We start from the raw sequence: 144,179 nt of genomic DNA, 5'->3' as shown, positions 1-144,179 counted from the left end.
CATTTCGGCAAAGATATAAACAATAGGATCATAATTTTCGAACCATCACCCTTTTATTTTTATCATCTTTCGCTACACCAATTTTAATATCTTTAAAGTACTCATAACATATATTATTATAATAAAAACTATCGATATTACGAGTGAAAATTGACAAAAATAGTAAAATTCCAATCAAAAATTAGGTTGAAGAAAATGTAATCTCAAAGTTCAAAATCGGCATACGTTAAAAAAAATACATTTTCTCGGCTTCCCATGGAGCAATTTTCATTCTTTTTTTTTTCTCAAGTAACTCGAATAGAGCCATCTAACTAACGTATTATTAAATGTCAAACTTGCTTTTGTTTTGTTATAATAGATTAATTTATTTATAAGAAAAGAAAACTACATATTTTCCAGTTGTAGACTTTTTTTAGATAAACTTACTACAAGTGTGCCTTTTAACGTTAAAAACACAAATATTCTCATTTGAAAGCTGTATAAATTATTTAAACAATATTTATTTAAACAAATTAAAAATTTTTGTTAGAAAAAATAAAATAATTTATGATAACAAAACAAAAGCAAATTTGAAATTTAATAATCAGTTAGTTAGATGGCTCTACTCGAGTTACTTGGGAACAAAAAAGAATGAAGAAAATTGCTTCATGGGAAGCCGAGAAAATGCTTCCAATGCTGCCAATTTTCACTCGTAATGTCGATAGTTTTTATTATAATAATATATGTTATGAGTACTTTAAAGATATGAAAATTGGTGTGAAGAAAGAGGACAAAAATAAAAGGGTGATGGTTCGAAAATGATGATCCTATTGTTTATATCTTTGCCGTAAATTCCGGTCAACTTTGACCGGTTGTATCTCAGGAACCACTCATTACAATTCAACGTGTTTTCTTTTCAAGGAAGCGTCCTGCCGCTTTTTTTCCAATACCGTTTTTATGATTTAACTTTATTTAATATTTCTCGAGATATTCTATTTGTTATAAGCCAAAAAATTGATTATAACACTAGTTTACAACCAATTTGCGACTGGAATGCAAAATGCTGTTTTCTGTTCATTTCTGCTCTCTGAATATGAATATGATGATAAAAAGTTCCTAACACGTAAGATTTTTGAGTTATGATTTTTCAAAAAAAATGAGTTACGATTTTTGAGTTATCAGTATTTTAATAAATTTTTTTTTAAACAGTCATTTGTAATATATCAGTGAGTGATGTTATCAAATTAACGTTCTTCCTAAAAATTGTGCAGAATTTGACAACACTGGGATATCTAATGTCTACGAATAACACATTGACATTTAAATAAAGAATAAACCAAAGGTAATCCTTAATCAGTAAACCTACCCATTTAAACCTACTAGTTCTAAACCGTTTTAACGACTGTTACTTCTGCATGACAAAAGTGTCTGGGTTTCCAAGGAAAGGCAAGAAAGGCAATGGATATCCAGATATTATCTCAGCAATAAAACCGGTTTTCCATGGAGAAGATTTACCAGTTCCAGGACCCCCGGCAAATTTGGAAGAAGATTTGGAAATGTATATGGCGATAAAAGTAATCCCGATGATATATAAGACAATAATGATTTTTACCCGAAAGCGACGAAAAAGCACCTTATTGCATCCAACAAGCCGAATTACATGATTTAGTTCGAGACCTTCACTTGCCCAAAGGACATGCTTATCTCTAGGTTCTACATTACAATAATGAATTTTTTATAAATGGAATTTACTAGCGAGTAAAACTTACAATATTTAGGAACCGTAACCAGGAGCTATCCAAGTTTTTTACTATGCAGGATAAAATGTGTGTTTGTATTAATCCACATAGTGTTATGGGAAAATTGGGATAGGCAGAAAATTGTGTACAAAAGACTTAATATGGTTTTTGTTTCTAGTTCTGAACTTATGTGTATATAGTATAAAAGATTTTTTATAATAAACAGCAATATTTGATGCATTCTATAACTCAACATCTAACATTTCACCTTACAAGAAAATGTATGCATGGACCCCTAGGCAGAAATCTACGGTACCTGAAGAAGAAGATAATTCAAAATCCATACGTGGTGGAAAATTTTAGTATTTGAATTCGCATTCAGGACGCTTTAAACTCCCCGGTACAGCCATTTTAACATCAGTCGCAATTTTTTTTTTGTTTTTTTGTTGACTAGTGTAATTTTTATACAAAAATCATAATTATTCTTATGTATCATGATTATTGTGGTTATTATAGGGACAAGATACAAGAACGTAAACAAATTAAAGTCAAGTTACTTGGAATGAAAGACGACGATGAGAAGCAACGATTAGAACAGAAATACTGGGAAAAAAATAAAGAAGTCAAAAGAAGCGCAAGAAATGACAAAAGATCATACCACAACGGACTCATTAATGAAGCTGAAAATGCGGCAAGAGAAAACGACCTAAAAAAATTGTATGACATCACAAGAACCTTGACAAGAACAAGCTGAAATGGTACCACTAAAATAAAAGATAAAGATGGTGTCGTACTGAAAACAGAACATCAAATTCTTACTAGATGGATGGAATATTTCAAAGAAATATATGAAGAACAGAATATAATAAACGAAATAGAAGAGGAACCTAACAGACAACCAATGAACATGAACACTTTTAATCAACTAAAAAGAGGAAAAGCTGCCGGAATAGACAATATCCCTGCTGAGTTAATCAAAGCTGACATCGAAACGTTCACCTCTATACTGTACACACTTTTAAATAAAATTTGGAGAACCGAAGAGCTACCCAGAGAATGGACGCAAGGCTTAATTGTAAAAATTCCTAAGAAGGGCGACACATCCAAACGTGAAAATTGGAGGGCGATCACCCTGCTATGCACAACAAGCAAAATAATGACCAGAATCATGCTTGAAAGAATGAAGAAGGAATTTGCTAAAGTTATAAGAGAAAACCAAGCTGGATTCCGGGCACGAAGATCCTGCATTGACCACATTTGTACGATGAGAACGATTATAGAGCAATCATTAGAGTGGCAGAATAAGCTATATGTGAACTTTATAGACTTCGAGAAAGCGTTTGATCGTGTAGATCGCAAAGCCTTATGGAAATTGCTAGAGAAATACGGAATGCCCTCAAGTATATCAGAATTATAAAACTGTTCTACGAAGGGTCCACAGCACGCATAGTCCACGAAGGCAAGTTAACAAAACAAATAGATATTGGTACAGGAATAAGGCAAGGTTGTGTGCTCTCTCCAATCTTATTCCTGATAGTAATCGACTGGATCATGTCTAAGGCTACTAGTAATAAGACTGGAATGAGATGTAATGTTTTTAACCAACTTGAGGACTTGGAATTTGCAGATGACATATGCATTTTAACAGAAAAAAGACAACACATGCAACGCAAAACTGAAAAAGTAGCAGAGGCAGGGAAGAAGGTCGGACTTAACATAAACGTCAGAAAAACTAAGATAATGAAAATAAATACACCAAGAGAAATGGGAATATCACTGGGAGGCACGGAATTAGAAACGGTAGAGAAATTTAACTACTTGGGCAGTATTTTGGACAACAAAGGAGGGACGGAGGAAGACGTAAAACGGAGAATAGGAATAGCTCAAAACACATTCAATATGCTAAGGAAAATGTGGTCTTCACGTCAGATGACAAGTAAAACCAAGATAAGATTATTCAACAGCAACGTGAAGACTGTGTTGTTGTACGGAGCAGAAACTTGGAAAGTGTCAAGAAAATGTATCTGACAGATGCAAGTGTTTATAAATAAATGCCTAAGGAAGATTCTTAACATTTACTGGCCAAACCGCATATCAAACCAAGAATTATGGACAAGAACTAACCAGCTACCTATATCTAAGACAATATGCAAAAGGAAATGGAGTTGGATGGGGCACACACTAAGAAGACCTGACACAGACATAGCGAGGCAAGCCCTAGAATACACACCACATGGCAAGAGAAGACCAGGTAGACCCGTAGAAAAGTGGAAAAGAAGTGTGGACAAAGAAATTAATGCTATTGGGAAAACCTGGTCAGAAATAAAGATTAGTGCAAAGGATAGGACAGAATGGAGGCAGAGAGTTGACGCCCTATGCTCCGCATGGAGTGAAGAGGAATAAGTAAGTAAGTAATTATAGCGACCGTAAATTTTTAATCAACAATTCAATTGTTGCTAAACTGTCCATTCAATTTCCATGGGCTTCTGGAATTATAATCTATACGAACAGAGCTTTTATATTACCAAGTTATTTAATATTGATAGACAATTATTTATCTAAAATTTTAGTTGAATATTAAAGATTTTGTTGGAAAAACCCGCATTTTCCGGGGAAATTTCTCGTCGAAGTAAATCATGAAAAACACGTCTTCATGCAGAATTTAATTGCGGTGAATTTTTATTTGGGTGTTTTTGGTGTAAAGTTAAAATCTTTGGAGTTATAGAGCAAAATTGAAAAAAAAACACGATATCCGGGCGCCATTTTGTTTATAAAGTAGCACACTATCTGCGGACTTTGCATACTTATATTATTAATATATACAATCATAAGATTCGATTCCAGCAATAAAATTGCTAGTAAATAACTTTTCCCTAAAATGGGCTATCCACCGATAATCTGCCCAGACTATTAATTTTATGTTTAATATTAGATGTTCAGTTCTTCGACTTCTCCTTCTTACGTGCCATCTCCGCGACGAAGGTTGGCAATCATCACTGCTATTCTAACTTTTGACACTACAGCCCGAAAGAGTTCAGTTGAGCTGCATCCACATCAGTCTCTGTGATTTCTCAGCCAGGACATTTTTCTCCTACCTATGCTGCGCCTTCCTTGAATCTTTCCCTGCATAATTTATTTTATTATTTCATATATGTCACCACGTGTTATATGACCCAAGTATTGAAGTTTTCTTATTTTGATGGAATCCAGTATCTCCCTGCTTTTCTGTATTTTTCTTAGTACTCCCTCATTGGTTATTCTGTCTGTCCAGGAGATTCTCAGCATTCTTCGATACGTCCACATTTCAAATGTTCCAATCTATTGAGACATTGTTTATTAAGAGTCAATCTCGCCACACCATACAAAAGAACAGAAAACACATACCTAACAATAAAAATGGTATACATTTTTATTTTATAGTCGTATTACTCCGTAGAGTAACTAGGTGCATTTTCCGTTGGAACTTTACCAAGCTGCAGACGGGGGTTGTGAATTGCATAGTGTAGAATTCCTTCCCTTTGTCTTCACTGCAGCATCCATTTGGCTTGCAAATTGTAGAAGCATTAGAGGTGTCACCAGGAAAGTGTACCAATCAGTTTTTCAATTTAAAAATCTTTTAGTAATATTTTTAATATTTTCAATATTATTAATGTTGCTACTTGGATTGAAAAACTTCATCTTACATACCTAAAATTATAGTACTAGCTTTCTAAGATTTAGGTTGAGGTCCCTACTACAAAATATTTGTTTCATATTCGTAAATGCACTTCTAGCCTTTTCTGTTATAATTCTGATTTCTTTGGTAAGTATAATCGTTTGTTTCACTAATGTTTGTCCCTAAATAGTTATAATTCTGAACTCGTTCTATCGTCTTATTATTTACGTGTACATTGATGTTTCTAATATTTTCTTTGATATATCGAGTTCTACTGTGGTGAATACACTCATTAAGTAGTTTAATTTATTGTTACTTACCAGTTCATATAAGTCATACATAATTAATACTCCTATCTGGAAGGAGGTTTGAAAGAAATCCATCAGCACCAAGGTTCTCATACACGAATTGAAGTCATTGATAAAACTACAATAGAAAAATATATTATAATGTCTGTAGATATACACTTGTTTGGCAAAATCTCTATTATATCCAGAGCCGTACGGTACATATTTTCAATATGATGCAAGTCTTCGAAATGCCGCCCCTTAAATATTATTGAAACTTGACTTTTATTTTTATTAAATGCAACTGCACAAAACGAACTAAAACTTATTTTAAAAACAACACATAATTTAAATTAAATGAAATATGTATTAACATTAAATAAATATTTACAAAAATTTCAATTTTATCCTTCTGACTATAATTTTGGTAAATTCGTCAGATTATTGTAGTCTAAAGTAGGAGCTAGTGAGGACTCTTGAAATGAGTGCTCAATTTTTTAGTTTTGTTTGTCTTATGGAGCTTCGTAAATAATTTTTAATTTTGAAAGACTTCTTTCACCACTAGCTATCGAGACAGGGAGTGTTAATAAAATTCTTAGTGATACAACTTATTAGTTCTTATGTTTGTATTTTATTATGTTGTATGTTTAATTTGCAATTTATATTAATTTTGTAATACATATATTGGTTTTGTTTTTATTTTAATTTTGCTTTAATTTATTAACTTGTTTTTTAATATTGCCGATTTATCTAATTTCAGAAAATTGTATGTGTTATTGTTATTTTTTTTTGACTCTATGTAAGCTTTGTCTATAAAATTGTAAAATAGTTTGTAACTTATGGAAGACTATGTACTGAGCCTGATGATGAGGCAACGAAAATGAAAGCCTCGAAAGCGGTTGCTCCACATTTTTTAACATCAATTAAATACAAACTAAAAGATTGCGAGTATTGACTTAATTTATATCCAATAGTATAATGGACTCACATTGGCGACCCTTTCATGATTTATCTTCCTCTGTTAAGAGCTCATCCACAGATTTTTCGTAATCAAATTGACGCTTTTTTCTCCTGGTTCAAATTTTATTTTCAGCTGAAAATTCTAATTTATATCAAGATTTTCTTCAATTTCATTAGCAATAATGTTCTTTAAGTCATAGCCAGATTGTCTGCGACTTTTCATTTTTTTTTCTATATAGTTTCTATAATAGTTTCGGACAACATGTTTACACAACCTGACAAATTTAGAGTTACTTGTTGACATACATATTCGAGACTGAATTTATATGAAATAAAATATCATGCCAAAGAACTACACCGCATATAAATTTATAATTTTTAATATTTTTTGCTAATCCTAGTGCTTTAACTTTAGTTTCTGATTTCTGAATCTTTGTTGACTTCTTCTATTATTTCGAATGAGGTATCATATTTTTCACAAACTTGAAATCTTAAAGCCGTTTCAATGCATCTATTTGACTTGACCATCTAGTATCACTCAAAGGTTTTACAGTTGTGAAACATGTTTTTCGGAACTTTGCAACGCTTTGTATAATTAGAAAAAAAGTGTACAGCTCTTGTGTAATACAAAAAGGGTTGTTGTTTCTGTAGAAGAATACGCTTTCTTCACTTTTAAAACTATGATATTTTTCAAGTGTTCTATTTTGTTCACTCTATCTTATTCCTATGATTATGTTTATGTATTTTGATTTTACTGATTATGCCGCCCCACTTATGATGCCGCCTGATGCGACTGCCTCACCGCATCATAGCACCGCACGGTCCTGTCTATATCCACTTATGTTAAATGTATGTAAAGTTGTATGTAAAATTAGAAGTTAAATAATGTGAAAAGTTATAAAGTTAGTAACTAAAGAACATAACAAAGATGAATCAAAGTCATTATGCAATGAATATAAAAGTAAGTTAACATAAAAAATCAAAATTATTACTGAGTATTTATTTCCTCCTCTGCGTTGTATTATACTTTTTTAATGCCATCTCTTAAGGACCTTATTAAATTTCTTACTGATTCCTGGGGAATTGCTTACTTTTCATTTAATACAGTTTTGAGCTCCGTCAGTGTCGATGGTGCTGGATTACGGACCCAAACCCTGCGTTTGAGCTGATCCCATAGGTGTTCGATTCATATCTGAACTCACTGGAGGCCAGTCCATTGTTGTATTGGTGTTGGCGAGGTAATCTTTTGTAATCCGCGCTGTGTGACATCGAGCTTTATCATGCATTAACATGAAGTCATATCCTATATTATAGTGCAGTTACTGAAGGTGGATATGAGCTATTACCTCCGATTTTTTGAACCTCCATCGATTTGCATGAAAATTGGTGAGTGGTTAGAGGATTCCTCAAAGAACAAAGGTGACATGGCGCCAACTGGCGCTTTTATCCTGGGGGTGGACGCCACCTCTTCTCGGGTTTTTTTTATTAAATTTTGCAAATTTACAATCTGCTATTAAAAGCTATTAGTAAATGTGAGTATTGCAAATACATGAGAGGAGAAGTTATCCACTGATAACACTCCCAATACTAACACTAACAAGTTTGATTATAATTTGAAAGTAAAATTGAAATGAAAATTAAAGAATAAAATCTGTTGGCCAATGTCTTTTCAATCTTCGTCTGACTTCTGGTTGGAGATGTAGTTGTCTTGCTTCCTCGTTGGGGTGGGCTGGCAGATGTTTTAAATAATTTCTTGTTAGTCTGCTGATTTCGTCTTCAACGAACGGTATACCAGAGTCGTCACACAATGTTTTGTTACTAACGTCACGGGGCGTTGAAAATCATTCTGAGTATTTTGGATTGGATTCTCTGAATGATTTTGGTATTAGAAGGCTTGGCACAGTCCCATAATTGCACTCCATATGTCCATATAGGTTTTATTATGCACTTATACAAGAGAAGTTTATTATCTGTAGATAACTGCTATTTTTGGTCTATTAGCCAATTCATTTGACGTATTTTCATGTTGATTTGGATTTTTTTTACCAAGATGTGTGCTTTCCAAGTGAGCTTTTGGTCAAGTGTCATTCCCAGGTATTTGACTTCTGTTTTTACTGGTAGTAATGTGTTGTTCAGTGTGACTCTCGGACATACGATGTTCCTGTTGGTGAACGTAATTTGATTAGACTTAGTATGGTTAACTTTGATTTCCCATCTACTCATCCAGTCTTGTAGTAGATTCAGGTGTATTTGAAGGTTTCCTGATGCTACTTGGGGGTCATCATCGATGGATATTATGGCGGTGTCATCTGCGTACATGGCTACTGTGGTCGTATTTGTTGTTGGAATATCAGCAGTGCATATGAGGTACAGGAGGGGACCCAGGATACTTCCTTGAGGGACACCGGATTTTATGGGATAGTAATGAGAGGTTTCTGTAAGGAATTTGACTTAAGAGTGACGTTTTGTGAGGTATGATTTTAAGAGTAGATAGTGAAGAGTGGGAAAGGATGACTTAAGTTTATACAGGAGGCCGTCATGCCAAAACACCGTCGAAGCCTTTTTCTATATCCAGGAAGGCAGCAGTGCAATTTTTTTTTCTTCTAGGCATACATTAAGGTTTTTAACAATTCTATGACATTGTTGTAGAGTTGAATGGGCTTCGCGGAAACCAAACTGGTGTGTTGGGATCACTGAATCAATTTCGATGGCTTCTGAGATTCTTTGGAGAATCTTTCCTGAGAAACTGAGAAGTCTTTCTAAAATTTTTGACATTATTGGAAGTAAGCTGATTGGTCTATATGAGGTCTTCTCGGGGGTGAAAATTATTTTATTAAGAATAACGCCATAATTCAATAGACGGTCAAATTCTAAGCAAAATTTGTTATATAAAGTTATTAAAATAAATCAAAACTTTTTGAGTTATTAAAGATCAAAGATTTTAATTTTTCGTTAGAAAAATGCATGTTTTAACTGATTTTTTACTCTGGGCTAATTAGCAAAATTCATGGAAAAGTTATTTACCAGCAATTTTATTGCTGGAATCGAATTATAAGATCCTATATATTAATAATATAGGTATGCAAAGTCCGCAGATGGTGTGCTACTTTTTTTATAAACAAAATGGCGCCGACAAATCGTATTTTTTTCAATTATTGCTCTATAACTCCGAAGATTTTAACTTTACAACAAAACACTCAAATAAAAATTCACCGCAATTAAATTCTGCATAGAGATAAGTTTCTCCCGGTATGCTCCGACGAAAATTTTCCTCGGAAAATGCGGGTTTTCCCAACAAAATCTTTAATTTTCAAATAAAATTTTAGGTAAGTAATTACTAATCATTAATTAAATAACTTGGTGACATCAAAGCTTTCTTAGTATAGATTGTAATTCCAGAAGCCGGTGAAAATTAAACGAATATTTTAACAACAGTTCAATTGTTAATTAACAACTTACGATCGCAATAATAACCAAAATAATCATGATACGTTGATCAAACTTATAAATATTATAAAGATGAGATGCTTATTTAATAATTTATCGACAAAATATAAACTTCTCGTTTTTTTGCATAATCTTTAAATTTTGAAAAAAAAATAGTTATAATACGCTGGTCTAATTAGTAAATTACAAAGAAAGGTTATTTACCAGCAATTTTATTGCTGGAATCGAATATTATGATCCTATATATTAATAACATAGGTATGCAAAGTCCGCAGATAGTGTGCTACTTTTTTTATTAACAAAATGGCGCCCTCAAATCGTGTTTTTTTCAATTATTGGTCTATAACTCCAAAGATTTTAACTTTACACCAAAAACACTCAATTAAAAATTCGCCCCAATTTAATTCTACATAGAGGCATGTCTTTCCCGATTTGCTCCGACGAAAATTTTCCTCGGAAAATGCGGGTTTTACCAACAAAATCTCTAATTTTCAAATAATTTTTTTGGGCAAGTAATTATTCATCAATGATTAAATAACTTCGTGAAATAAAAGCTTTCTTAGTATAGATTATAACTGCAGAAGTCGGTGAAAATTAAACCAATATTTTAGCAATAATTCAATTGTTAATTAACAATTTACAGTCGCAATAACAACCAAAATAATCATGAGACATTGATCAAACTTAGAAACGGTATAAAGATGTGATGCCTATTTAATATTTTGTCGACCAAATATAAATTTTTCATTTTTTTGCATAATCTTTAAAAAAATAGTTATAAACAAATTAATGTTTCTCAGAAATTGTTTATTATATTATAATTTAAAAAAATACGTAAAATGCGTATTGCAAAGGTCTTGAAAATGAATGTTTTAAAAAAAATTTCCAACCATTTGAAAAAAAGTTATGAAACAGCAAAGTAAACATACGATTATTCCGTTGTTTATAATTTGTTTTAATTGTTTCAAAGCTTAAAAGTGAGTTTATGGTACAACCTACTTACTCTCAAAAAATATCAAATATTGGTTCAATGGTTATAATATATTCAAAGATTAAAAATGTTTTTTTTTTGTAATTTTTAGCGCGAAAGTAGGCTTGATACAGAGCCGGAGATAAAATGTTCACTCGAAGCGACTGACACGATTTAAACTCGCGCGAGTTGTGTATGTGGACGGGTAGCTACGGTACTGTATTATTCTACTTTCGCGCGTGTAAATTACAAAAAAAAATATATTTATAATCTTTAATTAAAATATACCCAATAAACTAATAATCAATATTTTTTGTAAGTAATTAGCTTGTACTTTAAACTCACTTTTACGCTTTGAAAGAATTTAAAAAAAATTATAAAGAACGCAGTAATCGTATGTTTATTTTGCTGTTTCATAACTTTTTTGCAAATGGCTGCAAAAAAGTTCTAAAGCATTCATTTTAAATATCTTTGAAATACGCATTTTACCTATTTTTTAAAATTAGAATATAATAAAAAATCTGAGAAATGTTAATTTGTTTATAACTATTTTTTTAAACATTTAGAGATTATTCAAAAAAATTAAAAATTTATATTTTGTCGACAAAATACTAAATAGGCATCTCATCTTTATAAGATTTCAAAGTTTGATCAGTGTATCATAATTATTTTGGTTATTATTGCGACCGTAAATTATTAATTTACAATTGAATTGCTGCTAAAATATTCGTTTAATTTTCACCGGCTTCTGAAACTATAATCTAAGAAAGCTTTTATGTCACCGAGTTATTTAATTATTGGTAGATAATTACTTATCTAAAACTTTATTTGAAATTTAATGATTTTGTTGGGAAAACCCGCATTTTCCGAGGAAAGTTTTCGTCGGAGTAGATCGGGAAAAACATGTCTTTATGCAGAATTTAATTTCGGTGAATTTTTATTTGGGTGTTTTTGGTGTAAATTTAAAATCTTTGGAGTTATAGAGCAAAAATTAAAAAAAAAACACGATTTTCGGGCGCCATTTTGTTTATAAAAAAAGTAGCACACTATCTGCGGACTTTGCATACCTATATTATTAATATATAGGATCTTATAATTCGATTCCAGCAATAAAATTGCTGGTAAATAACTTTTCCCAAAAATGGCCTATGCTCCGATAATCAGCCCAGACTATTTGACAAATGACTCAAAAACTATAATTTTTTAGAAAAAAGTTATACTTACCAAAATTGAAGCTAATAAAAAACGAAATAAACTCCTTTCTAGAGAAACCTTTAAATGTTAACCAAAAGTGGGTTATAGGTAATTGAATGTATATTTTTTCGGCGAATACCCAAGTCTAAATATTCAAGATTAAATAACGGGAAAATGATGCATTTTATGACATAAACTTATTAAATACATTTGTCAAAGTCTATCTATCTGCCATTTGTCAAATATCTATCAAATGAGCTGCCGAACGAGTCAATAGCATTAAAATTTATGCTCCAAGGGTTCTTCAAAATTTATCTTTTAAAAATTTTTCCAAAAATGTTATTGTGCTTTTTAAATAACTCCGTTAATTTTTAAGATATTAGATTCACCTAAACACCATTTGAAAGCTAATTCGAAGGGCTATTAAACTGCTAGTCCTGTCGCCAGGGGGGTACAACGGCCTCCTTTATTCAGATGAACTTACCCAAGTTTTTTTCATGTATTTTGACCCGTAGAATACGAATTTTTTGGGTAACAGTTGATCCGGATGTCGGTAAGATTGTTATTGACCAAGAACTTGAGGAATTACATAACAGAGGTTTCTCACAAAACAAAACATTTTTTTGTATTTTTTGGGTCATTCTTAGTAAAAAATGTTCTAACAAGTTTTCCCGTAGGATGCTCAGTTTTCGAGATAAACGCGGTTGAACTTTCAAAAAATCGAAAAACTGCAATTTTTAAACCCAAATAACTTTTGATTAAAAAATAAAATAGCAATTCTGCTTAGCGCCTTTGAAAGTTCAAGTCAAATTATATCGGTTTTGATTATTTGCATTGCTAAAAATTTATTGTGTTATTGTTAAACAAAGCTACAAACACCTAGTGCGTGAGTGATGTTTTCTATGATTTCTCATTTAAAATCTAACGAGTAGGTAGAATAGGTACTAGTACAATCGAGGCTATTTCTACGTAGCATGCGTTAAAATGCATGTAAAGGCACGGGAAACACTATGTGTTTATAGCTTTGTTAAACAGTAAAAAAATATAGTTTTTGCAATGCAAATAATTAAAACCGATATAATTTGACTTAAACTTTCAAATCCGGTAAGCAGACTGGCTATTTTATTTTTTAATCAAAAGTTATTCGGGTTCAAAAATTGCAATTTTCGATTTTTTGAAAGTTCAACCGCGGTTATCTCGAAAACTAGCCATCCTACGAAAAAAATTGTAGAAACATGTTTTGCTTAGAATGACCCAAAAAATACCGAAAAATGTTTTGTTTTGCGAGAGATCGCGGTTATGTAATTCCTCAAGTTCTTGGTCAATAACAATCTTATCGACATCCGGATCAACTGTTACCCAAAAAATTCGTATTCTACGGGTCAAAATACATGAAAAAAACTTGGGTAAGTCCATCTGAATAAAGGAGGCCGTTGTACCCCCCCTGGCGACAGGACTATGCGTTGAATATAATATTTTAAACCACTTACTTTTTTAAAAATAAAAGGTAAAATGGACCCGGTTACAAGGTTCTCGCAGCAAAATTTGAGTTTTAAACGTTTCTATCTCAGTTAATTCTTACCGTACAGAAATAGTAAAGGCGGTAAAATATTTGATACAGAAAAAACTAAAATTTTGTTATACACCATTTTTTACGTATATTGAGTATTTTTAGAGTTATTATCAAAAGAAAATGAAAATTACAATAATTTTAAAAATTCTGATTTTTTTAAGTTATATCTTTTTTTCAAAAATATGCATTCTAAACCGGTCAAAATTGTTGAAATGATTACTTATGCTAATATGAAGAAATTTTTGTAAGAATTACAATAAATTATAATTTTTGTGGAAATGGCATGTTTTATTTTTCACTTTTTCCAAAAAAATTCGAAAGGGTTTTCTTATTTTCATCATAACTTGCTTAATTTTGAAGCTATTAACTTCTTCTGCTCATTTGATAGGTATTCTGTAGTGCTTTGACAAGTGTTTAGCAGGTATATTTTATAAAATGCATCGTTTTCCCGTTATTTAAGCTTGAATACTTAGATTTGAGTACTCGTCGAAAAAACTATACATTCAATTACCCATAACTCACTTTGAATTAACATTAGTTTAGATCTTTTAGTGAGTAGTGTATTCAATTTTTTATTACCGCCAATTTTGGTAATAATAACTTTTTTCAAAATCTTATAGTTATTGAGTGATACGTGAAATAGCTTTAAAACATGCATTTTTTTGCGAAAAAATAAAAATTTTAATATTTAATAACTCAAAAAGTATTGACTTATGTTAATAACTTTATATAAAAAATTTTGCTTAGAATGTGTCCTTCTATCGACTTTTGGGTGGTATTATTTTTAATAAAATAATTTTCACACCGAGATGGGGTGGCTTCCACCTACAGGGTAAAATCGCAAGATAGCACCTTTGTTCCTTGAGGTATCATCTAACTACTCACCAATTTTCATGAAAATTAATGAAGGTTCAACGAAAGCGGAGGTGAAAACATTCAGTGACTGCACTAATATAGCCGGTATGAGTAACAACATGGTATTTGGGAGTATTTGGGAAAGTTGCACTTTCCCGCACCGCGAACGTGAAAGTAAATTTTCCCGCACGGCGTGCGGGAAAGTAAAATACCTTGTAATTTGGCATTATAATATAATACATGCAATAAACTAATATTTAGATATTATTTACTAATTTATTTCAAATTTATCTTATTGTGCGTATGTTTTAATGAAATTAGCGCGATAATTCGATGAAGTAAAATTATTTTGACATAATATTTAAAAGTCAGATCAGTAGACAATTACAATGGTTTTGAATCGTCGTCATGGAAACCAATATCGTCGTCGTGGTAACCCATTACATTGAAAGTTTGGTTTTGACAACTTTGTCAAAGAACTAATTTGTGTATTTTCACTTCTAAATAAAAATTGATATAACTCTATTTTTTATGGCTTTTTCCAAACGTACGGCCCTAGAAAAAATATTGTTCCCAACTAATGCGGAAAGTGTCTTTCCCGCACTCGACTGCTTGCCCGAACTCCGCTATTGCGTCGTTCGGGACAACGGCAGTCTCGTGCGTGAAAGTATCACTTTCCGTACTAGTTAGGAAAATAACTATTTTTCTACGGACAATATTTTTAAAGTTATTCTAAATGTTTATAAACTACAAAATTTCACAAATTTGGCATTAGGGTTTTTGACTATATTAGATAATTTTTTATCTTTTTTTAGTACATTTTGATAGCATCAGTTTTCTACTTTCATTTGGCATACGCAGAATTGCCCTATCTTCTTTATGTTCTGTCTTATGTTATTGCAAAATAAAGGTCTCTGGGATAAACAATTAGAATAACTCTTAAATTAATTAATGGATCGGTCTCAAATTTTGAACATTTCTTAAGTACCCCGATACCCAACTTTTGGTGAAACACTAAAGTTCTAAAGTAGTTTTAGTAAAAGTTATTAACAAATAACCATTTTCACTTATTTTGCAGTTTGCGTAGCAACAAATTAACTTTTTAACTTTCAAAAATCGACATTTTGAAGGGTTTTCAATGTTCTATAAAATTAAATTTTGCAGTTTTATGTCAACTGTTTAGCTTTTGAATGGGGTGCAAGAAATCGAAAAAATCGAGATTTTTGCACTAGTTGTTAATAATTAAAAAACGGACGCGAACTACAGGCAGAAAACAGGTAGGTTTTCTTCCTATAGGTCTAAAATAACTAAAAAAGTAGTCAGCTACCTGGATCTTTGAGTGTCCCGAAAATGGCCTCTTTCTAGCTTATTATCCTGGACTATAAAGATATACCACCCCAAAACATAAACGACCACCTCCATAGTGCGAACCAAGTACAACTGGAAACGTCTGGAGAAGAGGTCGACCCAGAACAAGGTGGAAAATTGATGTAGTACAACCAGAGGGATTCTTCTTTTAATGTTAATTTTGATTTTGTGATTTATACTAAAAAGTATCTACTGGTGTGCATAAACCTTACCGCAAGAGTCGTTGGTGTTCACAAATAAAAAGCTTCAATGTAATAACATCTGCAGTGCTACGTGTACACTTTGCCTGGGCCTCGGCCTTTGCTCTGTATTTCTCAAAATTGTCAAGCATAAATCTCAGAATTTTTACTTGTCCCAGAATAAAAGCCAGAGAACTGAAAAAGAAAAGGTCCAATGCGGAAGACGTTTGCCCAGCTAACATAAGACTAAATATCTCCCATCCGAATGCTATGTTGAAGTGATTTTCTTCATCAAAAGGAAACCAATAGTTTACTGGTAAGGACCTCTGGTTAACAGTTGTGTTTGTGTCTTGCAGAATTACATTCTCTGTTGGAAAAAGATACGGAGCTAGGGTCATGTAGAAGAATACAACTGTAACAATAAAGAAAATTTGTTATTGAAGATATACTTCTTCAGGCGCGATTAACAGGCTGCGAAAATAAAGAGTGTGAGTAAATAAAAACATATACTTGGTTCTCTTCTTCTTCTTTCCTTCTTCTTCTTCTTTTCGTATACAATGACTCTGATTTTCAATTGGCCTCCAGTAAATTGTCGTTCCATCCTTTTTCCCAGATAGCACAAGTACGTTTTATGGACATCAAATGGACGTACATCTGTGTACATTGGAACGTCCAATGGACGTCCCGCTAAGGTACAATGGACATCCGATGGACGTCCAACGAACGTCCAGAGTTCACAAAATTGGACGTCCATAGAACGTCCGCTACAAACGTACAGTGTACGTTGTTGAAGCTTTCAGTGTACATCTTATGTACATTCAATGTACATCTGATGTACATTCAATGTACGCCTTATAGTCATTTTTGTAGGGCACTTTTCAGAAAGCAATCTAGTGTCCATAATTTTTTGAATACATACATAGCAAAAAGCCTTTAGGTATAGGAAATAGTTCCTATAATACTAAACTTAGGTATACTTTAAAATATTACACAAAATAGCTTTTTACAAAAAATACCTACGATAAACAGCAAACACAAAGATATCACAGGATTATTATATTGTAAGTAATAACTTAATAAAGACAAAATTCAGATAATGGCACTCCATCAAGCATGCACATTCAAGAGGTTTATTTCTGTTCTGTTCTTTCCAAATTCCAAACATTATTATTTCTTAGAACTTAGGAGTCAGTCAGTACGGTTGTATATTGCAAGCGAGTTTGCCATACTGTGAATTATCATAATAAATCCTCCTTCAGTATTCCACAATTCCACAACAGCGATAATCCCCTAAAAGCACCTGCCTAATACACCTTTTACGACCGATAGCCTGAAGAGCGACAAGCACATTTAAGATTTAAATTGGTAGTGTCTAATTATTGTAAGTTCTATAATTACCGATGCGCGATGTAGCTCCGTTATTCTGAAAAAGTTTACCATCGTTTTATCATCATGTAATATTATATAGGTTTAATTAAAATAATTTTAGTGGTTCGTGTTTTAATTCGATGATGAAAAAATATGTGACTACATTTATTAGAAGCTTCTTGTATTCTACTAATAATATTGCTTTGATTAAAACAAGAAGCTATATATAATTACTCATAATAATAGTCGCGTTTTGTGTAAAATCTCCATGGACCACAAGTGGATGTCCAATGTACGTTGAAATCAAACGTCCAATGGACGTCGCGTAATGGACGTACATAGTACGTCCAGTTTTGGTCCATGGACGTTTGGACATTAAATCTACGTTATATGGACGTCCATCGGACGTTGTGTGCTATATGGGTTCTTGGCCTTCCCACTCAACGTTCTCCATATTGGGGAACCCTCTCTCACCGTCCTTACTACTATATTGGTTGTCATTGGGTATATGTGGTCATTCCATTCTACTCCTCTGTTTCGTATCCAGATATTAATGTTATCCACCTTGCACCTCCGTCATATATCTGTACTTAGCTCTGTCTCATAGTGTCTTACCATTGATTTTTCGAAGGGCTTCCATCTCCGCTGTTTCGAGCATTTTCTTCTAATTTGTAGGTATGTCTGTACGGTTTGTGTTTCTGCCACGTATGTCATTATTGGTCTGATGACTGTATAGCATTACGCTATAATTACTGTTTCTGCTAATTTTATTTTTTCTTAATTTTTAATTATTTTTTCTCAAAATCGAAACGACGTTAGTCATTCAAAATTCACATGTAAATAAAAACGGAATGTATCCTTCACCATCTGTTTTTCGTTTGTGTGGTGTAACAAACTGCACCCCCATATATTAAGTACTAGAGCAGACAATTGTGTCAACAACTCACTAATGCATTCAAGGGCGTTTGCTTAAAACTGCAAAAGTATACGCCAGACCTAATTGATTTATTGTCATCTGGTCAGAGGGAAGAAACATAAACAGATTATCGTTGTGGTTTTCTTTTTAGTCACGACACAGCTGGTGAACGATTCACACACCAATCGTTTGGCCCTTTTCCGAAACCAAGCGCAATACCTTTTGTTACCAAAATAAATAAAATATTTACCGTTCGTTTTGTTACATTAATTTCAATCAATTCCGTCAACATCACCCACCGGAATAACTGTTTTCTAAATTCTGCCGTGCATTTCTTTTCCGATAATTTGATTTCTACATGTTGTATCATTCAGGTAACCTTCCGCTCTGTTTGCTCTATTCACTTAATTTTTCACTTCTGTTTTGAGCTCTCCGGAGCTAGATAGTGTGATGTCTAAATATTTAAACTCCATCACTTGTTCTGTTATGTGACACTCCAGCTCCAATTTACATCGTATTCAGTTTGCAGTTATAACCATGCAAATATATCTTTAACCACATCTTAAAGCTTGCTTTACCTCTCACTCCTCGATGTTTATTTCTTCAATTGTCGTAATTAAATTTCAAGAGTTGGTGGTTCATTATCGTCGCCTTTAGCAAATAAAGATCGAAAGTTGGTAGTCTGCCTAGGTTTCCTTCTGAATGTGTTTCGTTTTTATTAATTCATTCATTTCTGTTTTCTTTCTCCTCTGATCATTGTCCATACTTCTTTTGGGACGGGTTGAGTTCACTCCCAAAATATGAATATTACCTGACTACGTAAAAGGTAATGTTTGAATTCACTCCCAGGCGATTTTAAGCCGTCATTAATATAAGTAATTATTATACCTTAAAATCTGGACACTGTTGACAAATCATTCGTTTAAAAGTATAAATATTTCTTATTAGACGTTCTTGCACATCTACATCTAATTGGGATGATTTTTAAAAATGCAACTTGGTAATAATTCAAGACAACAAAGTTTCATTCTTATGTTCTTGTTAAATTTGGTCACTAAGTTTCATTGAATACATACATTAGAGTAAATATGAAATTGCTATAACTGCCCCGCTTACTTTTTTTTACAACATATTTGATATATTTTTTATAAATTCAAAATTGGTAAGGCCTTTATTTTTTAGTTATTTCAAATTATCTTTAAGTTTTTTCTCAATATCACTTTTCTATCGTACACTTTCACAACGGTATCTATACATTGAAGTTTGATATAAGTATCTAATTGAAAATCTCGAAGAACATAAATAAACTGGTTAAAATTTGGATGTGTTGTATAATGAAGCATTATAGCGAGAGTGAAAAGACTCACATGCATTTGTTGTCCTTTGTAAAGACGAAGAATTTTCAGCACATAGGTGAGGAGGAAATGTTGATGTTTCTTCAATATAGGTTTCAACGAAATAGTCACTAAACTTAACCACTCTTTCATCTTCTGGTTGAATTGCAATAAGATCTGTGGCAAAGCAATCCCCAACGGACACGCGCCAACTCGTAACTTTTAATGACAACAATTTTCACATCAAAATGTACACCGGCCAATTCGTAACTTTTTTTTACCTGGCCTGCCAACCCGAAACTTTCTTCAAGTGAATTCGAAACCATTGATTAAATCTAATACCTTAAATCTAAACCGAATGTTTCTTGGTTTGCTTAAAAACATAATATTTGTACTATATGTACCTATAAAAAATAGCAAAAATTGAAATATCTTAATAAAATAATTGAAACAATATTATAGTGTTTCATTAACACGTGTTAAAATATTATTTCCATCAAGTATAGCTCTACACCAGCTTGGTTTTTATCAAGTAATTGTAAATTTAATATATTTTAGATGTTTAGCAATGATAAATTATTTAAATCCATCTGATAATTTAAAAGCAAAGAGATTTTCCATATGTTTATTTCAAGTATAAAAGATTATACCTTTATTTAGTTACGAATTCACCGGTAGTTGATCGGTTACCGAAAAATTACCTGAGAGGGTCAGAGTTACCAATTGGCCTGTAATTAGGATGGGGGATTAAAATAGTTACGAATTCACCGGGACCCTCCCCAACGTCCTCTGCTTTTAGAAATGGTAAACCAAATATATACATAAGTTATATATTTAGTTAGTCTGCAGTGGCGGCTCGTGATTTTTACAATAGGGGAGGCTATACCTAACTGTAAAATATCTAGACAAATTTGCACTAGCAAAAAATGCGCCAAAAAATGTAATTTAAGGCCCCATCTTTTGACCATTTTTTATTTACATTTCATAATATCATCCTAATTCATAATTTCATGATATCATCATTTTAAAAATAGTTAGTCTAATAGTAAAAGTTTAATACCAAAGTTTGTGTCGTTTATTTGTTAACAATTCGATCTATTTGTAAATAGATACCTATGCATATCAAAATAAATACAGATTTGAAGTTTTGCAGTCCATACATAATGAAGCTTCAAATTTTTTAAGATACTCAACTGAATTTTTTTAATTCTAAACGCGGCCTACTGCGAATTCAAAAACACGATAAATTACCAATATTTTGCTTTGAGTTAGAGATATCGGAAAAAGTTATTTGAGCAAGTTGTTCCAAATATTATTATAACCCCAAATAACAAATTTCATAACAAAATTCGCACTTTTAGATTTTTCATTATTTTTAGTCAGGACCCTAAAATTCGTTGTCCCGAGACGCACCCAACCACCCAACGGAGCTGAGAAGCTACACTGCCTCCCTTGGTATATATCCGGGCAGCGTGTGATGGCGCCGTAGATGCCACTGTTAGGAGACCGGGTCTCCTTAAACGCCTGCTGCGCTGCACGGAGCATTAGCAACGGAGAAAGCAGGGCTTCTCGGCTCCGTTCGTGCATCTCGGGATAACCCAGGGTCCTGCCTACAATAATATGTAATAAAACTGAGACGCGATCATGCGTTCTAATGCTAATGCTCCGTACGTATGGATAATTAGTGATAATATGGAATTTACACGTTGTATAATAGTGAGAGTAATTGTTGTTTTCGCGATTCATGATAAACAAAACAGTATAGAGTGTGTAAAAAATTTATGGGGAGGCTGAGCCTCCCTTGCCTCCTCTGACGAACCGCCACTGATATTCGTGGGAGAGTTTCTGCTCTGATATTCGTGGGAGAGTTCCAACTGTTGAATTTTTCTATACCAATTTTGACTCAAGTGAAACAGGCATCCCTTAAGTTTAGTGTCTGGAAAAACTTCTCGAATTGCTTTACGATAAAAGTGCTATTTGGCAACAATGTTTAAATTTGAGAAAAATAAATTCCTTAAATCATACTTTATTGTAAAATTGCTCGGGAGGGAATTCGAATAGTGTCGGGAGTGAACTCGACTAATAAAATAACTACCTGCTCAAGACGGGAGTGAACTCAATGGTGCCCACTTCTTTTTGTGTTCTGTAATATTATTTGGAAGTCGTGTTTCTTGTGTTTTGAGAAACTTTGCCAGTGTTCCCTTCTTATTTATCTGACTAAAGTGTAAAGTACGAAACAAAATCACTCAAATTTTTCTACAGAATTTTTTAAAGTTAGGAGAAAATACAACGCTTCCATTCACCATCGTATAATGCAATCCAAGCAAAAATTTTTTGTTACTGGAATAATAACAAACGACATCAATATATGTACCTACAAACTGATCCAAGAATCTTGAACCTCGGAGTACAAATAATAACGTTATAAATTGTTAAACTAAATCAAAAATTTTGAGTGGCGGAATTTTGTGCATGTGAGTGTATTTAGCCGCAAACTCGAAAAGTATTGGCTTCGTGAAAAAATCATATAGAACAAAAGTTGCTTATAACTAGTCATTTTATCCAATTCCGGATTTATTTTGAACCTATATTTTTTCACTTCTTTACGTTGACATGTTACCTATGTGCATGTCAAATTCCATGTCAATCCAAGAGGTTATTTAAAATTTACAGCAAATCCGTGAGTAAATTGTCTATACCTACTGATTATTGCAAAAAGTAATCACTTACCTCCCATTTGAAAAAGTATGTAACACCAATCCAACTTACGATTGTTTTTGATATTTGTATTCATTAGATCTATTATCTCTTTATCTTGAGAATCGTATATCTGTTCTTCCCTTTTCTTTATTTCACGTAGAAGATTAATAGTATCTTCTTTCCACAAATAAAAGATTCTTGCCATAGAAACAGTTTGACGACAACAACTCATGATTGACTGGCTGCAAATTTGCACATCAAAATCATGCACAATATTGTCGTAGATACCTCTATAAGCGGATAGTAAATAAAAAAAACATATGGCGCATGATATCCATGACCACATGTAATACCATATGTTCACCGTACGTTTGTCATTGCCATTATAAACCATTGGCCATACTCCACAAAATACAGAACATTGGATAACCACTTTCAAGTGAGCTATTTCAGGAACCTAAAACAGATCATAATACTTGGTATAAAATTAAGAAAACAATAATATTATCAATAGAAAATACTTGGAGAGAAGTATGGAGTGGCGGTTTATGTTAGTAATAACTCTGCTAGACATAATAAAACATAAAGATATCAGGAGAAAAACCAAGGTGACTGACGGCATCGAAAGGATAATCAGCCTAAAATCGAGATTGGCAGGACACATAGTCAGAATGACAGATGGACGATAAACAAAGAGGTTATTGGGAACAACATCCAAACTATATCCAAAAAACAAAGCCAAAAATGCGAAGAATACTGTACGATACGCCTGACGAGTTCAATTATCATTAGAAACAGCTAAAATGTTTCCTAAAGATAATCCATAAGAGAATTTACAAGCCAAGTGAATGTCAAACTTCCGGCAACCAGTTCTGGTTCATAAATGCTGTTGGTACGGGAGTGGCTTTGTTCTCAATATAAGTCTTAATCCAGAGATGCATAGACATCCATTGCGATGTATGGACATGTCTGGTTGATTACGAGAAGGCATTTGATCGAGTACAGCAGGCCAAGATAAAGCCAATACTAAAAGAAGCAGGAATTAATAATCACGATCTGAAAATAAATCGAAATCTTTACTTGACAAATATTACAAACTTCAGAATTTAAGGCGAAGACAACGAATACGTGAAAATCATGTATGTAGTGAGGCAAAGCTGTAATTTGTGGCCACTAATCACAGTCTCTAATATGAAAGAATATTTATCGAAGCTTTGCACCGAACTAAAAAAGTTATTCTACTAAACGGGTACCAGCTCAATAACAAATCATATGCAGATGACACCATTTGCGGATAGTATTTGTGGACAACCTAGAAGACCTATAAGTCCTTATAAAAGAAACCACGTATTACAGTCAAGAATGTGAACTCAACATAAACGTAAGGAAGACAAAGCATATAATGATGAAAAGAAAACAAAAACAAAAGGTCAATTCTACATAAAGCAAATACCAGTGATGCACTACGACTATCTCGGCACCATATAAGTGAAGAATGGACCAACAACCAAGAAATAAGAGCGCGAATTGGAAAAGCTAGATCCACGTTTGACCACATGGGGCCCTCTAAAGAGTCAAGATTTTCTCTCTTGACATACAAGTAAGAATGCCCCGATGCTACGTTTCCTCTCTTTTTTTATGGTGTTGAATCGTGGCCCATGAACGAAAATATGTTGAAGAAAATTGGAAAAGTTTGACGCATGTCAAAATTTTCAAAGTGTTTTAATGAATTACTTTTTTCGAATCCTGAGAAAACTAATAAGTATTTTTGAAAAATTTAATCTCAGAATGAAAGACTACTTTATTACCGAGGGCCGGAAGTCCCTTAGAATAAATGAAAAGTTTCTTTTGAGTGAACTATCGGCAATTAAAAATCGCACTAAATGTTCCCTTTTATTTTAACCCCTGTAACTTATTGAAAGAGGGTGAAACATTATAGAGGGGGTAACATTATAGAAATTTTCAGGAACTTTCGGCCCTCGGTAATAATTAATCTTTCTTTCGGCGTTTAATTTTTCAAAAATATTTATTAGTTTCCTCAGAATTCGAAAAAAATTAATACATTTAAAACACATTGAAAATTTTGACGTGCGTCAGAATTTTGCATTTTGCTCCGTTCCCCTTAACTACAACACAAAAAGATAACAGATGGAACAAAATACCCATATATTAGGCACAGTAACATTACAAATGGCAAAAAAGAAGATATAAAAGCAGATATAAAAAGCACCATAATGAAAAGTGAACCAGAACAAAGAAGCAAACTATTAACCATAGGGTTCTTGAAGAAAATTACATGTATTAGAAACCACCCTCTAACCAAATTAATCTCAAGTACCAGAAGCATATTAATAAATAGACCAGCCTTTTGGAGAGATGACAATACACCCTAGTTGATAGCTGGTTTAGCCGAATTCATGCCATATCTCAAGGACATTTACAATCAAACAACTTTCCATGCTATGAAGTTCCTTATAATACACTGTGTAGTATAGTGAAGACAGTCCCATTGAATCTAAAAAAATGATCCCATGATCAAAGAACAATTTTTTATAAACACAGAAAAATATAATGCAACTCATACCTTTCTTTATATTAACTGATGCATCGAAGAAAGACCTTACAACAGGGTTTGGAATCAGTATACCAGATATCATCATAAAATACAGCTCAAAGTTACCAAATCACCTCTCCATATCTAAAGCGGACGTCATAGGAATCTATGAGGCAATTAAATTAGCACTTAGGAAAACTTATTCAGAATAAATATTTTTTCTGGTTCGAGAAGTGCAATTGAAAAAATCAGCCGTTGTGCAGTCAAAAATGTATCAGATTTTTGGCCTGTTGAAACAAAACGACTTATATTTCATGCAACTGGAAATGGCTTTGACATCAGATTAGCATGGATACCAGGACATTCAAATATCCCGGGTAACGAAGAAACTGACAGCCTAGCTAATATAGGAAGAAATTTGAACATACCAATGGCCATGCCACTCGATGTCCAAGACATATATATGTACTGATATTAAGTCTAAAGTGCATGATGAATTCAGAACTAAGTGGAACAACCTAATCAGAATCAAAGACTATCAAAAGTACCGAAGGGTACAACCTACTTTTCCTAAAAATAAATGGTTTGCCATTCTTCCTTTCATAGATCGAAGACACATCATTACAATTATTAGGATACGTACATGGCACTGTCTCACAAAAAAAAACTTGCATAGAATGAACCTGACATGCAATCCCTATTGCGAATGTGGGTCCATAGAAAATCTTAATCACATATTTTTTTGAATGTCCTATTAACTCCATTCCAAACTGGGATATCTATTTTTTTTTTCACCAATAATGGACTTCCAACCCCGATAAGAATATATTCAATTTTACATAACGTAGATGAAGAATCAATCAAAGCAATTATGAAGTTGCTTAGCATAAACAGAATAAAACTGTATAATGCTCAACTACCTACACCTTATACCTAATTCATGCTTATTACTAATAGGTTGTGTTTGTTATTGCATAACACCCATATGTTCGCTTACTAACCTTGTACAAAAAGTAAATACCTAATTAATCAAAGTTATCACCATAGCCAATTTACTTCAAAAAATCAAGAAGTAGACATATTCGGCGGCCCGACATGGTCATGAGCCAGTTAACGCCGTGACCGTCAAACTGATCGAGCTGGCCAAATTGCATAAAGCAAGGCCAGTAACCAAGCAAGCAAGCAAAGTGACAAGAGGTTTAAAAATTTATATACATATGTTACGTTTTAGTGTGTGTGTGTTCAAAAAGAGGGGATGGCATTAGATAAACTTTTTGCCACAGATATTTGAAAGTTGAAGATTGAAGATGTCATATTAAATTTTTATTTTAGAATCTTTAAGAAATTGTATGATAATATCATTAATAGTTTTGGTATTGAAGCTTATTAGATGTGAAATATTCAGCGGTAAACTTACATTCCGCTCCTGAAGTCTAGCAATTAGTGCTTTCGTATGGTTTTTATTAAGTTCACAATTAAAGGTTATATGATTTAAATCTGCAGTAGAGTAGTTATCACATGAACAGAGAGAGTTGATACGCATTCCTATTTTAGCTAAATGTGCAGGAAAATTGCCATGGTTTAATCTTAAGCGACTTAGGGATGTGGAATAAAATCTAGTAACGTGATAATCAAATATATGTGGGATATTTTGCGGAAGTTGTGGGTGTATGTAAGTGTATGGATTCCTCGAAGTTTGTACAAACTTAAGCCAAATATTACGTTTTAGTAATATTTTAAATAAATGTGATATTTTTTACCAAAAGTACCTATTAATTTTTTACTATTTTTGTAATGTTAGATAAATTGGAAAATAGTTTAATCATGGTTTATAGTTTGCAATATAAATTTAAGTTCTATCAATTATTACTTCTTATAAATTTTGTATCTAAAATACTTTGTGACATTTTAGAATATCATCTTTTTCAGAATATCTTCTGTTGGGCCTTTTGTGATTCACTATCATCTAGATTACCAATGTTACTACTTACTTCCATCTTTCAATGCACATGAACACACTTTAATGCGTTAAGCTTTAATGATAGAGATACAGGTTTTTCTAGGACGCTAGTAACTATTCATATTAATAAATAAGTACAATTTTAAACTAACTTTTCCATATAAATGTTATAATAATTTTAAAAGTATAGATTTCTAATTTAAAAAATTTTCTTTTTGCCTTGAGAGTTTTTAAAAGAAGAGGTAAAAATTAAATACTGACTATCTACTAACGATACCGATAAAAATGTAATTATTTTACTAGAGTTTCATGTACTCATTACAGTAAAATAATAGGTGTTCCAAAATTGACGAAAGATTTAAATTTGCTGCCATTTTTGCAAAGTGTTTACGACAACTAATCAAAAACATTTTTACCATTTTTACATTTTAGGGTTAGTAGTCCTTCTGCATGTTAAATCCGCAACATATTTCCCCAAGTTCCGTAAGCTGACACAAGCCTCACTATCTGAAAAACCATATTACGTTTATAAAATACAAAATCATGCCATTATATAGTCTGTACATTTACCACACTCGACTGTTTGTCAAAGAAAATTTCAATCGTATATAATCACATAATGCTCATCGACATGATTACCATACAAGAAATTCTAATAAGCTCCGAATACCCCAGTATAAAACATCACGATAAGAGAATAGTTTTAAATTAATTGGAATGAAATTGTACCAGGTGTCCCAATAAGAATGGCTCTCGGCCATATCTATTCTCAGGAACCATTTATAGTACAGCTTTGTGAAAAAAATATTTATAACAAAAGTTGCCTCGGGAAAAGCCTGGAAATTATTTTCATAATTGTAGGTCCAGCGCTAGAGGGCGTAATTGAATATCAAAAATTAAAAAATCAAAATTTTACGAAATTTACCTAATGAAAGGGCACTGGAAATCCAATCATCATATTCTTCATAAAATTCTGCGCATATTTGATTTCACAAGTTTAAGTCTAACTTTGCAAATAAGAGGTGGTGGTGAGTGGGAACCTTCTTATGAAAAAATGGCTGTAAGTCCGGTTCTGCTAAATCGAATTTTGCATACTTGGTCTTGTTGAAAACAGCTCTTTTTCATAAATGTAAGAGTCTTATTTTCGAAACAGCCTAATAAGTAATATGCCAGCTAGTAAACGTTATTTTATTATTTTCGGAAATCTAGTTTTCTTTGGAGAACATTAAATACAAGCATGCACTTTTAATCCTGTATTACAAAATTAGACCAAATTAGCAACATAATACCGAAAACCGCATGTCGATACCTTTTTTCTATCTCGAGATATCTTAAGAAACGTGTTAATTTTAAACAACTGTTAATCTCACCGGTAAACGAAGTTAAGGAAAAGTAGTGTACTATGGAAAAAAAAGGAACATTTTCCAGTTGTAAACGTGTATAATTAATTAAAACAACAATAAGACAAACAACACTGTAAAATATAACAAAGAAATAAAAGCTACTACTTACTTAGTGACGACCTAAATGTTCAAATTGTTGCCCATCATTTTCGATGCAAGCATTTACTCTTTAAGAGTAGATTGAACAGCAGTCTCAATTTCTGCTTTCGCAATGGTTTGAATGGCGTTTCGTATTCTCTAGATTCTAGATCATGTTTTCTCGAGTAGTGGGTCTAGCGGAAAAAACAAGGTCTTTAATCCGTCCCATAAATAAAAGTCTAAAACAGTTAAATCTGTTGTTATTCAATCTACTCTTGAAAAAGTAAATCATCGTCTTAGTACTCATCGAAAATGGTGGGCAACAATTTGAACATTTAGGCAGTTAGTCGCTAAGAATAAGTAAGTATGTAGTTGCTTTATTTCTTTGTTATATTTTATAGTGTTGTTTGTCTTATTTTTGTTTTAATTAATTATACGTTTACATCTGGAAAATGTTTATTTGTTTTTCCATAGCACACTACTTTTCCTTAACCTCGTTTACCGGTGACAGTAACAGTTATGTTTAAAATTTACACATTTCTTAAGATATCTCAAGATAGAAAAAAGGTATCGACATGCGGTTTTCGGTATTATGTTGCTAATTTGGTCTAATTTTGTAATACAGGATTAAAAATGCATACTTGTATTTAATATTTTCCAAAGAAAACTAAATTTCTGAAAATAATTAAATAACGCCTCCTAGCTTGCATATTACTTATTAGGCTATTTCGAAAATAAGATACTTACATTCACGAAAAAAGGTGTTTTTAACAAGGTTAAGTATGCAAAATTCAATTTAGCAGAACCGGACTTACAGCCATTTTTTCATAAGAATGTTCCCACTCACCCCCACCTTTACTTGCAAAGGCAGACTTTAACTTGTTAAATCAAATATGCGCAGAATTTTATGAAGAATACGATGATTGGATTTCCAGTGTCCTTTCATTTGGTAAATTTTGTCAAATTTAGATTTTTTAATTTTTGATATTCAATTACGTCCTCTAGCGGTGGCCCTACAATTATGAAAATAATTTCCAGGATTTTCCCAAGGCAACTTTTGTTATAAATATTTTTTTCGGTACAGTCAAAGCTGTACTATAAACGGTTCCTAAGATATGACCGAGAGCCCTTCTTATTGGGACACCCAGTACAATAAACTTCCCTATGAAGTGCAGGAGGTTGCTTGTTTTAACAGTTACAAAATTAAAATCATAAATTTATTATTAGCCAAATGCTACTACTCAGTCAAAGAATTCCTTGAAGATACTATCCTCCTCCTCAGTCGTTTCCTCATTGCTGAGTGTCGTGATTCCCTATAATACGAGCAACTATCTCTTTCCACCGGCTTCTGCCCTGAGCTTCCCTCATGGATTCAGTGAATGTTTTTCCACTGGCTTTCTGTACTTGATCCATCCATCGAGTAGTAGGTGAGCGACCTCTACTTCTGCGCCCTTCAACGTTTCCCGAAATTATGTCTCTCAAGATTATCGTCACTTCTTCTTGCAATATGGCCGCAAAATTTTAAGACGGTGGAGAGGCAAATAGACGATATGAAGATAGATTTTTTATGTATAAATTGTTTTGTATAATATGTCTAAATTTGTTATCACGTGTTAGGTGTTAGGTGCCTACCTATATAAAATTTGTAACTGAACAATGTTAGCCTGTAACTATTCTACAATGTAGAATCATCTCTGTGACCTGTCCTATACATTTGTAATAATGTTTTTAAAGGATTAATAAATATTTCTATTTCTATTTCTATTTCTATTATTCAGTATAAGAGTTTAATAATTAATAACAACTAAGAAACTACAGCGTCTTTATGTACAAGTAGCTAAAGTATCGAGGAAAGAATAGACAACTTTAGATTAAATTCGATTCGAGGCCTCCACCATCGGCTGACCAAGGTTTCTGAGTTTTAGTGTCTTCTGAGCCATCTGTGGTGTATCCCGAAGCGAACCGAATCCAGCTGTCGAACTATGCATATTAATAAAATATTAAATGCGTAAGGATGCTCTAGCGACATCTATCTGGACACAGAGAAAATTCTCTTTAAGTCGGAGTGCAAAATCCTTGGTAACTATCTGTTGACTGAGGTTTTTACAAATTTGTAAAAACACCGATCGATAAACAACTTGAATATAGTAATGGTTACTCCCCTACTTTGGTTGATAACATACTCAACAAATTAAGGAATAAAATTCCTAAAATTTTTAAACCTTTATTAACCACTTTGTTGAAGTTTCAAGTTTACTCAAACTTTTACGCATAAACTATATATCTTGAACTTCAAAATGGCGCTAGTTAGGTTGCTTAATTGTTATAAACAAAGTACCTGTGAATTAAATAAAAAAAAGTGGCTAACTTTGACCATAATTAACGTAGATGAAAAGATTTTTTTTAAATTCGTCTAAAAATACAAGCATTTTAAATCCCAAAGTAGTTTTAGTCTAGAGTCAATGTTAACAAAGTTATTCAAATTCTTTATAAGCCAAAAATGACACTACTTTAGTAAAATATTTTCGGAATGATAAAAATGACTTTTTAATAAATTTTTTAAATACGTTGAAAATATAACTATTCTTATTTCACGTGGTTTCCACAGAATTGCTATATCATTATTATTTTCTGAACAATAACATTGCAAAAAAAAAAGAATGTGTGTACTTTGGACGCACGTAAGAAGTTATACTTCTATTTTATATGATTTCAACGAAATCAATATACTTTAAACAGTTTCTCTACTACTTTCCAAAAATTTTTGTTAAAACAATACCAAAAATTAAAAAAATAAAAGAATAAAACACACACAAACACATTTAAAAATGCCACAAATGATTTCTGAACAATAATTGTTGCCAAAAATTTTAATTAAATACGTATTTTCTGAAAAAAATTATATAGTAATATACTTACAATCATAAAATCTATAAAAAAATAAAAAAATGATATAACTTGCGTTGGGCTTGAACCTACTTCCCGTGTATCCCGCCGTACGAGAGTCGAAGCGATTTCAAACTGAACCACCTTTGCGTATACGTCATGTGGGAATATACACAAACTGAACAACTGTTTGACATTTTGATTTTATGAATTTTTATTAGTTTGATTTTTGTCGAATTAAAATACAATATATAGAGTAAGAAAACGATACATTAGATGAAAATTTGTAGAAAGTTTGTTCGTAATCAGATTATGTAAATTAAAGCATTGCCTACTAGGGGTGCAGCATAGCAAGTACTAGGTAAGTACATTATTTTTTTTACATTTTCCAAATAGGTATGAAGATAATTTTTTATTGGAATACAACTGAAACATTTAGAATTACGTACCTGTGGCTTTTCAAAACTCTTTAAAAAGTCACTATAATTATAAATTTGATTTTATTTCTGTCCTCACAACAATAAAAACTAATATACAACATTTTTGTTTACCGATAACCTCCATATTGAACAATTATTGACAGATCATTTCAACACCCAATCAGAGCCCGTATAAAGACTAATACCAAACTGTCGGTGTGCGCATGCGCGCAGATCAATATAAATTCACCCTCAATCTCAATCGCGCCTAAAGAAGTATAACTTTTTGCAATGTTATTGTTCAGAAAATAATAATGATATAACAATTCTGTGGAAACCACGTGAAAGAAGAATAGTTATATCGCTGTTGGGCGTGAAAAAGGGGACAATTCAATTTTTGATGAAAACGGGATTAACTCAAATATAGGTTGAAAAAAGTATGTTTTAATTGTGTGTAAAAGGGGACTAGTCAATGTAGCTGAATTTGTATGTAAAGTTGATTGTTCCAAAAGAGGCACTTACAAAATAGTACATAAAGTTTAGTGTAAAAAGGGATATGTTAACATATTCCTTTTGGCACTGCCCATATCAGTATTTCTCTTAGTGAATAATGAGACAACTTGACTTGCCCCCTTATTCACGGTTAGCTTTTAATGTAGCGAGCAACCAACTTAACACACATAACCTATAAATTAGTATGCAAAACGAGTCATAGTTGTGATTATTATTGCAAAATAAAAATATTTGTTTAAATTTAGTAATACCAATATAATAAGTGAAAATTAAAAAATGTCTAGAGGAAAACAAATTCTAAATATGCTAAATGCCGATGGTAAGTAAAATCATAATTTATTTTCCACTGGTAGTGGTAGAATATTTTTACTGTAATCTAAAATTATCCAGTTGTTTCTGTATGTATAATGTGTACACAGAATAAATAAAATAAATGGGATATTGTTTTACAGATGAACAAGAGAATGTTCGTATATATTGTTCAGATAAGGAAACTGTATTAGAAAATTGCAATAAAAGATGAACAAATGCTGACAATTACTTGGAAGGGATTATACCAATGCAGAAAACCTTTCCTTCTGGTAAGTAATAAATAATTTTATTAAAAGTGGGTACACGTAATACAAACTATGGAAGAAATTATATGAACAAAAACAAAATGCGCATTTAGTGTCGTTCTTTTGTTGTTTGCTAATAAAAATTTTATTAGCTAATTTTATTTTTGTTGCATTTTAGAGCAACATGCCCGAGATGAGTCTGAGATGTCCTACGCCAGTAGCGTTGCTGCATCACTTCCAGATGAAATTCAGGATCTATTAGATTTTTCATCAGATGATAGTATTGCAGATCCAAATTTTGTCCCTGCGCAGGATGAAAAATATGATAGCTTTGCCGCGGACAGCGATACAGTAGAAAGAAAAAAAAGAAGAGCCAATTCAGAAGAAGATATAAATAATACTGCAGTAGACAAATATAACTTAGACGGGCAAGTCCACGAGAAAGTTAAAAAACGCACGAACAAAGAAACGAGAAAAATGAGACAAGAGAGACGAGAAAAACGAAATTTTGGTAAGGCGTATGTTACAAGAACTGGAAAAGAGATTAAAGAAAAAACTATGCAAGAACTGAAATTATGTAGAAATAAGTGCAAGGAAAAAATAAAGGACGAAGTTCGCTTGCAACTTTTTAAAGAATTCTGGGAAATGGGAAGCTACAATCGTAGGTTAGAATATATAGCTGCTCTCATGGATGTTAAAGAGAAGAGTTCTATGCGAATTAGGTGTTCTGACCCAAGCAAACAACGGTACCGACAGCATACCATAATTTATCATTTCCCTCTTCATGGCGTTCGTTCTGTTGCTTGCAAGGACTGTTTTATGAAAACTTATAATATTAGTAAGAAATTCATAGAAGTTATAGTAGCGAAAAAATGTTCTCAAATATCAGGCGTAATGACATTAGACCAACGAGGATATCATGAAAATCGGAAGAAGGTATCAGATGATGAAAAAATAAGGGCAAGGGATCACATTTTATCTATCCCCTTATATGAAAGTCACTATACAAGAAGGCAGTCATCGAGGAAATATTTACCTTCAAACTACACACTCACTGCTATTTATGAAGCTTACAAGAAGATTTACCCAGATAATTTTATTAATCGTAAAATGTACGAAAACATATTTCACAGCCTTAACATCACTATAAAGAAACCTAAGAAAGACACATGCGGTAAATGTGACAAATTAAAAATGAAAATTACTATGTGCAAGAATGAGGATGAAATAAAACTACTAAAAGAAGAGTTAAACGATCACCATTTACAAGCTGATCAAGGATATAAAAACAAAGAAGACAATAAATTTCTGACTAAGGATAATGCTAAAATGAAAACTATTACTTTTGATCTCCAGCAGTGCCTGCCAACACCAGACCTCCACAGTGGTGAGTCGTTTTACAAGAGGCAATTGTGGACATTTAATCTTACAGTTCACGACTGTGATAACTCACAAGCCCACTGCTATTTATGGCATGAATCTTTAGCAAAACGGGGCGGAAATGAAATTAGTTCCTGCCTATATCAATACCTAACAAAAGATTTAGATCCTAAAGTTGAACACGTAATAATGTATTCAGACTGCTGTCCTGGCCAGAATAAGAACAGGTTCATAACAGCAGCTTGTTTAACTGCTTTACAATGCTCTGCAAATTTAAAAATTATTGAACACAAGTTTTTAATACCAGGCCATACACATATGGAGTGCGATACGGATCATAGTTTAATAGAAAAAAAGAAGAAAAAATTTAGTAGTCAAATAGAACATCCACATGATTGGGCTCAACTAATTCGGCAAGTAGGGAGGAAACGTCAATTTTTAGTTACAGAAATGCAGCGCTCTGCGTTTCTTAATTTTGGTGGCTTATTTAATTCTGTATTAGTTAACCGCAAAACTGATCCTCAAAATAACAAGATAAACTGGAGACAATTTCGTTGGTTACGGTATGAAAAATCTAACCAGTTTCAATACAAGTTGTCCTTTGACAAAGAAGAACCTTTTAAGACCGTAGATTTAGAAAAGAGGGGAAAAGCGGCTATAAATTTATTACCCAAGGAGGCATATAACAAGCCTGTGCCGATAACGATAGAAAAGAAAAAGCACCTGATGGACTTACTGCCGTATATATCAGAATCACTGTGGGACTTTTACAAAAATCTACCCACAGATAAAGACTTAGCTGATGTGCTCCCGGATTCATCAACTTCTGACGACGATTAAAAGTTTGAAGTATCTTGTAGCTAGATTTGTATGCATAAGTAATTTATGTTTAATGTTTTTAGTACATAAATATAATGTAGCACTTAAGTAAGCTTGTACTAACGTAATAAAATTTTCCATTATCCTGTGTTATCGTTATTATGTTCAACTACAAAGGGGGTAAGTCATATTTAAACATATTTTTTTCCCAAATACTCAGCAAAAAATCTTAATCCATGTAGGAAAAGTACATGTAAAAACAAATTTCAAGTAGATTATCATTCAAAACATCTGTAAAAAAACATCATTTTTTTTGTAAAATTTTAAATAGTGTTTTTCTCGTTTTCACATTTTATGGCTTGTCCCCCTTTTCACGCGCAACAGCGATATATTCAACGTATTTAAAAAATTCATTAAGAAGTCATTTTTATCATTCCGAAAATATTTTACTAAAGTAGAGTCATTTTTGGCTTATAAAGAATTTGAATAACTTTGTTAACATTGACTCTAGACTAAAACTACTTTGGGATTTAAAATGCTTGTATTTTTAGACGAATTAAAAAAAAAATCTTTTCATCTACGTTAATTATGGTCAAAGTTAGCCACTTTTTTTATTTAATTCACAGGTACTTTGTTTTTAACAATTAAGCAACCTAACTAGCGCCATTTTGAAGTTCAAGATATATAGTTTATGCTTAAAAGTTTGAGTAAACTTGAAACTTCAACAAAGTGGTTAATAAAGGTTTAAAAATTCCGTCCTAATGAAATCGATTCGTGGTCGGTGGAGGATAATTATTAAAATCCGTGCACTCAAAAATTGATTCTTCAAACAAATGCTGCATTTTTTTAATTTGTATGTACTCGTAGTCTTGTAGAGTACGTTGTGTACACATATCCCCACCTAACATTACACAATGTTAGGGGGAACCCCCTTACCACTCAGGGAGATGAAAAATAGATTACGACCGATTCTAAGACCTACCGAATATACATATTATATAATTTCATAAAAATCGGTCAAGCGGGCTCGGAGGAGTATGGCAACTAACACTGTCACAGGATAATTTTATAGATGTAAATATACAGGGTGAGGCAGATAACTGGCCTATTAGAAATATCTCGAGAACTAAAGGCAACAGAATCATAAAAATTGCTATAAAGGGGTTTTGAAGTATGATCTATTAAATGAAAATATTTTCATCTCTTTTCAACTTCCGGTTATACCGGAAGTTGCTTATAACTTCGTTTTTTTAAATGGTACACCCTGTATATTTTTACATTTTTGGATTATCTTCGATGTCTTCTTTCTAAAAATATGAGGTTTTGTAATGTTATACAGGGTATTTTGAAAGATAATTACGTTTTTTATTAATTTCATAGCAACATTCATACCATGTAGAATTGTAGTAGTTTGACATCTAAAACTCTACTTAGGTTCAAATGATTTTTTAATATAGTCTACTACTGTTAAGAATTATTAGTGTAGCTAAATTTTTAATTTTAGTATACAGGGTTGGTCGAAACTGGGAATGAGTATTTTCTGAGTTTTCTTAAATGGAACACCCTCTATTTTAGTATTGTAATAAAATGATATTTTATGGTACTTTTTTATTTCTTAAGCATTCCCTATACCTAACTGTTTTAATTTGTGCTTAATTGTTAATCGCACCAATAATCTTAAGTACGTAGGTATTTTGATAGCTAAACCATTATTGGTAATTTTAAGGATCAGTCTGGATTAATATGTATTTATTTCTCAAAAATTATTTGTGATTGAATATTTTCACGGCCAACCTAATAAAATTTTACGTATTTTTTGTTGAAATTAATGTTTAGCTTGAATCACCAATAACTCACAAATTAAAGCAGTTAGGTATAGGGAATACTTATAAAATAAAAAAGTACCATGAAATATCATTTCATTACAATACTAAAATGCAGGGTGTTCCATTTAAGAAAACTCAGAAAATATTCATTCCGAGTTTCGACCAACCCTGTATACTGAAATTTCAAAATTATCTATACTAATGATTCTTAACAACAGTAGACTATATTAAAAATCACTTGAATGTAAGCAGAGTTTTTAATGTCAAACTATTACAATTCTACATCTACAGGATGTGAATATTGCTACGAAATTAATAAACAAACGTAATTATCTTTTAAAATACCCTGTATAATATTACAAAACCTCATATTTTAATAAAGAAAATATTGAGAAGAATCCAAAAATGTAAAAATATACAGGGTGTCCCGTTTAGAAAAACGAAGTTATAAGCAATTCCGGTATAACCGGAAGTTGCAAAGAGATGAAAATATTTTCATTTAATAGATCATCCTTCAAAACCCCTTCATTCCAATTTTCATGATTCTGTTGCCTTTAGTTCTCGAGATCTTTCTAATAGGCCAGTTATCTGCCTCACCCTATATAGATGGCTATTAAAAAGTAGGGGTTGGTGATAGAAGAGTGAAAATTAAGGGTTGTATGTATTGTTTAATTCTACACCATTATAAAATTAAGGTAGATAATTTTGTCCAAAAAAAATAGAAAAAAATGTGCCCCATTGATAATCACCTTATAAATTATCGGTATGAAAAATAGGTTAAAACTTATTCTCAGTCCTACAGGATATAAGTGTAAAATTTTATAAAAATCGGTCAAGCCGTTTCGGAGGAGTATGTTAACTAACACTGTTACAGGAGAAATTTATGTATATATTATGGTGAGGCAGATAACTGGCCTATTAGAAATATCTCGAGAACTAAAAGCAACAGAATCATCAAAATTGGAGTGAAGGGGTTTTGAAGGATGATCTATTAAATGAAAATATTTTGATCTCTTTGCAACTTCCGTTTATACCGAAAGTTGCTTATAACTTCGTTTTTTAAATGGGACACCCTGTATATTTTTACATTTTTAGATTCTCTTCGATGTCTTCTTTCTTAAAATATGAGGTTTTGTAATATTATACAGGGTATTTTAAAAGATAATTACGTTTTTTTTTATTAATTTCGTAGCAATATTCACACCCTGTAGAATTGTAGTAGTTTGACATCTAAAACTCTACTTACGTTAAAATGATTTTTAATATACTCTACTGTTGTTAAGAATCATTAGTATAGCTAAATTTTTAATTTTAGTATACAGGGTTGGTCGAAACTCGGAATGAGTATTTTCTGAGTTTTCTTAAATGGAACACCCTGTATTTTTGTATTGTAATGAATTTATATTTTATGGTACTTTTTATTTTTTAAGCATTCCCTATACCCAACTGCTTTAATTTGTGAGTTATTGGTGATTCAAGCTAAACATTAATTGCAACAAATAATACGTAAAATTTTATTAGGTTGGCCGTGAAAATACTCAATCCCAAATAATTTTTCAGAAATAAATACATATTAATCCAGACTGGTCCTTAAAATTACCAATAATGGTTTAGCTATCAAAATACCTACGTAGTTAAGATTGTTGGTGCGATTAACAATTAAGCACAAATTAAAGCAGTTAGGTATAGGGAATGCTTAAGAAATAAAAAAGTACCGTAAAATATCATTTCATTACAATACTAAAATACAGGGTGTTCCATTTAAGAAAACTCACAAAATACTCATTCCGAGTTTCGACCAACCCTGTATACTAAAATTAAAAATTTAGCTATACTAATGATTCTTAACAATAGTAGAGTATATTAGAAATTATTTGAACGTAAGTAGAGTTTTAGATGTCAAACTACTACAATTCTACAGGGTGTTAATTTTGCTACGAAATTAATAAAAAAACATAATTATCTTTTAAAATACCCTGTATAATATTACAAAATCTCATATTTTAAGAAAGAAGACATCGAAGAGAATCCAAAAATGTGAAAACATACAGGGTGTCCTATTTAAAAAAACGAAGTTATAAGCAACTTCCGGTATAACCGGAAGTTGTAAAGAGATGAAAATATTTTCATTTAATAGATCATCCTTCAAAACCCCTTTATTCCAATTTTCGTGATTCTGTTGCCTTTAGTTCTCGAGATATTTCTAATAGGCCCTTTATTTGCCTCACCCTGTATAGAAGTAACTGAATTAAATAATAAAAGTGGCCAACTTTGACTACAATTGAGCTAGGAGAAAAGTTTTTTTTTTAAATTCGTGTAAAAATACCAGCTTTTGAAATCCCAAAGTAGATTTACTCTACAGTCAATATTAACAAAGCTATTCAAATTATTTTTAAGCCAAAAATGACTCTAAGTTAGTAAAATATTTTCGGAATGATAAAAATGACTTTTTATGGATTTTATTAAATGTTGTGAAAACATAAGTGTTGTTCGTTCATGTGGTTTCCACAGAATTGCTGTATCATTATTATTTTCTGAACAATAACATTACAAAGAAAAGCTCTTTTGGATAAACAAATTGAATAAAATTTAAACTAATTGACGAATCGTCTTGAAATTTTTTGTGCATGATATGTACTGGTTGTCTCAACTTTTCGTGCAATATCAAAGACTTAAGTTCATTTTTGCAAAAGTTATAGCAATTTTTTTATATTAGAAATTTTAGTTTTATCTTGCAATTAGGGAAGCAACATATGATTGGACCAAAATTTAAAAATTGCCATTTTGAACCTTTCCCCATCTACTAAAAGATGAATACTCTAAATAAGATATTTAATTACCGTATTTTAACCTGTAACGATTTGAACGAAAAAACTGTAACTGTAACGGGCATTTTTGTATTTATACTGTATTAGGTACATAGTACCCAAAAAATCCATTTGCAACCTGGCTGCTCAAGTGCCCCGACAAAAACCTTATTTCTCTTCTCTGGACTATAAGTACAATTTCAAACGAAAACTTTTCTATATGAACGGTGTGTATATTATAGACTAAGAGCCGCTATAGGTGAAATTTCTTAATCATTTTAGGCACGACGGGACCCTATAACTTAAATAGTAGAACCTAAAAGAAAACGTTTGAGCACTGTGCCATCAATTTTCAGTGGCACATGCGTCTACAGTGGCGCATCAAACTTTCCACTAATGGACGGGATACATAAATTAAAAAATACCCTCCCTCATTACCAGAATTTAATTTTTTTCATTTTTTTAAGTTCTATGTGATTAAGACATAAGATTCATCGTAATTTTAACCCACCACCCCCTTCTCCCTGCCACCACTATCAAAAACTTTATTTTTCAATTTTATTTTTTTTGGTGGGATGCAATCAATTTTAAAATTTCAAAAAATTTACACGCATAATTAAGGCTTTTATAAAACACGTCTATTTTTTATAGACCTGTAGGTTGAGTGAACATAACCTCAAAAAAAATTTAAAATTTTTTTTTTTGAAAAAAACTATGTAACTTTTTTTTGGGGATAGCTGCAGATCTAATTTTTTCTTAGTCTTGTGTATTTTATCAAACACTATATTTCTATTTTTTTTTTCAGATTTTTCTGTAACGCTGGTCACCTTCAAAAATCCAAAAAACTGTTTTTAAGGGATTTTGGAGGGTTTGAACGTGTTTTTCTGATTTTTAAATATTCTAAAGAACTCAGTTACTTCAAGTTACATATAACCTATAAAAACAAAATTGATTTGATATATGATGAAGTCTATAAAATAGGGAAAATCCCCCAAAACCCCCAAAAAACAGTTTTTCGGATTTTTGAAGGTGGGAAGCCTTACGAAAAAATCTGAAAAAAATTAAAAATATAGTGTTTGATAAAACACACAAGATTAAGAAAAAATTAGACCTGCAGCAATTCCTCAAAAAAAGTTATACCCTTTTTTGAAAAAAAAAATCCTTTTAATTTTTTGAGGTTATGTACACTCTACCTATAGGTCTATAAAAAATAAGCATGTTTTATAAAAGCCTTAGCTATGCGTGTGAATTTTTTGAAATTTTAAAATTGATTGCATCCCACCAAAAAAAATAAAAAGGAAAAATGAATTTCTTGATGGTGAGGGCAGGGGGAAGGGGGTGGTGTGTTAAAATTACGCTGAATCCTATGTGTTAATCACATAGAACTTAAAAAAATAAAAAAAATTTAATTCTGTTAGTAAGGGAGGGTAACTTTTAATTTATTTATCACCTCCATAAGTGGAAAGTTTGATGCACCACTGTCGACGCATGTGCCACTGAAAAGTGACGGCACAGTGTTCAAACGTTTTCTTTTAGGTTCTACTATTTAAATTATAAGGTCCCATCGTGCCTAAAATGATTAAGAAATTTCACCTATAGCGGCTCTTAGTCTATTATTTTAAAAGCGTATATTTACTCTGGGCTAATTAGCAAAATTCATGGAAAAGTTATTTACCAGCAATTTTATTGCTGGAATCGAATTATTGCTATAATTGCTCTATAAATTCGAAGATTTTAACTTTACAACAAAAACACCCAAATAAAAATTCACCTCAATTAAATTCTGCATAGAGATATGTTTTTCACGATTTGCTCCGACGAAAATTTTTCTCGGAAAATGCGGGTTTTCCTAACAAAAACTCTAATTTTCATATAAAGTTTTAGGTAAGTAATTATTAATTAATAATTAAATAACTTAGTGACATCAAATCTTTCTTGGTATAGATTGCAATTCCAGAAGCTGGTGAAAATTAAACGAATATTTTAGCAACAATTCAATTGTTAATTAACAATTTACGATCGCAATAATAACCAAAATAATCATGATACATTGATCAAACTTTTAAAGATTATAAAGTTAAGATGCTTATTTAATATTTTATCGACAAAATATAAATTTTTCTTTTTTTTTGCATAATCTTTAAATTTGAAAAAAAAATAGTTATAATACGCTGGTCTAATTAGTAAAGTACAAAGAAAGGTTATTTACCACCAATTTTATTGCTGGAATCAAATTATAAGATCCTATTTATTATTAATATAGGTATGCGAAGTCCGCAGATAGTGTGCTACTTTTTTTATAAACAAAATGGCGCCGACAAATTGTACTTTTTTCAATTATTGCTCTATAACTCCGAATATTTTAACTTTACACCAAAAACACTCAAATAAAAATTCACCCCAATTTAATTCTACATAGAGGCATGTTTTTCCCGATTTGCTCCGACGAAAATTTTCCTTGGAAAATGTGGGTTTTCCCAACAAAATCTCGAATTTTCAAATAATTTCAAATATAGATGTATTTATAATTAGAAAATTCAGATAAGATTAATTTTATAATTTTATTGTTTTGGCATGGTAAGTTTCTATATGTAGGTTTTATGATCTTTGGAAAGATTGCGATTTCCTCAATAGAAAGGTTATATATGGGTAATATTTGTTTAGTGTTAATGCTAAAGTTGTTAGTTTCTAGATAAGCATCTGTAAGAGGGGGAGAAGTTTTAATTCTCCAATAAGAATTTGTTAAGTTATATTCAGTGAGACTGTTAATTTTACTTAATAATTTATGTGAGTCTAAAGTCCTGGTCTTTAATAGAAACTTATTAGACAAGAATTCTCTTCTAAGGTTTAGAGGAGGTTCCTGCGCTTCTGCTAGAATTGCAGCACATGGCGTTGACTTAAACGCACTAATACATATACGTATTGCCTTATACTGAATATGATCGATTTTTGATAAATTAGATATTGACGATGAACCATATAAAAAGCATCCATAATCAATGATTGACCGAATATACGATTTATAGAACATTAATGCTATCTTTGGGTCGGCACCCCATCTAGCTTTACATATGCAACGAAGCATGTTTAAACCTTTTTCGCATTTGTTGATAATGTGATTCACATGGAGTGTCCAGGTTAGTTTTTTGTCCAAAACCACGCCCAGATACTTATGGTGAGAGGATACATTTATATCAACATTACTTAAATTTATACTGGTAGGGGAACTTAACCTATGTCTAGTGAAAAAGGTGATGCTAGATTTTTCAGGGGATAACGTGAAATTAAAAGCCATAGACCATCTTTTTATACATTGCATTATCAGTTCCAAATCGCATAAACACTCATTATATGATTTACGGCTGCTGTATATACAGAAATCGTCTGCATACTGAATAATTTTAATTGTATTATTTGTTTCATTTAACATGTCATGCAATTCTGCAGTATAGATATTAAAAAGTACTGGACTTAGGACTGAACCTTGCGGAATTCCGACTGATAATAATCGAGGGCCGTAAATGTGATTTTCTGAATCTCGAATGAAAACTTCTCTGTCCCTATACAAATCTGTGATTCTTTGTGCGAATTTATAATTTAGACCGTATTTTATGAGCTGAACAGTTAAAATATCAATATCCAGAGTATCATAAGCCCCTTTAATATCTAAAAACAAGCATGCCGTTATAAGATTAACGGAAAGTGCATTCTGAATGTCGGAAACTAATTGAGCTAATGCTTCAGAGGTGCCTTTGCCTCTGCGATATCCAAACTGATTAATAGGTAATAAACAATTACTTTCAAAATGCAGTTCCATTCTTAATTTGATAATTCTCTCAAATGTTTTTGTAATGCATGATATTAATGAAATTGGTCTGTAAGAGTTAGGTAGACTTAAATTTTTGTTGGGTTTAGCAAGTAAGCAAATTACAGTTTTTTTTAAACTTTTTTCATATAATCCTTGCAACCACCAACTATTAAAAATATTTAAAAGAATTCCTTTAGCAATTTCAGGCAAGTATTCAATCATTTTATATGTAATGCTATCAAAACCCGGTGCTGTACTTTTAGATTGTTTGATTGCTAATCGTAATTCCTCCAAACTGATAGGCATATAAAATGATTCATTGCATGCTACATTACTATTGAATTTACTGAAGTCGATTTTATTTGATGCAAATTTGGGAATAAAAAACTCAAAAAAATCGTCCACCATATCAGCTGATATACTGTCCGATCCCGTTGAGTCTTTGTTTGATATTTTTTTTTATAAATTGCCAAATTTTAGTAGGGTGCGTGTTTTTATTAATATTGCTTATGAAAGATATCCAGCTATCTCGAGCTTTTTTAGAAAATAGTAATTTAGTTTGACTAGCTACATTTTGATATTGACAATAGTTTATATAGTTTGAGACACGTTTATACTGGTTCAGGGCTTCTTTTCTGCGACGAAACATATCATAGCATTCGGTATCCCACCATATTGGACGTTGAGTTACTTGTTGTCTTGCTCTTTTTAGGGGAATAGTTGCGGATGCTGCCTCTGAGACCTTTTCCATAAAAATAGAGAAGCTTAGTAGATTGGAGTTTAGATTTTGGTTTGTACTAATTAACGAATTTTCCAGTATAGTGGAGTATGCAGACCAATCAGCTAATTTATCATTCCATTTAGATGCTGGATTTTTATTTATTATAACTCTATCCCTAATAATTTCAAATTTGATTAAGCAATGATCTGAACCTAACGCATCTGGTACGACATCCCATACACAACAATCACTAGCCAAACTAGCAGAGCAAAATGTAATGTCTACCGCCGAAGGTAGCTCTTCTGGACGAGAAATTCTAGTTGGTTTACCATTATTGAGAACAACATAGTTATTGTCATCTAAGGCTTCTACTAATTGATTACCACAAGCTTTATTAATATGAGATCCCCAAAGTGTATGATGGCTGTTAAAATCGCCACAGAAAATAACAGGAGAATTAAATTGCCGAAAGATATTTGACCAATCTGATTTAGAAACATTTAATTTAGGTGGTTTATACACCGATACTAGTATGATATTTAAGGACGGAAATTTAACTGCGCAAAGTTCTAAATCTTTTTTATATGCAAAAGTAATAGGAAAATTTATAAATTTAATGTCTTAGCGAACTGCAATGGCAACACCACCAAAGCCATTTGCACGATCCTGTCGGATAATATTATACCCTTTTAGTTTAAAAGAATGGTTTGGTTTTTTGAAGGTTTCTGATAAAGCTATAATATCTACAGGATCATTGTGTAAAAAATTTAATAAACTTGGATGGTTTTTAGAGAAAGAACGAATATTCCATTGGATAACTTTAATGTTTTTACTATTGGGTGTACTTATCTTATTAGTGGATTGAATCATCAGAACAAGATTCAATATCGATTTCTGGAATTAGATTTGAAGGACTTAATATAGAGGAGATCATATTTCTAATATTTTCTTCTAAATTGTAATTTGTTTCGGATGAATCTGAATTAACTACGTGTTTAACTACGGTTATTATCTGACTTGTTAGTTTTTCCTTATATTGGATAAAGTCATCTCTGTGAGGATTTGGTATGATGGGATTATGTGAAGATTTGGTTTTTTTTGATTGAAAATGGGAAGAAGTAGGCAGAGACGGAGAAATAGGTGGAGACTCCGGAGCAGATGGCTTACGTTTTTTCACTTGTCTTTTGGGTGAAGTATTTCGAACAATGGGTTTACGTAGCAAAAAGCTAGAATTTGGAGTTTGGGACGTACTGGGGAGTGGCAGAGAGGGAAAATTAGTGGAATTATTAAGAACAGAAAATCTATTATTTGTAGAAATCTTGGCATAAGATGGATTATCATGCAATCTTTCAGCTTCTTTAAATGTAATATTTTCCCTGGCCATGAGTTGTTTGATATTTTTTTGTTTCTTATATACTGGACAATCTCTGGATGTAGAGCAGTGCTCATTATTTTGGCAATAAATGCAGAATTTTTCGCAAGAAGAGTCTGAAGTATGATTTAGGCTAGAACAGTTTCGACAGTGAGTAGATTTGGTTTTACATTGCTTGGCAGAATGCCCATATCGCAGGCAATTAAAACATTGAACAACGGGGAATATATATGGTTCTACAGAGAAATTGCATAAATTAATTGTTATATTTTGAGGAAGTTCATTTCCTACAAATTGAACAATAACCATTTGTCTGTTTACATATGAAATATTCCCGTCTTTATCTGTTACCTTTCGTTTCATGCGTTGAACTTGAACCACCTCTTTATTAGATATTATGGCATTTTTTAAATATTCCTCAGAAAAGTATGTGTCAATATTCCTCAACACACCCTTCTTGTGTGTAAAAAATTTGGGTATATACGCTACTAAGTTATTATTAGACATAATTTTATTGTTAACTAGATAATTAGCTTTTTCATAAGACTTAAAAATAACTTTAACGCGATTAAGACCAATCGATTTGATATGAAGAACATCGGATTTTATATAATTGTCAGTCAACAAAACGTGACCAATCCGGATTGGGAAAATTCTTCCCAAATGCTTATCAGTACTCTCAATATATACAAAATATGGACCTTTATCCTCGGTTCTATATCTATTATTTAAATCTATAAAATTATTTACATACCTATCCTCCTCTGCGTCCTTATTTTCGGGTGGCGAAGTGCCACCCGAGGTCTCATCCATTATATATTTTTTTTAATCACTTACCTAACCTACCTATTATAAACAATAAAGAAAATTAACAAAAGGAACACTAATTAACACAATAACACACAATACACCGAGAACTGCTCGTTTGTATCGTTAAAATCAAACTATTAAACTGCGGAGAATAAAAATTCGTGTCCACACTTTGACAGTTATTTTGACGTTTTTGAAAATATTAAATAGGCATCTCATATTTATAAGATTTCAAAGTTTGATCAGTGTATCGTAATTATTTTGGTTATTATTGCGACCGTAAATTAATAACTAACAATTGAATTGTTGCTAAAATATTCGTTTAATTTTCACCAGCTTCTGGAACTATAATCTAAACCAAGAAGGGTTTTAAGTCACCAAATTATTTAATTATTGGTAGATAATTACTTATCTAAAACTTTATTTGAAAATTAAAGATTTTGTTGGGAAAACCCGCATTTTCCGAGGAAAATTTTCGTCGAAGCAGATCGGGAAAAACACATCTCTATGCATAATTTAATCGTGGTGAATTTTTATTTGAGTGTTTTTGTTGTAAAGTTAAAATCTTCGGAGTTATAGAGCAATAATTGAAAAAAAACACGATTTTCGGGCGCCATTTTCTTTATAAAAAAAGTAGCACACTATCTGCGGACTTTGCATACCTATATTATTAATATATAGGATCTTATAATTCGATTCCAGCAATAAAATTGCTGGTAAATACCTTTTCCCAAAAATGGCCTATTCTCCGATAATCAGCCCAGACTAATTAGAATATTCTAATAAAACCATAGGAGATAATAAGAGCGTAGGCGGTAATAAGAGCGTAGGCGCTAATAAGAGCCTAGGCAATCCAATGCTTTTTAAATGCATTGGATCGCCTAGGCTCTTAGCCTAGTAAGATACGTAGCGCTGTGGCAGAAACTTTTTAATTTATTTTTCAATAAATATATTTCCTTAAATAATAACATCCTAACATGTCATGCACGCATCAATTTAAAAAATTAGATTAAACTTAAAGTTTTTTATTGCAGTATATTATTTAAAAATCTATATGTGATGAATTATGTGGTCAAGGTCACTGTGTCTTTATTATTAAGTACATTAAAGTTTTCTTTTCATTATTTCCTTTGTTACCTACTATTTGATAGTTATAAAAATTTATTACCAAAGAAAAAATAGAGGACATACCTTAACACGTTTCTGCATAACTTTGAATAGGGCTACACGTGAATCAGGAATAATTTGTCCAAGAAATTGTACTCAAATCTTCTTCTTTGTGTGCCGTGCTTGTTTTTAAGCGTTGGTTATCCTCGTATTTACAAGCCGATGAAATGTTTCTCGGTCAACAGCTGTATGAAACAATTCTTCGACCGTTAGACCTGTCCATTAGGGATGGGAAAACCCTACCGGTTTTAACCTAAAACCGGTTTTTTTACTTCGCAACAACCGGTTTTACCGATTGTTTTTTTTTTGTCCTGGTTATAACCGGTTTTTTCTTTTTAAAGTAAAAACCGGTTATTAGGTTTTTACGGTGATTAGGATTAGGTTAGGTATTATTTTGGATCCCAATCATAATAATTATTCTCAAGTAATTATTCCAAACAGAACCATAATTCAAATTTTATTTTATAAATACAAAAGCAAACTGAAAGTGCAAACTCACATCAGCCAGAAACTAAGTTTTATTATAATATTTCGTTGAAAAGGTATTTGTAATCATAATATTTACATAAGAAGTGATCTGATTGAAGTAGACGCAAACATCATCTATTTTTCACACTTGACTCTTGACATTGAAAGTGGGTGAATGACTTTTTCTGATTACCAAAAATAATGTTCTGACTATGAATATCGAATTACCGATTACGAATACGAATCTCCAAGGATTTCCTTACGTTTTCAAAACTATACACCCATGCAGGAAGTATTAAATGAGTTAAAATGTACCTATATACAAATATACAAACGTGTTAAAAGAAATACATGATAAATTTTTTTGATGGTAGTAAAAATAAAAGATAAATTGCATTATCCAAATTATTTTTAAGTAAAATATTTATGTTGATATTATTTTTTTAAATCCCATTTGAAAGAGTTTGGGAAATTTTTTACAACTTGAAATGGTTGAAAAACCATTTTATTCTATTAATTGTTATATTTATTTATTATTTTGTTATTATTATATATTTATTGATTATTATTAAATATAATATAGCGTAAGATTAGTAAACTTCTCGTCAAAAGTCAGGGATATAGAAAATTCTGCTGAATTTTTATAGTAGATTTTTTCGTGAAGAGATTAACGGATTCCGCTAATTTTTTTTATTAGTTTAGACTTTTCTTTAGTATTTACATAGTTACGCAAAGGTTTACTCAAACTTTTTTTTGTACTTATACCGGGTGGAAGAAAAAAATGTTTTTCTTATGTTAAGTTTGAGACGCCCTGTAGGGAGAACGAGGTACAAATGGGAGTACATATAAAAAATCGTATTGTAGTCTTATATTTTGTGAACATTTTGTTTTTGAATGTCCCTGATATCTTTAGAAATAAAAAAAAATAGACGGTTTTGTAATTTAACATGTGTTTTAACCGAAACAAAAGTTTGAGACACCTTGTAGAGAGAAAAAGGCACAAAGCTGAATATACCTCGATATTTTGTTGTAGTCTCATATTTTGTGAATATTTTATTTTTTTAATTTCTCTGATATCTTTAATAACAAAGAAACTAGACGATATTACTCTTTAATATGTGTTCTAACTGACGACATGCGTCACATCACACAAGTGAAACATAGAAAAACATATTAAAGAGTAATACTGTCTAGTTTCTTTGTTATTAAAGATATCAGAGAAATTAAAAAAATAAAATACTCGAACAATATGAGACTAAAACATAATATCGGGGTATACTCACCTTTGTGCCTTTTTTTCCTACAAGGTGTCTCAAACTTTTGTGTCGGTTAAAACACATGTTAAATTACAAAACCGTCTATTTTTTTTTGTTTCTAAAGATATCAGGGACATTCAAACAACAGCATGTTCACAAAACGTAAGACTACAATACGATTTCGATATATTTATACCTCGTTCTCCCTACAGGGTGTCTCAAACTTAACACAAGAAAAACATATTTTGTTCTTCTACCCGGTATAAGTACAAAAAATAAGTTTGATTAAACCTTTGCACAACTGTGTAAATACTAAAGAAAAGACTAAAATGAAAAAAATAGCGGAATCCGTCTGTTCGCGAAAAAATCAACTATGAAAATCAGCAGAATTTTCTATATCCTTAAATTTTGACGAGCACTTTATACACTATTGTGTTTCAATTTATCAATCAAAGATAGAATAAAAATTTTATTTTTTTTTAATATAACGCGGGCACATAAATTTGATACACCCTGTATATTGATGTGTAACTATTTAGTATAAGTAGTTTTTAAGAAGTGATTAATCGTAATGAGTCTTTCCCTGAAAAATTAAAAACATTTTTGTAAATAAAAGTGAAAGTGAGTTAGGGTAATTTGAAACCGATTGTTTATTACGGGAAAGATAGAAGCCACAGTAATTAGTTCTTAGAAATTTAATGTAAAAGAAAGTTTGGAATTTTAATCTTTTGTTTCAACCCCGAGTAAATTTTGTAGAATTCCCCGAAAGTAATTATTATGATGGTAGAAATATTTTTGAAAGAATGACTGGTGTTTCGAATGAAAAAAAGAATGGGGAAAGAGAAAAATGTTTCTGATTGGCTGGGTAATTTGGAATGGGGAAAGTTTTGTTTGAATGTTGAGATAGTTTTGGAAAGAGGAAATCATTGTGTTATTGGCATCCGAAGGGAGCAGTCAAAAAGTTTTCGTGAGTAGTCAGCAGCAAGGCTAGTGTTGTGTTTTGATAGTGGGAGTAGCCGAAAAGTGGTACGCGAGACAAATCAAATCGAGAAGAAATATCTCTTTGATTATGTACAGTCCAAGAGAGTAAGTTACAAGAATTATCATTATAAAAATTATTTGTGACACCAAGTAAAAAAGATACTTGGGTCTCAGGAGATTATTATTGAGAGAAAGAGAGGAGAAAAGGAGCCTGGCTTGTGTTTTGGGAGAAATAGTGCTGGTTTGCTGCTGGATTTTTGCTGAGAACGGAGAGGGCTTTGATTGGTAGCATAACATAATCAACAAGGAGGAGCTGTTTGGATCAAAAGGAGACATCATTGTGTGTGAATCAAAAAGGTCAGTCAATAACCGTAATCAGTATGTGATAGATTTTTTTTATAATCCGAAGTTAAATTTTTTTCCCTAAAAGCATATGCATTTAAGATTCCAACTTTTCAAAATTTTAATAGAAAGTATAAGTAATTTGCGAATACCAAATTTGTTTGTTTAGCTTGTTTTATTAATAGTATCAAGACCGAAGCGATAAATATTTGTTTTGAATTAGAGTAATTTATATGGTAAAAGTTTTCTTTTGGACAGTTATGCCCACATGTTTTAATTAATAAATTTACAGAGCATTGCTTTCGATAATAAAGGTATTTGTATGTGTTTATTTATGATTTTTCTGTTTATCTCCTTTCCCTGTTTTATCCCGATAAGATCAACTAAGAGATACTGAAACCACGAGAGAAGATAACTTAGATAAATTTTTTTTGGATTATAAAAAGGCACCCTGAGATTTTTTCTTAATATTTTTATGTATGATTTGCGTTACTTAAATAATTGATCAAATAAATATTAATTAATATAAAAATAATAAAAAGCAGATCATAACGATACATATTGCAATAATATACAATTTAACCCAACCATTTCCACTTATAGGCCAATCAAGTTAGGTTTTTACTTGACATAACGGAAAAGACGAGGTTTGACAGTTGAAATGTGTAGTATGAGATATTACAAAAAGACTACCATCTTGGGATTAAATAAACAATCAAAACGTAAAACTTAGTTTTTTGCTCATAACTTAAAAACTTGTTTATTTAGAGATTTGACGTTCACAGGTAACTTTTTTAGAAAAAAAAGATACATGGAATGAGATACGCTAAGTGAAAATCGGTTAATAAACAAAATGTTATTGCAAAACGGACGACAAATTCGCTGTTTTTGAATATTGTTAATAACAATTTAATTGTTTATTAAAATATGTTTAAATATACCTAAACTTGAGGCAATATGGTGTTTTGAATTTGTTTATAAATTTTTTTTAAAAACGAGCTGATTTCTGAAGCTGGTCCAGTTAATTCGGCTAAATGTATCTCAATAATCCGGGGCTCATTTCCTTCGTTAAGCTAATGGTGTATACTAATAGTCTATGAAAAAAAAAAGTAAAAAAAATTACATGTACGTACACAAAATTATTTGTTAATAAATAGCAGTTTTTAAGCTTATAAACAATTACAATAATTCCGTAGAAATTAGATCAAATTAAATGGCAATAAAAAATACGGAAAGCTGGTTAAAATACACAACTTCTAAAAAAAATTTTTAGGTCCTACTACCCTTGGGGTCTGAGATGGCCCCTTTTTTTGAAAAAATCACTGTTACGTTAATTAACAACACTAAGAGCTGAAATTAACCAGTCTTTTATAAGAAAAGTCAATGTTTTTAACAAAGTTTTTAGCAAGAAAAAATGTTAAATATTGTTTAAACAGGAGTGGTATAAACAAAGGGTATTTTGCGTTCCGACTAAAGTAAAAAATAGCGGGCGTAGTCGACTGACTGAATCGTGGGCGCGGTTGGCGACTGGCAGCAACCCCTAAAATTACGTTATACCGACCACAAAAATCAACTTTAAGGTGAATGACAAATTTTGGTCATTCCTTATGTTTTCGAGGTCTCTGAATCCGAACCTGCAGTTTACTTTTTTCTAGAATTAGTGGAACACGTTCAAAAATCAAATTTTATGCAAAAATGCGAAAAATCAATTTTGATGATTTTTCAATTTTAACTGACTGTATTTTTGGTCGCTGTAAATATTTCCTTTTGAAAATTTTACTGTGTTATCTTTGAAGCATTTAGATATCAATGAGATTTGTCCAAAATAATTAAACACATTAAAAGAGAAGTTGTTAATTTTTAAACATTTTGTCGTCAGATTTCGTTAGTTTCATGTTTATTTAGAAAAGTTGAGTGACAAACTTTTTAGTTTATAATTTTAACCAACACAGAAATAAAATATAATTCATGAAGAAGTTTTCCAAAAAAATTTAATATAAAATATGCAATAGGAAAAATGTTATGTGACTTTATAGACGAGCGGCACACCCCAAAAAAAGCTTATTTCTCGAGATACTGACCACGCTGTGGCGAATGGCTTATTTTGGTCATACTTTATATTTTTGATGGTGCTGAAATCGAAAATTAGGGTTGTTTTGAATTTTACGTGGGGAAACATTGTCAAAATCGCAATTTTACCCTAAAAATAAAAAAAAAATCACGTTTCTTGCGTTTAACTTGCTACAACTCTGTTCCATTGTAGTATTTTTTTCTGAAATTTTTATAGTATATATTTCTCACCTTTATGAAGACAATGGAACCTGCTTCAATATTTCTGTCTTACTATAAAAAAAAAGTTATAAATATAAATTCTTCTTCTTCATGTGCCGTGCTCGATAATCGAACGTTGGCTATCAAATTGGCTATAGCAATTTTGTTAACGGCAGCTCGGAAAAGGGATCCAGAGGATCTGTTATACCATTCTCTCAGGTTTTTAAGCCATGACGTTCTTCTTCGACCTGGCCCTCTTCTTCCGTCTACCTTGCCTTGTATTATTAAATGGAGTATATTATATATCTCTGGGTGTCGCATAACATGACCAAAATATTCAAGTTTTCTATTTTTAACTGTTCTGACGACTTCCGTGACTTTTCCCATCCGGTGCAAAACAACTTCGTTACGAACTCTATCCACCCAACTTATTCGTAGGATTCTTTGGTATACCCAAATTTAAAAGGCTTCCAATTTCTTGAGAAGAGTATCTGTTAAAGTCCAACCTTCGACACCGTACAAAAGAGTAGAGAACACATAACATCTCACTAATCTAATTTTAAGATTCAAAGTAATGTTGTTTCCACATAAAAGTTTCTTTATTTATTTATTAATAGCAGATACAAACTGGTTTCCCTACTTACATGTATTCGTATCTACAATGACAACAGTTTAGTACAACATGCACATAATGTAATAATTAGAGGTAATAGAGACAAAACGACAGATGTTTACCAGCAAAAACGTTAAGAATAATAAAAAAAAACCTCTCTTTATATTATTCATGCAATAGACGTTTAAATAATTGCAAGTTTATTCCAAATAATTCCAGACAAATGGCTGTTGTTAAATCGTTGTAAATTTGGCACATTTTGTTAAGTGGGCTAGAAGTATTTACAAAAAATAATATGTTTCTTGGACGGGCCCTGTGATCCGGGACATAAAATTGTATTTGCCCCAAAAGATCAGGCGAGTCTATTAAGTGATTTCATAGTTTATAAAGAAAAATTAAACAACGTTGAAATCTTCTTCGTTCTAGTTTTTTTATATTAAATTCTTTTCTTAAAGAATGCAGCTCTGGCCTTCTCTATACGTATTCTAATTTCTTTGCTCATGTCTTAGTTCTCATTTAGATTACAACCAAGGTAGGTGATACTGTTAGTTCTCTCTAATTGTTCACCATAAGCTATTACTCCTTCCGGTTGTATTGGCGTCTTACTGATCACCTTGGTCTTTGCGGTGTTTAGCTTGAGTCCATATTCATCACACGTTGTAGTAATCCTATTAATCAGATGTTGAAGTTCTTCATAATTGCTCGCAATTAACACCGTGTCATCCGCATATCTCAAATTATTAATATTGACGCCATTCATTTTGATACCACATTGAGCATTATCCACTGCTTTATTGAAAACAAACTCCGAATAGATGCTAAATATTAGTGGGGACAAAATGCAGCCCTGCCTTACTCATCTTCGTATTTGAAGTTCTTCAGACGTGTCCCGGCCAATCCTGATGTTTGCACGTTGATGCCAGTAAAGATTTTTGATAATGCGTAGGTCTTTATCATCAATACCCACTTTCTGAAGAATAGCAATCATTTCAGTATATTTTACCCGATCAAAGGCATTCTCAAAGTCAATGAAACACATATAAACCGGATGTCCGACATCTCTGCATCTCTGTACCATAACCTGAATACTAAACAGTGCTTCTCTGGTCCCAAGGTTATTGCGGAATCCAAACTGTGTATCACCAAGCTGTTTTTCTATTTTTTGGTACATCCTAGAGTGCAAAATTCGTAGAAATATCTTTAAAACATGACTCATCAAGCTAATGGTTCGGTAGTCACTACATCTTTTCGCGTTTGCTTTTTTAGGTATCGTCACAAAAGTCGACAGCAGCCAATCCGTTGATATATAGCCAGTTTGATAAACTTTATTAAAAATATGAAGGAGAGATCTTTTACCTGAACTTTCGAAGAGCTTTATTATTTCACTCGGTATTTCGTCTGGTCCCGTCGCTTTTCTGGTCTTTGCTAATCTTATTGCTTGTTCAATTTCGTCCATAGTTATATCAGGTCCTGTAACTACTTCGTTAATTTCAATCTCGGGCCTTTCATCATTAAACAGTTCCTCAATGTAGTCTTTCCATCTGTCTATTTTATCAAAATCAGTGATAATCAGTTTTCCGTCTCTATCAACGATGTTATTTGCATGTTTTTTGTTCTGTCCTGTGAGTTCTTTTATTTTTTTATACATATTAAATGAATCATGTTTTCTCTGCAACTCTTCAATTTCTAAACATTTGTTTTCAAAGTATGTTTCTTTTGCCGCTCGTATTTTAGTCATCATCTCTTTATTAATGCGTTTATATATTTCGATATTTTGGTTCTTAAATGTGCGTCTTTTTTCCATCAAATTCAAAATCTCATCGTTCATCCACTGTTGCTTTTTTTGATTTTTTTCTTTGAAGTTTGGAGTTAAGTTGCTTATAATCGTTTTGATTTGGTTCCAATGATCCTCGATGGATTCTTGTTGTTCGCTATTCTCAAAATTGCTGTCTAAATTGTTTGCAATCCCCTGACTGTTATTTCTAATAAAATCGGTATCCAGTTTGTTAGAGGATTGTTGTTGTTTTATCCGTTTAAGTTGTAATTTTATTTCGGCTTACAATAGATTGTGATCAGATGGCACATCGGCGCCAGGATAGGTTTTTACAGACTTTACTGCATTTCTGTAACGCTCCCTGATGGTTATGTATCAATTTAGTTTCTTACGATATTATTAGGGGTATCTGCTGGAGATTTCCAGAGATAAAAAAGTTATAAATTGTTTGAAGTAAAAGGTGCAGATTCTTGAATTGCAAAGTTTAATCGCAAAAGTTGAGTGACAAAATTTGAAATTTAGCTTTTTAATTAATTTTATGTTAAAATCTAGAGTACAGAGAACAAAATGTTTTATAGAAAAAAAGTGGTGTAACTTTTAATTTTAAGAAAAACGTGATTCCATTTTTTTATTTTTAAAGTAAAATTGCGATTTTGACAATGTTTCCCCATCTAAAATTCAAAATGAACCTCATTTTCGTTTTCAGCACCATCAAAAACATAAAGTTAGACCAAAAAATTAGCCATTCACCACACCGTGGCTGATATCTCGAGAAATAACCGTTTTTGTTTTTGGGGGAGTGCCACTCGTCTATAAGGTCGCGTAACATTTTTCCTGTTGCATATTTTGACTTGAAATTTTCCAGAAGACTTCTTCAGGACCTATGTTTTATTTAATGCTACGTTGATTAAAATTATAAACTAATACGTTTATCACCCAACTTTTATAAATAAACATAAAACTAATGAAACAATTGTTTAAACAATTTTCCGACCGCGTTATTTCTTAGTACCCTCTGGATTTGTTATAAGGATCTTTTGTTTGAGTAAGTTTGTGCAAAAAATACGAATCGGAATAATTTACCTAACGGGGTCGACGATACAGCCTGGACTACACACGGATTCAAAATAGAGAAGAAAAAATGGCCTATACCTATCGGGTTCTACTGTACCAAGTTTACTAATTTTTTTTATCTATGGTACCACATTAAAATGATAACATTTACCTTATTTTCATTGCAAAATTTTCCAAAACATAGCAGCTAATGGGATGTATAAACCTTTTTTGAAATGGCCTTTTTATTGTTATTTTTTAAATTTATTTATTTAAAATATAATTCTACTAAATAAATGTGCAACAGAATAATATTCATAAAATTCAAGTTTCTACCAAAATATATTATATAATATTAAGCTTCACATCCGGTATACTGCCAATCTTAAAAATGAGCTGCAACGGTCTAGCGAATGGTAGTGCGCGAATTTATTCTCATTCGTCTACGCCCATTACTTTTTTTACTTTAGTCGGAACGCAAAATACTCTTTGTTTATACCACTCCTGTTTAAAAAATTTTTTACATTTTTTCTTGCTAAAAACTTTGACTTTTCTTATAAAAGACTGGTTAATTTCAGCTCTTAGTGTTGTTAATTAACGTAACAGTGATTTTTTCAAAAAAAGGGGCCATCTCAGACCCCAAGGGTCGTAGGACCTAAAAATTTTTTTTAGAAGGTGTGTATTTTAACCGGGTTTCCGTATTTTTTATTGCCATTTAATTTGATCTAATTTCTACGAAATTATTGTAATTGTTTATAAGCGTAAAAACTGCTATTTATTAACAAATAATTTTGTGTACGTACATGTAATTTTTTTGACTTTTTTTTCATAGGCTATTAGTATACATCCTAACTAAGAAAGTGAGCCCCGGATTGTTGAGATACATTTAGCCATATTAACTGGACCAGCCTCAGAAATACGCTCGTTTTCCAAAAAAATTTATAAACAAATTCAATTTTGCAAAAACTATTTAACAGATCTGGACCATTTTTTGCACACCATTCAAACACCATATTGCCCTGAAGTTTAGGTGTAGTTAAACATATTTTAATAAACAATACAATTGTTATTAACAATATTCAAAAACAGCGATTTTGTCGTCTGTTTTGCAATAACTTTTTTGTTTATTAACCGATTTTCACTTAGCGTATCTCATTCGATGTATCTTTTTTTTCTCAAAAAGTTACCTGTGGACGTCAAATCTCTAAATAAACAAGTTTTTAAGTTATGAGCAGAAAACTAAGTTTGGCGTTTTGATTGTTTATTTAAAAATTGTTCCACTAAAAAATTGATGAATCCCAAGATGGTAATCGTTTTGTAATATCTCATACTACACATTTCAACTGTCAAACCTCGTCCTTTCAATTATGTCGAAAAACGGCTTATTTTTTACTAACTTGATTGATCTATTCTAAAAAATTTCCCAGACTCTTTCAAATAGGATTTAAAAAAATAATATTAACATAAATATTTTACTTAAAAATAAATTGGATAATGCAATTTATCTTTTATTTTTACTACCATCAAAAAAAATGTATCATGCATTTCTTTTAACACGTTTGTATATTTGTATAATAGGTACATTTTAACTCATTTAATACTTCCTGTATGGGTGTATCGTTTTGAAAAGGTAACTTCTTATGTAAATATTATAATTATAAATACCTTTTCAACGAAATATTATAATAAAACTTAATTGTTTCTGGCTGATGTGAGTTTGCACTTTCAGTTTGCTTCTTTACTTATAAAATAAAATTTGAATTATGGTTTTGTTTGGAATAATTACTTGAGATTAATAATTATGATTGGGATCCAAAATTATACCTAACCTAATCCTAATCACCGTAAAAATCTAATACCCGGTTTTTTATTTTAAAAAGAAAAAACCGGTTATAACCGGGACAAAAAAACAACCGGTAAAACCGGTTATTGCGAAGTAAGAAAACCGGATTTCGGTTAAAACCGGTAGGTTTTCCCATCCCTAGTCCAGGATTCACATCCATTAAACAAAACGGACCTGACATAGCACTTCAATACCCTTAGACGAAGGGCCAATGACAGACTTTTACGGCACAGTACAGAACGCCAGCTAATAAAGCTTTTTCGTGTAAGTTCTATTCTGGTCGAAGTTTCCACATCACTTTCAACCCTGCAGTCAATCCAGCTACCCTGATATCTAAAGTGGTCCACTCTTTCCAGGATTTTGGTATCTAATTTTAGTACTGAGTCTTCGATATTAACTTTTCCGGCCACCATTCATTTTGTTTTCTTTGCGTTGATTTTTAAGCCCTTTGCAGTACATTCGTTGTTTACAGCATTTAACAGGGTTTATCACATTCACGACGTTTATTTAACGCTTTCCCAAAAATTGGTTCGGTGTAGGCATTGAACAATATCGGTGTTAGACTATATCTCTGTCTGACCCCACGCTGAATGGAAACTTTAGCTGAAACTTCTTAATCCAACTTAATACAAGCGGTTTGATTGTAGTAAAGATTTTTGAGCAATCTAATAATCTATTGTGTGAAATAGTATGTGGTATTACTAGGCTTTTCCAAAATGTATAAAGCATACGTAAATATTTTCCCTAAACTCAATGCTCTTTGTAAAGGCCGGTTTTCACGCTACGTTTTGTTGTACGTTTTGCAGGTGCAAAAGTACGACAAAATGTACGTTTTGTCCAGTGTATACACACTACGTTTTCCCTTCCGTTTTATACCTCATTTCCAGTTTAGAGTTTCTCATTTCCAGTTTATATGAAATGTACCTAATATTATTATATTATTCTTAAATATAGATAGGCGGGAGGTTTTTATTAAAATGACTTTTGCAGATGTATTTGTTTATTCGTTATAAATATATATAATATCGGTTTAAAAGATTAACGTTTTTTCTTTAATTTTAATACCAAAAAGAATAAAATAATTCGTCACATTTTTTTTCTTTTTAGACTTTTGAGATACTTAACTTTACATAAGAAACTTTTTATTTATTTTTTTTTTCATTTGTTTATTTATAGTTAATACAAATAACCTGGCATCTTGAAACTAATCCAGGTCGTTTCCTGATGGGATTACAGTAGTTGATACACATAATTTTTATTTTAACAATTTTCTAATTTAATTTAACTAATTAATAATGGCCCTAATCTATTACTAATTCTGAAAATGATAAATTATAAATAATTCTAATAAATAATTCGAATGAACAATTTTAACAAACAATTATAAACAATTATAATAAACAAAATATAATTTTTAATTTTTTTTATTTTAAATTTTTTTATTTTTTTTGTGAAAGTAAAATTTTTAAAGTGCTTCCAGTTCTTATTCTCAGATGAGAAATGCCAGCACTATTAATCTAAAAATAGTTAGAAATAATTGTAAGTGTAGGTCTATTTGGCTTGTATAATATTCACAATGGTATTTCGGTCAGCCTCAGACCCTTAGCCGAAAATATCCATTGAGTTTTAAAATTTCAAATGTTTAGCTATATTTTTTTGTTTGATTAATAATTTTTAATTTTTAATTTTTAATTTTTAATTTTTAATTTTTAATTTTTAATTTTTAATTTTTAATTTTTAATTTTTAATTTTTAATTTTTAATTTTTAATTTTTAATTTTTAATTTTTAATTTTTAATTTTTAATTTTTAATTTTTAATTTTTAATTTTTAATTTTTAATTTTTAATTTTTAATTATTAATTTTTAATTTTTAATTTTTAATTTTTAATTTTTAATTTTTAATTTTTTATTTTTAATTTTTAATTTTTAATTTTAATTTTTAATTTTTAATTTTTAATTTTTAATTTGTAATTTTTAATTTTTAATTTTTAATTTGTAATTTTTAATTTTTAATTTTTAATTTTTAATTTGTAATTTTTAATTTTTAATTTTTAATTTTTAATTTTTAATTTTTAATTTTTAATTTTTAATTTTTAATTTTTAATTTTTAATTTTTAATTTTTAATTTTTAATTTTTAATTTTTAATTTTTAATTTTTAATTTTTAATTTTTAATTTTTAATTTTTAATTTTTAATTTTTAATTTTTAATTTTTAATTTTTAATTTTTAGTTTATAATTTTTAATTTTTAATTTTTAATTTTTAATTTTTACTTTTTAATTTTTAATTTTTAATTTTTAATTTTTAATTTTTAATTTTTAATTTTTAATTTTTAATTTTTATTTTTAATTTTTAATTTTTAATTTTTAATTTTTAATTTTTAATTTTTAATTTTTTATTTTTTATTTTTAATTTTTAATATTTTTTACATAAGAAACTACTTACTTTAAACATAAAAGATGTTACTTTTTAGAAAAATTTCAAAAATTAGCGATTTGAATCAGAAAAAGTTGTGACATAATCGGCCAACGAAGAAGTGTTGACTTCTTCTTTTGGTATATATTCGTTTCAAATATTGGCAATAATTCTGGCTATAGCTATTTTAGTAACTGATGTTTTAAATAGATTAGTTGTTGTTGTGAAGAACCACTTCCTCAGGTTCTTTAACCATGATATTCTTCTTATGTGGTAAGTGGTAGCTGGCCTTCGTATTTTTGTCAGTACTGATGAGGGCTGAGGAATGCTTTGTATGCCAGGTACATGTGCAAGTTGTTCTATGCCATGTTGGTACTCAACTTCAAGTTGGGGTTGTAAAAACTGAGGCCAGAACGTTTGTGCATAATGAGGTTTAGACAAGTTTAATTGGCTGTAGGCGATCTACGATAAATTTTCCAAATGTGTCAAACGTATCAGTGGAGTAATGGAATCCAATTTTTCTTCAGCCTTTGATAAAATTTGCAGTCTTTCCTTATCCGTCACTTTTTGAAATCTGTTTTTTAAACCGTTCTCAACGAGTTTATTTTTGTTCTAACTGTGTCTATATTTGCATCGTGCCTATTTGTTTGTATTTTTTTATAAGTTCCTTATACGTGACGTTTTTTTATTGCAGTTACTAAAACCAGTCTTTATTTTTTTACTTGCCACAAAGACGATTTTTATATAATTCAATGAATTCCCCGAGAGAATCGTGGATGCATTGTCGCAAGTCTAACATTATTAGGCTTTTTTAGGGAAAATGAAGCGAACTGCAGTGGAACTTACTAGTCGTCAAATGAGTCAATCAAGATCGGACGACTTACATGAACATGTGTTTGCACGTAACGTTTTATCCTATCATTTCCCGCAAAATTGTTTCTCCCATCATATCTTCAATCTGACCTTGGGCTTTTATTGTATAGGATTTGTCCTATCTAACAAAACGTACAATAAGACGTAGCGTGAAAACCGGCCTTAAGAGTATTCGCATGCAAAATAGAGCTTCCCGAGTAGGTACCCATACCGTTTCGGTAACCCGACTGTCCGTCACCATTTATCCCCTCACTGTAGTGAAATATGAGTTAAATATTTGAGACACTCATAACGTTGTCCAAATAATAAGAATCTTAAAGTAGCTGTCAGTCTTTGTTAAGGATATATAGCTGCTCTCATTTGTTTATCTTTATTCTTTATCAAGGGAGATACAAATGATAGTACTCGTTTTACTCTGATTCGATTAAGCCCAGGAAATTGTTATAGTCAGATGATGTATTGTCTTAATTTCTTACGGATATCGATATTGGTAAATTTATTTCTTGTTAGCAATTATTATTTACGCCATTATTTGCGATTCTGCCGTCTGATTCTACGTTTCGCAAAAATTGCAACAAATGTGGTATCAGATCATCTTCTCGAGAATCTATGATGACGTGACAAACAAATGAGGTATAAATGACTGATATACCTGAAGAGTGTGTGTGTTCCTCATATCTGACAGGCGTAACTGTTGAGCTGTATCTGACAGTGAGTGACCTACCTCGGATAGAACCGATCGAATGTTTAAAAGTTGTCAGGTGATCTGAGAGGTTAGTCACGCCGGTCACTCACTATAAGCCCACATAACAATTTCATGTTCTTAGTAGATTCATAGAACATACTTTTCAGAAAAAGTATATACTCAGAATATGCGTAATTACCATTGCGAATGTGCAGAGCAGATATAATAATAATATCGTATGGTATTTTTGCCGGGGAGATTCTTTCGGACAGTTCCGGCGCCATTTACATCTTTAACCCTGTTTCAAGTAACTAGTGCCGATGTACACTAGCCCAGGGGGACCGACGGCTTAACGTGCTCTCCGAGGCAAGGTGAGACGGCTCGTGTCATTATTGGAAATGAAAATGGTTTGCCTTTGGCAGGGCTCGAACCCACGTGCACTGGCGTATGAGGCCAGCGAATATGCCGTTACTCCACGGCCGCTCACTTAAGAGCAGATACTGAGTATATACTATATTACAGTACTTAAACGTTCTATGTATATACTTAGAATGTACTACCGCACTTCTTTTCAGTATATACTAAGAATATACTTTTTAGAACATTCCAAGGAGTTGCTATAAACCTTCTATTTATATACTTAGAACGTACTATCGCACATATTTTTAGTTTATACCAAGAACGTACTTTTTAGAATATTGTAAGGAAGTGCTATAAACCTTCTATTTATATACTTAGAACGTACTACCTCACATCTTTGTATGGGAAGAATATATTTTTAAGAATATTCTAAGAAAGTGCTATCAAGTGCTATATTGCTTAGAAGTATGTTTTCAGCTTCACCTAATCTCATCTTAGGTTCTACTGGTTCTACCAAATACCTATTATATTTACATATTTTAATTGCAAATAATTGAATGTAGTTAGTACCTACATTCTACAATATTGCTTAAAAAGTCAGTACATATTTATAAATTTTAGTTATTTATATAAATTATTATATAGGGTGTCCGAAAAGTAGCGGAACGGTCAAATATTTCGCGAAATAACCATCGGATCGAAAAACTGAAAAACACGTATTTAATATTTTTCAAAAATCTAGCGAATGACACTAAACACAACTCCCCACTCCACCCCCTGGACGAGGGGTAGGGGATAACTTTAAAATCTTAAACGAAAACCCCCATCTTCTATTGCAGATTTTGATTCCTTATGTAAAAGTAAGCAACTTTTGTTCGAAATATTTTTTCAAATTGTGGATAAATGGCGCTATAATCGGCGAAAACGATTTATCGTAATACCATAGGTAAATTATAGGAACGGTCTAATATCTCGAGAAATACACTTTCAAATGAAAAACCAAAGAACACGTGTGTAATATTTTTCAAAAACATATCGAACGACGTCAAACACGATCCCCCATTCCACACCCTGAAGGAGGGGGTGGGGGTAACTTTAAAATCTTAAATATTAACCACCATTTTTTATTGCAGATTTTGATTTCTCATAAAAAAATAAGTAACATTTATTCAAAACATGTTTTAGAATTGTTGATAGATGGCGCTAATAAATTGCATTTTTCCGATTATAGCGCCATCTATCAAAAGTTCTAAAAAATGTTTCGAATAAATGTTACTTATTTTTTATGAGAAATCCAAATCTGCAATAAAAAATGAGGGTTCTTATTTAAGATTTTAAAGTTACCCCCTCCCCGCCTCCAGGGTATGAGTGGGGGGTCGTGTTTGAGGTCGTTCGATATGTTTTTGAATAATATTACACACGTGTTCTTTGGTTTTTCATTTGAAAGTGTGTTTCTCGAGATATTAGACCGTTTCTGTAATTTATCTATGGTATGACGATAAATCGTTTTTACCGATTATAGCGCCATCTATCCACAATTCGAAAAGATGTGTCCAATAAAAGTTGCTTACTTTTACGAAAGGAATCTAAATCTGCAATCAAAAATGGAGGTTTCTATTTAAGATTTAAAAGTTACCCCCACCCTACCTCCAGGGGGTAGAGTGGGAGGTCGTGTTTAGTGTCATTCGATAGATTTTTGAAAAATATTAAATACGTATTTTTCAGTTTTTCGATCCGATGTTTCTTTCGCGAAATATTCGACCGTTCCGCTACTTTTGGGACACCTTGTGTAATATTTAGCTAAACTAAACTATGTATAACTAAAATTTATATACTTATATGTACTTAACTAGATACCTACTATTTAAGTAATATTGAGTTACCAAAATAGATTATATCTATTTTGAAGCACCGCAAACAAAATAAAGAGATTATGTATGTTCTTTAGTCCTCGTACTTTATCATTCGTCTTCATCCTTAACAATGCATAGATACAAATAATGCCTGTTTTCGCTTTCATATTTTACCGTTGTTTCCTATCCCTGATCCATTCAGATAAGAAATGGTCAGAATAAGATGGGGGATATGTAATGTGGAATAACAACATCGTTGGTTAGTGTTGCCAAACGGAGAAAAAATTTCCCGTTTTGCGGGAATTTTCAGTAGTAATTGCACAAGAGCTCTGAAATTATTGAATTTTTCCCGAGTGACACTTTGAAAGTTTTAATTTCACTAGCCGAAGGCGAGTGAAATTGTGTCAAAGTGTCACGAGAGCAAAAATTCTATATTAATTTCAGAGGTCGAGTGCAATTTGTTGCGATTATTTCATGAATAAAACTGTTCAAAACCAAAATTTTATTGTAATTTATTTATGTAAGTACCATTAAACACACAGTTTTTATAAATATTTGACGATTGAAAGTCATCACTTTTATAATTTTTAAAACATTAATTGTCATTAATGTCACTGAATGTATTTTTTTCGTAGCAACGAAGGGCATCTGACGTAATATACTTAACGACGGGAGATTATCAAAAATTATCGATTTAATTCAGATTTCTGTAGCTTTCTATTGGTCAGAATCTCCTATGAATGAAATAATCAACATAATAGGTGATAAAAGGAAAAAGTTGACTCAAAAGGGAATTTTTGTTCCAGTCCAAATTGTAAAATATTAAGAAAAAATCAAAATATTTGAAAATAATTAAACATATCTCCTCAGATTTTGTAAACAGGAGGGAATTTTTTTTATAAAAGTGGGGATTTTTAAGGTAAGTTGACGGAAAAAAGCTTACTCGACGGTTGGCAACACCAAAGCCTTTGGTTGTGGGGTTTGGCAAGTTTTGGTTCTGGAATGGCCCATATTGAATTGAATGTACCTAAATTCAAATTTCAACGATGAAAAAATACTCATGATAAACTAGAAATGGTAAAATCATTTCAATTATGAAAACGAATTTTTAATAGTATGTAAACGTTAATAAAATTAATGTTTAAACTTTTTTTACCATACAACAATTTTGAAATGAAATTCGTCCAATACTACCTACATACATAAATTTTATTAATTATTCTAAAAAATAACGAAGTTGATAATCTATAAGGCTAATATTATACTTCCTATACATACATATTATTTTTAAGACATTTTAAAAGTATCTACGTATAAGTATGTGTTAGGAATATTCGATAAAGGTATATTCTAAGAATAAACTTTTACCAATATTCCGAGATACTACGTACACGAATGTACTCAGTATATTCGGTACGAGAATATTCTTTGAAGTATATGCAAAGAACCGGAAATTAAGAATGTTTTTAAGGTACATGCTATGCTTGTACTACGCATATACTAAAAAGAATATACTCCGACGAATGTTGGTAGTATAATATGCTTTGAACTTAATGCGAACATCATTGTTATGTGGGAGATACACCTGATAGGCTTAACTCTTTAGGCATATCTGCCAAGTGTACCTGATAGTGAATGGCCGACCTAGGTTACTCTTTATTATTTTTGGTGACTCTTCCTTCTTTATCATTGAAGTGAAAACTTTTGATTGATAGTTTGTGTTATTGAAAACATTTCAAAGTAAAAAATCCCCAAAAAATAACACACTGTAGATATTATATTTAGGTAACTTTATTATTTAATGTAATCTATAACAAAGCAAAAGCTATTATAAATTATTATTTTATTTCATAAGGCTATTGACCCATTGCTTCTGTTGTGTTGAATGCTAAGGTTGAATGCAGTGTTCTATTCCGGTAGTGTTTTTCTACAAGCTTGTGGTCAGCAAAGCAACATTTATTGTGCCAAATTTGCAAAGTGTCACACTATTAAGAGATAGTAATAACATCAAATCTATTATAAGATTTTCTATGTAATACGGCAAAATGTTAACAGCAAAACGTATTTCTACATTTGCAGCGCAAATTGAACAAACGTGTAGGCTCCCTTGAATAGCTAAAACAAAAGTAATATTTCAATATAAAGTTCATATAAATTCAAAACAAAAACGTTATAAGTATCATATGGATGCTTCAGAAGTCAAACGGTGTAAGTCACATTCTCCCTAAAAATGACTTATGAGATATAACACTTTTTATTATATATAATAATATTATTATTTCCTTGTTTGTATCGATGAATATGTTACAAATATTATAATAAATAAAGACGGTTTATTTGTTTTTGATAACTACTTATATTTCTGCAACTATTGTCAGAAACATCTTAGTATCTCATTTTAAACACTTATTGACTTACACCTGAGTATTGACTATTGGCTTTTGAGGCATTGATATAATTTTATAATAAAAAATTTAAGACAAAAAATGGTTACATAGGTACGTTATATTATACAACACCTAGCAAAAATATCATCAAAAAATATTGTACTTCTATCAATATAAATTAATGCAAATCTAACAATTATATCTCCGTTCCAAAGATTTGTTCGTAACTTACGGTGAATGTAATATCCAAAAATTCCCGTATCCTAGGATAATAAATTAATATACAGGGTGCACCGGAAAATAGTACTTTCCTTAAAGGTATGTGTAGAATGAAAGATCTCTGACAGAAATTATTATCAGAGACTAAAGATTTTATGTTATCAAAATCAATTTGACGATTAAGAGAAATGGAATGCGTGCTGAGGGCCCAAGAATTATTTTTGCATTTTAATATAACTTTTATGAGAAATTATAATATGCCCTTTTAGGATTTTTTTGTTTGGCTAATATATTTCAAATGGCAGTCCTTACATAAAATGGTAAGATTTCCGACAGTTTTGCAATTCCTAATACCTATTTTGGTGGATAATGGTTTAAATAATTTCGTATGTTTAGCAGTTACATGCGGGAAATAAGGTAAGAAGCAGTATCTCTGAGGGGACTCAGGTGTAGATATTTTTCTCCTTCAACTTCATCATTAACTTGTGTGGAACCGTAAATTTCTCCCAAATTGGCACAAATCTAGCTAAGTAATACTCGACAAGTGGAAAAAAGATATCTATTAATAAGAGAAGAAGTTGTATACTAATTCTCACTTAAAATGATCTTAAGTAATTGACTGGATTTACTTCGGTGAAGATGATGAGCCAACTTATCTCTGATATTAACAAGCTGACGGTTAATCCCTCTACAAGGTTACGTTTGAATATTTTAGGATGACAGGAATAATGACCGAGGAAACGAGGGCTAGCAACCCTCTTTCTGAACCATTTGGTTTTTAGGATATTGTCAACACCTCCCCTAATAACACAAAACATTCCAGGAATGTTCCTAGAAGGTACGCACAGGACATTGAAAACATTCCTGGAATGTCCCTAAAAGCACACGAACGTCCCTGAAAGTCCCAGGAAAGTGCTGTGTCAGCATTTAAACATTCATTGAATGTCTTGTTGGAACATTCCATGAATGTCTACGAATATTCTTTGAACATTCACAGTATATTTTTACACTGAATGTCTTGTTGAAACATTCCATGAATGTCTTGGAACATTCCATGAATGTCTACGAATGTTCTTAGGACATTCGAAGTATATTTTTTAGACATTCTCTGAAATATATCATCAGTGATGTGACAACACCTCCTATATGTTTTTTCATGAGTTTTGCAGGAGACGAAAACATTTTTTAAGGTCACCTCCTGTTTTCATACGTAAGTTTTGACTTGTTTTGTAGTAAATAGATAGTTGAATTTACTACAAAACAAGTCAAATAATATATGAAAACAGGAGGTGGCCCAAACAAGTTTTTCAGCTTCCACAAAATTCATGAAAAAGCAGATAGGAGGTATTGTCACTTCACCGACGATATACCAGAAGTATATGTGGCCGTACCAAATAATACATCCTTGATAAATATAAACATTTTTATTGCACAAAATCTTCAACTAAATTAAAACTTACCCCAATGCAAATATTCCTAGACATTATTGTTATGCCTCCAATCTCAATTCCCACCACTGTGTGACATCTTGTTAATAAAATCGATAACATTTTTTTAAATTCTTTTGATTTGTTGTACCATTTGATATCATAAATTGCATCTGCTAAATCGTAGCTCTTAAAAAATAATTATGAAATTATTTCGATAATAATAATAAGTACATAATATCAACATTATTAATATGTTGGACATTGAACATTTTGAAAATGGAAATGAACTCGCAAATAACTCAAAAAGTATTGACTCTGTAGAACAAAAGTTCCTGACTTATTTTAAATCTTTTTCGCCCCGAGAAACTTGAGGGCTTTCACCCATTTTCATAAAATATTAATATTTTGTATTTTGATAACAATGTCCGAAGTGGAAGTCGAAACGTCAACAAAACCATTTTTAAGTTAAATTGTGGCTTATTTCCCAATTAGAATAATAACTGAAGAAGAAGACCGTGAAATTTTTTCTTTTTTAAGTTTATTCTGTTTAAGGTAAATTTTTTAAGTTAAATTGTGGCTTACAAAATATTAATATTTTGTATCTTGATAACGACGACCGAGGTGTAAGTCGAAACGTCAATAAAATCATTTTTCAAGAATTGTGGCTTATTTCCCAATTAGAATAGTAAATGATATAAATACCACAAATAAACAGCTTCAGAATTTCTTCTTTATGTGCCGTGCTCGATTATCTAGCGTTGGTTATCAAATTTTCTACAGTAGTTTTTTTGACAGCAGCTAGGAAAAGCGATGCAGAGGATCTGTTAAACCATGACGTTTTTCTTCCACCTAACCCTCTTCTTCCGTCTACCTTGCCTTGTATTATTAAACGGATAAATTTTCTGATTTTTAACTGTTCTGACGACTTCCGTAACTTTTTCCATCCGATGCAAAATATCTTCGTTACGAACTCTATACACCTAACTTAGGTACTCGTAGGAGTCGTAGAATTATCCGATACACTTAGATTTCAAAGGCTATCAATTCCTTGAGAAGTGTATCTGTTAAAGTCCAACCATCGACACCGTATAAAAGAGTAGAGAGCACATAACATCTCACTAATCTAATTTTCAGATTCAAAGTAATACTGGATGATGTAATAAGAATGCAACTCTGGCTTTCTCTACATATACGTATTCTAATATATTTCTTTTCTTATGTCCTAGTTTTCGTTTAGATTACAACCAAGGTAGATGATCCTGTTAGTTCTCTCCAGTTGTTCACGATAAGCTGTTACCATTTCCGGTTATATTCGAGTCTTACTGACAACCACCACCTTAGTCTTTACAAAGATAACACGGTATCGCCGTATTTCAAGCTTGTTTATTGACCTAGAAACAAATATATCATCCCTCATATTGAACATTACAAGAAGTTAATGGGCGTCAGTATGATCACACTAATAGCCCAAAAGCACGTGGCTAGGTATTATATATTTAATAAAAGCTAAAAGTTTAAATAACAAGAAATTATGTCACCCATCATTGCCGGACAGTTTCAATAGTAGGGAGTTTTTGTGCACACAAATACGTAAACGTAACCCATCTTTTTGACATATACGCTTGCGCATTAATGGTTGAACTCCCGTATCTCGATGCGTATTACCTAAAGTAGCGCTCTGATACGTACGTGAGAACGCATCCCTATCGAGACGAAAGTCACCGAATGCACACGAGGATCTTGCCCGATTGGCGATTACCTACCAATAGGGCTTTTCATTCACAGTCATTTGTTTCGAGCTTCTGTCATGTGTCACATAATATTAATATATCTACGTCATACGTTATTGATATAACCAATGATACAAAACAAAGACGTATGACGTAGATATATTAATATTATGTGACACATTCATGACAGAAGCTCGAAACAAATGACAATCGATGAAAAGCCCTATGGCTACCAAATGAACATTTCATCAGCGTACTACCCGTTTATAAATATTTAAGGTTATATTGGTTATTGTTATTGGTTTAGTCTAATTGAGTAAAATTATTCTGTGTTTGTAATTGGAAATTGGAACTTCATAATAGATTTAAAATTTTACTGTTTTCAAGTTGTCTATTAATAAAGCAAAACAAACAAATCTTGTATTAATTTAAGAAATACTGTGATCACCACAATTAATAACTTGATAAATAAATGACCTAATTTCTGTAAAATTTTCAAATAAATATGAACAAACTATTTACATTATACTGGAATTCTGATGTAGGTACAATAATTTACAACTAAAAAGTAGGTATAAACAAAAATAAAAAAATTTTAACCTAAGGAAAAATAATATTTTTATATTTAAATAGAAGCAATAAAAACCATACAATTTCATCATTCATTTATCTTTTTTTACATTTGTATATTAATTGTATATTATGTGAACATTGTTTTATTTTTTTAATGTCAACGGAATTTAAAAATTACTTTACGATTTGCTTTACGTTACGTTAAGGCAGTCACAAAAACTACCTATTTTAACGTTCATCCTCTACTACGGAGATGCGTACGTTACGTAGCAACAAAAACTCCCTATTGTTTTCGTTTTGCAAGACGCATTAAATGAGCGCGACACAATATGTACTCGAGTGTATACGAGTGCGAGTGTGAGTTCCGTCTACTGCGATCTTTTACTGCGCATCATCAGTCGTACTATTTATATTTATGTATTATATTATTATACAGGGTGTCCCAAAAGTAAAGGGACGGTCGAATATTTCGCGAAATGAACATCCGATTTCGCGAAATGAAGACACCAAACACTACACCCCCCTCCACACCCTTGGAGATGGGGTGGGGGTAACTTTAAAATCTTAAAGAGGAACCCACATTTTTATTGCAGATTTGAATATCACATATAAAAGTATGTAATATTTATTCGAAACATTTGTTAAATTTGTGGATAGATGGCGCTAATAAATCGTATTTTTCCAATTACAGCGCCATCTATCAATAATTCTAAAAAATGTTTCGAATAAATATTCCTTATTTCTTCATGACTAATCCAAACCTGCAATAAAAAGAGAGGTTCCTATTTAAGATTTTAAAGTTACCCCCACCTCACTTCCCTGCGATGGAGTGAGGTGGGGTCGTGTTTAGTGTTATTCGATAGGTTTTTGACAAATATTAAACACGTATTTTTTGGTTTTTCATTTGGAAGTGTATTTCTCGAAATATTAGATAGTTTCTATAATTTACTAGTGTAGCAGGATAAATTATTTTTTCCGATTATTACGCCATCTATCCACAATTCGAAAAGAATATCTCAAATAAAAGTTACTACTTTTACGTGAGGAATCCAAATCACCAACAAAAAATTGAGGTTCCTATTTAAGACTTTAAAGTTAACCGATTTTGTCGATTCAACAAAAGATTGATCGAGTCAAACTTTATCGTTCAACTTGACATTTTTCAGACAAGTTTAATCACGTTTGAAGCATATGAACATTTGTTGGTCGACTTGAATCACTGTTATCTCATCAGTGTGCGTAAAAAGTTATCCTTGAAATCAACAAAATGAGTTTAAAGTTGTCAGAGAGTGTTATTTGCAGATTTTTATATCCTTCTCTATCTATTAAAGCAAATTCTTTTAGCACTTTCTGAAACACCACATTTATTTCTTCTTTTAATCCAATTTCGTATCCAGAAACGACTTTTTTATATTTTTCATTCTGTCTTAACATAATCATCGTGAGTTGATGAATCAGTAACCTACTATACTAAATTTACAATCAATATGCAGTAGAAATAAACAAACCAAGACACGTTAAATGCTACTGGGAGCACTCCCGAATCATAATTTACAATGTATAAATTTTGGAAGTCATGATTTGGGATCTACAATGTATACAGGGTGTTTGGTAGGTCGATGGAAATTTTTTAAGGGATAATAGGGGACGCCATTTGCAACATTTTTTGCTAATAATGTATCGCTCAAACTGTTAAGGTTTCGGAAATAAAGTTAAATTTGTCAATATTCGACAACTGTCTATTTCACGTTTAAAAATTATCTAGGCGTACTACCTCCCTGTTTAACGAATGGAATAAAAATTTAAACCTACAACACTGACTCTTCGCATAAAATTTCCATCAGCTGTCGTCATTCTCCGAACGCATAACAAACAAAAAACAATCTACCTATGCTAACAAACAATCTACCTGCTATGAAGTGGTTTATTTTTGTTTATAAACATGGTTATTATATGCGTATGAAAGATGCGTTTTACTGTTTTGACATCCGAATTGTGTTTGTAGTTGCATTAACAACGAAGGGTTTTTGAAATCTGAGCAAATAATACGTAAGGCATTTTGTTTGTCAGTGAAGTATCTCTCTTAGATAATTATTTTTAAAAATAAAATAGACGATTTCGAATATTGACAAATTTAACTTTATTTCGGAAACCTTAACAGTTTGAGAGATACATTATTAGCAAAAAATGTGGCAAATGGCGTCCCCTATTATCCCTTAAAAAATTTCCATCGACCTACCAAACACCCTGATACATTGTAAATTATGGTTTGGGAGTGTTTCTAGTAGCATTTAAGAGCAAACAGTAGCAATCAACAGGTAGCAACAAACGCGTTCCAAGATTGCGGCTCTAATTTTGAATATTTTGTCGAGATATTGGGCACACATATTCGTAGTTAATATAATAAAAAATGGCGGTACAGAGCGTAATTTCAGAAATATGTTAGTATGTGAAAATTACTCTATAAATAAATAAAATTTTGAAAAAAGGGGCCTGTACCGTCATTAACCCTACGTTAGGCGCGTCGTTATTGCTGACAAGCTTAGGCGCGTGGTCTACGATTGTAGACCAATAGTTTTTTGTCGTATAATACCGGATTTTGACAAAATTAACAAATTAGTGGTTAATAACATGTTTATTTATGTTCGCACTTTGATACTAGATATATTTTGTTCCTTGGCTTTTCTCATTTTGACAGTGGTAAAATTAAAAACAAGGTCATGATTTTTTGGGTCTTTATTCGCAAGTAAATGAAAATGGTAACAAAAATAAGCTCAATTTAGTAAAAAACACAAATATTTTTTATCTTTGAACTTGTAGAGTGACCAATAGGGATAAATAATAAAGAATAGAACTAAAAAGTAAAAAAAGAACAAAACAATTAAATGGTCAAAGTGGCACAATTTTAGTCCGTCAAACATTCAGTGCAAATATCCCCAAAATGATCATTGAATGCAAATGTGTCAAAACTTTGGCATGCCCTTCTTGTTGACATATTGCAAATTCATGCACAAATACAATATCGTCCCGCGTAATTTGTTGGAATATTAGGGGAAGGGGGTACGACTTCTTGAACTCCGAGCAGTACGCGAGCTCGTCGTCTAAGTTCTCTTAGCAGGGAAGGCATAGTTGATCGATATTCAATTTGCTGTTTGATTAGTTCCCATGCTAAGTTTTCAATGAAGTCGCTTCTTGAAACATTTTCATTTATGTTATTAGCTTTATATACACAGCAGGCTACATATTACATAGCTTTATATATACAACTAAAAACTGGAACGCGCTTAGTCGCGTGGTCTACGGTTGTAGACCAGTGCTCTTTGAATAATGGTAAAAAAATAATGCAAACAGATCGGCGGCATTTATCAAACTGAGGAGTAAGTTGGAAGTATTAGTGACAGCTACTAAGCGGGATGGGGCCGTATGTGCAGTTTTATGCAATTGGCGACCACTTAAAGGAGAGTGGTCTACGATTATAGACCACGCGCCTAACGGAGGGTTAAGAAAGACAAAGAAATATACTTTCTTCAAATAAACTTTTTTATCCCGTGCCTAGATTTTGTGTCACATTGGAACTACTAAAAATCGATTTTTTTATGACAAGAAATCAAACGTCACTGACTTGGCAACATTTCGCGCCTATGTGTATAAACATTATTGTGTTTAATAGTATGAACGTCACTGTCAGTGTCGAATTACCGACGCACTGTTGCCTCACTTTTGAAAGTTCTCAGACTTTCGCAATCTTGGACCGCGTTTGTTGCTACCTGTTGATCGCTACTGTGTGCTCTTAACGTGTCTTGGTTTGTTTATTTCTACTCCATCTTGATTGTAGATTTAGTATAATGATATTTATTATACTTTTACGTTTATTTATTATACTTGGCACCATTTCAATAAAACTAATTGCTTCAATTTTGTTTGAAATGTGTGAACAAAAACTTGACCGATTTTAGTTGAGCCATTAAAGTTGATCAACTAAAATCGAACCGTGAGAATGCGCCTTTATTCTAAATAAAATATGGAAAAATTAAGCTTTATACTTTAACTAAAGTAATATAATATTTTACACACCTTTGCTTCATGTTACTTGCTTGAGTAATAAACCGGGAGATATTAACAGAAGTTCAACCACGATTTTCTAAGTCCTGCCCTTTGCAATACTGTAAGGTTAGAGAAGGTACTTACAATTTGTGGAAAAATCCACGGGTTTCCTGTGACATTTTCCTGTGAAAATTAGATTTTCCATGAAAAAGAAAATTGGGAGTTGCGATGAATTTTTAAGTCCTGCCATATCCATAGAATAGCAGGATACTATCTATTTTATGAAGAAAATTTTTTGGGCAGGACGGTTGCAAAAGTACTAAGGGAGTATACAGATATACAAACATGTAATGAAAATAATGAAATTTTCATAATTTTTTAAGTCCTGCCAACTTAATAAATTAATCATATTTATTTCAAAATGACCAAAAAAAAAATGTTGGCATGACGTCACCTAATGTTTAACTGCACTTGTTTCTTGGAAAATTCTGTATAAAATTTTCACTCTGGTTCCGTGATTTTCTGTCATAAAATAAATTTTGTTATAAAATAAATAATTTCAGTAGACATTATTCAAAATGGCAGGATGTTTAGTTACACCTTTTTTACTATATATAGTTAAAACATTTGTAAGAAAATTTGTGGAAAATTACACGATTTTCTAAGTCATGCCATTTTGCACATACCTCTTCTTCTTCTTCTTCTTCTCGTTGTCCTTATGCCCTATAAGAGCGTCGGACTTTGGTATCACCTATCCATCTTTTACCCATTTCTTCCACGCCTTCCGGTCTCCTGCCATTTCCTTCATCTGTTGCACTGTTTTCCCTCTCTCATATCTCAAGAAGGTTAATATAAATCTATTTTCAAAGAGGCAGGATGGTTGTATAGTTATTTCGTATAAAAAAATTAAATTGTGTGTCTGTAAAATTATTTCAAGGGTGTTATACAAACATATTCATATCACCAAAATTTTCTGAGTCATAACATGTCGAGTATGCTTAAAAAACACTAATCTAAAACCGTTTACAACTTGGCAGAATAACCGCAAAGATGAATAATACAAAAAATTAATTTGTATATCATTAAAACAATCGTATCCTATTAAAAATTGTTTTCCCGAATAATGTCACACTTTTCAAATCTAATAACAAACTGTAACATCTTTATTTTAAGTGATTTGATCATATTTTTATCTAAGTAAACGCAATAAAAGTAAATAAACAATTTTTACAATTTATTGGTTATAGTAGGGAATTTACCTACCCATTATATTATACAGGGTGTCCAGAAGCTCTCATAACAAACTAAAACCGGAGATTCCTCAGATAATTTTAAGAAAATTTAACTCAATTCACCTATTTCAAAAATGCTTCCGTGGAAAGCTAGAGCTCTTTAACCCGCGAGTAGTCGCGCGGTGAGATAGAATCTCAATTTTTACCCTTTTTCGCGATAACTTGATGAAAAATTTTGCAATTTTGAAAAAATTTCGTAAGTGCCTCGAGGAAGGGTGTAGTAATGCGTAGGAATTTTTTTTCTTCTTCTTCTTCTTTTTGTGGAATTTATGGCCTTGAGGAGAGCCAATTAGCTTTAACCCGCGAGTAGTCTCGCCGTTAGATAGAATCTCACATTTCATCCTTTTTCGTAATACATACAGTAAAATTTGTCAGTAACAGCCACTAAAAATGAAAGAACTATTAGCCGATATAGAAAGGTGGCCGCTATTGCCAGTTTTTGTAGTCTACATATAATTGGTTTGGGAAATTTTTAAACTGGCCGTTAGGACAGGTGGCCGATGTTGGCAGGTGGCCGTTAACACAGGTTTTACTGTACAGTAAAATTTGTCAGTAACGGCCACTAAAAATGAAAGAACTATTGGCCGATATAGAATTGGACGGTATTGCCAGTTTTTGTAGTTTACATATTATATGTAATTGGTTTGGGAAATTTTTAAACCCGATGTTGGCAGGTGGCCGTTAACACAGGTTTTTTCAATAAAATTGTTAGAAATATATTTTCAATAAAAAAAGTAGATAAAAATTGTACAAAATAAATTTTTTTTTTAAATTCGTATTTTGAGATAGAATCTCACACGCGACTATCGACGTTACAGAAGTGAGCGCGACTACTCCCGGGTTAAAGATGGCATCTTTTAATTCATCATCGTCATAATTCAACCCGGATCTATCCAATGCTGGATATAGGTCTCCCTCAGTCTTCTCCATGCATTTCTGTCCTGTGCTGTCTGCATCAAGTTTATGTCGATCCGTTTGATGTCATCAGACCATCTGGTTGGCGGACGATCTCTACTTCGATATGCTTCGTCTAGAAGAAGCACATATCGAAGTCTTTTAATTAGTTTCTTTAAAATAGCTGCAGAACGCTTTTATTTGGAAAAACGAAAACTGGTACACTTATTTATCTTCCAGAGGTCAATTGTCAAATGTCAGTTATCAATTATTGTCAATTTTTATTACCGGTCATAGGGGTCCGTTTTGGGTACGGAAACGGATATTTTATCGAATAACTTTTCTGTCTAACTTAAAGCATTTCTGACACTGGATTATTAAATTCTGGGATAGTTTTGTACTAAATAGTATATTAGGTATGGAGAACGGTAAGGGTTTTATACCGATCGAAGACAATTGTCTTCAATTGTCTCCAATTATTGTCTGAGATCGGTTACCCTTAACGTTCGACATGCTTATAACGTTTTTTGCACGATTGCTACCATTATAAATTACAAAATTAAACATTTTCGTCATATTGACTAGTTTCATTCATTTTATCAAGGTAGATACTTTGGTTGTTAGGTAGTAACTAGGGTGCATAACAACAATGGAGAATTGAGTTTTTATTTAGTTGTCAATAATTTTAAGTACAATTTTGATTATTATAAATTAAAATATGAGCGAAAGTGAATTTGAAGAAATTGAACGGGATTGGGAAGAAGGGTGTTCCGCAATTATTCCCGAAAAATCCAAAATCCGTTATCAAAATACCTACCAAAGTTTTAAAAAATGGTGCGAAGGCAAGAATTTAAGAGTCGAAGAAAAGACTCTATTGGCATATTTCGTTCAAAGGCATAAGCAGTTGAAAGCTCCTGGAAGCCTCTGGGCAGAATATTCAATGATTAAATCCACCGTTTTTCTTTATGATGGCATTGATATTTCCAAGTTTTCAACTTTGATCGCGTATTGGAAGAGAAAAAATGTTGGCTATAGGCCTAAGAAGTTTCAATATTAATAAATAATACGTTAGTTTTCTTTATTCTTTCAAAAAATAAATTAAAATTAAAGATTTTTTAACTCGACGGTAAGTGAATTACTTACCGTCGAGTTGGAGTACTTACCGTCGAGTTGGATTACTTACCGTCGAGTTGCTAGTAAATGTCACCTACTGACGTAAAATCTGTCACGGTAAACAGTCAAAAATGATCAATCGTGCAAAAAGGTACTTTTGCTTTAACTCAGAAGAATACGAAGTGTTCTAGAAAAATCGATTTGAAAAATTTTTCGTTTTTTGGTTTTTTGAGTTTAAAAGAATTTAGAAAAATTCTATTTAGGAAAACGAAAACTGCTACGTTTATTTCTCTTCCAGAGATGAATCGATTTTATCAATAGTGAATTTCTAGTACTGGTCATAGGCATCCGTCTTGGGTATATCAACGGATATTTTATCTCATAACTTATTGGTCTTTAAATTGTTAGACATTTTTGAGAGTAGAGTATTAAATTATGAGGTATTCTAGTACTAAAAGTTACTCTTGCTTTAAGTCGGCAAGTACACCGTTTTTTTTATTTATTTTAAAATTTTTTTCAAATTCAACAAACGAAAAATTTTAAAATGGATTTTTCCAGAAAACCGTGCATCCTACTGACTTAAATCAGGAGTACCTTTTAGTACTAGAATACCTCACAATTTAATAATATAGTGTCAAAAATACCTAAAAGGGAAAGACAAAAAAGATTCCTATGACCGGTACTATGTAACATACTATAAAACCGGTACTATGTAACTATGTAACCGGTACGCGTGTAACAGGCGCTAAGTTGCCGCACTCAACTGGTTTTCCTGATATTGGAGGATTGTAGATATTGTCCTGATATTGTTTCCTATATTTGATAGCAAAATGTACTAACACTAACAACACCAGAATAAATCGATTTTTAAATACAGCATCTACCTACTTGCAACTTTTTGCATTGTGTTCAGGATAACATCAGGAAAAGGTGTACAATACAAAAATGGGTGGAAATTGCATTTTAGTGCATAACATGCATCCAAAAGTGCATAAACCTGTCAAAATCAGTGTATTAAGGGCAAAATTTTGTTATTTGGGAGGTTTATGGAGTTACGAATACGCAAGCAGAACCGACCTCCGAATCACCTAGTGCCCAGAGTTGCTGCTAAGGCACGTCATCTGGAGTTTCGTGGAATATCGGCAATAAATTAAAGAAAACAGATTATTCGAGGGTTTTTGGGATGGCCGAACACGAATATGAGATTACAACCGACCCTCGGAGCACCTGGTGCCCAGGGTGACTGATCTCGAATTTAGAGAGTTTTTGGAGGTCGATTCTGATGGCGTATTTATGATCAGCAACCACAAAACTCCTCAAGTAATCTGCTTGCATCACTTTAGTGTCTGAAAGCCTCGAAATTTAAGAATATGGCGTGTATATTAGTCACCCCGAGCACTAGGTAAAGATCTGTTCTAATGTGACATTCTTGTTCAGAAACACCAAGAACCAACTGAGTAATCTGTCTGTATCAATTTACTGCCGAAATTAATATATAAATATGGTATAGAAAATGCTTAACAAATAAAAGGTACCATAAAATATCATTTTATTATAATACTAAAATACAGGGTGTCCCATTTAAGAAAACTCAGAAAATACTCATTCCGAGTTTCAACCAACCCCGTATACTAAAATTAAACATTTTGGTATACTATTAATAACTGACAATAGTAGACTATATTAAAAATCGTTTAAACATAAATTAATAGAAGTTTGGATATCAAATCACTAACAATATGTATAGGGTGTGAATGTTCCTACAAAATTAACAAAAAAACGTAATTATATTTTAAACTACCTCGTATAATATTTCAAAACACTATATTTTATTAAAGAGAACATCGAGTAGAATCCAAAAATGGTTTGGTATGGAAAAAAATATACAGGGTATTCCATTTAAAAAAACATAAATTTGTGTCACCCTGTGAAAACGGGTAGCCCTGTATATTAGAAAATACTGTTAAATCATAGTCCTATCTGTGGCCCACGTTTTAACTAAATAACTTTTTTCGTATATCTTACGACAAACGAGTAATTGGACTTTGTGACACTAATGCCCCACCCTGTATACAAAATAACCATAAAACCATCCTGCCCCTTTGTAAATAGACTTAAATTAAGATTTTTGAAACAAGTGCAAAATGGCATGACTCAGAAAATCGTTGACTTCTTCACGAATTTTCTTACGGACTCCTGCCGTCTTACAAGAACCGTTTAACCTTCCTGCCGAGTACCGAAAAGGTATTGATTGTATTTGAGTATTATAACTTTTTAAAGGCAGGACTAAAAAAATCACGGAATCAGAGTGAAAATTTTCCGCAGAATTTTCCAAGGGACAAGTATACTTAAACATTAGGAGACGTCATGCGAATATTTTTTTTGATCATTTTGAAATAAATATGTTTAGTATATTTAGTTGGCAGGACCTAGAAAATCATGAAAATTTCATTATTTTCCTTACATGTTTGTATACATATATACTCCGTTACCCCGTTTGCAACCCTCCTGCCCAAAAAATTTTCTTCATAAAATCGATAGTATCCTGTCTATCTACGGATATGGCAGGACTTAGAAACTCATCGCAAAACCCTATTTTTATTTTTTTTGGTAAATCTAATTTTTACAGGAAAATGTCACAGGAAATTTGTGGATGTTTCCACAGATTGTAAGTACATCGTCTACCCTTCCAGTATTGCAAAAGGCAGGACTTAGAAAATCGTGGCTGAACTTCTGTATAATATCTCCCGGTCTATAACCACAATCCAAACTTTGTACTCGTTGATCGTTTTTACCTGTATTGGGGACATGCGCAGAGAAACTTTCAGCTTTTATTAAATATGGAATGCCTAGCGGCCATGGGCTCTTGCTCTATAAAACCGTAATTCCCAAAAAAACCACTCAAATTATTTTTTATCTTAATTATCTTACCTCTGATGTTATTTCGTCACCGTACCAATAATATATAGCCACATTTCCACCCGTTAGTATTAAGTAGAACAGTCCTAAAGCCGGTAATAAAAGGTTGTCTCGTTTCTGAAAATGTTTTAATTAATTATTTAAGTAATATTACCAAGAATATTTATTATAAATATATCGTCGGCTTAAGATGCAAATGGCCTAACTCCACTTTTAGCTCAAATTAACATTTTAGGTTGGTTGGGTTCATAAAAATTAACCGCGTCGACTTAAATACGCCTAACAACCGAAATGTCAAAAATGCCGCGACAAAATACCAGTCGAAACTCGCCTATCTCCGGCTTGATTTTCAACAATACGCAGTTGGCCTAACTCCCAGTGTGTAATGGTAATAACAGGTGAAACGTTGTTGTTCTTAATATAATGTGCATAAAACAATATCTGAGGTAAGTATCAATAATTTTTTAATGCTTTAATTACCTTTGACGTTCAAATTATCTAGAGAATATAAATTTAGTATTTAATTTTTGTGCGTTCTTGGGTAAATCTGATGTTAAAATATCGTGTTAGGCAATTTTCATTTTATATTTACTTAGTTTGGATAGGAGATAGGCCATTATAGTTTCGATGATAAACCACATAGGTACCTACCTTTAATATTTTTTCCCTATAATAACATTCTGAATTTTTGCTTAGTTAGGTACATAAAAGTATACTTTCTAATTAACGCTGTATATTTCAGAATGAATCCGCAATCCCGTGCGATGAAAATGCTTTTATTGGCTAAGCAAAACATCCAGGAAAAGCCCAACAGACAAAGCGATGCCGAAAGCGATGTAACAAGAGATTTGTTAACATTTTGTGATACTTTTGATCAAGATAAGGATTTATCTACACTCTTAACTGATCGTACTAACCTAGCAAGCTCCTCAGCATCTAATCACCACTTATTAGCTGACGACAATTTAATTACTGATGATGATTTACTCACCCTAGCTGAGGAAAAAGTTGCTAACCTGAATTTTATCTCCTCAAATTTTCCTGAAGATGAAATCAACATTGAACCAGAAGATCGTCAGAATTTCGTTCCAGAATCAATTCATGGTGAAGAAGTGCCAACCTCCATTTTGGAAGAAGAAGTTATTGAAGCTTCTTCTAGTCGTTCAGATAAATCTTATGAACCCAGTGAAAATGAAACAAGTTCAAGTGAAAATGAAGTAGTAGAAGAGCTACAAAATAACACTCCAATGCAAACCCCTTCACGGACACGCAGAAAGAGACGTCATGTAGATCAAAAGGAATGGAAGAAAAATAAAAATAAGATTTTGAGACAAGAAGGAAAGGAATATTTTGGAAAACAAAAGCAAGAAGAAAAATGGAATTATGATATTAAAAAAAAGCAAAAGCTATAGGACCGAGATGCAAATGCAGTGGTAAATCAGTAATGAATAATGGGAAATCAGTAATGAAGTGCAATGAGATAACAGAAGATCAAAGAACAGAAATTTTTACAAGATTTTGGAATTTTTTGTGGAACGAAAAACAATTGTTTCTAAGGACGCTGGTTGAAAAGAAAAGTACTTCAAGAGCTAGGGATCGAAAAAAAGAGAACGAGTCAAGAAGGGAATTTTCCTATATATATTTTCTTCAAACAACATCCAAGATAAGAGTGTGCAAAACAATGTTTTGCAATACTCTTTCAGTTGCACCAAGAACTGTTGCACATTGGTTGATTGAAAAAAATAAATCACAACACACTGCAAATGATTTGGTGGATGATGACCTTAATGATACGCGTGATAATAATTCCTCCCAAATAGTTATTCCTAGAAAAGCGAAAATCGACAAACAAAAAGAAAATTTGTGCAATTTCTTTACAGTTCTTCCAAAACTAGAGTCACATTATTGTCGAAAGAGCACAAAGAAATTATACCTTGAAAGATCTTGGCAAACAAAAATGGAATTATACCGGTTTTATAAGAATGACTGGTGTACAAAAAACGATTCACAACCGCTATCTATTGCAGCATTTAATAACAGTTTCGACGATTTTAATTTAGCACTTTTTTCACCTAAAAAGGACGAATGTGATACGTGTGTGGGTTACAAGACTGGTAATATTGACGAAGCTACCTATCAAGAACATCAGAAGAAAAAGGAGGAGGCACGAAAGGAAAAAGAGGTTGACAAAACAAAAGAAGATGTAAAAGTTTTTTCAATGGATTTGCAATCAGTTCTACTGAGTCCAAAATCTAATGTCAGCGCTCTATATTATAAAACAAAATTAATAGTCCATAATTTTACAATTATGGACATTAAATCCTTGGATGGATATTGTTTCCTCTGGCATGAGGGTCATGCTGGACTAACTGCCAACACATTTGCTACCATCATTTACAAGTTTTTAGAGACTAATATTATACCCCAAAAAAACTCTACTAGTAAAGTCATTTTGTACAGTGATGGTTGCACTGGACAAAACAGAAATGCAATTCTTGCCAATGCACTTTTCAACTTTGCACAAAAGCATGGGATTACAATTGAGCAAAAATTTTTAGAAAAAGGGCATACGCAAATGGAGTGCGATTCAATGCACTCCACAATCGAGCGAAAACTAAAAAACCGAGTCATAAATGTCCCAGCAGACTATGTCAATATTTGTCAAACTGCTCGTATAAATCCGAAACCCTACGTGGTGGAGTACTTGGATCATACATATTTCAAAAACTTTCAAGAAGTTCAATACATTAGTTCCATCCGTCCTGGTAGATCGTCAGGTGATCCTACTGTAACAAACATTAGAGCACTTCAGTATAATGAACACGGAATTCTCTTTAAAATCAGGCATACAGAATAATGGATGCCTTTGCCTTACAGAATCACGAAAAAAGATAAAAAAATCTGGAATTTAGAAGAGTTGCCGTTAATGTATCCGCCTCCAAAACCAATTAAATCGGAAAAATTTCAACACTTAATGGACCTTAAATCGTCAATTCCTAAGGACTTTCATTTTTTTTATGATAACTTACCACATTTGTAAAATGCCTCTTTCTTTTTGTCTTTTGTCTTGTGTTGCCGTCTTTAAATTTTTTTTATACTTAAGTTGCACAATTAATTAGATTATTGCCTATCTCCTGATGCCAACCCATGCTCAGGGAACGCATATTACCTAACTCCCAATTTTTCAAGAATAAAGCCTATTTTTGACAAGAGCAAGTATTTTCTATGTTGTAGCATTAAACAAAATAAAATATTTTGGAAACTTACCTTGTTTTATTATTATTTTCTAATTCTGACAAGTTTTTGCATCTCCTGAATAATTTAAATTTTTGGAGTTAGGCCATTTGCATCTTAAGCCGACGATATGTTACAGTTTAAGTTGATTATCCAGTTGGAGTTCACTATTCCTAGTTCGAGTCAACTCAAACGGCTGGTTTACTAGTAAAAGTAGACTCCAACTAGTAAAGTATACTCTTCCCAATGCCGTTTAGTAAGAGTTGATTCATACAAACAAGCGATTCTAGAAATTAACAAGCTGAAAATGCGAGCATTATCGTAACGAAAACTTTGTTAATTTAAATTTACGTATTTTAATTCATAATATGGAAAATTGCTATTATGAAAAGTAGCTTAGAATTATTAATTATATTTTAATGTGAAATTATATCATTCTAATTTAAATGTTAAGAACTATAAAGGTAGTTTACTCTTGATCGAAATTCATATTTTTTATATACCCCGTATAAAATTATTAAAATTTTATATATGATGGTCGCATCATAAATCTTAGAACCTGAAGAGCTTTTTATGAAGAATAACTTTTCTGCGTCAAATTAAAAATAAAAGAGTTATAAATGAAAATGTTGGTATCCATAATTTGAGAAAAATCTTCAATTTTTTTCCGTTAGAAGGATGTAATCGCACATATCAGACCATAATTTTTTTTATACCAAACAATATTATTTCATATACTGTCGGTTCGCTAAACTCAGACACAACTGGCTAGTGATTTTAGTGAATAATTTTGCCAATTTGGCACAAAAAAATTATTACTAAATAGTTAATAATTACTAAATAATTAGTAATCTTGCCAATTTTGGCAAAATTGGCCAAAAACAAAAAACATACCTACTAAACTCACTAGCCACTTGTGTCGAGTTTAGCGAACCGACTATATTTTAATTTCATAGCAAATGGAACAGTCCATTTATTATAAAGGGGAGGCCGTATACTCGTATAAACGTTTTTAAAGCTGTTAATAAATTATTGCTTTTAAAGTATACTCAAATTGTATTTTAGAACATCTTATTTATTTTATATAATAATTAAATTCACTATCAAATGTCATTGATGTTTTATTAATACTTAATTTAAAATTTAGTTTGACATTCAAGAAGTGTCAAACTCAAATGTAAATAACCTATGCTTTGCTTAACAAATCGAAATTAAAAAACTAGCCTACTTAATAGCAACGATTTCAGCTGGACGTGTAGTGTGTCGGCAGAAAATAAAACGATTTTAGATTTTGAGGTAGATTATCTCGAAAACGGTTAGAAATATCGAAATGCCGTTTTCAGATTTGGATTCAGAAGAAAAAACTACATAAGGATCCATCGATAAGTCTGATCTATGTATTGCAGGAGCGGCAACGCAATAACACACACACTTTTGCGAATTTATAAACGAATTGTATTATTATTATTACTGGGTATTAAACCAGGAAACAAATCATTTTGGCTCGCAATTTTTTCGTCCACATGGATTTACTTGAAATTTTCACACAAGGTAGGCAAGAGCCCAAGGATCGTTTTCTATATCATGTCGCTGTACGCTAAAACCTTAGGGGTGGTTGCCACCCCATCTCGGGAGCGGGAAGTTTTCATTACTTGGAAATCGATGGAAAATGTAATTCTAAGAAAAACATGTTCTTTACGTTTTCTTCGTAAACTAATATTTTTCGAATTATTTGCTGTTGAAAGTAACAGTTTTTCGACGAAAAAATCGACTTTTTAGAGGGGTTTTTGAGAACTCAAAAAGTATACATTTAATCAAAAAAATTTGTATCTTTTTGAAACACAAACAAAATCGTTTTTTTTTATGATTTTTCTACAACCAATACGAACTGAGATACGGCATGTTAAAGGTTAGCTTTTTTGTCCAATGCATATTTTGAAATATTCAAAGCTAAATAAGGGAAAAACTTTGCATTTTTCGAGGAAAACGTACAGAATATTTTTTCAAGTATATAATTTAAAAAAATTAAAGCAGCTGCTCTAATTATGCTAAATGAAACCAATTGTGTCGCAAATTCCTCGGTAGAATGCAGTAGGATGTGGTTACCCATACTGAAAGAGGAAGTCAATAGAAAGAAAATACCACGATTAGTAAGTCAATAACATATCGAGTTAGTACAAATTTTACATTTTAGTATTACTTATTGTAGGTATATCTATGTATTAATAATATTATTTATAATTTATACATATTAAAGTGAGAGTTTGGTATTAGTTTTTTGAAAGTAAATCAAATGTAAGACCAAATACTTACGATGTCGGGATAGTATCACGAGGTTTATTTTTCCTGGTTTTCCCTAGTGATTTAGGTACTATGGAATCTCTAACGCGAGAATTTTACTGTCATCGTTGCATTTTGTTGTCTTTTTAAAGACAGATCACACGCTATGATTTTTTTGTGACGGATATTCTTGAGGTGGAATTGATTTCATGTAATCGAATGAACTATCTTTTAGTAAAGTCGTCCCAGCAACGCAACTCATAAATATTGGCGATAGCATTTTAAAGTCTTCTACTTTAAAATGTATATTATACGTCTGAATTGCCAATATAAATGAGTCAGATTAAATAAATTATTAGAAGAATTTTTTTTACTTATCAACAAAATTTTTGTTTATTTTACTAGTATTTTGTATTTTGACAACGAAACGCGATTTGGGCTTCGAAACGTTAATAAAATTATTGTTTTAATTTAATTGTGGCTTATTTTCTATCTAAATAGTTAATCGTAAAAATACCACCAGGAAATAGCTTCAGAACAACATACAATTAGACCTTTCAAAAAAAAGTTTCTAGCATAAAAATTGGGCGACTTACGATCAAAATAAGGTCAGTACCTACTTTTTTCTAGAGATAAGAAAAAATGATAGAGTACTAAATTGAATCTTTTTTAGTAACTAAGATTAACCTGTGCATAGATTTTTTCTTTACAGTGAATATGTAGCGAGGTATAGCTGCTTAAAACCTCTATTTACAAGCAAACACCTCCTTATTCGAGCCCTTTAAACTCACCCTACTTAAAAATTAAGGGATCTTACGGAATTTAATTTATATAGTCTTATAGCTCTCCAAAAAGTCCTACAAAATCATTTTTGAAAAAATTTTATCATCAAAAATGAAGGAGGTATATTTATAAAACGAATTTTTTTTTTTGAAAAGTTTGAATAGTTTGCTTGGGAGTATACTTAATAATAGAGTATTTTTAATGTATACAAGAACCGATTTTTTTGGCAGTAATACGTTATAATATATTCCACTTTCTCTATTTAAATCGAGAGACAGAAAAGAAGAAACATCTGCGCATATGTTTGCATATCGTTGATTGCGAAGAATAGTATTATAAGTCAAAAATGGTTCATTTTTAGTTTATATTAACAAACTACTCAGAATGAATAGATCTATTATGGAGAAAAGTATTTTGTAAGTGCAGTTTAAACGACAAGCACTAGAGAGCTCTATGACCAAGTATGGGATCTCCCACTTCCACACAACCGGTGTGGAGAAGACTCAGGTAACTCAGTTGTCTACAGTTGGTGCTAAGTTTAGGTAATTTTTAATGAATCAATACTGTTATAAGTCAAAATATTAACACTGACTGCATCTTATTAGTGAATATTTTTGGAGCAAGAGAATTATATTTCAAAATATCATACTCTTCTTTAACAGGTCAGCATTTATTTTTATTATAATTTTGGTCAGTATGATGATTACAAGTAATATGATACTCTTGAATAAAGTAAGTACACCTGTGAGCATTTTATCTTTATTTCATTTTGAGTTAACATAGTTTTGTCTTCAACATAACTTAACTCAAATCCAAGAAATTATTTCGTTTTATTATTCTATCCATTATATTCCTTAAAATATTTTTTTCTTACTAGATACTTAACAACGCATTTTTTTTCACATACGCAGGAGAAAAAATTCGTGTTTGCAAATCCTACTTTATGGCAACTCTTTGCATTAATTCTCAAGTAATTGAGACCATTTTACGCAAACAAAATAATGAAGTAAATGGAATAATACAGGCAGATAATCGAGGTAGACATGAAAAACATAGCAGTGTTCCTGAGGAGTTGAAAGAAGAAGTGCGTAGTCATATTCGATCTATTCCTCGAATGGAAAGCCACTACTGCCGATCTCAATCAAAGAAAGAATACATTGAAGAAGGAAAAACTCTTGCCGACCTGCACAGAGATTATGAGCAGCGTTGTAAAGAACTCGGGAAACCTATGTAAACTACTTGATGTACTCCAATATATTCAAAGGAGAGTTTAATTTACCTTTTTTTATTCCAAAAAAGATAAGTGTGATTTTTGCTAGGGTTTTACTAATGCCTCCGAGGTAGAAACACAAGAACTTCAGGAACAGTACAATAACCATATTGAAGACAAAGAACTGGCAAGAAAAGAGAAGGACATGAATAAAAATTCTCTGGATAAAATTGACGCTGTTTATGATATGGAGGCAGCATTGCCATGTCCACAAGTGGACTCGTCTTCTTTTTATTATGTATCAAAACTAAGTGTGTATAATTTAACATTGTACGAGTTTAAAAGTACGGAAGCATTGTGCTTTATGTGGCACGAAGGTCTAGCTCACAGAGGTGCAAATGAAGTGGGTTCGTGCGTTTGGAATTATTTGCAGTCTGTGAACGCCAAAAATTCTGAAATGGTAGATGTATTTTATACTGACAACTGTTTCGGACAAAATAAGAATCGCTTCTTATTTGCTTTATACATCCATGCAGTTTCTATTCTGGAAAATATTAGGTCCATCACTCATACATTTTTAATTAGTCGTCATACTCAGAACGAGGGAGACCACGTTCATTCTGTTATAGAACGTTTAGTTTATAGAACATATAGTGTTATAGAACGTTTACGTACCAGATCAATATGTAACATTGGTTAGACAAGCAAAGAAGAATGGAAATCCATTCAACGTACATGCAATGAGTCATGAGAATTTTTTTGATCTAAAACAACTATCAAATGATATGGGCATGAAGGATTCTTTTAAGACGGAGGAAGGTGGGTCAGTCCCTCTCTTAGGAATATGCGTTTTAAAAGTTACCAAAGAAAATCCTAGTCATCTGCTATATAAAATGTCGTACAAAGAACAGGAATTTAAAACCATAAACGTTCTTCAAAGCGAACGACGAGTTCCATCAGCACGTGACGTTACTCTAAAACAAGCTTACAAAAAGAAAGTGGGAATAAGTGAAAAAAAGAAAGCTGGCCTGCTCTCTCTTTTTGAAAAGAAAAAAAATGTAGCGGTTATGCCACAATACTATAGGGATTTTTACGCTTGTAGAAACTTTCATTTTTTTTTAATGGGAGCCCAAATTTTTTATTTTTTTATATTGGTATTGTACTATAACTGCGATTTTTTTCATTCATTGTTATTTAAACTCTAATAAAACATTTAAACTGTTTCGTTTTATTGTCCCTAATAACCTTATAATAATTATGAAATAGTACAAAATTTTTATAAAGCAAAGTATCATAACTCAAAATGGGGATGAAAAATATGAGTTAGGGGTGGTATATGGATTGGATGTAAAACCCATATTGTCAGTTAATACTGTAAGTTTTAATTATTCTGATGAAAAGGATATTTAATATTGTATTGCTTAAGTAATCCGATCTCGTAACCTATCTCAATCTTTAATTGTCTTTTCTGTAAACTTAATGTTTTTGAAATATCATACTATTCTTCCCAATCAACGATATGTGTGTATATTTCGTTGCTTCCTCGCCAGTGTATTCTACAGTTTGAAGGAAATAACATGTGCTCTGACAATTTTTGTAGAATTATTCAATTGTGTCTATTATAGTAAATAAATTGGTTATTTTCTTTGAAAATTGGAGTTATACTGCAATCCCACTTGTTCTAGGTGCTCGGGGAATGATTGCAACAACAGCCCACAAGTTATAGAAACAGACGAAGATCAGAGCCTATTTTATTTCAAATCAGGCCTGAGGCACTACACAATTTTCGGGCCCCTAAATATAATTTAATGATAAGAAAATATCGTTTAAATAATGAATTAATTATTTAATAGAAATATACTTGCACCAGAAATTTAAATTTTTATTAACAATAAATATAAATTTTTAAAAAACTAAGTTTTCAATCTAATAGCACATAAAACAACATCCAAAAATGTCATTCTACATCTTACCAGACTGAAAACAATGGGAACCTTCTCTGGTAACACCTCCGAGGCTTCTACAATTTGCAAGCCATAACTGGTTGAGATGAGAGACTAATAAGTTTCGAAACCGGTAGAGGTGCTTGCTGCACTCTCTGATTGAACTGGAATAATGATGCGGCTGTAGTTTCGTGTTGCAACGAAATTGAAAATGGTTCTTCATTTTTGATAAATTTTTAAACATGAGTAAGAATTAAATAGTTAGTACCTACAGACCTACATTATTGGTACATTATAGATAACAATAAAAAACTTTTAATTAACTTACATAACTAAAATATATACAGAAATTACTAAAATATAATTATAATAAAACAAATAATACTGTCTCTACCGAAAAGAACAAAAATTAAGTACTATACATACTTAGTATAGGCAAGGCGAAAACGGCGGGTTCTTTGGAGAGAATATTCTCATGAGATTTTTTTGCATAATAACATTCGTGAGACATTCCAGAATAAGATTCAAAAAGTCGCCCACGCGAAAAGTTGTCCAATTTTTTTTAACAATTTTTTTTATCAAATTTCAAAAAATCAATATTCTTGGCCCGGACAATTTTTTTAGGTTTTTTGGGCCATTCTGGATAAAAAAGGTTTCTTGTGATTTTTCTCTAAAGTTGATCGTTTTCGAGGTAAAAGCAGTTTAAAATTAAAAAAAAAAAACGAAAAATGGCGATTTTCAAGGCTTAATAACTCGGTTAAAAGTTATTACTATTAAAGTCAGAAAGTGACTAAATCAAAGTTTAAAGCCCCCCTTTCAAGATTCTGGAGATATTTTTGTCATTATTTGATTACGAAGCTGTTATTTTTAAGTAATAATAATGAGGGCCATGCACGTATTAGGCGGCCGTCCATGATGAGTACGAAAGAGATGCCATTCAGGCAGTCCAATGGCGAATCTCACTCGCACTCACATTTACAGCTGCGTCAATACGATGTTACCGCTCATTATTAATAATTAAAAATAACAGCTTTCTTCAGGATCATGTAGGGGGAGCTTTAAATTTGATTTAGTTACTTTCTGACTTTCATAATAATAATTTTTAACTGAGTTATTAAGTCTTAAAAACGGCCATTTTCGCGTTTTTCAAATTTTAAATTGCTTATAACTCGAACACGATCAACTTTAGAGAAAAATTACACCGAGACCTTTTTTGTCCCGAATGGTCCGAAATATCTAAAAAAAATTTGTTCGGGCCAAAAACATTGATTTTTGCAATTTGATTAAAAAAAATCGTTAAAAAAAATTTGGACAACTTTTCGCGTGGGCGACTTCTTGAACCTTATTCTGGGATGTCTCACGACTGTGATTATGCAAAAAAATCTCATGGGAATATTTTTTCCAACGAACTCGCCGTTTTCGCCTTGTCTAGCAAGAAAAACAAATTAGATAGATTACATTAAAAATTTTTTCTTATTTTTATTTCACTAAAATCATTCATTACATTTGTATCAATTTTTGTAATAAATCATTTTCTATATTTAAAATAGCCAAAGACGACAGATTTTGTTGATTTAAAGAATATCTTGAGGGCGTAGGCACAAAATATCGTCTGTCAAATTGTTCAATGTGTTTTAAATGTATTATCATTCTTTTCGAATCCTGAGAAAAGTAATAAATATTTTTGAAAATTTTAAACTAAGAATGAAAGATTACATTATTAATGAGTGCCGAAAGTCCCTGAAAACTTCTATACTCTTTATTTTAATAAGTTACATGGGTGAAAATAAAGAAGAAAATTTAGTGTGATTTTAATTGCAAATATTTGATTCGAAAGACACTTTTATTTATTTTAGGCGACTTTCGGTGCTCGGTAATAACATAATCTTTCATTCTGCTTTTAAATTTTTCAAATATACTTATTAGTTTCCTCAGGATTCGAAAAAAAATGAATACAATTTAAAATACATTGAAAATTTTGACAGGCGACTTTTTGCCTAATTCTCCTTAAATACGACTTTACTCTTTTCAGTACCAAGATAGATCTTTCCCCTGAAGCGTTGCTAATGGGTTTAGTTAAATAAATTTTAAGCAACGTTTCTACATTTTTTGTAAACGTCGATATGGTGTTATTTTCAATCCAAAAAGGTTGTCATGCTCTGCGGATTCTGTAAGATATCAGATGTTCAGTAAAGTTCTTTAAAATATGCCACTTCTTCCACTAAATCATCAATATCGATGTCGTTCTTTTATTCGGTAATAGTTTTTAAGTCCACTGTTTCACTCTTGTCTGTGAACAATATGTTAAAAATATCGTTTACAGCATTATATAAGCATCTTTTCGTATATATAGTTGCGCAATTAAAGCATTACAAATAGGTAAAAACAATTATTTATTTTAAAATTTTTATGTCCTTTTAAAAAAATTGATAAGAACGGTTTATAGTTTATGAATACAATTCTTATTGTTATCATTGTTCGTAAAATGAAAAAAAAAGTTGAAAATTAATTTTGTTATTACAAGAAAAAATTTTATTGGTGATCTTTCCGGGCCCCCTTAAAATGCGGGCCCGAGGCAGGTGCCTCACGGGCCTAGTGGTAAAATAGGCCCTGACGAAGATGGCATCGATCTCGATGAAGATGACTAAAAAACTATTTGCATTTGTATTTATAAATTCGTATTTTTGTGTAAATAAATGTTTTTGTACGTAATTCTACTTTTTTTCTGTATAGATCTATTGAATTACTTATAAAAATTGCAATTTTATTAAGGGTGATCTTTAAGGGTTGAAATATTTAACTCATTATTTAACCCATATTTAAATATTATTTAACCCATCAAAACCAAATTTTACCCATATTAAGGTTTACAATGTTTTTATATAATTTTTGACCATAAGGGGTAGTTTAGACCCCTAAAAATAATCAACGCCCTTGAACATGATATAGAATATGAAGGGTGAGATGATCCTAATCCCAAATTTTTATGCAAATCGATACAAGCCGAAATCATTCTTTTAGGATAAATAAATTTTTTGTTTATAGCTCCAACAAGGGTGGTTTTAAGAGTTGAAAAAATATTATGATATTATATTATAGTAAAGCAGAAAACAATCATTATTTAACTAATAAAAACCAAATGTTGACCATATAAAAATTTTAAATTGTTATTTTATAATTGTTTACAATTAGGGATAGTTATCACCCGTAAAAAAACAAAAGCGTAAAACGGCTCAATATAGAAAATGAACTAGAGGGTTAAATGAGCCCAATCCCAAATTTTTGTACAAATCGATGCTGGACAAAAAAATTGCGAGTTGCCATTTTTTCAGCTTCATTCCCTGGCCTACATGTTCAAATCATGATAAATAGTTGAAACTAGTCCAGAGAAATAAGATTTTTCTCGTGACACATCCCCTCCAGGCCGAAACCAAATTTTTTGAGTAGTATGGACATCTATTTAGTAACCTATATGTTTCCTGCAGCCGATTTTGATGATATACATCATAGTTATAAACAAATGAAGATAAAAAACTGTAAAGTTTCGCTTTTTTCGTCTATAACCAAAAAGTTAGGCATTTTAAACAAATTTGAGAGTAAGAAACTCATAAATCGTTCAAAAAATTTCAATATGGCGTTCGCTAAATATGTCTATCCTTATTGGTTGCTTAGAAAATTGCAAAATAAATAATAAATTTTGAGTTTAGATAAATATTCATAACTGTAAAAATTAACTTACAACCTTCTTATTACACGAATTGCTGAGACTTCTGGTGCTTAAATTATACTTTAAATTTCAAAGCAATTGGTCAAATAGTTTAAAAGTTATTTAATTTGTTTATTCCAAATTCATTATTTTTGCAACACTATAAGTCAGAAATTTATCCCAAATTAATTTTTTTTGCAACACTATAAGTCAGAAATTTATGAGGTTCCAGTAATACTTCAGACAGTTTATGAAAGAAGAACATTTATACTTATACTATTAACTTGATTAAAAAATGACAAAAGTAATTTTAAACAGTGTAAAATTATTTTGCAAAAACATGTCGATTTTTTGGCTTACTTATAAACAATTAGAATAACTTTTTAACCGTTACCCATAGCAAAATTATTTTTTCATATTTGGAAAGACTGAATATTTATATACATTTAGAAAGAAAAATAATTGTCCTGGGAAAATTAGGTACGAAGTTAGCCCCCCTTTTTTAATTTACATGTTTTTGCAAAATAATTTTGCAGTATATATTTAGAATTATTTTTTGTCATTTTTTTTTAAATTAAATTAATAGTATAAATCTTCTTTCATAAACTATCCAAAGTATTAGTGTAACTTTATCACTTTCTGACTTTCTGACTAATAAAAACTATCGACATTACGAGTGAAAATTGAAAAAAAATAGCAAAATTCCAATCAAAAATTAGGTTGGAGAAAATGTAATCTCAAAGTTCAAAATCGGTATACGTTAAAAAATGCATTTTCTCGGCTTCCCATGGAGCAATTTTCATTATTTTTTTTGTTCCCAAGTAACTCGAATAGAGCCATCTAACTAACGTATTATTAAATGTCGAACTTGCTTTTGTTTTGTTATAATAGATTAATTTATTTATAAGAAAAGAAAACTACATATTTTTCCAGTTGTACACTTTTTTTAGATAAACTTACTACAAGTGTACCTTTAACGTTAAAAACACAAATATTCTCATTTGAAAGCTGTATAATTATTTAAACAATATTTATTTAAACAAATTAGAAATTTTTGTTACAATAAATAAATTAATTTATTATAACAAAACAAAAGCAAATTTGAAATTTAATAATCAGTTAGTTAGATGGCTCTACTCGAGTTACTTGGGAACAAAAAAAGAATGAAGAAAATTGCTCCGTGGGAAGCCGAGAAAATGCATTTTTTTAACGTATACCGATTTCGAACTTTGATATTACATTTTCTCCAACCTAATTTTTGATTGGAATTTTGCTATTTTTGGCAATTTTTACTCGTAATATCGATAGTTTTTATTATAATAATATATGCTATGAGTACTTTAAACATATGAAAATTGGTGTGAAGAAAGAGGACAAAAATAAAAGGGTGATGGTTCGAAAATTATGATCCTATTGTTTATATCTTTGCCGTAAATGCCGGTTAACTTTGACCGGTTGTATCTCAGGAACCACTCATCACATTTAAACGTTTTTTCTTTTCAAGGAAGCGTCCTACTGCTTTTTTCCAATACCGTTTTCATGATTTAATTTTTTTTAATATTTCCCGAGATATTATATTTTGTTATAAGCCAAAAAATATATTCTAATTTTAAAATATTCCTGAGGCCGCTTAAGTACTCCAATTTTAATTCTGTAAAATACATTAGATATGTACATTGTCTTTTTATACAAAAATCATAGTTATTCTTATGTATCATGATTATTGTGATTATTATAGCGACCGTAAATTTTTAATCAACAATTCAATTGTTGCTAAACTGTCCATTCAATTTACATGGGCTTCTGGAATTATAATCTATACGAACAAAGCTTTTATATTACCAAGTTATTTAATATTGATAGACAATTACTTATCTAAAATTTTAGTTGTATATTAAAGATTTTGTTGAAAAAACCCGCATTTTCCGGGGAAAATTTTCTTCGAAGTAAATCATGAAAAACACGTCTTCATGCAGAATTTAATTGCGGTGAATTTTTATTTGGGTGTTTTTGGTGTAAAGTTAAAATCTTTGGAGTTATAGAGCAAAATTGAAAAAAACACGATTTCCGGCGCCATTTTGTTTATAAAGTAACACACTATCTGCGGACTTTGCATATATATATATATATATATATTATTAATATACAGGGTGAGGCAGATAACTGGCCTATTAGAAATATCTCGAGAACTAAGGGCAACAGAATCGTGAAAATTGGAATACAGGGGTTTTGAAGGATGATCTATTAAATGAAAATATTTTTATCTCTTTGCAACTTCCGGTTATACCGGATATTGCTTATAACTTCGTTTTTTTAAATGGGACACCCTATATATTTTTACATTTTTGGAAATCTCTTCGATGTCTTCTTTCTTAAAATATGATGATTTGTAATGCTATACAGGGTATTTTAAAAGATAATTATGTTTTTTTATTAATTTCGTAGCAATATTCACTACCTGTAGAATTGTAGTAGTTTGACAACAAAAACTCTACTTACATTCAAATGATTTTTAATATAGTCTACTATTGTTAAGAATCATTAGTATAGCTAAATTTTTAATTTTAGTATACAGGGTTGGTCGAAATTCGGAATGAGTATTTTCTGAGTTTTCGTAAATGGAACACCCTGTATTTTAGTATTGTAATGAAATGATATTTTATGGTACTTTTTTATTTCTTAAGCATTCCCTATACCTAACTGCTTTAATTTGTGCTTAATTGTTAGTCACACCAGCAATCTTAACTACGTAGGTGTTTTGATAGCTAAACCATTATTGGTAATTTTAAGTATCAGTCTGGATTAACATGTATTTATTTCGGAAAAATTATTTGTGTATTTTAATATTTTCACGGCCAACCGAATAAAATTTTAGGTATTTTTTTTGCAATTAATGTTTAGTTTGAATCACCAATTACTCACAAATTAAGGCAGTTAGGTATAGGGAATACTTATAAAATAAAAAAAGTACTATGAAATATCATTTCATTCTTCTTCTTCTTCTTATGCAATCCACTAATGGATGTTCGCGATCACGTTTGACCATTTTTCTCTATCCCTTGCAGTATGTATTAGGTCTCCTATGTGTTTTAGTCCTGTCCATTGTTTGACATTACGGAGCCATGACATTTTCTTCCTGCCCACTCCCCTTCTTCCTTCGATATTTCCTTCAATTAAGGTTTGCAGAAACTGATATCTTTCATTTCTAATTATGTGTCCCAGGTATGCCGTTTTTCTCTGTTTAATTGTGCACATCAGTTGTCGTTCTGTACCAATTTTTCTCAGGATTTCTTCATTTGTTATTCTTGCGGTCCAGGGAACTTTAAGGATTCGTCGATAGATCCACATCTCAAATGCCTCTAGCTTATTCATTGTGTTTATTTTTAAAGTCCATCCTTCCATGCCATATAGGAGCACCGACCATATATAGCATTTTGTGAATCTTAATCATAGGTTTAGGTCAAAGTCAGAGTTCGTAAAGACGTTTCTGAATTTCATGAATGCACTTCTGGCTCTTTCTATCCGACATTTAATTTCCATATCCGACATCCAGTCTTCACATAGCCAGGTTCCCAGGTACTTAAACTTTCTTACGCGCTCTACATCTTGGTTGTTATAATATGCTAGTCTTGCATTTTGATGTTGACATAATTGAGGCTGATTATAAGGAACTTCGTCTTTTTTATGTTGATGCTAAGTCCCATGTTCTCGCTATGCTCTCCAATTTTATTAAGAAGGTTTTGGAGGTCTTCTATATTGTCTGCTATTAAGACCGAATCATCTGCGTATCGTATATTATTGACCCAGGTACCATTTACTTTGATGCCGCTTTCGCATTCCTCAAGAGCTTCCTGGAAGATACTTTCTGAATATAGATTGAACAGTAGTGGGGAGAGAATGCATCCCTGTCTTACACCTCTGAGAATTTTTTGAGCTTGCGTTGTTTCATTATCCACCTTGACGACAGCTGTTTGATTCCAGTAAAGAGCCTCTATGTAACGAATGTCTTTTTGATCTATGTCGAGTTGTTTTAGTATATGTACGAGTTTATGATGTTGTACTCGATCGAAGGCTTTTTCATAATCTATAAAGCACATCATTACATCTTTCCTTTGATAGTAGCAGTTCTGAGCTAGCACTTGGGTTGCAACTAGTGCTTACCTGGTACCCAGGCCTTTTCGAAATCCAAATTGTGAGCAACCAATAACCTTATCGCATTTTGTGGAGATTCTGTAGTGAAGAACTTTGAGGAATATTTTTAAAGAATGGCTCATCAGACTTATCAGTATGTGCTCTTGACACTTTGTTGCGTTGTTCTTTTTTGGCAAAGGGATAAAGGTAGGTACAAGCCATTGGACAGGGAATTTTCCTTTTTTATAGATTTGGTTGAAAAATCTTTGGAGTATCGTAATTCCCTCTTCATCTAACAATCTGAGTAACTCAACAGGAATTTTATCAGGTCCAACTGCTCTCCCGTCTTTCGAGGTATTTATTGCTCTAGTAATTTCTTCAATTGTGATCTCGGGACCAGATAGGTTGTTAATATCTATCACTTGTTCCTGAACGACTTCTATATCAGGCCTCTCGTCATCATTTCATTACAATACTAAAATACAGGGTGTTCTATTTAAGAAAACTCAGAAAATATTCATTTTGAGTTTCGACCAACCCTGTATACTAAAATTTCAAAATTAGCTATACTAATGATTCTTAATAATAGACTATAATAAAAATCACTTGAACGTAAACAGAGTTTTCAATGTCAAACTATTACAATTCTACAGGGTGTGAATATTGCTACGAAATTAATAAAAAAAAAGTAAATATCTTTTAAAATACCCTGTATAATATTACAAAATCTCATATTTTAAGAAAGAAGATATTGAGTAGAATCCAAAAATGTAAAAATATACAGGGTGTCCCATTTAAAAAAACCAAGTTATAAGCAACTTCCGGTTATACCGGAAGTTGCAAAGTTGCAAAGAGATGAAAATATTTTCATTTAATAGATCATCCCTCAAAACCCCTTTAATCAAATTTTCATGATTCTGTTGCCTTTAGTTCTCGAGATATTTCTAATAGGCCAGTTATCTGCCTCACCCTATATACAATCATAAGATTCGATTCCAACAATAAAACTGCTAGTAAATAACTTTTCCCAAAAATGGGCTATCCTCCGATAATATGCCAAGACTATTAATTTTTTGTTTAATTTTATATTTATTAGGGGCAGACCTAGAAAGGGGTGGATGGAACAAATCGAGGAAATCGGGCAAATAGAGGGAAAACAGTGCAACAGATGAAGGAAATGGCAGGAGACCGGAAGGCGTGGAAGAAATGGGTAAAAGATGGATAGGTGATACCAAAGTCCGACGCTCTTATAGGGCATAAGGACAACGAGAAGAAGAAGAAGAAGAATTTTATAGTTATTAGATGTTCACTTCTTCAACTTCTCCTTCTTATTCTTTACGTGCCATCTCCGCAACGAAGGTTGGCAATCATCACTGCTATTCTAACTTTTGACACTACAGCCCGAAAGAGTTCAGTTGAATTGCATCCACATCATTCTCTGAAATTTCTCAGCCAGGACATTTTTCTCATACCTATGCTTCGCCTTTCTTGAATCTTTCCCTGCATAATTCATTTTCATTCGTTCATATATGTCAGCACGTTGTATATGACCCAAGTATTGAAGTTTCCTTATTTTGATGGAATTCAGTATCTCCCTGCTGTTCTGTATTTTTTTAGTACTCCCTCATTGGTTATTCTGTCTGTCCAGGAGATTCTCAGCATTCTTCGATACGTCCACATTTCAAATGTTCCAATCTATTGAGACATTGTTTATTAAGAGTCCATCTCGCCACACCATACAAAAGAACAGAAAACACATACCTAACATTGTAGTACTCGCTTTCTAAGATTTAGGCTGAGGTCCCAACTACCGAATATTTGTTTCATATTCGTAAATGTACTTCTAGCCTTTTGTGTTATAATTCTGATTTCTTTGGTAAGTATAATCGTTTGTTTCACTAATGTTTGTCCCTAAATAGTTATAATTCTGAACTAGTTCTATCGTCTTTACTTATTTACGTGTAGATTGATGTTTCTAAAATTTTTCTTTATTATATCGACTTCTACTGGGGTGAATACACTCATTAAAGTAGTTTAATTTATTGTTACTTACCAGTTCATATAAGTCATACATAATTAATACTCCTATCTGCAAGGAGGTTTGAAAGAAATCCAACAGCACCAAGGTTCTCATACACGAATTGAAGTCATTGATAAAACTACAATAGAAAAATATATTAAAATGTCTATAGATATACACTTGCAAGCAAAAATATCGACTCAAATGAAAACTAAGTTATATTTTTTGACAACGCTGTTTGAGAAAGTCTCTATCCACTTATGTTAAATGTATGTAAAGTTGTAAGTAAAATTAGAAGTTAAATAATGTGAAAATTTATAAAGTTAGTAACTAAAGAACATAACAAAGATGAACCAAAATCATTATGCAATGAATATAAAAGTAAGTTAACATAAAAAATCAAAATTATTACTGAGTATTTATTTCCTCCTCTGCGTTGTATTATACTTTTTTAATGCGATCTCTTAAGGACCTTATTAAATTTCTTACTGATTCCTGAGGAATCGGTTACTCTTAGGTGTAATAGGTGTTCGATTCATATCCGAACTCACTGGAGGCCAGTCCATTGTTGTTGTATTGGTGTTGGCGAGGTAATCTTTTGCAATGCGCGCTGTGTGCCATCGAGCGTTATCCTGCATTAACTTACTTACTTACTTAAGCCGTCCTCTTGTACCTTACGGTGTCGAGGTATTGCTCGACAATACCTCGGCATTAACACTCGACAGGTTGTCCTGCATTAACATGAAGTCATATCCTATAGTGCGTTACTGAAGGTGGATATGAGCTATTACCTCAGATTTCGTTGAACCTCCATCGATTTGCATGAAAATTGGTGAGTGGTTAGAAGAATGCTCAAGGAACAAAGGTGACATAGTGCCAACTTGCGCTTTTACCCTGGGGGTGGACGCCACCTCTTCTCGTGGGTGAAAATTATTTTATTAAGAATAACGCCATAATTCAATAGACGGACAAATTCTAAGCAAAATTTGTTATATAAAGTTATTAAAATAATTCAAAACTTTCTAAGTTATTAAAGATCAAAGATTTTAATTTTTCGTTAGAAAAATGCATGTTTTTAACTGATTTTTGACAAATGACTCAAAAACTATAAGTTTTTAGAAAAAAGTTATACTTACCAAAATTGAAGCTAATAAAAAACGAAATAAACTCCTTTCTAGAGAAACCTTCTAATGTTAACCAAAAGTGAGATATAGGTAATTGAATGTATTTTTTTTTGGCGAGTACCCAAGTCTAAATATTCAAGCTTAAATAACGGGAAATTGATGCATTTTATGACATAAATTTATTAAATATATTTGTCAAAGTCTATCTATCTGTCATTGTCAAATATCTATCAAACGAGCTCCCGAAGGAGTCGATAGCATTACAATTTATGCTCCAAGAATTTTTCAAAATTTATCTGTTAAAATTTTTTCCAAAAATGGTATTGTGTTTTTTAAATAACTCCGTTAATTTTTAAGATATCAGATTCACCTAAACACCATTCGAAAGCTAATTCCAAGGGCTATTAAACTACGTTAAATATAATATTTTAAACCTTTTTTTTAAATAAAAGGTAAAATGGACCCGGTTACATGGTTCTCGCGGTAAAATATTTGGTACAGAAAAAACTAAAATTTTGTTATACACCATTTTTTACGTATATTGAGTATTTTTGGAGTTATTATCAAAAGAAAATGAAAATTACGATGATTTTAAAAATAGCTTTAAAACATGCATTTTTTGCGAAAAAATAAAATCTTTGATCTTTAATAACTCAAAAAGTATTGATTTATGTTACTAACTTTATATAACAAATTTTGCTTAGAATTTGTCCTTATATCGACTTGTGGTATTATTTTTAATAAAATAATTTTCACCCCGAGATGGGGTGTTATCCACCTCCAGGGTAAAAGCGCAAGTTAGCATCATAGCACCTTTGTTCCTTGAGGTATCATCTAACTACTTACCAATTTTCATGAAAATCGATGAAGGTTCAACGAAATCGGAGGTGAAAACCTTCAGTGACTGCACTAATATAGCCGGTATGAGTAACAACATGGTATTTGGGAATATCCGTAATGTACCGATCCGCTATCAAACCCCCTCTGCGTTCACCTCCGTGCCTTAACACAAGCTCTGCTTTTACTTCTACTAATAGTCCAGAGTAATAAGGATTTTCTCGGGACACTCAAATATCCAGGTAGCTGACTACTTCTTTAGTTATTGTAGACCTATAGGAAGAAAACCTACCTGTTTCCTGTCTAGAGTTCGCGTCCGTTTTTTAAATATTAACAATTTAGTGCAAAAAACGCGATTTTTTCGATTTTTTGCACTACATTTAAAAGTTAAATAGTAGACATAAAATTACAAAATTCAGTTTTTTAGAACATTGAAAAACCTTCAAAATGCCGATTTTTGAAAGTTAAAAAGTTAATTTGTTGCTACGCAAACTGCAAAATAAGTGAAAATCGTTATTTGTTAATAACTTTTACTAAAACTACCTTAGAACTTTAGTGTTTCACCCAAAGTTGGGCATTGGCGTACTTAACAAACCTTCAAAATTTGAGACCGATCTGTTAATTAGTTTAACAGTTATTCTATTTGTTTATCCCAGAGACCTTTATTTTGCAATAAGATAAGACAGAAAATAATGAAGATAGGGCAATCCTGAGTATGCCAAATGAAAGTAGAAGAGTGATAGTGTCAAAATGTATTAAAAAAAAAAAGATAAAAAAAATAATTGATATAGTAAAAAATCCTAATGAAAATTTTTTTAATTTTGTAGTTTATAAACATTAATAATAACTTTAAAAATGTTGCCCGTAGAAACAATATTTTTATATATTCGAAAATATAGTATTTTAACACGAATTTTCAAATAAACAAATTTAGCCTGGGTTCGTTTCGGACAGAGTTAGCCATATGTTTTTTTAATTCACAGCTAATTTGTTTATAATAATTAAGGAATCTCATTAATGCAATTTTAAAGAATGGGATTTATTCAGATCCCATTATTTAAAATGGTATTTTTTTCTTAATAAATTTGCACAAACATTGCACCTTCACAGAACCCTCTACTTAAATAACCTTAGCCTTTAAGTATACCTTAACTTTTTCTATGATTAATAACGATAGTATGATTAAAATCATGGATTTTTGAGAAAAAATTATTTTTTCAAAAATTGTTTAAACAAATTAGACTATTTATTTATTAATAAAAGTCTAGAAAAATTGCATATTTGTAATGTACAGAAAAATTACATACAAATTAAAAAAAGAACGATCAAAATATATTCAGTAGATCCCGAGATAAGAAAATGATAGTGTTTTTAAGTTGCCTTTTTTAGTTTTTGAACTCGTGAATTTGTCGCCTCCCAGCTCCCCCTTCACTTACCACGACTAGTCACCAATTGAACTACATTTTAAAAAATTCGTGTAAAATACCAGCTTTTCTAATATGCAAAATAATTTTTTCTACTTACAATATTTTTAAAGTTATTCTAAATGTTTATAAACTACAAATTTTCACAATTTTTTGACTATATTAGATAATTTTTTTATCTTTTTTTAGTACATTTTGATAGCATCAGTTTTCTACTTTCATTTTGCATACGCAGAATTGCCCTATCTTCATTATTTTCTGTCTTATGTTATTGTAAAATAAAGGTCTCTGGGATAAACAATTAGAATAACTCTCAAACTAATTAACGGATTGGTCTCAAATTTTGAGGGGTTTGTTAAGTACCACAATACCCAACTTTGGGTGAGACATTAGAGTTCTAAAGTAGTTTTAGTAAAAGTTATTAACAAATAACTATTTTCACTTATTTTGCAGTTTGCGTAGCAACAAATTAACTTTTTAACTTTGAAAAATCGGCATTTTGAAGGGTTTTCAATGTTCTATAAAATAAAGTTTTGCAGTTTTATGTCAACTGTTCAGCTTTTGAATGGGGTGCAAAAAATCGAAAAACTAAACTTTTGCACTAAATTGTTATTAATTAAAAAACGGACGCGAACTATAGGCAGAAAACAGATAGGTTTTCTGCCTATAAGTCTAAAATAACTAAAAAAGTAGTCAGCTACCTGGATCTTTGAGTGTCCCGAACATGGCCTATTTCTAGCTTATTATCCTGGACTATAAAGATATACCACCCCAAAACATAAACGAACCACCTCCATAGTGCGAACCAAGTACAACTGGAAACGTCTGGAGAAGAGGTCGACCCAGAACAAGGTGGAAAATGGATGTAATACAACCAGAGGGATTCTTCTTTTAATGTTAATTTTGATTTTGTGATTTATACTAAAAATTATCTACTGGTGTGCCTAAACCTTACCGCAAGAGTCGTTGGTGTTCACAAATAAAAAGCTTCAATGTAAGAAGATCTGCAGTGCTACGTGTACACTTTTCCTGAGCCTCGGCCTTTGCTCTGTATTTCTCAAAATTGTCAAGCATAAATCTCAGAATTTTTACTTGTCCCAGAATAAAAGCCAGAGAACTGAAAAAGAAAAGGTCCAATGCGAAAGACGTTTGCCCAGCTAACATAAGACTAAATATCTCCCATCCAAATGCTATGTTGAAGTGTTTTTCTTCATCAAAAGGAAACCAATATTTTACTGGTAAGGACCTCTGGCTAACAGTTGTGTTTGTATCTTGCAGAATTACATTCTCTGTTGGAAAGAGATACGGAGCTAGGGTCATGTAGAAGAATACAACTGTAACAATAAAGAACATTTGTTATTGAAGATATACCTCTTTGGACGCGATTAATAGGCTGCGAAAATAAAGAGTGTGAGTAAATAAAAACATATAATTGGTTCTCTTCTTTTTCTTACTCTTCTTCTTCTTCTTCTTCTTCTTCTTCTTCTTCTTCTTCTTCTTCATCATCTTCTTCTTCTTCTTCTTATTTTTGTATACAATGACTCTGAGTTTCAATTGGGCTCCAGTAAATTGTCGTTCCATCCTTTTCCTGGTCTTCCCACTCATCGTGTTTCTACTGGGAAACCGTCTCTCGCCGTCCTTACTACTATATTGGTTGTCGTTGGGCTTATGTGTTATGTGGTCATTGGGATGCAGGGGTGTATTATAGAGGTAGTATCTTTTATCAGAACGATCACATCGAGCGTCATAGACGGGAGATGGTTCTTGATAACTGGTCCTCATAAGACACCAAACTCTCACTTATGGCTCCACGTGCCACACCCTGGGCAACTGCATTGGTCTGCAGGCTAAACTAAGTGAGGGTAGCCAGATATGACGAAAAACCACCGAGCGATTGCCGGTATAAGCAATCCACCACCTACTGGCCAACGGCTTCGGGCGGACGATCTGGATAGTGGAAGGATCGAGAAATCGGTCTCAAAGGCGGATGAACCAGGAAGATGGTCAACGACATAGGGCTACAGAAGGCCACGGGAAACCACTGTAATAAAGGCTCACAAGAGTATCCCTAGTACAATCATCATGGCTAGCAATAACCAAATGAGTAACCTTACTGATCATGGGCCGCGGAAACCAAAATCCGGCAGGGGAAGTAAATCACAAGCTAGCCACAGAGCTTCCCAGGTCGTAAGCCAGCGAAATCCCTGTGATGTAAATAATGGAACATTTTTAAAAATTACCACAAGAGGAAATATGAGAATTGCAACATGGAACGTACAAAGCTTACTACAACCAGGTAAAGTAGATAATACTGCGATAGAAATGGAAAGATTAAATATCGAAATTCTAGGTATAAGCGATGTACAATGGCCAGGGTCTGGAAAACAACGGACTAGAAACGGAGCTATATATTATAGTGGATATTCTGACAGAAGAAACTGATATGGTGTGGCCATATTGGTAAACAAGGAAATAGATAAATCCGTACTTGGTTTCACCCCGCTTTCGAATCGCATTATAATGCTACAAATTAACACCAATATGGGGAAAATGAATGTTATTCAAGTATATGCACCAACAGCTGACAAGGAGGAACAAGAAATAGAAGACTTCTACGAGCAATTGGAAACAATAATGAAAACAACAAAAAAACGTGAAGTTCTGATACTAATGGGTGACTTCAATGCCAAAGTGGGCAGAGGAAGTGTGGAGTGTTGTGTTGGAATGAATGAATTGGGAGAGCGAAATGAGCGTGGTGAAAGACTAATTCAGATGTGCCAAACAGAAGAACTGGTAGTTATGAATACAATGTTTAAATTACCAAATCGCCGGCTCTACACGTGGAAAGCTCCTGGAGACAACAAATATATAATTATAAGAAATCAGATAGATTACATCTTGATAAGGAACAGGTACAAGAACTCTATTACAGTAGTGAAGACTTACCCAGGAGCAGATGTAAACTCGGACCACAACCCAGTAGTAGCAAATATGAATGTAAGATTGAGAAAACCATTAATAAAAAGATCTAGACCACAAATATACATTGATAAACTAAGAGAATCAAATACATACCAAGAAACAGGAAATAAAATAAATCAGATTATCCAAGAAATAAGACAACAAAATAAGAACACTACAGATACTGAAACAAAATAAAAAAATATAAAGAACACAATAGAGACTGTGGGACGGAAAACATTAACATTTACAAAAGCTGCCAAACAAAAATGGATGACACAAGAAATTCTCGAAAAGATGGACGAAAGAAGAATACATAAACAAAGATAAAATTAAATATCAAGAAATTAATAAACAAATAAAACAGAAAATAAAAGAAGCTAAGGAAACATGGATGTCCATTAAATATCAAGAAATCGAGGAATGTGAGGCAAGGTATGACATTTTCAACACCCATAAAAAGGTTAAAGAAATGATTTCAGGAAATAGTAACAAATCAATCGGGATATTAATAAATGCAGATGGTACCACTATAACTGAAACGCAAGACAAGTTACGTAGATGGAAAGAATACATTGAACACCTATTTTATGACCAAAAAGTAGAACAATTAAAAGTTGACAGAGAAACCACGGGACCAGAAATAATAAAAGAAGAAGTTATTTATGCCATAAAACACACAAAAGGTAGAAAAGCTCCAGGACCTGATGAAATACCAATTGAACTACTGAAGATACTTGATGAAGATGAAGATAATATTGATGTCTTGGTAGACCTTTTTAACTCCATATACAAGACGGGACCCATACCCAAAGAATGGCTTCTCTCAACTTTTGTAACGATTCCAAAAATCACAAATGCTAAAGATTACAATGACTATCGGACGATTGCATTAATGAGCCACACATTGAAAACTTTCCTTAAAATCATACATAACAGAATCCACGTGAAATTAGAACAAGAAATAAGTGATTCACAGATGGGTTTTAGAAGGGGACTAGGAACTAGAGAAGCATTATTTGGAATCAATGTTCTGACACAACGATATCTGGATATGAATCAGGACATATATGCTTGCTTCGTAGATTTTAAAAAAGCTTTTGACAGAGTACAACACGAAAAGCTTTTAAGTATTCTTAAGAACAGAAACATAGATAGTAGAGATCTACAAATTATATCGAATATGTATCAAAAGCAGAAAGCAAGAGTAAGAGTCGAAGGAGAACTGACAGAGGAAGTAAGTATACTTAGAGGAGTTCGACAAGGGTGCATACTTTCACCACTATTATTCAACGTCTACAGTGAAGTGATATTTCAAGAAGCTTTATTGGATATTGTGGAAAGTATTTTTGTCAACGGAAATAGCATTAATAATATTAGATATGCGGACGATACGGTCATATTTGCAAGTGACATGGAAGATTAACAGTACATAATACAACATGTATAAAATGCATGTGAAAGGTACGGACTGCAAATGAATCTCAAGAAAACGAAATCAATGATATTCTCAAAAAAACCACAAAATGTAGATAACCTGATCATAAATAATACAACGATCGAAAGAGTAACAACATATAAATATTTAGGAACGTGGCTAACCGAAGATGGAGATCAAACAAAAGAAATCAGATCTAGAATAGAAAACACGTTTATAAAATTGAAGAACGGGATAAACGGGAAGAGAAACCCAGGACGACGCAAAATATCCTGGCTAAGAAATTTGACAGAGTGGTTCGGTTGCAGCTCGTTAGAATTATTCAGAAGTGCTGCCAATAAAATTAAAATAGCGATGATGATTTCCAACCTCCGATAGGGGAAGGAACCTGAAGCAGCAGTTCATTCCATTCTACTCCTCTGTTTCGTATCCAGTTATTAATGTTATCCACCTTGCACCTCCGTCATATTATATCTGTACTTCTAGCTCTGTCTCATAGTGTCTTACCATCGATTTTTCGAAGAGCTTTCATCATCGCTGTTTCGAGCATTCTTTTCTAATTTGTAGGTATGTCTGTACGGGTTGTGTTTCTGCCACGTATGTCATTATGGGTCTGATGACTGTTTTCTAAATTCAGCCTTTCATTTCTTTTCCGATATTTTTATTTCTACATGTTGTATCATTCAGGTAACCTGCGGCTCTGTTTGCTCTATTAACTTAATTTTTCACTTCTGTTTCGACCTCGCCGGAGCTAGATAGTGTGATGCCTAGATATTTAAACTCCATCACTTGTTCTGTTATCTGACACTGCAGCTTCAATTTACATCGTATTCGATTTGCAGTAGTTATAACCATGCAGATATATCTTTAACCACATCTTAAAGCTTGCTTTACCTCCCACTCCTCGATGTTTATTTCTTCAATTGTCGTAATTTCAAGAGTTGGTGGTTCATTTCTGAACTAGAAATAAAGAAAGCCCTGAGAGAAATGAAAAATAATAAATCACCAGGAAGAGACGGTATTACAGTGGAGATGATTAAAAATGGCGGAAAGATTACAAGGGAAGTCTTATATATATATATATATATATATATATATATATATATATATATATATATATTATTGAACAAAATATTAAATAGGAGAAACATACCCAGTAATTGGAATGAAGCAATCACCCTATTATTGTTTAAAAAAGGAGACAAAAAAAGATCTGAAATATTATAGACCGATTACCTTGCTTAATGTTATGTATAAATTGTTAACTAAAATATTAACCAACAGGCTAACTCCTAAATTCGACAATTTTATCAGACAAAAGAACAGGCAGGATTCAGAAAAGGCTACAGTACATGTGATCACCTACTGACAATGAAGTTACTTATTGAGAAAATAAATGAATACCAAATACCCATATATATGGCATATATAGATTTTGAAAAGGCATTCGACTCCATAGAACACTGGGCAGTGAAACAATCACTACACAATAGCAGAGTAGATTACAGGTATACAGAACTAATCTCTAATATATACAAGGCCACAACTACGATCCAACTTGAACAGAATACACACCCCATACCTATCAAAAGGTGCGTTAGACAGGGAGATACGATTTCGCCGAAACTCTTCAACCAAGCACTAGAAGACATTTTCAAGAGATTACAATGGGAATAATATGGAATCATCATTAACGGCCAATACATAAATCACCTAAGATACGCTGACGATATCGTCCTTATTGCTACAGACAAGGAACAACTACAAATAATGATACAACAACTAGACCAAGAAGCCAGTAAAGTTTGATTAAATATGAATTACAGCAAAACAAAAGTGATAACAAATCAAGAAGATGAGTTAAGAATCGTAGTTAAACAAAACCAAATAGAGGAAGTGAATGAATACATATACTTGGGACAAATAATAAAATTGAATAGAGACAACCAAAACGCAGAAATAAAGAGACGAACGAAGCTAGCGTGGGCCTCGTTTGGTAAGCTCAGCTTCATATTGAAGAATAAAAAATACCCTCAATATCTAAAAACGAAAATCTACGACCAATGTATTCTTCCGGTCCTTACATATGGATGTCAAACATGGACGTTCACAAAAGCGAATATGTACAGAATTGCAAAAACACAAAGAGCAATGGAAAGACAAATGATCAACGTAAGACTGTCAGATAGAAAAAGGAATTCCTGGGTAAGAAATATCACAAAAGTTAAAGATGCTACTCGTCAAACAGCTAAACTAAAATGGAAATTCGCCGGTCATACGATTAGACAAAAAGACGAAAGATGGAATAAAATTATTACAGAGTGGAGACCATGGACATATAAACGAAAGAGAGGGAGACCACAGAGGAGATGGGTAGATGACCTAAAACACCAAGCCGGCTCAAAATGGATGCACATGGCTCAGGATAGAGAAAGATGGAGGAGCGAAGGGGAGGCCTATGTCCAATATTGGATGTCGCAAGGCTAATAGGTGGTTCATTATCGTCGCCTTTAGTAAATAAAGATCGAAAGTAGGTAGTCTGCCTATGTTTCCTTCTGAATGTGTTTCCTTTTTATTAATTCATTCATTTCTGTTCTTTGTCCTCTGATCATTGTCCATACTTCTTTTTGTGTTCTCTAATTATTTGGAAGTCGTGTTTCTTGTGTTTTGAGAAACTTTGCCAGTGTTCCCTTCTTATTTATCTGACTAAAGTGTAAAGTACGAAACAAAATCTCTCCAATTTTTCTACAGAATTTTTTAAAGTTAGGAGAAAATACAACGCTTTCATTCACCATCGTATAATGCAATCCAAGCAAAATTTTTTTTACTGGAATAATAACAAACGACATCAATATATCGTCGGTATACTGCGAAAACCAGGTAAATGCCGAAATACCGAAACCGAGAAAAAACGTTTTTAAAGTGTAGTGTTTTATTTTGAAATAAGAGGATAACTTGTGTTTAATATTCGGTATTCTAGTGAAAGATGCATATATCAGAAATGATATTCTATCATTAGTTTGAAAAAGTTAAGACACCTAGCTGATTTAACCTAAATTTAAGATGGAGATCCGGTCACTTACCTGGTTTTACCTGTAAATCTAAATTAATCAGTTACCCTTAAAATAACACATTTATCTATCTAGTTAGCCTTCTTCGGTCCATCTTTGGACATAGGCCTCCCCAATCCTTTTCCATTCTTCTCTGTCTGTCGCTACAGTTATCCACCTAGAGCCCACGTGCTTCTTGACATCATCTGCCCATCTCATTTGTGGTCTTCCTCTGCTTCGTTTATATTGCCACGGTCTCCAATTTATGAGAATTTTGTTCCATCGGTCTTCCTTTTGTCTTATAGTGTGTCCGGCAAATCTCCATTTCAACTTTGCAACTTCTTGTCTAACATCCCTAACTTTGGTTTTCTCTCTTATCCACTCGTTTCTCTTTTTATCCAATAGTTTTATGTGCAACATTTGCCTTTCCATTGCTCTTTGCGTCTTTATGATCTTGTCCATGTTTGCTTTTGTAAACGTCCACGTTTGGGAACCGTAAGTGAGAACAGGGAGTACGCATTGATTGTATACCTTGGTCTTAAGATGTTGTGGATATCTTTTGTTTTTAAGGATGTAGCTTAGTTTTCCAAATGCCGCCCATGCCAGTCTAACTCGTCTTTTGATCTCTGCTGTTTGGTTTTCCTTGTTAAGTTTTATAATTTGACCCAGATATATATAATCATGAACTTGTTCTATTTCATCTTGTCCGATCCTCATTGTGATGTCCTCATCTGTATTTGTTATGATTTTGGTCTTGCTGTAATTCATATTAAGGCCTATCTTTCCGGCTTCTATGTCCAGTTCTTTCATCATTTCAAACAATTCTTCTTTTTTATCGGTTATCAATACGATGTCATCGGCGTACCTTAGATGGTTCAAGCGTTGTCCACAAATTTTTATACCTTTTTCTTCCCATTCTAATCTTTTAAAGATATCTTCCAGAACCTGATTGAAAAGTTTCGGTGATATTGTGTCACCCTGTCTTACGCCTCTATTTATTTGAATTGATTGTGTTCCTTCGTATACTTTAATTGTTGTTGTGGCATCTTTATATATATTGGCTATTAGGTCTGTATATCTGTGGTCAATTCTGCTGTTAATCAAAGAACTTTTCACTGCCCAATGTTCGACACTGTCAAAAGCCTTTTCGAAATCTATGAACGCTACATATAGAGGGATGTTGTATTCATTTGCTCGTTCTATAAGGATTTTCATACTTAATAAATGATCACTTGTGCTCAATCCCTTTCTAAAACCAGCTTGTTCTTTCGATTGGTATCCGTCGAATTTTGTCGTCAATCTGTTGGTTAAAATTTTTGTTAGGAGCTTATACATTACATTGAGGAGTGAATAACACATTTATAACAAATATAATAAACCAAATATAATATTTTGTACCTTTTTGATCGGATTATGAGGCTTTAACTAGTTTATAGCAATGTTTTTAAGGGATTAGTCGATAATTAAAACATTTAACTGGTTTTCCCTGAACATTTTATTGAGAGCTGTTTGTAGTTATATGGATATTATTTAAATAAATGATAGGCAGTTTTGCAGAAAAAACAAATTTATTTTGAACGTGTTAAGGATACAAGAAAATAATATTACTATGCGTATTACTGGTCAGATTGCATCTGACAACATGCCATTGGCATCGAAAATACGATACCACCTGTTATATTCCTCCGGTATCACTATCCTATCAAATAGCTGTAACAAATCTCTGTTTTTTGCTGTGCTAGTTGGCGAAGTTCTATTATAAAGTTTCTTAAGTTTTTATCGACTAATATAAGCATGCTTATGTTAGTTGATAACTCAGCTTGCTTTTTTCTTGTTGACTGCCGTGCAGTATCAATAAGGAAATGAAGCTTAGTGACGCGTCGTAATTGAAATGGATTCTGTTTGTCTCTTCTTTCACGAATCTCATCTTTCACGAATCTCATCTTTTTATCTTTAACCACATTATTTTTTCGCCGTTTTGGTCTTTTGTTCGGTTTTTAATTAGAGTGTGTGACAATTTTTTAAATCATAAAAGTCGTAGTACCTATTTAAAATCTTTACACTTGTATGGTTCTATACATACTTTTTTATCACTGACCTTGACATTTTTAGTTTTCCTTGCATTTTGAAAAAACAGACAAGTAATCTGGCATACCATAGAAAGACCTGATTTCTAGCGGTTTAGATGCTGCTATGTATAGAGTCAACTTCCATACAAGAATACCCCGACTCTAAAAGTTTATGTTACGATATTGTCCTCTGCAGGTATAAGAAAATACACTTATTTCACTTGCTTACATATTCTGGGATACATTTTGATAAATAGTGAGTATAATGCTTTCTATTTCAGAACTCCCTCGTCTACCGTTAATTTCGGACCAGGCAAAACGGTAAGCTACATTTGGTAATGCGGCTTCATTTACACACAAATTGTATACCCATAATTTTCGGGAAGAATATGTGAATTGTCCAGTTAATCTGGAATCTGTAGTATAGCCTGTAGATCTAAAGTGATTGAAACACCATTCCGTTGTTGAATAGAGCTTTTCTTATCATTTAGTTTTTCGAGATTCCATACCTATTTCTTTTTTTTTTCTGATGTTGTCTGTAACTGTTTTCTAAATCCGGTTTCTTAGTTGGATTAGCCATGTCATAATATGATAGGGCTAATAAATATTATTTATTACAAACTAAACATTGATCTTATTTAGGACAGAAAAGCTTAAATTATAGTCTTTAGAAAATATTCTTCGATATGTAATTTCGCTAATACCTTCCGGTTTCTTCAGCTGACAATCATTTATATAAAGTTTTCCATATACTCAAATTTTTGTCCAAATATCTACCCTTCGAACTTTGACGAATATAATGTGGGACGATGGTTGGAAAAGACTCAATATGAGCCTTCACAATTTTTCGGTATTCATTGCTTGTTTTTTTTGGCAGTATATGATTGACTCTTTTGCCCGTATCTGCATAACAACATAGAATATCAATTTTTCTTACAACATCTTGCATTAACGACGCTGATATACAAAGTGTCTTACAACAAAACTTCTCACATACTTGTACCTCCTGACCATTTAAAGAAACATAGTCGATGCTATCGATTTTACTAGTAGATATGAATGATAAATTTTAATAAAATATACATGTAAAATGTATTAAAGACATTTATCACCTTTTTACTGAAAATATGGTATACAGCAGTAGAAATATATTGTTGTCCGGCAAAATAATATATGTGCGCTTACTTGATTTTACATGCAACAGACCTTTAATTTTGTGAAAGTAAGTAGCGATAGATTGTTTTACTTGAAAATTAAAAGTTGGTTATGTGTAACTTATTTGTTTATCACACAAATTATCTGCTGATTGGTAAGTCGTATCATTTACTGGGTTTTACTTGTATGTAGAGCGTAAAAAGCTGAGAATTTTGGTATACTTAACTCAATATTTTACAATTTGTCATTTACCTGGTTTTTGCTGTACACCGACGATATTATGTACCTACAAACTGATGCAAGAATCTTGAACCTCGGTGTACAAATTATAACGTTATAAATTGTTAAACTTAATCAAAAATTTTGAGAGGCGGAATTTTGTGCCTGTGAGTGTATTTAGCCGCAAACTCGAAAAGTATTGGCTTCGTGAAAAAATCATATAGAACAAAAGTTGCTTATAACTAGTCATTTTATCCACACTTTTTTTCTTTGACATGTTACCTATATGTATGCCAAATTCCATGTCAATTCAAGAGGTTATTTCTAGGGTGCTCGGTAAAAAGAGTATAAGTCAAAAATGGTCAAAATATTATTTTTGCAGAATAAGACTATAAAGGACTATATCTTTACCTTGGTATCAATAGAACAAGTCAATATGCTATTATAAATTAAATAAAATTAATTGGTCTTTTTAGTACAACTACTTAAATGAACTTTTAATTTGGTAAAAACAGTTTATGTCAACTTATACTGTTTATACACTTCGAGTTTGTGAACTATTCTTGGCTCTAATAGTACATGTCGACATATGTACTGTTTTTACCATTGATACTGAATAATATCCAAGTAAGGCGGTCGACTTATACTAAGACGATCGCTTTCAGATACGTGTGTCAAGCTTACTGAGCAAATATTACTCTTTTCTGTACGAGATTTTCAAGAAACAACTGATAAAAATTCGCGTTTGGCTGACAACTAAACTGTGGGAATTTTACCAATTAAAGATTACACCTAATAGGGACAGCGAGAATAAGTAATACTAACTTCTTACGTAGGTTTAATTTGATAAAAATAGATGAGTAAGTGGTTTATTTTCTGGACCACTGTGCAATATAGGTGATCGTAACAAACGTGTTGCATATATTGTTAGCCTTATAGACTCCGAACCACCTAAAACCACTAGAAAAAGGACCTTGGATCCGGATAAAGAAAAAGTTCGCAAAGTGGCTATTGTTTTTCATTTAAAGGTGAATGGCGCTAGAATTCAAGTTTGTAAAAAATGTTTTATGAAAACATTTGACGAGACAAATATGTTTATTATACTGGCTCTTGCAAATAGGGATTCAAATATTTCAGGGAGAATAACTGATGACCAACGTGGTCGTGATCCTTCTGCTACAAGCATAATGAAGAAAAAATTAATGCAGTGAAGTCCCACATAAATTCTTTTCCGCTATATGAATCTCATTATACTCGACGAGAAAGTAGTAGATTGTATTTGCCATGCAATCGTAATCTTAAGATAATGTACAAATTATACTGTGAAGAAAATGAATCACCTGTCTGTAGACCTATCTATGAAAGAGAGTTCCATAAAATGAACATTTCATTTAAAAAAACCTAAAGTAGATACGTGCCATAAATGTGATGTGCTGAGTAATAAACTCAAAGTTACTGAAAGAGAAGATGATAAAACTAAAATAAAAGATGAGATAAGTATTCATCAAACTGCTGCAGACAATGCATATGTTATGAAGAGCAACGACACAGAAAAAGCAAAATGTGGTAGTACTTTTAGATGCCTCACTTTTGACTTGCAAACTTGTCTCCCAACTCCATATGTAAATTCCTCTGTTGCCTTTTACAAAAGACAGTTATGGACATACAACCTACCTACATATTCACGAGAATGGAGAAGGAAGTGTGGCATGTTACATGTTGCACGAAGATGAAGGACGCCGGGGAGGTAACAATATAGCTACATGTATTTGTAAAGAATTAATATCACTAACACCACATGTTTCCAAAGTAACCCTGTACTCGGATACATGCGGTGGTCAGAACAAAAATTCACATGTTGCTATGATATTTTTAGTAGCAATGCAAAATATCACTAATTTAGAAGTTATTGACCATAAATTCATGGTGAGTGGGCACAGTCATATGGAGTGTGATATTGATCATGGATTGAGCGAAAAGCAAAAAAAAAACGGTTAAGTGTTCCAAAAAGCCATCCTCACGACTGGTATCAGCTTGTGAGAACTACAGGAAAAAAGAAGAAATTCAATGTTGTAGAACTTTACCATGGTGATTTCTTAAATTTTTCAGATCTTTTGAAAAGTAGCTGTCAGCTACTTTTGTCAGAGCTACTGTCAGATTTTGTAAAGAAGATACAAGAGGAAATCCTTTCAACTGGTTTGATGTGAAATAATTTCGTTATACAAGAGAAAATGGAATTATTGTTTATAAAACATCACTTGATGAAAAAGAGAAATTTCTGACGCTAAGTGTACTACGTAGAGGACAAACTAATGCTAGGTTGGTACCCAGCAATTTGTATAAAAGCACTCTTGCTATAGCAGTGCAGAAGAAAAAGGATATTTTGAATCTTTTTCCTCTGATAAGACCAGTATTTCACGACCTTTATAAAAATTTAGAGACAACTTATGCTGCTGATGTGATTCCAGATGATGAAGATTCATCTGACGCAGAGTAATACTTTTCTCCGTTACCATTATTCCTATGTTTTGTATTGTTTTTTAATAAATATTGCATAAATATATTTTTGTTTATTTATTTTTTAATAAACAACAGCTTTTTTGGGCTGAACAAAATAGTATAAATCATCTGGTACGTGTGGTCCAAATAATATAAGTCACATTTTTTTTTGTAATTTCCATTTATTAAAAAAAAAGATATACCATCTTCAAGATTAATGTTTACAAAGTAAAATAGGTAAATATAACAATTCTGTGTACTACAATTTAGGAGATATGACAATTAATTAGCTTCAGAACAAAATTATTTTTCGTTTTTTGCTTCTCCTGAAAAGTTGACTAAATTGATTTATACTTCTTTTACCGAGCACCCTAGATTTATAATTTATAGTAAATCCGTGAGTTAATTGACTATTATACCTACTCATTATTGCAAAAAGTAATCACTTACCTCCCATTTGAAAAAGTATGTACCACCAATCCAACTTACGATTGTTTTTAATATTTGTATTCATTATATCTATTATATCTTTATCTTGAGAATCGTATATCTGTTCTTCCCTTTTCTTTATTCCACGTAGAAGATTAATAGTATCTTCTTTCCACAAATAAAAGATTCTTGCGATATAAATCGTTTGACGACAGCAACTCATGATTGACTGGCTGCAAGTTTGCACATCAAAATCATGCACAATATTGTCGTAGACACCTGTCCAAGAGGATAGTAAATAACAAAAACATATGGCGCATGATATCCATGACCATATGTAATACCATATGTTCACCGTACGTTTGTCATTGCGATTATAAACCATTGGCCATACTCCACAAAATACAGAACATTGGATAACCACTTTCAAGTGAGCTATTTCAGGAACCTAAAACAGATCGTAAAACTTGGTATAAAATTAAGAAAACAATAATACTATCAATAGAAAATACTTGGAGAGAAGTATGGATTGGCGGTTTATGTTAGTAATAACTCTGCTAGACATAATAAACACAAAGATCATCATCGGTGACCGCTGACAGTCCATGCAGGGCCATGGTCGCCCGTTAGGGTTTCCAGGCTCTAAAGTTTTACATGGTGTGGAGGCCAGCCACACGCATAACTCCTCAAAAGTTCTAAACGATATTTATCTAAAATATTACTTTTTTGTTTCGTTTTTGAGGTCTTTTCGGCGTTATGTGTGTTTTGCTTGTTTGACTATATCTGCCCATGTTTTTCTTTCCTTTGCTTGTTTTTCCCATTCTCGTATTCCTAGGTCTTTCAAATCCTGATTAATACCATCAATCCATCTCTTTCTAGGCCTACCTCTCGGTCTCTTCTCATTTAATTATTTTCTAAGTACTGTTTTTGTAGTTCTCTTATCATCCATCCTTTCTACGTGTCCTAACCAACTCATTCGTTTACTTCGTATTTCTTTTATGATAGTCGGTCTGTAAAACATTCTATTTATTTCGTGGTTCATTCTTATACGTCATTCTCCATTCTCCTGTATATATCCACATATTTTCCTTAAGATCTTTCTTTCCCATCTAAGAAGTTGTTCCTCTTGTTCACTAGTCAAGGTCCATGTTTCTGATGCATATATTACTACAGGTCTCATTACTGTTGTTTGTAATTTTACTTTTGAATTAATAGATACTGATTTTGACTTTATGATATTTGTAGGCTGTAGAAGGATTGGTTTCCAAGTGAAATTCTTGCTGTTACCTCATCACTGTTTTTATTTCCTTCTGTTATTGTTGATCCACAATATTTGAAACGGTCTACCCTTTTAAATATTTGCCCGCTCAGAGATATGTTGCCTTTCGTTTGTACTTTTTCCCGAGTTGTTTTCATGTACTTTGTCTTTGAGACATTAACTTCTAGACCCATAGTCTGTGCCGCTTCTTTAAAATATGTATAAATTTTTTCTAGGTCTTTTAATGTCCAGCTGATTATGTCTATATCATCTGCGTAGGGAACGACCTGATTGAGCTTTGTAAATATTGTACCATCTCTATCTATAGGAGTTTTCCTGATCACTTGTTCCAACGCAAGGTTAAAAAGTGTTATTGACAGTGCATCCCCTTGTGTTAGACCTTCATTAATGTTAAATTCATCGGACAGTTGATCTTGGATCCTTACTTTTGCTTTGGTGTTGGTTAGGCAGAGTTTTACTAATCTGATTAGTTTTTTTGACACATTTAGCTCTTGCATTGCGCTATATAATTCCTTTCTAATTATTGAGTCATACGCTTGTTTGAGATCTACAAATAGATGATGTCGTTCGGTGTTCGGCTCGAAGAATTTTTCCAGCGTTTGCCTTACTGTAAATATTTCGTCTATAGTTGACCTGCCTTTCCTGAATCCTCCTTGATAATCCCCTGTTGTTTGTTCCATTATATTATTTATTCTTCCTTCTTATTTGATTATTAGATTATTGTAATCTAACTTATCTCCCTTCTTATGTATAGGGCATATCACTGCAATTTTCCATTGTTCCGGCATTACTTCTGTGGTCCATATTTCTAGTATTAACTTTGATATTTCACTCTGTATTCTATGTCCTCCATATTTTAACATTTCTACAGTTATTGTATCGCATTCTGGGGCCTTGATATTTTTAATTTTTGTTTATTACGTCTTTTATTTCTGCTTCTGTTGGTGCATCTTGGTCTATTTCAGCCTCTCCTACTAATCTTAGCTCTTCTATTTAGTAACGTTGATTTTGTTTATTCCAATAGTTTTTTAAAATGTTCTCTCCACCGTTTTAGCACTCCTTTTTCGTCTGCTATTAAGTCCCCATTTTTGTCCTTGCATAATTTTGTTGTTGGTTGGAAACCTTTTTTTTTTCAAGATTTATTTCCTTACATAATAGTTTTATTTCATGTTTTTGTTCATGTTATTTTTGCCTTTCAATCTTTTCTTTATTGTGTTTCCTCTTTTTAAAACTTAGATGTTCCTTTAATTGTCGTCTTCTTGTAATATATTCCTCTTTGGTTTCTTTCGTACTGTTGTTCAGCATTTTAAGCCTAGCTTGGTTTTTTTGTTCCATTAGTCTCTGACAATCTTTGTTTTACCATATTTTTTGGCTAGGTTCTTTGCTTTCCCCCACTACTTCATTTGCAGCTGTTATCACTGCTTCTTTTAAAATGCTCCATTTATCTTCGATATTTCTGACCTGATTTTCATTTACTTGATTACATTGTTCAATTATGTTCTCTATTTTCGTTTCATATCTTGCTCTCTTTTTCTCATTAGAGGCCAATATATCTGAAGCGTATTTGATCTTTTTTCACCTTTCTGTTTCCTTGACGGTAATTTGTTGTTTATATTTAATTAGCACAAGGTGGTGATCGGAGCTGCTGTTTACCCCTCTATGACTTCTCACATCTGAAATATCTGAAGCATGTCTTGCTTCATTCTATTAAGACGTGGTCGATCTGGTTTCTTGTTTTCATATCGGGGGAATCCCATGTTTCTTTGTGGATATTTTTATGTAGAAATTTTGTACTGCTTATCACCATTTTTTTGTCTGTTACAAAATCTATGATTATTTGCCCGTTGTCATTACTTATTTCGTGCAGGCTAAGTATACTTATTGTTCCCTGATATAATTCCTCTCTTCCTATTTTTGCGTTTAAATCGCCTATAGTTAATTTAACGCTATAATTGTTTATATTTTACACTCTTAGGTCTAATCTGGCATAAAAATTTTCTTTTTCTTCTGCTTGTTTGTCCTCTGTAGGTGCATGCACATTAATGAAATTAATATCAAAGAACTTGCCTTTCATTTTCAGAGTAGCTATCCTTTCGTTTATGTTAGTAAAGCTTTTTACTACATGCTTGTATCTTTCACTTATTATGAAGGCCATTCCACCTTGTCCATCTCTTGAATTACCATGACATATTAGATATTTTCCATATTTCCAGATGTCTTCGTTCTTCCATCTCATTTCCTACAACGCAAAAATATCTATTTTGTAGATTTTTATTTGTTCAATAAGGTTTTGTAGTTCTCCTATTGTTCTTATATTCCAAGTTCCAATTAAAATTTTTCCACTTTTCTTATTTTCCTTTTTCCTGTTGTACTTATTCACCTTTTTTTCTAGTCTCTTTCGTACCTTCAATCTTTTGTCGCCATCGTGGCCCCTTTTTATTTCAGCATTACTTGTCGTATTTTGATTTTTTGCGTTAATTTGACTAGAGCTGGGAACATCCTCCGATGTGCCTTCAGCGGTCAGCCGATGACGACGGTCCAGTCCAATACTCCTTGTTCTATTATTGCCTTGACTTTCCCTAACATTACAAGTATGAGTAATTATGCCTTGGTTTATTATTGCAGTTGGCTCGTTTTTCTGACTTACCTTTACAATTCTGTTATCTTTACCTATATTCTTAAAATTAAAGTCTACGTTACTATTAAAAACAAAATCAAAATTATCAAATGTTCTTATAAAAAAATCATCATTATTTCTCTTATTGAACTTATAACTATTACTATTTTCACCCTCAATGCGGACGCCGCCGCCGTCGCCATAAGAATTAATCACCTTATCATTACTTTTAAATACATTACTGTTACTATTAAGCAGGCGTCCGCACCGACAGTGAGTATTTCTTCCTCTCTTCTGTTTTCGGTAGTGTCTTCTTCCATTGTTTTCGTCTTATTTTCTTTTTCTTTATCTCCGTCCAACTTGCTTTAGTTACTTGTTTTTTGAGTACGCTGTTTTCGTTATTTTCGTTGATCTTCCTGTAATAGTGCCCATTGATAACTCTTCCTCCGAGAGGGATCTATCACCATATTTTCTAACTTTATTCTTTTTCTGATATTCTATTACTATAGCTTTATTTTCTTGTGATAAGGTTTGCAAAGTGAATAATTCGCCATTTAGGAGCAATTTGTTATAACGAGTACCTGAATTTTGACCTTTCTCTCTTGCTTCTTTTTGATATTTGCGAAGTTTATTTCTTTGAATTTGGATGTGTTTTGGATAGTCTTTACGAATATGTCTGTACCTTTTAATTTCTTTGTTTCTTTGAGGACCTCGTTCTTTTTACTCCAATTTTTGAATTCTATGAGGATCGGTCTTTTCTTATGAACATTTTTGATACCAAGTTTTCGTATCTCTATAATATCATGATCTGTCTTTAGTTCTACTTGCAATTTTCCTGATATTTCTGAAATCTTATGCTTGATTTGCATTTTGTCTTCATTTTCAATCTCTTCTATTCCTTGGATGATCAGATTCCTTTCTCTTACTTCTCTTTCTAATACTTCTACCCTTCTTTCTTGAATTTGCAATGTTGTTTGATGTTCTTGATTCTTTTCTTTTATCTATGTGTTTCTTCTGTTAGTTCTGCCAATTCTTTACTAATTGTGTCGATTTTGTCTTCCATTCTCACGTTTTGTTTTCCCAGTAGGTCTAACTTAAATAGTTTTTCAAGAATTCCTCGAGAGATTCTGTGGTGGGCACTCAATAAGAAAGGAGTCCCTGGTGAATATGTAAAGATTGTGTGGGATATGTATGAGAGAGTAACGACTAGTGTTAGGACAGGTGTGGGAGAGACTGATAAATTTCATGTGAAAGTAGGATTCTTTTGAGAGAGCACTTTTAAAACCGACTTGCTTGTAACATGCGGCCACACACTCTCCAAGATATCAGGAGAAAAACCAAGGTGACTGACGGCATCGAAAGAATAACCAGCCTAAAATTGAGATGGGCAGGACACATAGTCAGAATGACAGATGGACGATGAAGATATAGGTTATTGGGAATAACATCCAAACTATATCCAAAAAATAGAGCCAAAAACGCGAAGAATACCGTACGATACGCCTGACGAGTTCAATTATCATTAGAAACAGCTAAAATGTTACCTACCTAAAGATAATCTATAAGAGAATTTACGTGTTCTCATGCATAAGTCTTATAAATAAAATTTTACCAAGAACAACAAAGAGAAAATAACGATTGGGATTCCGCCACTGGCTACATATTAGAAGACACGTATATTTATAACCGGTGTTACCTTAGCCATAAATTTCATCCATAAATTTTTTTTTCATATTTTCACAGAAATTTGGTATAAATTTATCAAAAATGAATAAAACAGATAATATTGACAAGAAAAATGTTATATATGTTATATATGTTTGGAAAAAAAAATTTAAACGGGCGATGTATTGACGGTGAGTAGATAATGCCACTCAAATTCAAAAATCCTTTATGGATGGTACCTTAGTCAACTTTTTTTCTCAGTTTTTTGTTAAATCCTCAAAGTAAATATAATAAAGCCTAACATATAAAAAAATCCTGATGGAAGTATTTTCCCAAACAAGCGAAAAAAATTCTGAAACTTAGATGTATTGCGCGCTATTCATTAATACGTCTCAAATTCAAAAATCCTTTATGGATGGTACGTTAGTCAAATTTTTTTCTCAGTTTTTTGTTAAATTCCCAAAGCAAATATAATAAAGCATAACATATAAAAAAAACGTGATGGAGGTATTTTCCAAAACAAGAGAAAAAATTCTGAAACGTAGATGTATTGCGGGCTATTCGGTAATACGTCTCAAATTCAAAAATCCTTTATGGATGGATCGTTAGTCAACTTTTTTTCTCAGTTTTTTTGGTAAATTCTCAAAGTAAATATAATTAAGCATAACATATAAAAAAATCGTGATGGAGGTATTTTCCAAAACAAGCGAAAAAAATTCTGAAACTTAGATGTATTGCGCGGTATTCGTTAATACGTCTCAAATTCAAAAATCCTTTATGGATGGTACGTTAGTCAACTTTTTTTCTCAGTTTTTTGTTAAATTCTCAAAGTAAATATAATAAAGCATAACATATAAAAAAACGTGATGGAGGTATTTTCCAAAACAAGAGAAAAAATTCTGAAACTTAGATGTATTGCGGGCTATTCGTTAATACGTCTCAAATTCAAAAATCCTTTATGGATGGTACGTTAGTCAACTTTTTTTCTCAGTTTTTTGTTAAATTCTCAAAGTAAATATAATAAAGCATAACATATAAAAAAAAACGTGATGGAGGTATTTTCCAAAACAAGAGAAAAAAATTCTGAAACTTAGATGTATTGCGGGCTATTCGGTAATACGTCTCAAATTCAAAAATCCTTTATGGATGGTACGTTAGTCAACTTTTTTTCTCAGTTTTTTGTTAAATTCTCAAAGTAAATATAATAAAGCATAACATATAAAAAAATCGTGATGGAGGTATTTTCCAAAACAAGCGAAAAAAATTCTGAAACTTAGATGTATTGCGCGGTATTCGTTAATAGGTCTCAAATTCAAAAATCCTTTATGGATGGTACGTTAGTCAACTTTTTTTGTCAGTTTTTTGTTAAATTCTCAAAGTAAATATAATAAAGCATAACATATAAAAAAAAAGTGATGGAAGTATTTTCCAAAACAAGAGAAAAAAATTCTGAAACATAGATGTATTGCGGGCTATTCGGTAATACGTCTCACATTCAAAAATCCTTTATGGCTGGATCGTTAGTCAACTTTTTTTCTCAGTTTTTTGTTAAATTCTCAAAGTAAATATAATAAAGCATAACATATAAAAAAATCGTGATGGAGGTATTTTCCAAAACAAGCGAAAAGAATTCTGAAACTTAGATGTATTGCGCGGTATTCGTTAATACGTCTCAAATTCAAAAATCCTTTATGGATGGTACGTTAGTCAACTTTTTTTCTCAGTTTTTTGTTAAATTCTCAAAGTAAATATAATAAAGCATAACATATAAAAAAATCGTGATGGAGGTATTTTCCAAAACAAGAGAAAAAAATTCTGAAACTTGGATGTATTGCGCGCTATTCGTTAATACGTCTCAAATTCAAAAATCCTTTATGGATGGTACGTTAGTCAACTTTTTTTCTCAGTTTTTTGTTAAATTCCCAAAGTAAATATAATAAAGCATAACATATAAAAAAATCGTGATGGAGGTATTTTCCAAAACAAGCGAAAAAAATTCTGAAACTTAGATGTATTGCGGGCTATTCGGTAATAGGTCTCAAATTCAAAAATCCTTTATGGATGGATCGTTAGTCAACTTTTTTTCTGAGTTTCTTGTTAAATTCTCAAAGTAAATATAATTAAGCATAAGATATAAAAAAATCGTGATGGAGGTATTTTCCAAAACAAGCGAAAAAAATTCTGAAACTTAGATGTATTGCGCGGTATTCGTTAATACGTCTCAAATTCAAAAATCCTTTATGGATGGTACGTTAGTCAACTTTTTTTCTCAGTTTTTTGTTAAATTCTCAAAGTAAATATAATAAAGCATAACATATAAAAAAAAACGTGATGGAGGTATTTTCCAAAAGAAGAGAAAAAAACTCTGAAACTTAGATGTATTGCGCGGTATTCGTTAATACGTCTCAAATTCAAAAATCCTTTATGGATGGTACGTTAGTCAACTTTTTTTCTCAGTTTTTTGTTAAATTCTCAAAGTAAATATAATAAAGCATAACATATAAAAAAAAACGTGATGGAGGTATTTTCCAAAACAAGAGAAAAAAATTCTGAAACTTAGATGTATTGCGGGCTATTCGGTAATACGTCTCAAATTCAAAAATCCTTTATGGATGGTACGTTACTCAACTTTTTTTCTCAGTTTTTTGTTAAATTCTCAAGTAAATATAATAAAACATAACATATAAAAAAATCGTGATGGAGGTATTTTCCAAAACAAGCGAAAAAAATTCTGAAACTTAGATGTATTGCGCGGTATTCGTTAATACGTCTCAAATTCAAAAATCCTTTATGGATGGTACGTTAGTCAACTTTTTTTCTCAGTTTTTTGTTAAATTCTCAAAGTAAATATAATAAAGCATAACATATAAAAAAATCGTGATGGAGGTATTTTTCAAAACAAGAGAAAAAAATTCTGAAACTTAGATGTATTGCGGGCTATTCGGTAATACGTCTCAAATTCAAAAATCCTTTATGGATGGTACGTTAGTCAACTGTTTTTCTCAGTTTTTTGTTAAATTCTCAAAGTAAATATAATGGAGCATAACATATAAAAAAATCGTGATGGAGGTATTTTCCAAAACAAGAGAAAAAAATTATGAAACTTAGATGTATTGCGGGCTAGTCGGTAATAGGTCTCAAATTCAAAAATCCTTTATGGATGGTACGTTAGTCAACTTTTTTTCTCAGTTTTTTGTTAAATTCCCAAAGTAAATATAATAAAGCATAACATATAAAAAGAAACGTGATGGAGGTATTTTCCAAAACAAGCGAAAAAAATTCTGAAACTTAGATGTATTGCGCGGTATTCGTTAATACGTCTCAAATTCAAAAATCCTTTATGGATGATACGTTAGTCAACTTTTTTTCTCAGTTTTTTGTTAAATTCTCAAAGTAAATATAATAAAGCATAACATATAAAAAAACGTGACGGAGGTATCTTACAAAACAAGAGAAAAAAATTCTGAAACTTAGATGTATTGCGGGCTATTCGGTAATACGTCTCAAATTCAAAAATCCTTTATGGATGGTACGTTAGTCAACTTTTTTTCTCAGTTTTTTGTTAAATTCTCAAAGTAAATATAATAAAGCATAACGTATAAAAAAATCGTGACGGAGATATTTTCCAAAACAAGCGAAAAAAATTCTGAAACTTAGATGTATTGCGCGGTATTCGTTAATACGTCTCAAATTCAAAAATCCTTTATGGATGGTACGTTAGTCAACTTTTCTCAGTTTTTTGTTAAATTCTCAAAGTAAATATAATAAAGCAAAACATATAAAAAAATCGTGATGGAGGTATTTTTCAAAACAAGCGAAAAAAATTCTGAAACTTAGATGTATGGCGCGCTATTCGTTAATACGTCTCAAATTCAAAAATCCTTTATGGATGGATCGTTATTCAACTTTTTTTCTCAGTTTTTTGTCAAAATTCTCAAAGTATATTTATTATATTTACTTTGAGAATTTAACAAAAAACTGAGAAAAAAGTTGACTAACGTACCATCCATAAAGGATTTTTGAATTTGAGACGTATTAACGAATACCGCGCAATACATCTAAGTTTCAGAATTTTTTTCGCTTGTTTTGGAAAATACCTCCATCACGATTTTTTTATGTTATGCTTAATTATATTTACTTTGATAATTTAACAAAAAACTGAGAAAAAAAGTTGACTAACGTACCATCCATAAAGGATTTTTGAATTTGAGACGTATTAACGAATAGCGCGCAATACATCTAAGTTTCAGAATTTTTTTCTCTTGTTTTGGAAAATACCTCCATCACGTTTTTTTTATATGTTATGCTTTATTATATTTACTTTAGGAATTTAGCAAAAAACTGAGAAAAAAAGTTGACTAACGTACCATCCATAAAGGATTTTTGAATTTGAGACGTATTAACGAATACCGCGCAATACATCTAAGTTTCAGAATTTTTTTCTCTTGTTTTGGAAAATACCTCCATCACGTTTATTTTATATGTTATGATTTATTATATTTACTTTGAGAATTTAACAAGAAACTGAGAAAAAAAGTTGACTAACGTACCATCCATAAAGGATTTTTGAATTTGAGACGTATTAACGAATAGCTCGCAATACATCTAAGTTTCAGAATTTTTTTCGCTTGTTTTGGAAAATACCTCCATCACGTTTATTTTATATGTTATGATTTATTATATTTACTTTGAGAATTTAACAAGAAACTGAGAAAAAAAGTTGACTAACGTACCATCCATAAAGGATTTTTGAATTTGAGACGTATTAACGAATAGCTCGCAATACATCTAAGTTTCAGAATTTTTTTCTCTTGTTTTGGAAAATACCTCCATCACGTTTATTTTATATGTTATGATTTATTATATTTACTTTGAGAATTTAACAAGAAACTGAGAAAAAAAGTTGACTAACGTACCATCCATAAAGGATTTTTGAATTTGAGACGTATTAACGAATAGCTCGCAATACATCTAAGTTTCAGAATTTTTTTCGCTTGTTTTGGAAAATACCTCCATCACGTTTATTTTATATGTTATGATTTATTATATTTACTTTGAGAATTTAACAAGAAACTGAGAAAAAAAGTTGACTAACGTACCATCCATAAAGGATTTTTGAATTTGAGACGTATTACCGAATAGCCCGCAATACATCTAAGTTTCAGAATTTTTTTCGCTTGTTTTGGAAAATACCTCCATCACGATTTTTTTATATGTTATGCTTTATTATATTTGCTTTGAGAATTTAACAAAAAACTGAGAAAAAAAGTTGACTAAGGTACCATCCATAAAGGATTTTTGAATTTGAGTGGCATTATCTACTCACCGTCAATACATCGCCCGTTTAAATTTTTTTTCCAAACATATATAACATATATAACATTTTTCTTGTCAATATTATCTGTTTTATTCATTTTTGATAAATTTATACCAAATTTTTGTGAGAATATGAAAAAAAAAATTTATGGATGGAATTTATGGCTAAGGTAACACCGGTATATTTATATCGATCGTCTAAAAATTAAGTTTTTAGTGGTAAAAAGTGAATTTTAAAACTTACAAACAACAATGAATAAAACTTAATTACTAGTTACATGGTTTAAAATATTTACATAGTGAAAATTCATAATATTTTATTGTGGAAGTGTAAATTTAGTTTATTAACCTACAAGTAAGACGCGTGGTTTAAGTGACAGAATTTAATAAGGTATTCAAAAAATAACAATAACATAAACATAGGCGTAACAATTCAAGGTAAGAATATTCCATATTTTTAAAAATAGTTGTTGGATTCTCTGGACTGTTGGATGGTTAATGTATTTAATTATAATAGTATAAAGTATAAATAATCTTTAAACCATAATAAATAAAGTAAGTCTAAAATCAATTTAAAATTAAATTAAAAGTAAACTTTTTGATTTAAAATCTAAAAAAGCTACATTTAACCACTCAAAGAAGGGAGTTTCCTCCGAAGGGTTGACTTGGGATAAACCTTTATCGTTGAGTGGTCGTATAGGGAAAGGTTAAAGCAAATACATGAACTGATCAAAAAGGAAAACCTGGAAATCAAAGAGGAGATGAAATTGCAAGAAAGAAGAATCGAGGCTCTAGAAAAAGAAATGAGAAAGAAAAACATTGTGATATATGGTGTAGACGAAACAACAAATGAAAATAGAGAAATCCTAAGAAATAAATTCAAAGAAATAATTAATAAAATGAACATTTCTATATACGAAAACGAGGAGATAGAAAATATCCATAGAGGAGGAAACCAAAATAATAAAACCAGGCCTATAAAAATAAAACTTAAACATGTGTCGAAAAAAAATAGAGATACTAAGCCAAACACGTAGACTCAAGGGCAGCAAAATATACATTACGGAAGACTACTCAAAAGAATTACAACAGAAAAGAAAATTTCTAATCCACCAACTGAAATTGGCTAGAGATAAAGGCTACAGGGCGCTCCTAAACTATAACGGGCTAAAAATAGATGAAGAAATATATAGCCCGAAGCAGTTAGGCTATAAAAATGATACCAATCGAGATATTCAACCGAAAAATGGAGCAGAGGAACAAAAAACAAAAGGAAGAAAAGCGAGTGAAAGATCCCCAGGAAACGAAATACAGCAGATGCCAAAAGCAATAAGAACAGCATAAGGAGGAGCATATAACTCAAAATGGACCATGGAATGGACCAACAACCAAGAAATAAGAGCGCGAATTGGAAAAGCTAGATCCACGTTTGACCAGATGGGGCCTTTTTAAGAGTCACATTTTGTGTCTTGACATACAAGTAAGAATGATCCGATGCTACGTTTCCTCTCTCTTTTTTATGGTGTTGAATCGTGGATCATGAACGAAGATGTGTTAAAGAACATTGGAAGCATTTGAGATGTGGCTATATCTGGAAATGCTTCAAATCCCGTGGCCTGACTGGGTCACAAATGAGGAGCTCCTCAGAAGAATGATGAATAATCGAGAGATACTGACCAAAATCAAATTTCAAAAGTTAGAATATTTCGGACACATTATGCGAAATGAATCCAGACATTCCCTCCTAGAAAGAAGAAAGACATTCTGGTTAAAGAACCTCAGACCTTGGCTTAACACATTATCTGTGCAGCTTTTCCGCGTTGCTGCAGATAAAATAAAGATTGCCATGATGATCACCAATATTCGTCACGGATAGGCACATTAAGAAGTAGACGTGTTCTCATGCATAAGCCTTATAAATAAAATTTTACTAAGAACAACAAAGAGAAGATAACCTATACGATCAACTTGATACCAGGGAAGGCGAAACGAAGATATGTAAAATAGCCAAACAGAGAGCAAAATAGCAAAAGATTTTAATCAGATTAGATGTATCCGAGATTAAAATAATAAAATACTAGTTCACGAAAGGGATGTCAAAAAAATGGAGAAAGTACTTTGACAGGCTATTAAATGAAGAATTTGACAGACAGCCTGAAGAGTCAAGGGAGACAGTAGCAGCAATGGTCACCAAAATAACAAACGAGGAAGTGGCGCAAGCGCTTCAAACAATAAAGAAAGGAAAAGCGGTAGGACCAGATGATATTCCTGGGTAAGTATGGAGAGCATTGGGAGAAACAGAAACAAGGTGGCCAGCAGGTCTATTTAATACAATTATGGAAGTTGAACAAATGCCAGACGAATGGAGAAGCAATATACTGGTACCTGTTTAAAAAACAAAGGAGATATACAACAATATACAAACTACAGGGTTATAAAACTGCTTAGCCACACCATGAAAATATGGGAAAGAGTAATTGATAGACGGATACGTGAAGAGACCGAAATATCCGAGAATCAATTTGGCTTTATGCAGGGCAGATCAACAACAGATACAATTTTCATTATAAGACAGTTAATGAAAAAATACAGGAGTAAAGAAACAAACGCTCATATGGTATTCATTGATCTTGAGAAAGCATATGATAGAGTTCCTCGAGAGATTCTGTGGTGGACACTCAATAAGAAAGGAGTCTCTGGTGAATATGTAAAGATTGTGAGGGATATGTATGAGGGAGTAACGACTAGTGTTAGGACAGGTGTGGGAGAGACTGATAAACTTCATGTGAAAGTAGGATTGCACCAAGGCTCTGTGCTTAGTCCGTATTTATTCTCATTAGTTTTGGACCAGACAACAGCGAAACTAAAGGGTAACATTCCATGGTGCTTAATGTATGCTGATGATGTCGTATTAGCAGGAAATAGTGAAAGAGACTTAGAACAAAAGCTGGAACAGTGGAGACAAGCTCTGGAGGAAAAAGGTTTAAAACCTAGTAGGACAAAAACATAGTATTTGGAATGTTCATTTAAAGATGGAGTTACTACAAATAAAATGGTATCTTTGGATGGTGAGCTGATTGTAAAAAGCAATAGTTTTAAGTACCTGGGATCGGTATTACAGAGTAATGGAGAAACAGATGGAGGTGCATGCAGTAGAATTAGGGCTGGATGGATGAAGTGGAAAGAAGCGAGTGGTGTGTTGTGTGACAGAAAACTTCCAATGAAGCCGAAGAGAAAATTCTATAAAATAGCCATAAGACCGGCTATGATGTACGGAACTGAATGTTGGGCAGTGAAGAAGAAAGAGGAACAACGAATGCATGTGACGGAAATGAGAATACTTAGATGGGTAAGTGAAGTGACAAAGAAGGATAAAATTATAAATGAGTATATTAGGGGAAGTCTAGGTGTGGCACCAATTGATGCCAAAATGAGAGAGCATAGGTTAAGATGGTTTGGTCATGTTCAACGTCGAGACGTTAATCACCCAATACGAAGAATATCTCTGAAGTGCCGATTCCTGGAAGGAGTAGGAGAGGAAGACCAAAGAAGACCTTGGCGGAGACGATAAGGCAGGACATGTTGGTAAAGGGGATTGACATTGATATGACCCAAGATAGAATTGTGTAGAGAAATGCAATTAGGGAAGACGACCCCGCATATGGATAAGGCAAAGAGAATGATGATGAACAAAGAGAAGATAACAAAAGCACTACTAACTGTCCACACTAAAACACATCCATAGGAATTTTATCCATCCTTTGGATTTTATGATGTTTATATTTATATGAGACTTTTAGTCTATTTTTAAAAGGTTTCAACCTTTGCATTTTTGGGTGGCTCACCATGTTCTTGTAACACTGATGATGCTCTTGTTACAGAGAGAAAACGTTTTGTTTCTGTTTGTAGCCCTATAGAGGCTTTTTAAACTAATATACCTTTCACCAGGACAAAAAATTTTTATTAAATTTTACTTAATATCAATTTGCTTAGTTATGTTATTTAGTTATGTGATATCCACGTTGCACCTCTCATGTTAAAAATTAATTACTCAGTTATTTGACAACCGATTTTAAAAAAAAAACTTTATTTCGCTGGATAGGTGAATGACCGTTTTTTCAATTTACAAAAAAATATACTGGGTATTCCATTAAAAAAAATCAACAAAGTTTTTTTTTCAAAAATCCGCCATTTTTTTTTTCGTAATTGAAAGCGATATAAAAACTCAATCCATTCAGACAAAACTTTTCAGCGGAAACCGCATATTTCTATTTTAAGCCGTTTAGAAGTTATAGGCAGTTAAAATTTTAGTAGAAATGTAAGTGGACACCCGGTATTAGACACAGTGACATTACAAATGGCAAAAAAGAAGATATAAAAGCAGATATAAAAAGCACCCTAATGAAAAGTGAACCAGAACAAAGAAGGAAACTATTAACCAGGGTTCTTGAAGAAAATTATATGTATTACAAACTACCCTCTAACCAAATTAATTTCAGGTACCAGAATAATATTAATAAATAGACCAGCCTTTTGAAGAGATGACAATACATCCTATTTGATAGCTGGTTTAGCTGAATTCAGGCCACATATCAAGGACATTTACAAGTCAAACAACTTCCCATGCTACGAAGTTCCTTATAATGCACTGTGTAGTATAGACAGTCCCACTGAATCTAAAAAAAATGATCCCATGATCAAAGAACAATTTTTTATAAACAGAGAAAAATATAAAGCAACCCATACCTTTATATTCACTGATGCATCGAAGAAAGATCTTACAATAGGGTTTGGAATCAATATACCAGATATCAACATATAAAATACAATTCAAAGTTACCAAATCACCTCTCCATATGTAAAGCGGATATCATAGGAATCTATGAAGCAATTAAATTAGCACTTAGGGAAAACTTATTCAGAATAATCGTTTTTTCTGGTTCAAGAAGTGCAATTGAAAAAATCACCAGTTGTGCATTCAAAAATGTATCAGAGTTTTGGCCTATTAAAACAAAAAGACTTATAGTTCATGCAACTGGAAATGGTTTTAACATCAGATTAGCATGGATACCAGGACATTCAAATATCCCGGGTAACGAAGAAGCTAACACCCTAGCTATTATAGGAAGAAATTTGAACATACCAATGGCCATGCCCCTCGATGTCCAAGACATATATACTGACATTAAGTCTAAAGTGTATGATGAATCAGAAATAAATTTAACAACTTAAACAGAATCAAAGACTATCAATACCGTAAAGTACAACCTACCTTTCCTAAAAATAAATGGTTTGCCATTCTTCCAAGGCACATCACTAAAATTATTAGGTTGCGTACAGGGCACTGTCTGACAAAAGAAAACTTGCATGAAATGAACCTGACAGACAATCCCTATTGCGAATGTGGGTCCATAGAAAATCTTAATCACACATTTTTTGAATTCCCTATTAACTCCATTCCAAACCGGGATATCTACAATCTTTTCACCAATAAAGGACTTCCAACCCCGATAAAAATATATTCAGTTTTACATAACGTAGATGAAGAATCAATCAAAGCAATTATGAAGTTTTTTAGCATTAATAGAATAAAACTATAATGCTCAACTAGCTACACCTTATTTCTAATTCATGCTTATTTTACTAATAGGTTGTGTTTGTTATTGCATAACACCCATATGTTCGCTTACTAATCTTGTACAAAAAGAAAATATTTAGTCAAAGTTATCACCAGATAGCCAATTTACTTCAAAAAAATCAAGAAGTAGACATATTCGGCGAGCCCGACATGGTCATAAGTAAAGCCCGGATTATAAGCATGACAAAGGTCAAAATAAGTACTTATATAAGCAAACAATTTCTCAAAAATAAGCAAAGTTTTTATGAAACAAGCAAGGTTCAAGAAAAAACCTGTAAGTAAACATGCATATATAATATAAATATGAATAAAGGACATTAACATTAAATTACATTTATTTTTAATTATCGTATTATTCACAATAAATAAAAACGTGGAAATACTTCGTTCTAGGCACTGAAGATGATCTGATCTAGATCGAAAACGTTTTGCGAATCCTTTTGGATGACTTTTAATGGTTTTTAATAAACTTTTTTATACCATTGTACAAACGAAGTTTTTACTTCTGTATGATTTTTTAATAAATAAAAAATTACAAAAGTGTTAAACTATTAAATAATAAAAAAATCGAAAAATAATCAACATATTAATATATTTTTTACGCATGGACATTAGCATAAAAACATTTAACAATAATATGTTTTTCCAAATTTTCTTGTAAAACAATATCTTCTATCTGTAGACACATTATTCATACGTAGAAAAAGTTCTTTCAACATCTGCAGATGCGATTGGTGCGTATTTAAATTTAGACAAATGTACCGATACTGCCGAAAAGTATTTTACAACAATATAATAAATTTGGGCTTTCTGCAGACAAATATTAGTTTATTACATGGACAGGTATAACGATGGGTTTTTCCGTTTATCTCCTAACCTAAGGGATTAAAATTTTTATGGTTTATTGAATTATGAGGATTTTATAGCTCTGTATATTTATAGAATTTTGCTTAAGACAGGAAGTAATACATGAAATTTAACTATAGTTTATCATAAGAAGTAAAATAAACAAAGGTAAGCAATATATCTTTCAAATAAGCATTTTTACTAAAAATCCTAATAATAGGCAAAAAAAGCAAAAAAAAAAGAAAAATGCTTATAATCCGGACTTTAGTCATGAGCCAGTTAACGTCGTGACCGCCAACCCGATCGAGCTGGCCAAATTGCATAAAGCAAGGCCAGTAACCAAGCAAGCAAGCAAAGTGACAATAGAATAGGTTTAAAAATTTATATACATATGTTACGTTATAGTAATATTTTAAATAAATGTGATATTTTTTACCAAAAATACCTACTAATTTTTTACTATTTTTGTAATGTTAGATAAATTGGAAAATAGTTTAATCATGGTTTATAGCTTGCAATATAAATTTAAGTTTTATCAATTATTACTTCTAATAAATTTTGTATCTAAAATACTTTGTGACATTTTAGAATATCAACTTGTTCAGAATATCTTCTGTTTGGGCCTTTTGTGATTCACTATCATCTAGATTACCAATGTTTCTACTTACTTCCATCTTTCAATGCACATGAACACACTTTAATGCGTAAAGCTTTAATGATATAGATACAGGTTTTTCTAGGACGCTAGTAACTATTCACATTAATAAATAAGTACAATTTCAGACTAACTTTTCCATATAAATGATATAATATTTTAAAAGTATAGATTTCTAATTTAAAAAACTTTCTTTTTGCCTCGAGAGTTTTTAAAAGGAGAGGTAGAAATTAAATACTGACTATCTACTAAGGATACCGATAAAAATGTAATTATTTTACTAGAGTTTCGTGCACTCATTACAGTAAAATAATAGGTGTTCCAAAATTGACGAAAGATTTAAATTGGCTGCCATTTTTGCAAAGTGTTTACGACAACTAAACAAAAACATTTTTACCATTTTTATATTTTAGGGTTAGTAGTCCTTCTGCAAATTAAATCCGCAACATATTTCCCAAAGTTCCGTAAGCTGACAAAAGCCTCTCTATCTGAAAGACCATATTAGGTTTATAAAATACAAAATCGTGTCATTCTATAGTCTGTACATTTACCACACTCTTCTGTTTTTCAAAGAAAATTTCAATCAATTTGAAACTAATGCTCATCGACACGATTACCATACAAGAAATTCTAATAAGCTCCGAATACACCAGTATAAAACATCAAGATTAGAGAATACTTTTAAATTTATTGGAATGAAATGGTATAATAAACTTCCCTATGAAGTGCAGGAGGTTGCTTGTTTTAACAGTTACAAAAATAAAATCAAAAATTTATTATTAGCCAAATGCTACTACTCAGTCAAAGAATTCCTTGAAGATACCATCCTCCTCCTCAGTCGTTTCCTCATTGCTGAGTGTCGTGATTCCCTATAATACCAGCAACTGTAACGAAAAAGCGATGGACTACCCCAGCTAATTGAAACAATATTCGAAAATATTACCTCAACCTACCAAGATAGCCATCGCTACACCCTTAGCTTAGCTCAGTCACTCAGGTGTGTGTTCGTCTTGTCCTAACCTTAGATATGAACTATGAAAATTGGAATGGAAGCAAACAAAACATAGTTTTTAACTAATCATGTTTATTGTTCATAAAGATATAATAAATAAAATGACTTAGTAAATTGCATTAACAAATGTATTTCAATTCTTGCCAAAAACTAACAATTCTGGATTATACTTATGGCTTTTGGTAGCTGATGGTATCTTCTTGATGTCGTATGATATTGCTGTTGTAGACTTCTCCTAGGCCTGGGCGGATCTTCGGCGCAAGGCCCCTGCAGCTAGAGGTGGTGGTTGTGCAGTCTGGATGTCATTGTCTTCGCCTTCAAGTGTGCATCACCGGTGATGTGAGGCTTAGGTTCCCGAAGGGGGAAAGGTTGATCTCTTTCCAAAAAACTATAAAATAGAGACACATATCAATCATCAAGAAGAAAAACCAACGTGTGCCATCTGCCGTTCTAATCGTCAGAAAGAGTAGCAGATGACAAGAATAAATCAAATGAAATTTAGATGAGAATAGTTAAAATTCTGATTACTAAACGTGCATACATGTAAATTAAAAGATAATTATATTTGAAACTAAAATATCAGAACACATGGTCTGACATTGGAAGTTAGCTTAGATAAAAAACAATATAAAAACTGTTAGATGGAGAAATATAATTACTGTAAGAAATTATTAAAAAAACTATATGTAGCTCACCCCAGGAGGAAGATGATTTGTTGAAATAGAAATGATTTATTTTTCGAATTACATGCCTTTTTAAGGATTAATTTTTCCCTTCCAGTGTATGTCAGCGAGTAGGGGGTCAAGTCGATGAAGTGACACTGTCATTGAAAACGACGTTTAAAATGACAACCAAGTACTATGAAGTAGCGGCATGTTCCGTATTGAAAATACAGATATTTGGAGAGTATGAATATACGAGGTATGTTCAGTAGGATATATTAAATAGAAGATAATAAAAGAGGGTAATAAAAGAGAGCGCCAACCGATTTTTAAAGGGGAAAATGGGTAAACCAATTAGAAGAAGATAATTAATAATGAAATATTAAAGGAAATAAGGTAAAATAATTATTTAAAAACAAAATATCAAAGATGTGACGTTGTAACGTTACACAACTATCTCTTTCTATAGGATTCTGTCCTGAGCTTCCCTCATGGATTCAGAGAATGTTTTTCCACTGGCTTTCTGTACTTGATCCATCTATCGAGTAGGTGAGCGACCTCTACTTCTGCGCCATTCAACGTTTCCCGAAATTATAAGTCCCTCAAGATTATCATCACTTCTTCTTGCAATATGGCCGAAAAATTTTAAGACGGTGGAGAGGCAAATAGGCGATATGAAGATACTATATAAACCACTATTTTATTTTTTATGTATAAATGGTTTTGTATAATATGTCTAAATATGTTATCACGTGTTCGGTGTTAGGTACCTATCTAAAATTTGTAACTGAACAATGTTAGCCTGTAACTGTTCTACAATGTAGAATCATCTCTGTGACCTGTCCTATACATTTGTAAAAATGTCTTTAAAGGATTAATAAATATTTATATTTCTATTTCTGTTTCTATTATTCAGTAGAAGAGTTTAATAATAAATAAAAACTAAGAAACTACAGTATCTGTATGTACAAGTAGCTAAAGTATCGAGGAAAGGAAAGACAACTTTAGATTAAATTCGATTCGAGGCCTCCACCATCGGCTGACCAAGGTTTCTGAGTTTTAGCGTCTTCTGAGCCATCTGTGGTGTATCCCGAAGCGAACCGAATTTAGCTGTCGGACTATGCATATAAATAAAATATTAAATGCGTACGGACGCGCTAGCGACATCTATCTGGACACAGAGAAATTTATCTTTAAGTCGGAGTGCAAAATCCTTGGTAACTATTTGTTGCCTGAGGTTTTTACAAATTTGTAAAGACACAGATCGATAAACAATTTACATATAGTAATGATTACTCCCCTACTTTGGTTGATAACATACTCAACAAATTAAAGAATAATAGGAACAGATCTCTAACTTATAATGCTGCCCCTGACAATTCCAATTCGGCTGTTATGTATACGTCTATATCGTACCTAGGTTATCCTTCAGACAATATAGCCAAAATCTTAACATTCCTAATAGCCCGATCAAAGAACAATATGCCCTCAAAAAAATAAAGGAAAGATGAAAATTTGGGAATAGGTAGTTGAAATTGTCTATTATTGTATAAGAAAAAGTTTACAATTGTACATCCCCTCCATTTTACAAAAATGGAGGGGAATACCCCCCTCTCGAAATTGAAAAATATACATAATAATAATAAATAATGGTTTTGCTTGTTTTCGATTCAGAGGGTTGCACACCAGCTAGACAGGCACTGTTTCTACCCTTTCAGGCGTCATCAGTAGCTTTCGATAGTGTACCCACCTCTGAACCAAAAAACAGCTCCACCATCACTTTAAAGGGAATCTGAAAAATAATTCAAATTTCCCATCAGACGCGATACAGCGACATCTACTAACAAATTGAAGAATCTCAGATGCAGAATCGACCAATTTAATAAGAATTAAAATGGTAGATAGTATTTTAAAACTGAGATTTTTCGTGTTTGAAAGTTCTTACTGGTACATCCTTAATCTGCGACTTTTTCAATTAATAAGACAGCAGACGACGAATATAGAAAACGAAAGGGAAACGATCACATTTCGCTTTCATTCGTCTAGGAAAAACGGACAGCAGAGGAACTTTCAGTACTCAAATCCGAGTAAAGGAAATAAAAATAATAAATGATGGTTTTGCTTGTTTTCGATTCAGAGGGTTGCACACCAGCTAGACAGGCACTGTTTCTACCCTTTCAGGCGTCATCAGTAGCTTTCGATAGTGTGCCCACCTCTGAACCGAAAAACAGCTCCACCATCACTTTAAAGGGAATCTGAAAAATAATTCAAATTTCCCATCAGACGCGATACAGCGACATCTACTAACAAATTGAAGAATCTCAGATGCAGAATCCACCAATTTAATAAGAATTAAAATGGTAGATAGTATTTTAAAACTGAGATTTTTCGTATTTGAAAGTACTTACTGGTACATCCTTAATCTGCGACTTTTTCAATTAATAAGACAGCAGAAAATGATCAGCAGAAATGTGATCGTTTCCCTTTCGTTTTCTATATTCGTCGTCTGCTGTCTTATTAATTGAAAAAGTCGCAGATTAAGGATGTACCAGTAATAACTTTCAAACACGAAAAATCTCAGTTTTAAAATACTATCTACCATTTTAATTCTTATTAAATTGGTAGATTTTGCATCTGAGATTCTTCAATTTGTTAGTAGATGTCGCTGTATCGCGTCTGATGGGAAATTGAATTATTTTTCAGATTCCCTTTAAAGTGATGGTGGAGCTGTTTTTCGGTTCAGAGGTGGGCACACTATCGAAAGCTACTGATGACGCCTGAAAGGGTAGAAACAGTGCCTGTCTAGCTGGTGTGCAACCCTCTGAATCGAAAACAAGCAAAACCATCATTTATTATTTTTATTTCCTTTACTCGGATTTGAGTACTGAAAGTTCCTCTGCTGTCCGTTTTTCCTAGACGAATGAAAGCGAAATGTGATCGTTTCCCTTTCGTTTTCTATATTCGTCGTCTGCTGTCTTATTAATTGAAAAAGTCGCAGATTAAGGATGTACCAGTAAGAACTTTCAAACACGAAAAATCTCAGTTTTAAAATACTATCTACCATTTTAATTCTTATTAAATTGGTGGATTCTGCATCTGAGATTCTTCAATTTGAAAAATATACATTCACAATAAGTTCGGAATTGGATAAAATCACTAATTCTAAGCAACTTTTGTTCTATAGAGCTTTTTCCCCAAGTCAATACTTTTCGAGTTATTTGCAAGTGAATATGTTCAATTTTAACAGAAAAAAACATGTTTATGGGCGATTTTTCGGAGATAACTCAAAAGGTAAGTATTTCAGCGAAAAAAATATTTATTGTGAGAAAAAAATATTCTTAGCAAAAATATAGCTTATAGAAAACTGAAAAAAATGGTGCATGCGTGAGGTCTGTAGACCTTGTAGAAGCAGAGTTGTAGCTAATGAAAACTAGGTTCTTCTTCATGAAATTCCAAGTCGAATATTTCAATGTGAAATAACCCAAAAACGGAGCATTTTTCAGGGAAAATTCATTTCAACTTTTTTAAAGTGTTTAAAAAAAGATTTATTTTTGTTTTTTAAAAAAACTTGTAACAATAAAAGTAATTGAGTTACGCTCAAAATATTGTTGGTCCCTTTTATTTTTCGGTAAACAAATCGCGAAAATCACCCCCTAATTAGCATCCCCGAATAAATTTTATAATTACCACTTCACAAGTTACTTTGCTTATGTATTATTTATATGATCTGTAAGTTTCATCGGTTCAAAGTGCTTATTTTTGAAAAAGCTGTGCAAGCTCACCATGAGAGTCTCACCATGTTCCCGGAGGTATTCCTATAACATCGGCGTTTAGCCTAGCTAATTTCTTAATACTATAATGTAGATTGAATTTTAAGTACAACCATTGTTTGGTTCTGGGGCTAGTTAGCAAGTATTCACGAATTCACTGATGATGGACTGATAGGTGCGAAAACGTTCTTAATGAACCTATTTGACTTAATCCATTGGGATTTTCAAAATTTTATTAAATATACCTTTTACATAAAAGTGTTTTACTTCATGTTACGAGTTTTTTACAAAAATAAACCTTTTTATAAACACTTTAAAAAAGTTGTAATGAATTTTCCCCAAAGAGTGCTCTGTTTTTTGGTTATTTCACATTGAAATATTCGATTTGGAATTTGACGAAGAAGAACCTACTTTTCATTAACTACAACTCTGCTTCTGCTCGGTCTCCAGACCTCACGCGTACACAATTTTTTCCAATTTTTTATAAGCTATATTTTTACAAAGAATATTTTTTTTGCTAGAATAGGTACTTACTTTTTGAGTTATCTGCGAAAAACCGTCCAAAAACATGTTTTTTTTTTATTAAAAATGAACCTATTCACTCGCAAATAACTCGAAAAGTATTGACTTAGTAAAAAAACTCTATAGAAAAAAAGTTGCTTAGAATTGGTCATTTTATCCAATTCCGGACTTATTTTAAAGGTATATTTTTTCACTCCCGAGAAAATATTTTTCACCCTGTATTTCCCAATTTTTATAAAATGGAGGGGATGTATAATTGTAAACTTGTTCTTGTATAATAATAGACAATTTCAACTACCTGTTCCCAAATTTTCATCCTTCCTTTATTTTTTTTTGGAGGTTTTCGTAAAATTTTGTGTTCCCTGAGGGGGCTATAGGTACTTAGGTATAGGGGCTATAGGAACTTAATAGGTCTGGATCCCGCGTATGAAAAAAAAGTTGACTAATAGCAAGCTGAAAATTTGTTAATAGCTTAAGGCTGTCTAGTCGGACAAACTTTGATATATGGAAACACTGGAACAGGGGAAGTTTTAATTGTGGAACAGGTTAAAAATTTGGAACGATCAGACCACGAAAACGGCACATGTATTTTGTCCGACAGAGCAGACTTAAACTCTCCGAACAGATATTAAACTCTCATGCAAAAATCAGACTGCTATTTATCACCAAATGGGCGTTTTAATGAGTGGAACATGTAGAATATGTCAAGTGACAGGAATTGTGACAGGTGATAAATAGCAATCTGATTTTTGCATGAGAGTTTAATCTGTTCGGAGAGTTTAAGTCTGTTTTGTCGGGCAAAATAAATATGCCGTTTTCTGGTCTGACCGTTTTCGTGGTTTCAAATTTTTAACCTGTTCCACAATTAAAACTCCGCCTGTTACAGTGTTCCCATATATCAAAGTTTATCCGACTAGACACCCTTAAGCTATTAACAAATTTTCAGCTTGCTATTAATCAACTTTTTTTTCATACGCGGGATCCAGACCTATTAAAACTTTCATTTAAATATAAAGAGAACAACAAGTTTATTCTTTCTCATACTAAAGACAAAATTAAAAAAACTTCTAAAAGTGGCATATATAAATTGTCACGTGGTGACTGCCCTGTGACCTACGTGGGTAGAACGATGCGACCTTTGGATACACTTATTAAAGAACATCTGTCAAAGATCGAGAGATCTGGCTTTGGTCATCATTTGCATGTATCGAAACATAGCTTTAGTCCCCAAAGAGATAGTATGATCCTACATAGCATTCCTAATAATAAATATACTAAAACGAATCTACTAGAAGATCTAGAAATAAGCAGAGAATTGAAAAGAAACCCTTAAAACTGTGTTAACACCCAGATTCAATTAAATTGTAAATTTGATCCTATATTTAAGAGGAAACAGTAGCGATCAACAGGTAGCGAAAACGCGTTCCAAGATTGCGGCTGTAATTTTGAATATTTTTTCGAGATATTTGGCACACGTATTCGTAATATAATAAAGAATGGCGGTACAGAGCCCAATTTGAAAAATATATTAATATGTGGAAATTACTCTGTAATTAAATACAATATTAAAAAAACGAGCCTGTACCGCCATTAAGAAGAACAAAAAATACACTTTCTTCTAATAAACTTTTTTATCCGATGCCTAGATTTTGTGTCATTTTGGAACTAATAAAATTTTTTATTTCATTAGTACATAGTTCCAAAATGACACAAAATCTAGGCATCGGATAAAAAAGTTTATTTGAAGAAAGTGTATTTTTTTTGTTCTTCTTAATAGCGGTACAGGCTCGCTTTTTTAATATTGTATTTAATTACAGAGTAATTTCCACATATTAATATATTTTTCAAATTGGGCTCTGTACCGCCATTCTTTATTATATTACGAATACGTGTGCCAAATATCTCGAAAAAATATTCAAAATTATAGCCGCAATCTTGGAACGCGTTTTGGCTACCTGTTGATCGGTACTGTATCACCTTATTGGTTTAGTATACAGTATACCCATCAATTGCTGAAAGTTTTTTAGACGTTACTTTTTAGATATTCTTGAGCTTTCTTTCATTGATTACATATAAGTAAAATATTTGAGATTTGACTTAATCTATTAATAATGTTGTTAATTTTATAACATAACAGCTTTCGAATTCCGAACTTGGTAAATGAGATTCTCCTTGGTTTGTTTTCATCTAACTTCTTCCACACTTGGTCAAACTATAACAGTTTATTTTGAAAAGAATTTTGATAATTTATATACCTACACGTTAACATTTCACTTCAATACTAATAGTTGTAATTTTTTGAAAATTTAACTTTAAAATTTAGTATTTTCACTTAAAATCCATTTAACCTACACATAGCTTTTTAGTCATTTTCAATTTTAATTAATTTTTAATTAATATTTTCCAATGTAGAGGTCGCATAAGATAGTGGTTCCTTTGAACGCTACCTTCTTTATCATTTTAATGAATGACAGACCCCAGCTGTTCACGTGAACTCACAATGGTTTGACGCAGCCATGTTGTCTTTTTTAAAATAGAAAGAATTTAGATGTGACTTTATTAATTTTAAGGCTATCGGTACATAATTCGCAAATATTTTACGGCTATCCCTACTTTTTCTGTCTTTATACGGCAAATTACGTGTAGTAAAATTCAAAAATTCACACTGGTATGGATACGTAAACATTATTAGAA

General features: G+C 32.0%; 1 protein-coding gene across 1 annotated transcript; it reads right to left on the bottom strand.

Annotated features, from left to right (window-relative positions):
- Window positions 1-66,165: 66,165 nt before the first annotated feature.
- On the bottom strand, window positions 66,166-117,945 carry LOC126886685 (odorant receptor 63a-like). The gene is made up of 6 exons (XM_050653682.1): window positions 117,525-117,945; window positions 104,639-105,017; window positions 100,332-100,437; window positions 81,004-81,108; window positions 68,457-68,612; window positions 66,166-66,505 (listed from the first exon to the last, which is right to left on the bottom strand). Exons 1-6 carry the CDS (start codon window positions 117,886-117,888, stop codon window positions 66,458-66,460), a joined length of 1,158 nt encoding a protein of 385 aa, XP_050509639.1. The 5' UTR covers window positions 117,889-117,945; the 3' UTR covers window positions 66,166-66,457.
- Between the last annotated feature and the right edge of the window lie 26,234 nt (window positions 117,946-144,179).

This window comes from Diabrotica virgifera, chromosome 6 (genome assembly GCF_917563875.1).
Source record: "Diabrotica virgifera virgifera chromosome 6, PGI_DIABVI_V3a".
Lineage (NCBI taxonomy): Eukaryota > Metazoa > Arthropoda > Insecta > Coleoptera > Chrysomelidae > Diabrotica > Diabrotica virgifera.
The sequence above is the reverse complement of the archived record's forward strand: the minus strand, read 5'-3'. Positions and strand labels throughout refer to the sequence as shown.

What these genes read in the sequence shown, in the direction of transcription:
- LOC126886685 (XM_050653682.1), bottom strand. Translation starts at nt 117,888, where the DNA reads ATGGTTTATAATCGCAATGACAAACGTACGGTGAACATATGGTATTAC. An exon ending in TGTATGACTTATATGAACTG is followed by an intron (nt 81,109 to 100,331) that starts GTAAGTAACAAT and finishes AAACATTTTCAG; the next exon opens with AAACGAGACAACCTTTTATT. An exon ending in CTAGGAATATTTGCATTGGG is followed by an intron (nt 66,506 to 68,456) that starts GTAAGTTTTAAT and finishes CTTTTGTTTTAG; the next exon opens with CTATTCAAGGGAGCCTACAC.